Below are 111,964 nucleotides of genomic sequence, written 5' to 3'. Positions count from 1 at the left end.
GCCCGGAAGCCCGCAGCCCTGTCTCCGAGGAACTTCCGGTTTCAGGCGCTACGGCAAGAGAAGAGGGACAAGTCTGTGAGAAACGAGAGGCGATAGCCCCGCCCTCCCGCGCACGCCCGTTTGCGACCACGCCCTCGACCACGCCCCTCAGCCAAAGCCACGCCCCCGAGGATCTCCAGGCTTCGGGCTGTGTTTTCTGCTCCCCGGCGGCCGTGCAGCAGGGTGTGCGCGGGCTACGCCCTGGGTGCCAGTCTCTGAAGGGGACTTTCGAAAGTTTTAAGGGTCTGCAGCTGCTGCCATTCATCCCGTGTGCATTTACCCAGCAGCGTGGCGCAGTCCCTAAAAGCCTGAGGCTTAAAGTCGCCGTGCCAGGTTCAAATATCAGCGCCGAGCCACTCCCCCCGCCCCGCCTCCTGTCACCTGTCTGAGTTTGTTACTTGCTTTATAAAGTGAGGACAGGCCGGCCATTTCTTCACGGGACGAGCTGCTGATCCGTAAGTAAGTGCTGGACACCGCCGCCCGGGAGCCCGGGGCCACCCTGGCAACCCGCTGCCTGCGCATTCCCCAAGCGCACGGAGTGTTCTTTTAGTTATTCGCCACTTAATTAATTAATTAACTATATTTTATACCGGGATTGAAGCCAGGAAGGTTTGGACCTTTCAGCTATAACCCCAGCCCTGGTTTTTTATTTTTATTTTGAAACAGAGGCTGGCCTAAGAACCTGAGATCCTCCCGTCTCAGACTCTCAAGTACTGAGATTCCTGGCGTGCACCGCCGCTCCTGGCTAAGTTGTTGTTCTATTTAAATGAACTTTATTGAGGAATGATTGAATGATTTTTTTTTTTTTTTTTTTGCGGTACTGAGGATGGAACCCAGAGGCATTCAACCTCCGAGAGACGCCCTCGGCCCTAGTTTTTTATTCTTTATTTTGAAACAGGGTCTCACTGAGTTGCAAAGGGCCTCACTAGGTGGCTGAGGCTGTCCGCAAACCACGATCCTCCTGTTTCAGCCTCCCAAATGCTGGAATTCCAAGCGTGCGCCACCACGCCCGGCTTGAGGAATGATGTATAAACAATAAGGGAACGTATTCATTTTGAACAGTGGGAGGTGTTTTAGCAAATGAACGTGCAAAGTGAAACTATGTCCCAGGTCCAAGGCGTCGCCGTCCCCGGGGTCACTTCCCTCTGCCTGGGAGGACAGGCCCAGCCCGACTATAGGCGTCCGAGTCCTCCGGAGGGCGCTGTAGGACTCCCAGGTAGCGACACTTCAAACCTGTGTCCAAGGCTCGGAGGGTGGTGTGTATCTGGACAGAAAGACAGCCTCCTGGAACTTTCAGGAAAGCCTGCACCCGCGCCAGTCTCCGGAAGCTTTGGTTTATCTCCAGACTGGCCCACCAGAGGAGGAATTTGAAATGTCAGGAAAACGTACAGCTTTAGAGTCTCCTTATATTTTCTAACGATTGAACCTGGGGGCATTCTATCTTGAACTACACTCCCAGCCTTGTTTGTTTAGAAACAGCATCTCTAAGTTGCTAAATTAGCTAATTTCAGCTTCTGTCTCAGCCTCCAGAGTACTGGGATAACAGGTGTGGGCCACTGGCTCAGTGAATTCAACAAATGATACTGGGGCAGGGGGAGGAGAACAAGGGGCTGGAGGTTGTGGAAGAGAGACAGAGTGCGCTGAGACCTGAGAAGGGGCCCCTCCCTCCAGGCTCGGCAAAGTGCTGGTCAGAGCTTTAAAAATAAAGAAGGAAGCCCAGCGTGGTGGTGCACGCTTGTAATCCCAGCATTTGGGAGGCTGAGACGGGAGGAACTCGGTTCGAGGACAGCCTCAGCTACTACTTAGTAAGGCCCTTTGCAACTCAATGAGACCCTGTTTCAAAATAAAGAATCAAAAATAGGGCTAGGGGTGTGTCTTGGAGATAGAATGCCCCTGGGTTCCATCCCCAGTACTGCAAAAATAAATAAATAAACAATAAAGAATGAGCCGAGCCTGCTGGCACATGCCTGTCATCCCAGTACGCGGGAGGCTGAGACAAGAGGATCATGAGTATGACAAGAGGATCATGGCAGAGGTGCTGGAGCAGACAAGGAAAGTAGCTGGGGGTGGCTGCGAACTGGCGATCCTGCTGCCTCGGCCTCCCGAGTACTGGGATGACGAGCGCGCCCACCATGCCCAGCGAATGAGCTAGTATTATACCTGTATTCTATATGTTCCAAAACCTAGAGACATGAAAGATATTTATGTGCCTTGCACACATAAGTATCACAGGTACTAAATTTAAAGATATACAAGTAATAAAGTTTTCTAAGGTAATACTTATCATTATTTAAGAATCGTAATTTAATATTTAGCAATAGGATGTAAAGTAATATTGTTTTCATTCCCGGCAAAGACATATTTTAATTCTTGTTTTCATATATTACCAGTAATACTCTAAAGGGGTGTTGCCCTTTCAGAAGTAATTTGGAAATATGCATGAGGAACTCAAAATATGTTCCTACCCATTAGCTTTCTAATTTTATTTCTGGAAGTCTTTGACAACTCAACATTCCGCAGCTATGAGCAGACCATTATCACTTTATCGTGTGGGATAGTGGATTTAAAAATATGTAGTTATATATAGGTAGGTATAAAGACAGTCAACATAAGTGTATATATTTAAATATAAATTTGAAACCACGGTTTGATAGTTTTAAACAGTAATCAAGGGTCTTTTTCTAATTCATCTACGCATACCAAGTTTATATCTATTTTATTTTTCGACTTTGAAACAGGGTCTTGTTGAGTTGCAGAGGCTGCCAATCCTCCTGTCTCAGCCTCCCAGGTACGGGGATTACAGGCATGCACCGCCACACCAAGCTCATTTCCTTCTTAAACCAGCTTCTAAGATTTAAACCTCAGTAAGCATAGCTAACATTTTCCCCGTAAATAACCACGTATAAATAACTTTCTAGAAACAGTGCACAATGGTTATTTAAATAGTGATGTCTGTTTGGAGTTACGCTTTCTTCAAAGAGCACACCCTAAAAAAGATACTCAATCCTCGGAGTCAGGTTTCTCTAACAGAGGAGTAATGCAGTAAACCTACTCCCTTGAATACATCGAGAAATTCCTCACTATGTATCTCAGAGGACCTTTCTGTCAAAGAAATGTGGAAGAAATGTAAGCTACAAGTATAATGGCAGACAGAATTTAAGGCCTTAGATTCACGGCAGATACGTTTACATCTAAGGCAGTTATTATTTTATACTATCAGCAGGTACAGGGGGAATCCATATTTTTAAATACTCTGGAATCAGACAGGTGGGAATCTCTTGAACATTTGGAAGATTGGAAGGACGATGCTGTACCTTTAAGAAATTAACTGGTTGAGTGCCAGCAAAGGATTGTCTATTACATTTCCACATGAGGAGACTTCGGTCTTGTGTCTCTTTGAACATGCTTTCAAACCTTGGGAAAGGTCTCAGAGTCTTTAGAGAGCCAAGGCTATTGTACAAGAAGCTTTTCAAGGGAAACTATTGAATCAATAACAAAATCTTTCTCATGCCTCAATCTTCCTATAATAAAGAGTTTGGGCTTACACTGCCAGTTGATAGTTACCTAGAAACAAGATGTATTGGTAGTTTCCATAATTGGTTAAGTGTGGCTTATTTGAAAAAAGAATACTTTTATAGGAACTTATATCTATGTCACCAATAAAATGATTCTTATGGTAATTTTATTTATATCATTTTATTTATGTATTTATTTATGTATTTATTTTTGTGGTACTGGGGATTGAACCCAGGGGCATTCTGCCTCAAAGCTACACCTCCTGCCCTTTTTTATTTTTCTAATTTTGAAACAGGGTCTCATTAGGTTGATGAGGGCCTCACTATCTGCTGAGGCTGTCCTCCCGTCTCAGCTTCCCACGTACTGGGATTACAAGTGTGCGCAACCATGTCCGGCTTAGTAAATAATCTTGGGTTTATCGCCACCACATCCTAATTGAATTTGAGTCAACTCAATTAGCAGTAATTATGCCGCTACATTACATAGACATCTGCGAAATGCCTGGAACCTTGATGGTGATACAAAGAGGACCAACACCCGGACCCTGCGTTTAGCCAGAAAGAAGCGTTAACGGAGGCGAAAGCAGTAGTAACCCGTCACGTCTGCTTGGCCGGCCATAGAGCGGTTAACCTTGCTGGGTCAGTTCCTCTTTCCAGTAGCAGGTGACATCCAGCTTCGACTTAAAAGATTGACTAGAAACAAACAAAAGGCTGACAGCTGGGGATAAGCCATCACAGGGAGGGATCGACAGTCGGTAGGCCCAGAGGCAGGAAGCTGCAGGTTTGGGGAGCGGCTGGCTGGTTCACACTAGAACCCAGGGTACGCTTCGAGGAGAAACTGAGGAAGGGGTTGGAGCAGAAGATGGAGGTCAGATATGGAGGACCGTCCGAGCTGCAGGTGGTTTCTTTGGGCCAAGACGTAGCAGTCAGATGAGAGGGGCGAAGGTTGTCGGTTAGAGAGAGAGTACAGAGGTGCCTGTAAACGTTTAGGGATTGTGAGAGCATCCTGGCATTTCCCCACAGACACCACATACACAAGGTTTCTTCCATTCCTATAGTTTTCTTCATTGAAAAAAAAATTAAAGATTTGAAATCTATGCAAGGATTTGATGAACTAAGAACAGTTACCAGAAAAGAAGGTATTAAACAAAAACTAACCATAGCTGAGCATGGTGGCATATGCCTGTAATCCCAGTATTTGGGAGGCTGAGACAAGAGGATCTTGGGTTCGAGGCCAAGCTCAGCAATTTAGCACCCTGTGTCAAAATAAGAATAGATTTTTTTTTTCTGAAAAATAAATAAATAAATATATGATAGTTTCACCTAAAAAAAAAAAAGAAAAAATATTCTCTGGTAAGAAAGAAAGCAAAAAGAAATATTGAAATGTTATCTTTAAGTTATCAAAAGCTTGGTATCAGACAAATGAAACTGTTATGTGAGATTATTATTTTTAATTTTGGATAAATTGCTATAATACTAGATGTCAACCACTAAGCCAAGCATGGGAAGGAGGGATGGGGAGGGAATGGGGTGGGGATTGGGTGGGGGCTGACTGGGCGATGTGTGCATGTATGTCTACAAAAGTTATTTTTTCCCATTATGATGTATGAATACAGTGCACCAATAAAAAATTAAAAAAAATCGGGTTCAATCACCAGTAACACACACACACACACACACACACACACACACACACACACACCCCAGTAACTAAGAAGTTAGCCTCTATGAAACAGATGTCGCTCACTAGTGTCTTAAGTATGGGAGAAGGCCTCCCATCTGCCACTCATAAGACTCATAAATCGAAGTGGAAAAACTGAGTGGGTGAGTTGGGAGCCAGAAGGGCACATTAATCAAAATAACTTGCCCCCGGAGGCCTTCCGTGGCTCCGTCAAAATCTTTCCTTTCTTCTTAGGGCTAACTGAAAGTCTGGCCCGCATTAGCACAGTATTTACATGCCCAAAATCTAGTGCGAAGAAAACGTTAAGAGGATAACTTTCTCAGGGCAGTTACTATCATTAGATATCAAATCCTGGCCCAGTGGGGGATTCTGCAAAGCCAGGTCTTATGGGATGGTAGGCAGTATCGAAAGATTACATGGGCTTTTGTCGTTGTCTTCCTAGGAAGTTTTCTCTCTTTTAGTTAAAATTGCTGAAAATAGTAACATAAGTCATCCTTCCTTTCAGATGAGATGGATAGGGCCTACTGTCGATACCGTCCACCTGGATGCCCCATGCCCTCTGGAACGCGCGGTGGAAACTGTTAGGCCTGTGCCCTCTGGTTTTGCAGATGAGTCATAAAGGACTCGGACAAGTCCACCACGGCACCAGCCATTTCCGTCTTGAGGTAAAGCAGTTATATTGTTCTTAATTCGACAGAGTTGCAGCCTCCTAGAAGCCAACGTGTCCCTGGAGATCATTCGATCTAACTGTTCATTTTCTAGACTGAGAAAATTTCAACACAATTCCTTTTCGTTGATCAGATTGGCAAAATATGAAAAAAGATTTATGATACCCAGTATTGATGAAGGGGAGCAGTGTGTGTGTGTGTGTGTGTGTGTGTGTGTGTGTGTGTGTTACTGGGGATTAAATCCAGGAGCATTCTACTTCTGAGCTTCATCTCAGAACTGTTTTTTTAAAGTTTTGATGGAGGACATGGAAGAAGCCTGAGGAATGAATTCTCAAACTCTGGGTGTGACTCCTGTCCTTTCCGGAATTTGCCCCCTAAGACCCACCTGCAAGGCCAGGGGTCTGATCTTAATCACAAGACCAGTGATGTCACAGGCCTTCCTTTTGTCTTGTTCATGATTTACATGTCCTTCACTTAATTCCCCACTACTGTTCTTTGGTGTTTACACTTTTCTATTAGAAATTTCACTGGTAAAGGGTATAAGATTTTGGTTTTAGAGAATAAACTTTGTCAGTTGCTCATCAGGCGATTGTCCGTGCGTTCATTTCAGGGCAGCTGCTCATCAGGCAACTGTCCGGTGTTCAGGGCAGCTGCCCATCAGGTAGCTGTTCGTTTTCCCCTCTCAGGTCTCTCCCTCCCAAGTCCCAGAGAAGAATCTCTACAAATTTTGAAACAGGGTCTCAATACATGGCCAAGGTTGGCCTCAAATCTGTAATCCTCCTTTCTCAGACTCCCAAGTACTGAAACGGCTGGTGTGCACTACCACACTCAGCTGTTTGATTTCATTTTATAAAGAATTATTCAAATGCTTATGATAAAAAGTACAAAGTGATGCATACCACATTTTCAGAGTTCATATCATGGGTAGGCCTCAGACAGGGAGGTAAAATACATTTTACTTTATATACTGAAATATTGCTTAATGCTTTTATAATGAGTGTATATTGCTTTTGTCCTTTATTTTTTTTTCCAGAAGAAAAAACCGAGGCTCAGAGAAGTGAAGTAACTTGTTCAAATCCCTTGACTGGTTAGCAACAGAGGCAGGACTAGACCCCAGGTTATCAGATCCCAGTCAAATTATTTTTCTACTAAACCAAGGTCCAGAGAGACCTTTACTGGACCTGTGCCTTCCTGAAGATCCAGTTTGGTTTCATTTTTGTTTGGTTTGGTTTGGTTTGGTCTAGGGATTGAACTCAGGAGCATTCTAATTCTGAACCACACCCAGCACTTTATTATTTTTTGTTCTGAGACAGGGTATCACTAAGTTAATGAGAGTCTTACTGCATTGCTGAGACTGTCCTCAGACCTCCGATCCTCCCATCTCAGCCCCTAAGGTTCTGAGATTACAAGTGTGAACCAGCATGCCCAGCTTTGTATTTCTTAATATAGTAAATAAGATAGATGATTTACCGCATTTATCAGGGCAAGTGAATTTCTTTTCTTTTTTTTTTTTTGGAAGATTTAAAGAAGTTTATTAGAAAGATAGAAATACATCTGGGTGTGGTGGTGCATGCCTGTAATCCCCGCGCTTGGGAGGCTGAGACAGAAGGATCGCACAGGTTCGAAGCCAGCCTCAGCTACTGAGTGAGGCTCTCAGCAACTTAGTGAGACCCTGTTTTCAAATAAAAATATAAAATAGGTCTGGGAGTATAGCCTGGAGGTAGAAAGCCCCTGGGTTCTATCCCCAGTACCACCACCAAAAAAAAAAAAAAAAAAAAAAAAGAAAGAAATACAGAAAATAGAAATACAGCCCCATGCCAGAGTGGCATGGAGGGGTGACCCGAATGAATACACCCAGGGCGAGTAAATTTCTGAGCCTCTTGGCCAATTACATCTCCACTCAATATCTTTCTCCCTAAATACAATTTTTATCCTCAAGGAAGATATGCCTTGAGAGCTACTAATATGGCCAACTCTGACCATTTCTCTAAAACGCTAGTCCCCCAAAGACAGGAAGAAAGTTAAACCTTGAGCATTATTCTCCAGATGAACAGAAGACGTGGTCTTTTCCAACAGAACACAAGTCTGTTTGCAAAGGACAGAGGAATTCGCGATCATGTTTCCGCATCTGCTGTTAGAATATCTCCTGCAGTCTTACTCAACGACCACTATTTTTAGCCACGTTTTGCTATTTGTGATGGAGAGTGCCACTGTTCTCTATTAAGGTAAGTAATTAAATCTATGGATTTGCGTTTCACCTTAAGATCTGTGGCCACATTAGCTTTTTCCATATAAATAAATAAATAAATAAATAAATAAATAAATAAATAAATCTTGTGTTTCCTTTTACTGATCCCAAAATTTGAAGTACAGAGAGCATTTTAATTCCTTAAAAATGGCCATAATGATGGGGTTTATTCTCCCACATTCCAATTAACATACGAGGAGAAATATCTGAGAGAAACCCAAAGGTTGATTTTAAACATAAGGAGCTTAAAAGAATATTTGATTATGATGGAAAATGTTCCAATAGCATTTTAAATAAAAAAGAGATACAAGGAAATGTGTAGCCCAGATTATGACTCTTCAGTAAACATGTTGCCATAATTTGGATTTAACATGTCACCCAGACCTCATGGGCTGGCGGCAGCCATGTTGGAGGTGGGGCTTGGCTGCTGGGGAGGGTCCCTTGGGATGTGGCCAGAGACAGTGTTTTCCCTGGCTGGCAGGTGCAGCTCCCTCCTCTTCTCTCTCTGCTGCTATCGTGAGCAGACACAAGCACTGACCCTTCTCTCTCCGCTCTCTTCCATAAAGCCTGAGGATCCACGGTCCCCTCTCCTTGAAGCCAGTCTAATATAAAACAAAGTGTCCAAAACCACGTGGAAATAAGTCTTTCTTCTTCAAGAGTTGTGCGTGTCAGCTGTTTCGGTCACAACAGTGAGAATGTCAACTAAAATACACACTTGCCGTGTATTTTATACACATATACATATACACAGCCGGACATGTGTTGCACACTTGTAATCTCAGTACTTGGGGGGCTGAGACAGGAGGATTACAAGTTTTCAGACAACCTTAACTATTTTGTGAGGCCCTCCACAACTTAGTGAAACCTTGTTTCAAAAGAAGGAATAAAAAATAGGGCTGGGTGTAGCTCAGAGGCAGAATGCCCCTGAGTTCAATCCCAAGTACCTCAAAAATAAATAAATAAATAAAATTTTACATGCAGCCTGGTGTGGTGGCACATGCCTGTGATCCCAGTACTTGGGAGCTGGCATAGGAGTGGAAAATAAGCTATCATAAAACTTTAGAGTCATAGGGTTATAGTTAGGTATAAAATGTCCCCTAAAGAGCTCACCTAATGTTTGGAGCTGGTGTGGAGTATAAGTGTTATAATCCCCGAAGTGCCTAAGTTCCTGTAATAGATTTACCTGGGTTGGTAGCGTGTGGCTGCTGGTGGGTCCCTGGGGTTGCAGCCCTGGGGATTATATAAAGGGTTCCTCCTGCCCCTGCTCTCTCTTGCTCTGGCCCCCGGGATATAAAGAACACAGCCGTGTGCTCTCCCTTCCTCTGCCTCTGCCCGCAGCAGCCATGCCCGGAGATCCACGGTCCCCAGCTTCACACGCACTGAGCCCAAAACCCTAAGAAAATAGATCTCCTTTCCTCTAAGTTATGTGGTCAAATTTTTACATTATCGCTGCAAGAATGCTGATGAATACACATAGGGGAAAAAGTCATATTCCCTAATTAATTAGGCATTTGTTATTTTCTTTTCTTTGATATCAATAAAGTGGTGAGTAGGAGGTGAAAGAGTCTTAGCTGAACTTCTGTGATAGAAGGGTCAGACACTTGACTCCTATCATTTGATGGGCCGCTGACCTTTTTGTGTGTGTGTGGTACTGGGGATGGAACCCAGATACCTCCAAGCTACACCCCGAACCCAACTTTTTATTCTTTCTTACTGGGGTTCCTGGAAGCCCTTCTACCTCCGGGCTACACTCCCAGACCTATTTTATACTTTTTATTTGGAAACAGGGTCTCTAAAGCCAGCGCGGCTGGCTTCAAACCTGCGCGATCCTCCTGTCTCCGCCTCCCAAGCACGAAGATTACAAGCGTGCGCCACCACGCCCGGCTATTCTTTATTTTGAAACAGGGTCTCTGAATTGCAAAGGACCTCACTAAGTAGCTGAGGCTTTCCACTATGGTCCTCCAGTCTCAGCCTCCTGATGCTGAGATTAAAAGTGTACGCCACCATGCCTGGCTGGGCCGCTGACCTTCTATATCATCTTGTAAAATTTCTTTAGACTCTGTACCCGATCTCCCCCTCTATAATAAAGAGTCGTTAAGTCATGCTTTCCCTATTAAATCTTAAAAATAATAGCCACACTAGAGCGCAATGAAATAATCACTTATAAACATACCATGACGTGTTACTGGCTAGTATTCTGGAGCAGACGATCTCTTCCCCATTCATCCCCGGTGAGTAATGGTTTATTTTGGGGGAAGTAACAAAATAGCAAGGATTTATTTATAGCAAGTTTCCAATATTACAAGGGTCACTTATTGACCCTATTTCTTTTCCCTCTCAATTTTAAAGCTTAGAATCATTTGAAAGTTCATTACCAATTTCTGTAAAAGTGGAAAAATAGAAAATGTAATGAGAACTCTATTAGTTTTATTTATTTATTTATTTTTGGTGGTACTGGGGGTGGAACCCAGAGGCTTTCTACCTCCGGGCCATACGCCCAGACCTATTTTATATTTTATTTGGAAACAGGGTCTCATTAAGTTACTGAGAGCCTCACTAAGTAACTGAGGCTGACTTTGAACCTGTGTGATCCTCCTGTCTCAGCCTCCCAATTGCAGAAGTGCAGAGCAGGGATTACAAGCGTGCGCCACCACGCCCAGCTAACTCCATTAGTTTTTATTAGTATTTGTTTCAAAGGTCATATTGGAGACAACAGTGTGAAACTATAGACTAAATCAGAAAATATTAGATTCTCTGTAAGTTTCCCTTGTCTAAACCATCCTTAACTGACAATGATGCCACATAACACCCTCCCCCTGAGCCCCTGAGATATAATACTTGACTTCATTTGAGGGGTGGGATAGAGCTAATTTATTCCTTCCTTCCTTCCTTCCTTCCTTCCTTCCTTCCTTCCTTCCTTCTTTTCTTTTCTTTTCTTTTTTTGGTACTGGGAATGGAATCTAGGGGCTTTCTACCTCCGGGCTATACTCCCAGACCTATTTTGTATTTTATTTGGAATCAGGGTCTCACTAAGTAGCTGAGGCTGGCTTTGAACTTGCACGATCCTCCTGTCTCAGCCTCCCAAGGACTGGGATTACAAGCGTGCACCACCATGCCCAGCTGAGCTGGTTTCTTTGAAGATAAAGAGTTCAGGTTTAGGAAATATTGTTTTTGTTTAGTTTGTGATGATGTATATAAATTACTGCTATTTTCATGTTCACAAAATAATCTTTAGTTTGGGAACCTTCTGAAATTCATGTGTTTGTTCAAAGATACTGGTTGAGTCTAATGTATCTGTTAAAGTTAGATACAAAGTGTTCCCTAAAGAGCTCATTTATGAATATGCAGGGTTGATAATAGTGGAGTCATGAGGGCTGTAAGCCCAGCAGCTGATCAATTTGTTGTAATGGGTTTACCTGGTGGTACCTGGTAGGCTGCTAGGATGTGATTGAAGGAGGTGGTCCCTGGGGGTGTGGCCTTGGGGATTATATAAAGGGGTTCTCCTCTGCCTGCTCTCTCTCTGGCTTCTGGCCTCCATAATGTGAGGAGCACAGCCATGGGTTCTTCCTCCGCCATGCCCTGAGGTGCTCAGTCCCCGGCCTCACACTGACTGAGCCTGAAACCGTAAGAAAAAATAAATCTTCTTTGCTCTAAGTTACATGGCCAGATACTGAGATTATGGCTTCGAGAATGCTGACGGATACAATATCCACGGGACTTAGGCTGGAGGCTACCAATAGGAAGCTGAACAACACAGTCCCAAGTCTCAAATAGCTCACATTCTAAAATCAAAATAAGCAAAAAATTTTAAAGCTGATCCCTTGAATGCAAAAGTCCTGCATTTCATTTTACATTTTGGATAAGGCTAAGTTAAAGGAAGAAATGTGAAATCATCCTCTATCCTGACCACCTACAGATAACTGCTTTTAACATTTTCATACACATATCCCTGCATATATTTCAAAGGAGTACATTTGTAACTCTCTGTTTTGTAAACTGTCTCTTCCCAGGAACATTTTTGCATGCTATAATCTCTGAATATCTACATAATTGGAGGGCACTATAACTTATGGGTTTCCTAACTTATTTAAATACTTTCCTAACATTTAGGCTGTTGAAAACATGCAACATTTTAGATATACATATATCTGTACGAATATATATATATATATGAATATATTGGGATACACATATAGTGATATATATGTAGACACACACACACACACACACACACACACACACACACACACACACGGAGTTTTGGGATGTTGCGTCCGAGTGACGCTCACTTCTTCTACCTTCATTTTGTATGTCTCATTATAGATACCAGGTAACTGCAGTTAGATTGAAGCAGACTCCTTGCTGTGTGTATGTGTGTGTGTTCAGCTGTCTCTCTGTACCAAGAAAAAACTTGGAGGCCAAAAACATCAGGGAATGGTTGCTTGAGGACCAACAAGCAGAGGATCCAGGGAGGACGTGTTCCACTAAAACCCCTGCATCGCCCTAGGCTAGGCTGACTTTGAATGGATGTGTGCGCTTAGTCATCCTGGCACTCAGAAGCTAAGATGCTGTAGTCGTCCCCATAATCTCTGTGGCTCATTTTCATGCCTTTATCTCATTGTCTCCCCTTGAGTACATGCGGGGCCTCTTACTTACTTCTAACTAATAGAGTGTAGCCCAGGTGATAGAATTATGTGCACGGAACTAGTTATGCATGTGATGTATATCTGGCAAGGAGTATCTTTCCCTTGCTGGGTTTGGGGACATTGAAGAAGAAAGAAGATATTATTAGGAATATCTGCATGGTGAGGCACTGAAAGAAGTTTCCAGCTATCTGTGGCATCCAGCGAGCAAGATACTGAGCCCCTTATCCCCAGAGCCCACAAAGATCTGCATACTGCCAATGAGCACATGCGTTTGCAGGCATATCCCTCCGCAGTCAAGCCTCAAATGAGCCTGCGGCTCCAACTGACATTTTGATTTTGGCTTCATGAGACACAGGCCCTAGGAGCGAAAGACCCAGTTCAGCTGGACCTGGACTTCAGATCCACAGAAACCATGAGATAATAAATATGTGTTGTGAGCCGGGCGTGGTGGCACACGCTTGTGATCCCAGTACTTGGGAGGCTGAGACAGGAGGATCCAGGTTCTCAGCCATCCTCGGCTACTTAATGAGGCCCTTTGCAACTCAGTGAGACCCTGTTTCAAAATAAAGAATAAAAATAGGGCTGGGGGTATAGCTTGGCAGTAGAATGCCCTTGGGTTCAGTCCCCAATACCACAAAATAAATAAGTATGTAAGTAAGTAAGTAAATAAATAAATGTTGTTTCAAGCCACTCGGTTTGTGGTACTACTCCACAGAAATAAATAACTCGAAATAACTAGAACAGATTTCAGTACCAGAAGTGGGGTGCTTCGGTAGCACAACTAAAAGCAGGAGGGTGTGGCTTTGTGAAGAGGCAGTGGGCAGAGGCTGAAAATATTTTCAGGCAGACACAAAGGAAAGCCTACATTATCTTGACCAGACTGTAAGGAGAAATCTGGGCTTGGAGGACACAGCCAGGAAGTGCTCAAAAGGAAGCGAGGGTTATATTATCAGAATTGCAAGAAGGGGGATCTTGGTTACAAAGCAGCAGAAACTTGGTTGCCAGTAGTTACGGGAAAAGCAGAACCTCCAAAGGATGAACTTGGTTGTTGAGCTGAGGACGTTTCCAAGTCAAGTGTTGAAGGTGCCACCTGTTTCTTGCCGATCTGTAAAATAGGAGATGAGAGAGACAAAACGAGAGAAGAATGATTAAACCGAGGGCAGCCAGGACTCTATGATTTTGAAAATGTTCAGCCTTTCCAAGATGTTAAAAGAGAGAAATGGCCTCAGAGCACTGTCAGGAAGGTGTCAGCTAAAGAAAAGGCAGAGGGTGGTGCCTTGGGACCTTCTGTTTAGACCGCAGGAAGGTCAGAGGCCCAGGGTAACAGTCTGTCACAGGAGAGGCTTTTGGAGAATGAGGCTGAGCCTCAAGAGTCGTCACAGCTACACAGGTGCCTCTCAGAACCTCACCGTCCATCCGCCATCTCAGCAGGGCCGAAGGTAGGGGGTGCAACAGAGTCTGTGGCTGTGGCCTTTGTTTGATAGAATGGGAGCTGGAAGAATTCCCAGGGAATCCACAAAGTACTTCAGAAGCTTATTTTAGCAAAAAGACTGCCAACTTCAAATGAAAGGAACAAACAGAGTGTCAGATCTCACATCCCTTGCCCAGCAGGACTGGCAGGAAACAGACCTACGGGATGACTCAACGGTACCTTTCACGAGAAAACAGGGATCCATACTGCGAAACTAAGACCCAAGGGGCAGATACAAGAGCTGCAAGGCCTTGACACGGAATCAAGGAACTCCCAATCTTTATCTCACGGGGTTTCAGTATTTCTATGGACAAGAGACTGAATGGAGATGTTTGTAGGTGTTATTTTATGCCTTTCCCCCATTTTATTGCAGATATGGGGAGAGGAGACCAGATAACTTGCTTCTCCTAGCGGAATGAACTTAAGAACACGTTACTAGGGACCCAGCTTCCCAGCTACACTCTACCTGCCCAGGGGACCACGCAGTAAGTCTATAATAATGGCGTTATCTGCTAACGAGATTACAACTCTCATAACTTAAGCATATCAATTCTGAACATTAATATCTGAGCTTTACAGGGGACATTCTCTCTCTTACCATAACATTAATCTACCCTTTTCAGGGATATTGAAAACAATGGCTAAGTTTATTTATTTTGTGTGGTACTGGGCATTGAACCTAGAGGTATTCTGCCTTTGAGATACACTTCTACCCTGATTTTTATTCCTTATTTGGAAACAGGGTCTTGCTAGGTTGATGAGAGTCTCACTGCTTGCTGATGCTGTCCTTGAACCTGAGATCCTCCTGCCTCAGCCTCCCAAGTACTGGGACTTCAGGCCTGCACCACCATACCTGGCTAATAAATGAACTCTTCCGGGGACAATTTATATCCAACTATAACAGATATCATTCACATATAAAAATTGCATATGCTTAAGGCATATAACTTGCTATTTCTCTTTTGTTGTTGTTTTGGTGGTACTGGGGTTCCTGGAAGCCCTTCTACCTCCGGGCTACACTCCCAGACCTATTTATATATTTTTTTTATTTGAAAACAGGGTCTCTTAAGCCAGCACGCCTGGCTTCAAACCTGTGCGATCCTCCTGTCTCCACCTCCCAAGTGCGGGGATTACAAGTGTGCGCCACCACGCCTGGCATAACTTGCTATTTCTGATACTGCAGTCCGCAGCTTAACAACTCCCAAGTTACAGCCATATACTTTATGTACACATTAGGCTAACTTGGCCCCTGAGTATCACTATTCCAAATTAGAATAGCCCACATCTCGCTGTGGGTCAGTGACCTAGAAGCCCTGTCCTCATATCTCTTTGACCTCTTCTCCTATTTCCTTCTGCCCTTCTCCTGTCACGGAGAAGGGTCAGTCCCTCAGCTCCGGATCAGTGGAGTGCTCAGTTTAAGTGACTGAAGGGTTTCAGCACTTGTCAATCAGAGGTATAAACAGAGATTTAGTTAAGAGTGTAAGAAATACACATTCAAAGGAGTTGCAGACCACCCTAAAAGTGAGAGAAGGCTCCTTTGGGGGGTTCATGGATCTTCTTTTAATTTTATTTTATTTTGGAGGAATTAGGGATTGAACACAGGGGCATTCTACCTCTAAGCTACACCCCAAGCCCGATTTTTTTTTTTTTTTGAAACAGGGTCTCATGAGGCCTTAGACACACTTCCCCCAGTTATGTTTCTTCACAAGAATCTCCTTATTTTGGGTCTTTGCTCAAATTTCACCTTTTTAATGGGCCCTTACCTGGAAATTCCATCTGAAACCAAGGATCCACAACTAGTCGTTGTCAGACTCCCATCTCCCTGCCTTTAGCAGATATTGCCTATTGTGCTAAATGTCTTATTTATTTTCCTTGCTTACTGTCTGTCGCTCAGTCTAAGCTACAAATGCCGTCATGGTCAGATTTAGCACGTCCCCTGAGGAGCCCCTGTGTTCATATTCAAAGTCGATGTAATTAAGTCACGAGAGTTGTAGCCTCAGCAGCAGATGGACGCACCATCGTGGATTTCCTGCGTGGCGACCCAGGCAGGTGAGGTGTGGCTGGAGAAGGTGTGCCCTGGGGGCTGTGGTCTTGGGACTGTGCTTCTGTCTGGGTCCCCTCTTGCTGGCTCTCTCTGCTTCAGGCCTCCGTGACTTTGATCACTCTGCTTCTGGCTGCCGGGCCCGGATATCAGATGTGAGCCTCACACGGACTGAACCTTGAATCTCCAAAAGGTGCGAGCAAATACATCTTCTTTCCTCTAAGCTGCATAGTCAGTCATTTGGGATAATAGCGGTGAGTGTGCAAAAATATTGACTCAGACAAATACCACAACTGCATAGATTGATGTCTGCCTCTGTGTGTGTGTGTGTGTGTGTTCCTGTGTATTAAAACCAAAGGGCAAATTACCTCCAAATCATATCCACAGACCTTTTTATTTTTATTTTGAAACAGGGTCTTGCTAAGTTGCCGAGGCTGGCCTCAAGCATGAGATTCTCCTGTCTCAGCCTCACAGGCTCTGGGATGACAGGCATGTGCCACCATGCCTGGCTGGCTTTTTTCTTTGATTACTCTGCAGTGTCCGCAGCAGTGGCCTGATGCCTCTCGGGTACTCCATAGTTCTATCTTGACATTCTCAATTTCTCGATTTGGCTAAGAGTTTCATTTTGCCATGGTGTCGTCCGTCTCATGGTTTGACAGGCTGGTACTAAGTTGCAGATGTGTTTAGGTGACTCAAGGTCGTGGTTTTAATGTTTCAGTTCTTTCAATAGCAGTACTTGGTCCTGGTGACGAAGGCAGAACACACAGGACTCTTCCAGGACACGGAGTCATGGATTCCCAACGTGCGCTTATAAGTCAATTGTTTGGACATCCTGAACTTATTTTTGGAACACGATTAGGCATAGCTAGTTAACTTGGGGAAGTCTGAGAAGACTGGGACGTGTCAGAACCTGGAACCAGAGCTGCCCCTGGGACAGCGCTGGAAGGACAGGGACAGGTGCACTGAACGCTGAGGGCACTCCACATGGTCAGCAGGGGATGTCATCCCAGAGACAAGGGGACTGGTGGCATCGGCCTTAGACAGAGCCCAGCGGAGGCAGGGTGACCCCACTGGGAAGCAGAATGTGGCAACTGGCAATCCAGGAGCTGAGATGCTTAGAAATCAGCTTACCTGAAATACCATCAAGATATACAGAGGTAAAGTCAGGCATGGAGGCACAAGACCATAATTTCAGTATTTGGGAGGTGGAGACAGGAGGATTACAGGTTTGAGGCCAGCCTCAGCAATTTAGCAAAACCCTCTCCACAATTTAGTGAGATATCTGTTTCAAAATACAGAACTGAAAAGGACAATGGGTGTTGGTAGCTCAAAGGTAGAATGTCCCTGGGTTCAATTCCAAGTACCACCAAAATAATAATTATAACAATAATAATAATAATAATAACAATAACAATAATAATAAGAAGAAGAAGCAGCAGCTGGGCGTGGTAGCGCACGCTTGTAATCCCAGCATTTGGAAGGCTGAGACAGGAGAATCATGGTTTGTGAGCAGCTTCAGCTACTTAGTGAGGCCCTTTGCAACTCAGTGGGACCCTGTTTCAAAATAAAGTATAGAAAATAGGGCTGGGGATGTAGCTTGGAGGTAGAAGGCCCCTGGGTTCTAAATAATAAACAAAATAAAGATATACAAAGGTAAATCACAGAATAGATAAAACATTTGTACTTCAAATATCTGATTAATGATCTATATCCAGAATATTTAGGGGACTGCTTTCAATTTTTAAGAAAAGATGACAACCCAATAGAAAAAAAAAAAGAGGAGATAAATTCAAGCGGTCACTCCAAACACAACATCCAAATTCAGAATAAATATTTGAGGATTGTCTCTACATCATTTGTAGCCCATCTAACAAAAGCCACGCGAAAATTTAGCCGGGCGTGGTGGCGCACGCTTGTATTCCCTGCACTTGGGAGGCTGAGACAGGAGGATTGCGCAGGTTCAAAGCCAGCCTCAGCTGGCTTAAGAGACCCTGTTTTCAAATAAAATATAAAATAGGGCTGGGATGGGAGTGTATCCTGGAGGTAGAAGGCCCCTGGGTTTCATCCCCAGTACCACCAAAAAAAAAAAAAAAAAAAAAAATTCACTACACATCACCATAATAGCTAATCCTAAAAAGACTGACAAAGCCAACCGTTGGTAAGGACGTTGAGCAACTGAAGCTCTCCAGGCCTGCTGGCAGTAGTCGGAGGGAAACACCCTGCGGTCTGAGCACATCAGCGGCCTCTTCACTCACAAATATCCGTGCATGGTCTTATTCTCCCATGGTGACTTCCTGAGTTGGGTACCAAGTGCTGAAGGCCCAACAGTGGTCCACCGTTGGTAATAACTACCATGGGGTGTAACCAAGAGGATGTCAGCGAGAGGAAAGTGTGCTAGTCGCTGGCTGGTAAGCCTGGCTTTTAAAGAAACTTTCTTTTTTTTTTTTATGGTACTGGAGTTCCTGGAAGCCCTTCTACCTCCAGTATACACTCCCATGGGCTACACTCCCAGACCTATTTTTTTTTTAACATTTTTATGTGGAAACAGAGTCTCTTAAGCCAGCAAGGCTGGCTCCGAATCAGCGCTATCCTCCTGTCTCTGCCTTCCAAGCGTGGGGATTACAAGCGTGCGCCACCACGCTCGGTCTTAAAGAAACTTTCTGTCAAGAGTTTTAACAGACAGCTGGGCATGGTGTCACATGCCTGTAATCCCAGTACTTGAGAAGCAGAGACAGGAGGATCGCTGGTTCAAGGCCAGTTTCAGCAACTTAGACCATTAGCAACTTAGTAAGGCCTTATTTCAAAATAAAAAAATAAAATGGACCTGGGAGTTTAGCTCAGAGATAGAATGTTCCTCAGTTTGAGCCCCATTAATGGAAAAAAAATATATAGGATATATTTGAAATTTGCTTTTAAATTTTGGCCAAACTTGTGGAAATTCCCACATCCATGTGCCGCTCTTCTACAATAGCTTGAGGGAGTTAGATACCACGCTCTCCTCCGCATCAGGAACCTGTTCCATCATTGCTAGAAGCAGCGGATTTAACTTAGTTTGTACTGAAGTCAGTTTAATTAATGGAATCTTATGTGAATAACATTTTAATCAAAGCAGTATGTCATGTGTAGATTTCTTTTTTTCTTTTTTGTACTGAGGATTGAACCAAAGAGGCATCGTAACCTCTAAGCTACACCTTGGCCTTATTTTATTTTATTTATTTATTTTTATTATGAAACAGGGTTTCACTAAGTTGCTGAGGGCCTAAGTTGCTGAGGCTATCCTCAAACTTGCCATCCTCCTGTCTTAGCCTCCCCAGTACTGGGAGTTCAAGTGTGTGTCACTACGCCCAGCTGAATTTATTAATTTTTGAGCACTATATTTCACTGTTATACGAGCCACTAGAGTCTATTAACAAAAATGTTCTAGAATCCTGCCCTGATTTCTTGTGGCGGGGGCGGGGAAGGATAATTTTTCCAGGGGAAGTGATTTTCCAGAGAAAAAAAATAATTCTAGAAGAGTATTTCTGAGTATCTTCCACAAAAACAGCCCTTCTGGGGTATAGATGGTGCATTTACTTGTGTTTCACTTAGCATGCAGTACTGTAACCAGCCACCACTCTGAGACCTGCAGGTGTATAGGTCTAGATTTGTGTGTGTTTGCGTGGAAGGACTCTTTATGAATTTGTCCTCTCCTACGAGCTTACTGACCTTTCAAGGGCCGGTTCCACACCTGCTTTATGCTTGTCTTCTTGTCTGGTCTTAGGGTAGCACCTTGATTGGGCTAAGTACTAAATGGACACATAACTGCTGGTGCTCTCTGGAGTGGAAACGGTTAAGGTGAACACAGAGTTACCAAAATCACCCAAGGTTTGCTACCACCAGGTCACACTTTCAGTGTATAGCAGTCTCTTCCCACTTCAAGCACTGATAAAGTTTACCGCCTTTTCTCCACGACAAGAGACTCTCTAGAAGGGACTCCAGGAGGAGAGAGAAAGACAGGACTCGATGGCTGTCCCCGCCCATGCGGCCCGGCGGCCAGCTTTCCATCTGAGGTCACAGCATCCGCGGGGCCCCTCACATCATCACCCCGCAGCTCTCCAGCTTCTGGAGTCTCATTTTAGCCGCGGGGATCACACGGCACGGAGTGTCCATAAAGCCACTTGTAGAGATAATGTTACTGTTTGCCCACACTGTCCACTGACCCCGGTCCAGCCCCGAGGGTCACGTGCGCCGCGTGTGACTTAGTAGAGGATCAACGCGGAGGGCTGGGCCCGTGGCGAACGCGCCCGACAGAAAATAGGAGCAACAGGGGGTTTCTTGTGCCCAGTGACAAATGTGGCCACACGCCCATGCAGAGATAACCCACATCTCATTCTCCCTAGGGCGAGGGATTGTGGAGCTAAAAATTCACCCCTCGGGAGAGCAAGCGCTCCAATGTCTCTTGTTCCTTTTGTAATTCTATCCCGTTGCTGCCCGATGGGGGGGCGGGGGGTACCCATTTTTCTACCCAAGAACATCTCTTTAGGACGGTCGTCTTCATTTCATGACAGTTTGGTTCCAGACTCATACACATCAAGGAGGAAACACAGAAATAGTTTCAGGGGATAAGGAAAGAAAGGCCAAGAGCAGAATGCATTTTCAGTGTTGTGGGTTTTATGGAATTTCCTTTCCTAATAATCCCCAGGATGGTCACAAATAGGTTCTTGCTGCCTTTTGGGGAGTCCTGCAAAGCTGGCAGGCGGGCACTTGGGGCAAGGGGCCCCGCAGAGCTCACTATCGCCTGAGAGACTGTACTCGCCAGGCCTCCGTTAGTTGGTTGCCAGGTTTCCAGAGTGTTGGAATAGTAAACAGTTGTTTCTCAGAAACAGAGATAGGAGTTATCCACAACCTCACAGGCTAAATTTAAATTTAATAAAGCTCTTTCCTAAGGGCTGAGATCAGTGATTTCCAACGAGGTGGGGGCAGGGAGACACATGCTCCTCCAGAAGGTGGGGAGGGACCAGCGGTGATAGTTTGAAAAGGGTTCCCCCAACTGTCCTGCATCCCACCCTCAAATCCCACAGGAAAGCCTCCTTGGCTTCTTCTGCACTTGATCCTGTTGTTCCAGAAGGACCCATAAAGGAAGCAGCCTTGGAGAGTCGGGTGGGGAGGTGTCCCCAAGCCTTGGTCCCCTGCCCGCTACTCTCTGGGGACTTTCCAACAGTCATCAGAGAGCAGACAGAGCGATGGAGAGTGCATTCTAAGAAAAAGGTGGGCGTAATTAAATGCTGACAGCGGTTGACAGGGAGTCTTAGGTCTGATCCTTGGAGCTGCGGACGACTTGTGGTGTGAATCTGGGTGGCATTAGCCGTGTCTCTCGTAACCCCCAAAGAGCAGGATGGCTGCGCGGATGACGGAAAAGGGCGTGCAGTACAGGCACGGGTAGGGGAAGTCACTACACCCGGTCACTGCCTGAATCTCAGGCCACCGTTCTGTGCCTAAAAACAAAAGATACACACACCCCAAAATAAAAAGTGTACTTGTGGAATATGTGTTTGTTTTGTTAGAGAGTTGGTGACGGGTGAGTTGCTGGGCTGGTGTGGAGGGAGCTGTCCTGTGCTCTGGGCAGAGCAGTGCAAGGTGGGCAGTAGAGACAGACTGTGAGGGGAAAGGGCCTGTGCCAGTCAGCTTTCTGTTACTGTGACAAGTATCCGAGAAAACCAACTTGCAAAAGGAAAGAGGTTCACCTTGTGTGGTGGTTTTGGAGGCTCCTGTCCATGGTTAGGCAGACTCGTTGCTTTCAGGCCTCTGGTGAGGTGTCAAATGGCAAAAGCAGGGAGCACTTGGTGGAGCCAAGCTGCCTATCTCATAGGCAGGGAGCAGAGAGAGGAAGAGAAAGGGACTGGGTCTCACAATCCCCACAGAGGTCACTCCCCAATGACCTAAAGACCGCTCACTAGGCTCCGCCTCTTAAAAATTCCACCCCTTCCAACAGCTCAAAGGGAACTAAGCCTTTAATACAGGGGCCTTTGAGTGACATTGCAAATCCACTGTACCCGCTCCCCACCCTCCCCACACAGTCAGCCCAGTTGCAGCACCTGCCCGATGACCTTCCCACGCGGTGGTACCTGGAGAACCGAATCCCCAAGACGTCCCATCCTAATCAGCGTCTCCCCTGGGCGCACCTCAGCCACTCTTCTTCAACCCTGGGACTTCAGTTCCAGACTCTCGGCCCTTTGTCTCAGATCCTGGCCTCTGTTTGGTGTTCGCTCAGTATGTGGGGCTTGGGGTGGGGTGTTCTTCAGCAATGGTCTTCTACTCCATCCCCTTGGGGAGGGGTCTTCAATGGTCTTCTACTCCATCCCCTTCTTCATCTCTTGTCAACTTATTTAAGATCTTCTGGCCTTGGTCTTGGCCCTGGAAACCTTGCAATGCCCCAGAGTCCTTTGGTCTCTGTCTGGCCAAGCCAGCCATGCCTGCCTGTAAAGAGGATGAAGAAATGTGTCCACTAGTGGGATAAAGGCCCTGGGCCAGTCATTGTAAACAAACAATGTGTGTGAAAACTAAATCCCCAGACAGACATACCAGCAGGAGCTATTATCGCCACTGACCCAACTTCTAGCCGTTACTGGGTGTCCTGGGATAGAGCCAGTTGGCTGGCCAGTCCCAGGCCCACTCCTATTCTTGAGAGCCCAGGCTTCCTTTGGGGCCTTACAATTTCCTTATGAGTGCCTTAAAGTTTCCCTTGACTTGGTTCACCGGGATAAAATGCGCGTGGAGGGGCTGTGAAAGAGAGGGGCGGGGTATACATCTAGTGACGCACAATTGACTTTCTCCAGACCCTGATATTTAAGAGTATCAATTCTCAGAGAACACCCTTAAGACCCAGGACAGAAGTAGGGCACAAGGGAACACATATGTAGCACATATGGCTTTTATTTCTCAATTAAGACTCACCTATAAAAGGTTTAATTCCTTTTACAAACCATCTCTTCCTTCCTCCCCCTCTCTCCAGACTCACTTTCCTTTCCTTTTCTTCTTTTCCTTTCTTTTTCTTTTTTTTCTTTCTTCAAGGAGCAAACTGTCTACAGGTGTTTAGAGAAATACAAATAACAAGGGAATTGTAGGATTTAATAACTAACAAAAATGCAGACCAGCCTAGACTCCCTCAATGAGACATTTTTAGCCTCTGAGATTCGCCTTGTTATCACCGATGTCCCTCATTACCTGCCTCACGGTTTCCTGTTTTGCACATCTCTTCTCTCCCCAACCAGCTTTGAGCCTTGAGGGGCAGATAAGACATCTTGGGCACTTTGCGTTCCCAGCCTGTAATGTGGACCCTGTATATAAGTGCTCAACCAAGAGCAGATTGTCCCCAATACAGCAATTGGCATCTCTTTGCACTTTCAGATAACATGGCCACTTTGGACAATACAGTCTCTGGTCACCATATTGATAAGTGCCTGTGGGTCATGAGGATGGCCAAGGTGTGCCTTCCCTGTGCCATTTTCTGCACTCTGTACCCATCAGCGTTCTTGTAGCCATAATCTAAAGATTTGACGACATCATTTAGGGGAAAGAGGATTTATCTTTTGTGGTTTTGGGCTTAGTCTGTGTGAGGCTGGAGACTGTGGATCATGTAGCATGGTGGTAGGAGGTGGAGGGAGGGAGGGAGAGCACGTGGGCTGTGTTCTTTATATCATGGAAGCCAGAGAGAGGGAGAGAGGGAGACAGAGAGAGAGAGAGAGAGAGAGAGAGAGAGAGAGAGAGAGAAAGAAACAAGAGGAAGAAGGAGGAGGAGGAACAAGAGGAGGATGAGAAGGACAAGAAGGAGCAGGAGGAGGAGGATCCTTACATAATCTCGAAGGCCTCACCCCCAGGAGTCACCTCCTCCAGCCACACCTCACTGGTTTACTGGGTACCACTCAGGTGAATCCATTACAATAGGTCTATCCACTTCTGGGATTATTATCCTCATGACTTAATTACATCAGCCCCAAGCACCAATTTATGAACTCTTCAAGGAACCATTGATAGCTAACCATAACACTCTCCTTTCTTAGTGTTATAGCCAGATTCTTTTTCCTCTTGTGGTGGTAGTGGGGACTGAACCCAACGGTCCTACCACTGAGCTATATTCCAGCTCTTTTTACTTTCAAATGGGCTAAGTTACCATATATTGGCCTTGAACCTATGATCCTCTTGTCTCAGCCTCCCAAATCCTGGGACTACAGTGTGTGCCACTATACCTGGCTTGCAGCCAGATTTTTATTGCTTGTTTCTGAAAACCAAATCAATCTCTTCATTAACGGTTCTTTCTTGTGGAAGTGTAGAATTGTAACTTTTATTGTGAGTCCAGCAGCAATGTGTTAGAAGGAGATAGAATCTCTCAAGAATCTGAATGCAAAATATTTCTCCTTTCCCTTAGGCTTAGTGGACAGAGAAGGGCAGAGCTGATTGTCATAGACAGGACACAGAACAGACGTGACATTCTTCAGGTAGCCTGAACTGGCCCTCAGGGTCTGACTGTAAGTGCAGTATAAAATCAGCAAGTGACACAGGAGTCAACAATTTGGTTCTCTGATTCTATAATGCCTTAGTACAGTAAGTTGCCTAGGGAGGACATGTTTTTAGATATCAATTACCATTGAGGTCAAAAGATTGAGAGACTGGATTTTTAGTTCTCAAACAGACAATTAAGATGTGACCCACCAAACCAACGTGATTTTAGGATTCAGAGTCTTAATTCAAATCTTAGAAAAAGAGCAGATATGGCCTTGATCGTGGCCTTGTTGGTAACAGACACAGTTTGTGAGAGTCCTCTCACTCTGATCCAAACGTCTGATGTGCACAATTTAGAGAAAACAAAGTTAATTTGCTCACAGTTTTGGAGATTTCAGCCCATGTTAGACCAGCTTCCAAATAGGAGCTGGGAGAGCAGGTCCTCAGAGCATCATGGTGGGGAGCAGAGAGGGAAGGGTGAGAGCTGTACTAGCTCACGGAAGCAGCGTAAAACGAACAGGAATCTGCAACACCAACCCAGGGAAAATCCTGTCCCTTGCCACGCCCCCAGAGACTGTTTCCCAGCAACCCAGTCCTGCCTCCAACATGGCTGCCTCTAGCCCATGAGGTCTGGGAGACATTTTAAATCCAAACGGTAGCAGCTGTATTATCCTTTGCATGCAGAAGCCTGACTTTGGCATCTGTTTTAGCTTGTGCACCCATAGAAAAACCACTATTTTTCCAGTCTTACATAGAACACTTTGACTGAATATGTGGGGCTTTGTTCCCCTACACCAAGCATTTCTCCATTTTTCTGTGGGTACCAGTTGGGCGCCAGACAATTTTATTCTGTCCTGACTCTAGCCAGAGTTAGCACAGACCTCCCCAGGTTGAGGGCTCAGTCTCACAAGACTGTTCCCTGCTTCAGATGGCAGTGGTAAATCTCAGGTTGTGTCAGCTGTTTTTGACCAACCGCCTACAACTTAGGGGCTCCCATGCCCCCCCTCTTGGGTTTGATCATGCTAGCACAGCTCAGAAAACTCTGGAAAATGGTTTTGTTACTAGATTACAAGTTTATTATAAGAGGTACAACTCGAGGACAGTCAGATGGGTGAGGTGCTTAGGGTGAGGTGAGGGGGGCTATCTATTTCTTCTCCAGACATGGCAACTCCCAGTCCCATGAAGTACTTGTGATGGGGGTGAGAGGTTGCTTCTGACCCTAGCAGATAACAGATGATCTCGTTTTAAAGCTGACAGTTTTCCTCCTCTGGTCTCCTCCCTTTCCTTCACCCCTGGCTAACACATCAAATGTTCTTACCCATATTACTAATTAAAAGGGATCTGGCACCTGCAGATCAGAATGAGAACGGACTCAAGGGAGACTTAGACGTGAACTATGTTCCTTCTGGCAACTTACCCGCATGGCCCTGGCCTCTGGATTTGAACTGACTCAAAGATAACTTAGACATGAACTGTGACCAATCTGATAAGACACCAGCATGAATCTGAAGATCTCACTCTTAAGATTGAAAGACTTGATTCCTTGGTTTGGGGAGGATCCAGGGCTTGTTCCCAAACACATTCACTAGTTTCTCTGATTTACTAGAAAATCAATACATTTTTTTCTTTCTTTCCAAAATCTTATCCCAATTATTTGATTAGGCAAAGTGCGGCAGGTAACAGGATTTGGTAACATCTGCACCAACTCTAAAGTTCTCTAAGCCCAAAGGTTCGGGAACTTCTATGAAGGCTTCATCTCGCAGGCATGACTGAGTATGACCTTAGTCTTGGGTTCCTCTTCCTATGCTGTGGCTTCTCTAGAACAAATGTAAGCAGTAACCTTCATCTCCAATCTACTAACTTCTCATCATTCTGGGAAATCACTGCAATCCCACTCGCTAGCAGGGTCACACCATCCTCTGTGACCCTCCGTGCCCTCTCTGAGACTCAGAATCTGATCGAATGTTAATGCAGGCAGTGGCTCTTTCAAGCTGCCGTTCCTTATGTCCTCTTGGCAAAGCACGTCCAGGCTGACTGTTTTTCTATAAGTTACATGCCAGTTACCCCAGGGAAGCTACATGCATGGATCTTGGCTTTATATTTCCCTACGCTGTCGACACTTACAACTTCAGGGCTATATAAAACCCTAGAGCTATTATCAGCTCTGACTAAAAGGAAAACAAGCCCAAGAGTGTGCCAGGGTAGGAAATCCCATCCTAAAAAAAGCTGTGGATGTCTTCGTTTTGTCGGCTAGCATCTCCAGCCGTGGCCCTGCTCACATCAGCTTGACCCCGAAGCTGGGGTCTTTCTGGTTAGCTTTTAGTTAGGGTCTAAGGGCCTCTCCTCTTACGGGTAGGATTTGGGGGCAGCAGAGAGAGGCTGCAAAGACAGAATTCTGTGGACTATGATGCTTCCAAAGGTGAAGTCCTCCCCCTGCAAAAATGATGTGTGGACATATCCTTAATATTGCTTTTTCCCCCTCAAGGCCCTCCTCTGCTTCCTCCATTATTAATAAGGATTTTACCTCTGAACCCTAACCTGAGCCTTTTTTTTTTTCTTTTTTTTGGTGGTACTGGGGATGGAACCCTTCTACCTCCAGGCTACACTCCCAGACCTATTTTATATTTTATTTGGAAACAGGGTCTCTTAAGCCAGCGTGGCTGGCTTTGAACCTGCGTGATCCTCCTGTCTCCACCTCCCAAGCGCAGGGATTACAAGCGTGCGACACCACGCCCGGCAACCTGAGCCCTTTTTAATTTTTTTTAATTTTGAAACAGGGTCTCAGTATGTTGCTGAAAGTCTCACTGCGTTCATTGCTGAGGCTGTTCTCAAACCTGCGATCCTCCTGTCTCACCCTCTCAAGTACTGGGATTACAGGTGTTCACCACCACTCCCAGCAAGGTAGTCTTTTAAAGGTGCAGATATTTCTGCTAGAAATCCTAGGAAGAGCCTGTTCAGGCATTGTTGCTTGGGGTAATGTGGGAAGCTTAGCCTGATAGGTGAGAGAGAGAGAGAGAGAGAGAGAGAGAGAGAGAGAGAGAGAGAGAGAGAGGGAGAGAGGAGGGGGAGGGGGAGGAGGAGGGGAAGAGAGAGAGGGAGAAAGAGAGAGAGGAGAGAGAGAGGGAGGGAGGGAGAGAGAGACAGAGAGAGAGGGAGGGAGAGAAGGAGGGAGGGAGGGAGAAAGAGAGAGGAGAGGAGAGAGGGAGGGAGGGAGGGAGAGAGAGAGAGAGAGAGAAAGAGAGAGAGAGAGAAAGAGAGAGAGAGGAGGGGAGGGGGAGGAGGAGGGGAAGAGAGAGAGGGAGAAAGAGAGAGAGAGGAGAGAGAGAGGGAGGGAGGGAGAGAGAGACAGAGAGAGAGGGAGGGAGAGAAGGAGGGAGGGAGAAAGAGAGAGAGAGGAGAGGAGAGAGGGAGGGAGGGAGGGAGAGAGAGAGAGAGAGAGAGAGGGAGAGAGAAGGCGGAATGGCGGAATGCTCAAAGAGGAAAATGACACTGAATCTATTTTGATATTTTCCGTACATCAGCCACGGCCTAATGGAGTAGCAGACAGGTGAGAAACTAGAATCTAAAAGAACAACTTCTGCCGGGCGCGGTGGCGCACGCTTGTCATCCCAGCATTCGGGAGGCTGAGACCTGGAGGATCGCAGTTCGCGGACAGCCTCAGCTACTTAGTGAGGCCCTCTGCAACTCAGTGAGACCTGGTTTCAAAATAAAGAATAAAAAATAGGGCAGGGGGTGTAGCTCGGAGGTATGATGCCCTTGGGTTCCATCCCCAGACCTGCAAAAAATAAAAAAATAAAAAAAATAAAAGAACAACTTCCTAATTAATACGCCTGTTTCCTTGGTTGTAGAAGTAGCTTGAAGGTTCTTAGTAGTTTTTCTGGATCTTTCTGAAAATGACATGTGCTCTTCCACCCAAAGTTTATTTGAGAAACCAAACTGTGACCAGAACCAGCTACATAATTTACAGGGCTCAGTGCCAAAGGAAAACTTGGAACCTCTTTGTTCAAAAAATGAAGAATTTTAGCTGGGCTTGATGGTGCATGCCTGTAATCCCAGTACTTGGGAGACTGAAACAGAAGGATCACAGGTTCAAAGCCAACCTCAGCAACCTAGCGAGGACCTGTTTCAAAATGAAAAAGTTGGGCTGGGGGGTATAGCTTGGAGGTAGACTACCCCTGGGTTCAACTTTCAGTACCAAAAAATGATAATAATAATAATAATAATTTCAAGTTGTTGCAGGGCATTAAAACCAAGCCCAGGAACCTAGAAGGATGTGGGGGAGCTGTGGCCCCGCACCGGCTGCATCCCAGGAGCCAGCTTGAACCAGGATTATCCATCCTTTGTCATCTCTCCTTCAGACAGTCTCATCTGCCATAAGCCGCTGGTTCTCGGGGTACTGTCCCCGGGAGAGGAGGATTAGCCACATCGGGGAACTTGATAGAGGTGCCCCCAAGCTTGAGCACTGCCCCGGTGTTTGGTAACCATCTCCCCTCATTCCTTTGTATGATTCTGTCTCCTACTCAGGCAATGACAGTTGTGCTGGGTTTGGGAACAGAAGGTTTTAGGAATCCAGTGGCCTGAGCACACCAGGGTGTCCTTAGGAGGAAATCAGGGCAGGGCGAGGCGGAGGGAGGTCTGGAATTTCGGCTCGGCTGTCCTTCCCGGAGCAGTCAGCGCCAGACGGTGGGCACTGGCTAATTATTTAGTCACCTTACCCACCCAGCCAGCTCATGTCCCAATTTTAAAGATGAGGAAATCCAGATGCCAGAAGTATTCAATGAGTCCCTAAGTGGAACCAGGATTAAGACCAGAGCTCCTAAATCCCCTCTCGGCGGCCCTAGCCTGGCCTTCAGGTAACGTGAGAAAGCCAACAGATGAGCCGAGCTATTAGCCCCTCTGCAGTACATGTGACCCGCCCAGCCCAGCAAATGTGCATTCAGAGGGCCTCAGTTTGGCTTCACAAGGACTCGCGGTCTTTTTTGCGGCTTTCAGGAAGCTGGTGTTCATGAGGTACGTTGTACCGACATGTTAGATCTCAGCGCCACCCACACTGCTCTCTTGGAGCTTACTGCCCTAGTCTAAGGGGCCAGCACGGGGGTGGCGCCCGGCCCAAGCCCTCTGCACACAGGTTCTTCGGAGGCCTGTGATCTGTGTTCTGGGTCCTCAGGTCTGCTCCCAGCACTCCTGTCGTTCAGTTGCTTTGAAGGCCTTGGCCCCGGCTTATCATTTTTTCCATTCTTAGGCTATTTGTAGATTCTCCACCTGTCACCATATGTGTTAGGCTGCGAGGCCGAGCGCCGCTTCATGAACAGCATAGTACCAGCACAAACTCACTTAGAACACGTGCTGCCTGCGGATGCTCGCGTCGGGGACCCCGTGTGAGTCTTTGCGGATTTTCAGCTGCGCTGGTTCAGCCCAGTGGAGTGAACTTCTCTTGGGGCCTGAGTTATTCCAATTTGCAAATGAGCAATCGGTGATAACTTCCTAATTGCATTATATGCTCAGGATTAAAGAGGATACTGCCGGGCGTGGTGGTGCACGCTTGTAATCCCCACGCTTGGGAGGCTGAGACAGGAAGACTGCACAGGTTCGAAGCCAGCCTCAGCTGAGTGAGGCTCTCAGCAACTTAGTGAGACCCTGTTTCCAAATAAAATATAAAATAGGTCTGGGAGTGTGGCCTGGAAGTAGAAGGCCTCTGGGTTCCATCCCCAGTACCACCAAAAAAAAAAAAATTAAAAAATAAAAAATAAAGAGGATACTGCATGGACCTAAGCAGCACAAGATATTATACTAGATTGTTACACAAGAAATAACAATGGGCCCCGCATGGTGGCCCACGCCCGAAATCACAGTATTTAGGAGGCTGAGACAGGAGGATCACAGGTTTGAGGACAGCCTCAGCAAGCAATGAGATTCTCATCAACCTAGTGAGACTCTGTTTAAAAATAAAAATCAAATAGGGCTGGGGTTGTAGCTCAGAGAAAGAATGCCCCTGGATTCGAGACCTAGTAACATACAAGAGAGAAAGAAAGAACAAAAGAAAGAAAGAAAGAACGAAGACAGAAAATAAGTGGAAAATCCAATTTTTAGAGTGCAAAATGGAAATGATCATGAATGCAGCAATTAAAATGAGAAATTATAGAGAATATTAGTCAGACATGGAAACGATGTATTGTAGACCTACATATAAAATATAAAAGTCTAGAAGATAACACAGGAGAAACTCTAGATAATCTTGGGTCTGGTGATTGGTTTTCAGACATAATACCCAAAAATACAATCCATGGAAGAAAACACATAAGTTCGTCTTCGTTAAAACATAAACACTTTTGTTTTGTGAACTGTAAAGAAATGAAGAGCCGCAAACTAGGAGGATGTATTTGCCAAATGTGTATGTCATAGAGAACTGGAACCCAAATATATAAAAAACTCTTAAAATCCAACAGTAGAAAACAACTCAATTTAAAAAATGAGCTAAAGGTCGGAAGAAACACCTCGAGAAAGACAACACAAAGATGGCGTATTAGCACATGAAGAGATGCTGTGAGCCACAGACATGGCGTATTAGCACATGAAGAGATGCTGTGAGCCATAGGCCGTGAGGAATTGAAGAGCAGGACAAGGAGCCTCTACCGCACGCCAGTTACTACTGGTGACTGAAGTTCCAAATCCCGACACCACCGAGCGCGGGCGAGGATTGGCGCAACAGGAACTCCTGTTTGTTGCTGGTGGAAGCGCAAAGGTATGGCCACTGGGAAAGATAGTTTGGCTAATTACAAAACCACACATAATCCTTTTTTGGGGGGAGGATGAGTTTATACTGGGACTTGAGCCTACAGGCATTCTACCACTGAGCTACACACCCAGCCCTTTTTATTTATTTTTATTTTCAAATAGAGTCTCACAAAGTAATTGCACGCTGGCCTCAAACCTGAGATCCTCCTGCATCAGCCTCCCAGGTATTGGCATTACAGGCATGTACCGCCACATCTGGCTCAAAACCCCACGTACTCTTTGCATATGATTCAGAAATAATGCTTCTTGCCGGGCGTGGTGGCGCGCGCTTGTAATCCCTGTGCTTGGGAGGCAGAGACAGGAGGATCGCGCAGGTTCGAAGCCAGCCGCGCGCGCTGGCTTAGGAGACCCTGTTTCCAAATTTTAAAAAATGTAAAAATAGGTCTGGGAGTGTAGCCCGGAGATAGAAGGGCTTCCAGGAACCCCAGTACCACCAAAAAAAAAATAATAATAATAATAATAATGCTTCTTGATATTTTTCCAAAATGAGCTGAAATGTTATGTTTATGCAAAAACCTGTACATCAGCGCTTATAATGACTTTATTCATAGTTGCCCCAAACTTGAAAGTAACCAAATGTCCTTCAGTAGGTGAAGGGGTAAATAAGCTGGGACATTCAGACAATTGAATACTATGTAGTGCTTAAAAATTATTCACCTATCAAGCCACGGAAAGACCTGAAGAAAGCTTAAATGCGTACATCTAGGGTGAAAGAAGCCAATTTGAAAAGGCTGTGGGCTGAGTGATTCAGATTCTGTGACGTTCCGGAGAGACAGTCAAAACTATGGAGATCAGTGGTTCCCGAAGGCTTAGGGGGGAAGAGGATAAGGAGGGGTAAGGGTTCTTCAGGACACTGAAACTATTCAGGATGATTTTAGAATGATGGATACAGGTTAGTACGCAGTGTTCAAAGTCCACAGAGCTAACAACACAAAGAGTGAACCCGATATTAACTATGGCTTCAGCTAATAAGAATATATCAGTCATCAGTTGTAATGAATCATGCTACTTGCAAGATGTTAATAATAAGCAAAACTGCTGGGAGGGATATAGAATTCCTCCATACTTTTCGTAAACATAAAGCTCCAGGAAAAAAAAGTTCATTACATTTAAAATGCATAAAATTATGTGTGCACACGAGAATCCCTTCCTTGAGTTCTCCAAAAGTAACTGTGAGAGGCTTTGAAGGGCCATGTGATCTTGTATTATGTATATGGGGCTGCTGAGCTGATGTTTGGGTTAAGAAAAAATTCTTTTTGCTGAGTGTGGCTGTGAATGTCTGTAATCTCAGCACTTGGAGGCTGAGATAGGAGGATCGCAAGTTTGAAGCCAGCCTCAGCAATTAGAGAGTGTCTGCAACTTAGTGAGACCTTTGTTGTTGTTGTTGTTGTTGTTGTTGTACTGGGAATTGAACATAGGGGAATTCTACCTCCGAACTACACTGTCAGTGCTATTTTATTTTTTTATTTTGAAACAGGGTCACTAAGTTGCAGAGGGCCTCATACGTTTGTTGAGGCTGGCTGTGAACCTGTAATCCTCCTGTTTCAGCCTCCCAAGTCCTGGGATTGCAGGCACATGCCGCCACGCTTTAAAACAGAAAATAAAATAAGGCAGGTAGTGTGGCTCAGAGCTAAAACACTATTCAGTTCAATCCCTAGTATGACAAAAATAAATAATTAATGAATAAACGAACACATACAAGCCGGGAGTGGTGGCGCCTGCGTGTAATCCCAGTACTTGGGAGGCGAGAAAGGAGGATCGCGGGTTTGCGGTCAGCCTCGGTTACTTTGTAAGACCCTGTTTCAAAATAAAAAAAATAAAATAGGGCTAAGGATGTAGCTTAGAGGTAGTATGCACATGGGTTCAATCCCAGTACAAAAACCACACAAACAAACAAACACAAATAAATAAATAATAAAAAAAGAATGAAATCCTGTTTCATGGGAGCAGAGTCTCATTGTGGAGGATGGAAAGGTTCTAGAGGATGTTGTAATGGTTGTGAAGCAGTGTGAGTGTGCTTCGTGCCGCTGAACTCTACACTTGAAAACAGTAAAAGTAGGGGCCGGGCGTGGTGGCGCACGCGTGAAATCCCCGCGCTTGGGAAGCGGAGACAGGAGGATCGCGCAGGTTCGAAGCCAGCTGCGCTGGCGTAAGAGACCCTGTTTCAAAATAGGTCTGGGAGTGTAGCCCGGAGGTAGAAGGGTTTCCAGGAACCCCAGTACCACCAAAAAAAAAAAAAAAAGAAAGAAAATAGTAAAAGTAGTACACTTTATGTTATATGTATTTTGCCATGATTAAAAAATTTAAAGACATAAAATCCTGCCAAAATGTGAACTGCTAATCATCTAGTGTTGTCAATTGTTGTTGTTGTAATCCTCCTCCTCCTCCTCCTCCTCCTCCTCCTTCTTCTTCTCCTTTTGTGGTCCTGGGGATAGTACCCAAGTGCCTTCTACCTCCGGGCAGCACTCCCAGACCTATTTTATACTTTATTTGGAAACAGGGTCTCACTAAGTTGCCGAGAGCCTCACTAAGTAGCTGAGGCTGGCTTCAAACCTGCACGATCCTCCGTCTCTGCCTCCCAAGCGCTGGGATTACAAGCGTGCGCCACCACGCCCAGCTTTCTAGTCTTCTTTTCAAAAGGGGGGAAAAAAAAAAAAAGGTAACAAAGGAGAAATCTGGGGGACGAGAAATCGGATGGATATTTCTGGGACTTTCTCGACTGTAAAAATGATCTCCGATTTCCTCTGAGCTCTCAGATATCCATAATTCTGTGACTTAATTTGACAAGGCTGTTTGCAAATTCAGAAGAGTGGATGGCTCATAAAGAAAAAAAAAAAAAAGAAGTGAGTGTCTCCAATTCCGTGTTACCCTTTCAAATCGGCGACAGTTGTGACTGTCTATGCAGTCTGGAGACAGCCTTCTAGGAAAGGAGGCCGCACTGGGCTGGCCGAGCTCACCCCTCTCCACGCAGAGCTCTCCCTCCGCCTTCCCTGCACAGCCCTTCCTGTCTCCCTTCCCTGGTGGGCCTGGAAGCCCTCCGACATGCGCAGCTCATCTGCTGAGACAAACCCACGAGCCTCGCCTGTCTTCCCTGCACCTGCCCTCAGTGAGTTCCTGTCTTCTCCCCAGTGCTCCGGCCTCAAGCCCCTTCTTTGTATCCCAGAGATGCAGCTTTGCATCTCTGAGTGGTGGTACACGCCCCTCAGCCCAGGGCGTGAAAGGCTGAGATGGAAAAATCACAGGTTCCTGGGGGCCTCGGCAACTCAGGGAGACCCCGTTTCAAATGAAAAGTAAAGTAGGGCTGGGGGTGTAGCTCAGAGGTGGAACGCCCTGAGTTCAATCCCCAGTACCAAACCAACCAACCAAATAACCAAGCCAACAAACACTTACTTCCATTTCTGGTCCCCTCCTCAAAATCATCCCTCTTCCACTCTTAGTCTGGGTTCTTCCTCCAACATTCAGGAGAGCTCTGATCTGCTGGAGACACTCTACTTTTCTTGTCTTGCTTTTCTCTTAGCCATGTTGTAAGTTTTTTTTTTTTTCTCAATCTGATTTCCCCTTTACCTCTTTTTTTTTTTTTTTTTTTTTTTTTTTTGGTGGTACTGAGGATTAAACCCAGGGACATGCTGACTCTGAGCTATACCGCCCCCCCCCAGCCTTATTTTATTTTTTATTTTGAAACAGGGTCTCACTAAGTTGCTGAGAGCCTCACTAAGTTGTTGAGGCTGGTCACAAACCTGTGATCCTCCTGTTTCAGCCTCCTAAATACTGGGATTTCAAGTGCGTCACTACGCCTGGCTTACCTCTTTGTTTTTTGTTTGTTTTTGGTACTGGGAGCTGAATACCAGAAGCATTCTACCTTTGAGCTACACCTCTTGCGTTTTTTTATTTTTCAGGTTGAAACAGGGTTTCACTAAATTGTTGAGGCTAGCCTGAAACCTGTGATCCTCCTGTCTCAGCCTCCCAAGTACAGGGATTACAGGTGTATGCCACCATGCCAGATTTTGTTTATTCCTATTTAAATATAAAAAAAATATCTCTGTGAATTTGCATAGGAAAATTCTGAAAGGATTCACAAGTTTTTGTTAACATTTTTTACTTTTAGGGTAAGAAAAGATTATTATGTTCTTTTTGTGTGTGTGTGGTACTGGGGATGGAACCCAGGGGCATTGTACCTCTGAGCCACATCCCAGCCCTATTTGTTAGTCTTTACTTTGAAACAGGGTTTCAAAGGGCTGAGTTGCAAAGGGCCTCACTAAGTAGCTGAGGCTGTCTGCGAACAGCGATCCTCTGGTCTCAGCCTCAAGTGTCCACCACGCGACATTGTTATTTAATTTATAAACAATAAACAAATTGGGAACTCTCCTAGCACAGAGGAGTGAAGGGCAGCATCCACACACCACCCAGCTGTACTTTCCCGCTTTCTCACTGGGCTCTGAGCAAAGGCAAATCAAGAAAACTGTACACGTCATCAGTAGGAAAGAGAAGGTGGGCGGGTGTGGGAAAGAGTGCGGAAAATGCCAGAGTTCATGTTGTTTTAGGTCCGCTCTTAAGGGTAAGTAACAATAATTGGCTGGAGTTTTAAAAGCTCTTTTGTCACTTTGCTCACGCTAATTTCTGTTTCAAGGAAAAACACCTAGGTGTCTTGACTGATGGCAAGTTCAATAGAAGCTGCTGTAGGCGGCTGGAAAAAAGTCAAGAGCGAACTTAAACGAAGCTGATAAACGTGATGTTCCCCTGTTGATAATGTATTGTTAGCTGAGCTGGAAGGAACACAGCTGGAATAATAAATGTTACCTTTTATTATAAATGTACTATGTACTCACTGCAGAAAACCAAACAAAATCGGATGAAATAAACACCGAACGTTCATATCTCCTCCTTCTTATTTCTTACGGTTCGCGGAACAGTGTGGAATGTTTTCTTCCAAATACCAACATTTTATAGACAGATATAATTTTCTTACACAAAAGAAATCACTTTCGCGGTTGGCTTCTCACTTCTCGATCACAGACGTCTAGGTTTAGAGCTTTTCCGTAACGCCTACGTCCATTCCGTGACACACGGATGTTTGTCCTATCTGTCGGGTAGATTAAAAACAAAAACAAAAAGCAAGAGTTGCTGGGTTGAAAGGATACACTTAAAATTTCCCATAGGTAGTAGTAAATCCTTTCCAGAAGAGGTTGCCTGGGAAGCACGTTTTAGAAGCATTATCTTCACATGCACGAGTGTGTCCAGCTGAAACACATCAAGACGGAGACATGACGATTCGACGTAGATATCAAGTGTGTGGGTTTTTGTGATAAAAAATGTAATTTTTTTCACGTGCGAGCTCTGTGACCTTGGACCTGTCAGTTTCCTTCCTTTGTAAAATGGGCGCCGTAGCTCCTCCCTGCTGGGTGGCTAGACAGATTAAATGAGACAAGTTGTGTAACCCGAGTGCTACAGTATTTACCACAGAGAGGACTCTCAAAGGCTTTACTATGGCAAAGCAGGCAGACCATGGGGGTCATGATAACAGGAAATACATTTTTAGCGGTACTGATTGTGCTAAACGTGTGACTCAGATTGGACATCTCTCTGGGGCTCTGGAAGACACAGGCGGCTCGCTCATGGGTAGAAGACACACCACTTCTTCCAACCCCACGTGAGTCCAGGGGCCTGTGGATTATTCAGTTGGGTGGGCTTCAGTTAGAAACAAATACCACAGTATGCATTCCAAACTGCAAAGGGCCATGCGAGAGGAGGCTGTGGAGTTGATGCTGCAGTAAATCCACCTGCTCTACAGTTATTTTGTGAGATGGGGAGCTGAAAATTTTTTCTCATGGTTTAGCAGCTATGACAGAAATAGCAAGGGGGGCTAGAAATATTGCAAGAAAGCAAGGATCTTGTCTTTGCTTTAAACAGCGTTTTCAGTTGATTCCTATACTAGAGCTGGGACTAGATAACATTTAATAGGCGTAAAAGCCTCAATTTCCCTGATTCTGTTCGTGTATTTTTTTTTTCTAGCAGTACTGGGGATTGAACCCAAGGGCCTTCTACCTCTGAGCTACAACCCCAGCCCTATTTTTCATTCTTTATTTTGAAACAGGGTCTCACTAAGTTGCAGAGGGCCTCACAAAGTTGCTGAGGCTGGCAGCGAACCTGTGATCCTCCTGTCTCAGCCTCCCAAGTACTGGGATTACAATTGTGTGCCCGGCTGTTTCCTTGATTCTGAAAGTTGTTCATATATATCAAAATGTCTCAAGTATTTGTGTCTTGACAGGAAACAAAGAACAAGTCATTTACAGCGTGAGTTATTATTTCTCGGTCTCTTTTTTTTTTTTTTTTTTTTTTTTTTGCGGGTCTGGGGATGGAACCCAGGAGCATTCTACCTACACTCTCTGCCCTATTTTTTATTTTGAAACAGGGCCTCACTAAGTAGCTGAGACTGTCCACGAACCACAGTCCTCTGGTCTCAGCCTCCTGAATGCTGGGATTACAAGTGTGCGCCACCACGCCCGGCTTATTACTTAAATGATCAGTAGTTCCTAAAATTAAAGTTCCTCTTGGGAATAAGAGCACAAGCTGATAGTACAGTGGAGAGCTGGAGACGGGCCTGGGGGACCCTGAACAGACAAGAGGAGAGTTTGAGCACAAATGCCCTGGAAGTGGAAGACTGCAGGAACACTTGGGGCTGGGATTGTCCTGGCAGGGGCTGGGATTTTTATGTGCCTCAAAGATATTAGAGAGAAATGGGGAGGAATTCTGATTTCTTTTTTCTTCTCTCTCTCTTTCTCTTTCCTCCTTCTCCTTTCCTCCTTTTCCTTGTGGTGTTGGGAATTGAATCCAAACCCATTCTACCTCTGAGCTTTACTTCCAGCCATTACTACTACTACTACTACTGCTACTATTATTATTATTATTATTATTATTATTATTATTATTTTCGGTACTGAGGATGAAAACCAGGGACATTCTACCTCCAAGCTACAATCCCAGCCCTAGTCTTTTTTTTTTTTTCAGTACTGAAGATTGAACCTAGGAGCTTATTACCTATGAGCTCCATCCCCAGCCTGATTCTTTTCTAGGAAACCTGATCTCATGAAGCTGCTAAGGGCCTCACTAAATAGCTGAGACTAATTGTGAACATGAATTCTCCTGTCTCAGCCTCCCAAGTACTGGAAATACAAGTGTGCACCACCACGCCTGGCCCCAGCCCTATTCTTTATTCTTTATTTTGAGATAGAGTCTCCATGAGATGCAAAAGGCCTCACTGAGTAGTAGCTGATGCTGTCTTTGAACTGCCATCCTCCTGTCTCAGCCTCCCAGATGCTGGGTTTATAAGTGTGAGCCACCGTGCCAGGCCTTATTATTATTATTATTATTATATTATTATTATTATTATTATTATTATTATATTATTATTGTTGAAACAGGGTTTTGCTAAGTTGTTGAGTGTCTCACTATGTTGCTGAGGCTGCAGTCCCTCTGCCTCAGGCTCTCAAGTGCTGACATTACAGGCGTGCACCACCTTACCTGGAGAACATTTTTAAAAGCGCAAATGCATCCAATTTAAGACCATTGTCAAGTCTTTCCGCAGAAAACCTCAATCATTAAAGGTATGTGATGTAAAACTTGCAAGGAACGTAATTCAAGGCATACTTCCATCTTAAAACTTATGAACAAATTAGTAGACGAGAACCACAAACAAGGTTCCATCACCAGCATCCCCCTCCCAAGAAAAAGAAAAAAAATCACTAGCAGCAACAACAACAAAACCATAACACTATGCGGCATCTGTGGACTATTATCATTCAACTCAGAAATAAACTTGCCTGGAGGCCTTATCAGCTAGCCTCTGCAGCGCGTATTTGATTGGCATCAGGCACTTAATATATCATGATTTCAATGTTCAGGCCCTTGTCCTGAGGGCCCTCCTACCCCTTCCTCCAGAGGCCTTGCTGGAAGGGAATCGCTCAGCCGCATGTCCTGGAAGGAGATACCCAAGTACAGCGCAGGGCGGGGAGGAAGCGGGAGGGAGGCGGCCACTTGTCCTCCATTGGCGCCCTTGTTAAATTTATGGTTGGCAGGTGAAGGGTGCACGCTTCCTGCCTGTGGCTAGGGTCCTGACATTTTATTTCATTTATTTTTTGCTGTATGGGGGATGGGACCCAGGGGCATTCTACCTCCAAGCTACACCCCCAGCCCTGTTTTTTATTCTTTATGTTAAAACGGGGTCTCACTGAGCTGCAAAGGGCCTGCCTAAGCAGCTGAGGCTGGCTGTGAACTGCATCCTGATCCCGGGCTGTGTTACCCTTTGCCTTGAATTCCCCAGGTGAGGGCTGGGGCAGGGGGGAGAGAAAGAAGAAAGATGGGGCTTTGTAGCTTTTCAACTTTACTCTTACTTTTCTCACCAGCCTTTAGTATTGTTTGTGTTCTTGTTTTAACTGCCTTTTTTTTTTTTTTAACAAGTGTGTGCCACCATGCCCTGCGTTAACTGCCCTTTTTAAATTGGGTTATTTATTTTTTAGTGTTAAGGTTTTGTTGTTGTTGTTGTTTTAAGGGGGTGAGTGCTGGGGATGGTGTTCTACCTCCGAGCTATACCCCCAGAACTTTTTTTTGTTATGAAACAGGGCCACTCTGGGAGTCTCACTAAGTTGCTGAAACTTATCTCAAACCTGCCATCCTCCTTTCTCGGCCTCCTAAATACTGGGATCATAGGCTTGTGCCACCACACACCAGCTAATGTTTGGTGTTTAAAATTATCCATATATTCTTTGTGTGTGTGTGTGTGATACTGGGAGGTACACAATCCTCCTGTCTCAGCCTCCTAAGTACCGGGATTACAAGCGTGAGCCGCCACACCTGGTTAAATTATTCATATACTCTTTAAAAAAATTTTTTTTGGGTGAGACTGGAGGATCGCAGTTCGTGGCCAGCCTCAACTACTTAGTGAGGCCCTTCGCAACTCAGTGAGACCCTGTTTGAAAATAAGGACTAAAAAATATTACCAGGGGTGGAGCTCGGAGGTAGAATGTCCTTGGGTTCCATCTCCAGTACCACATAAATAAATAAATAAATAAATACATAAGCAAATAATTTTTATGTGTGTGGTACTGGAGATGGAACCCAGAGGCTATTCTACCTCTGAACTACACCCCCAGCTCTATTTTTATTCTTTATTTTGAGACAGGGTCTCACTAAGTTGCAGAGGGCCTCACTAAGTACCTGAGGCAGGCCCCAAACATGGGATCCTCCTGTCCCAGCTTCCTAAGTATTGGGTTTACGAGTGTAGGGCAAAGTTCTTCGTATGTTTTATATATTAGTCCTTTATTTATTTATTTTTTGTGGTACTGGGGATGGAACAGGGGCATTCTACCTCCAAGCTACACCCTCAGCCCTATCTATTATTCTTTATTTTGAAACAGGGTCTCACTGAGTTTCAAAGAGCCTCACTAAGTAGTTGAGACTGTCTGGTAAACCAAGATTTTCCCGTCAGAGCCTCCCAAATGCTGGGATTACAAGCGTGCGCCACCACGCCTGGCGTATGAGTCCTCTTTTAGAGAAGTAGCTGGTGAAGATTTCCCTGCATTTTGTAGGCTCTCTTTTCAGGCTTTTAAATTTTACTTATGGTGTGGGAATTGGGTAGGGGCCAAATGGGTGATGTGTACATGTAAGCCCACACAAGTTTTGTTTTTTTTACCCCAATTATGATGTATGACTATAACGCACCAATAAAAAATTTTAAAAAATTTACTTTTTATTTTAAATTTTTTTTTTGCGGTACTGGGGATGAAACCCAGGGGCTTTCTACCTCGGAGCCACACCCTCAGCCTTATTTTTTATTCTTTATTTAATCTCACTGAGTTGCAAAGGGCTTCACTAAGTTGGCCTCGAACCATGGCCCTCCTGTCTCAGCCTCCCAAATGCTGGGATTACAAAGGTGCGCAACCACGCCCAGCTTCAGGCTCTTTTAAACTTTATTCTTTGGGGGTGGGGTGTGTGTGTGTGTGTGTGTGTGTGTGTGTGTGTGTGTGTGTGTAAGAGAGAGAAAAAGCGAGAGAGCAAGAGAGAAAAAAAGAGAGAGAGGGAGATGGATGGATGCACGGATGCATGGATGCATGCATGCACGCATGCACAAAATGTGAATATGGTAATGACACAGGAGGGAAACTTGCCGGTGCCCGGCTGGGCGTCCGGGGCCCGCAGGTGTCCGGCGGCGCTGCGGGCGGGGCGGGGCGGGGCGGGGCGGGGCGGCCCACGTGACCCCCGCCGGCTATAAAGCGGCGCGCAGCTGCTGCAGCCCGAGCTGGTGCTTTGCCGAGACCCCGCGCCCGGCCAGCCGCCCGAGCCCGCGAGGGTCGCCGCCGCCGCCCGCGTCCGTGCAGCCGCTGCCCACCGTCCGCCTGCCCACCTGTCGGCCCCCAGCGAGCGCCATGAACCAGATCGAGCCCGGCGTGCAGTACAACTACGTCTACGATGACGAGGAGTACATGATCCAGGAGGAGGAATGGGACCGCGACCTGCTCCTGGACCCCGCCTGGGAGAAGCAGCAGCGCAAGGTCAGCGGGGCCCCGCGTCCCCCGCAGCGAGCCCAGCCGGGGTCCTGTCCCGAGCCCTCGCAGCCCTGAGCGGACGGGCGGGGGCACGGCCGGGCCGGGCACGGGGTGGGGTGGGTGTGTAAGAGTTGCAGAAGGAAAAAAATGTGCGAGGAGGAGAGGGGCCTGGGCGCTGTCTGCTTCGGGCACCCCACCCGGGCGCCGAGACGAGAATGTGAGAGCCCCAGCTCTGCCCTGACCCCCTCGAGTCCGTGACCTTGGCCGCAGAGTGACTTTCTCCTGTCCCTGTCCTGTCGTCTGCCACCAGCCAGCCCACCTCTCGCCAAATGACAGAGGCCCAGGGAGCACCAGCCTCGGCCCAACTTTCCCAGGGCTGCCCACAAAGAGACCTTCAAAGTCATTGACTCCGGTTGGGGCTCCTTAGACAGGGATCCTGTAGGACACCAGGCACTCTCCCGATAAAGTAATCATTATTTCACACTTTATTTATAGTTCATTGAGGTAAGCGCACAGGGATGGAGGAGTCAGTCCCTTCCAAGTGCCGGGCTGTCGCTCTTGGGTGCCCGGTGGAACATTCCACTGTGCCAAGCTCTTCTTCACCCTCTTGGCTAGGACACATGGGGGGGGGTACACATCAGGAGGCTAAATCCTGCCTCCTACTTGACTGGCACGGAGCCTGGCTGGCCGGGCCTGAGGACACAGACCTGCTAACCTTGCCTTGATACCCCGCCCTGGCAACAGCCAAGCGCCCTGCCCTTTATCTCCATTTTCCTGGGCGCGGGGCAAGGTGGATTTTTCTCTTAGGATTTTTCTTTGGACCATAGGGTGCCTGAGAACCTGGGTAGCTGCCCCTCTGGGTGGCTAATTGTGATGGGGGTCCCAACGACGTATATGATGAGGGAGACCTCACCCGCCGTTCCACACTTCTCCCCAAAAAACAGCTGGAAGGAGAAAGAGCTCTCATGGTTGGATCGTTATCAAATAACCCGGCACTATTTTTATGCCAGGATTTCTCTTCTCTTGTCTACCCTCTCTTAAAATAGCATTTGCCGTTATTATTTCAAAGCTCCAATTAGCTCCAATTTCTGTTTCTGCCTTCCTTTCTTAAGGTTTCTATCATCCCCACCTTCCGTGGAAAGAAGAGATTGGGAGTGATAAGTAGAAGTTGAGTCTATAAAGAAAAACAAAATTTCAAGCCTTCTACAAGTTTTTTAAGGGCATATTCCTAAGGGGGCAAGGGGCCTGGGGATTATTAATGTGTTATCTGGACATGTCGATGTATCATTAGTAGGCAAGAAGTTGAAAAATGACTTTAATATTTGCAGTGAATTTTATCTTTATAAATTTTCTCAACACTTTTGATTACTACAGTTTCATGGATTTTTCTTTTTTCTTAAAGCAACAGCTGCCACGTCTGTATTTTACAGATCACTTTTTTTCCCCCCCTTAGGGGACAGAGTAAAATAGCTGAGGAACGGGACAGGTAGACTGCCCATCAGTTTTTGTTTTGTTTTTTTTGTGGTACTGGGGGTGGAACCCAGGGGCTTTCTACCTCCTGACTATACTCCCAGACTTAATTTTTATATTTTATTTGGAAACAGGGTCTCACTAAGTTGCTGAGAGCCTCACTAAGTAGCTGAGGCTGGCTCTGAACCTGTCAATCCTCCTGTCTCAGCCTCCCAAGCCCCGGGGATTACAAGCATGCGCCACCACACCCGGCTTCATCAGTTTTTAAAGTAATAATAGTCCAACCTCAGAAGTGTATTTTTAAAAAGCACATACAATGCAAGGTAATGTCAGTTTCCAAATACTGCACTGGTATGTCTTCTGCCATATTTAATATTCTAATGTTACTTATAATACTTTTGGGCAGAATGGCATTGTAATTTTTTTATACTTGGGATTCCTGTGTGACTATATTATTATAATTGTACAGCTGTCGAAGTATATTGTTTAAAAGCAGACAAGCTGGACATGATGGTGCACACCTGGCATCCCAGTACTTGGGAGGCTGAGACAGGAGGATCACAGGTTTGAAGCCAGCCTCAGCTACTTAGGGAGGCTCTCAGCAACTTAGTGAGACCCTGTTTCCAAATATAAAATAGGTCTGGGAGTGTAGCCTGGAGGTAGAAAAGCCCCTGGGTTCCACCGCCACTACCACAAAATAAAATGTAATAAAAGAGTTGGGGGTGTAGCTCAGAGGTAAAATGGTCCTAGATTCAATCCCCAGTACCACCGCCACCACCAATAAAATAATAATAATAATAATAATAATAATAATAATAATAAAGCAGATGCTTCCTAATACCAGTTGAAAATAATTCTGAAAAGTCGTAAATGTTTACTTTTTCTTAATAGCTGGAGTGTTATAGTTGCTGGGTCAGGGACCCCAAGCTTCATTAGGACACAGACCTGCACAGGTCCCCAAGGAACCTCTCTTTCCACTTTTGGTGTAGAACTTGCTGAAGTCAGAGAAATAACGCGGAGCCTGGAGCGGAGCTGGGCCGCAGAGGTGGCCGCTATTTATGTCCTGTGAGACAGGCTATGGCCGGGCGCCTCGGATGCCACTGTGTCTATTGTGGGCCCCTTCAGCGCACTTGCCATTTTGGTGATATGCCGGGTATGCCATCTGTCAACAGCTGATCCCGGCGTTCCGTGACGTCCGCAGCGCCCTAATGGATGCGGTGCCTAATTATACCCACGGTTCAGAGAGTCTGAGGACTGTGGTAATCCTCGCTCCCTGCTCTGGGATGCCTTGCTGTAGAGGGCTGGGCGAGAGTGCAGTGCTTGTCATAAAAGGTCATCCGGAAGCTGGTGGCCTTGGTATGAGTGTTCAAACAGGCATTCCAAGTGCCCACTTTATCTTGTGAGGGGCGTTCAGGCCGCCTGGGGTTTGGGCTATTTATAGAGCCCGTAAAGAAGGTTGCATTGGGCTTTATGTAACCAGCATCGTAGAGACAGCACTGGTGGTGGTGGACTAAAGTCCAAGGTGTCGTGGCTTACTCTACCCTAGATCACAAAGTCATGGCGGATTAGTTCCAGGGGGCAGCTGAAGTCCCCAGGGCATTAGTGTCTAGAAGCCCTCCCCGCCCCCCATCCAGGAACATGGTCCACCCTCACCTCCTCAGAAGGCAACTTGTCGGAACAGTAGTGCTTGGTGTGTGCTGTCCAGAACCCGCAGGAGGATGCAGTGGCCTTCCCATACCCAAAAGATCCTTAAGCCTTATGTTAGGGTGCTGACTGTCCCCCGCCCCCTTTGGTACTGGGGATTGAACTCAGGGGCGATCTACCTCTGAGCTACACCCCCAGCCCTTTTTATTTTGGAAGAGAATCTCACCAAGTTGACGAGGGTCTTGCTAAGTTGCTGAGCCTGTCCTTGAACCTGCGCTCCCCTCCTCCTGTCTTAGCCTCCCAAGTCCTGGGATTACGGCGTGCACCTCCCTCATACCCCGTTTGACTGTCCTTCATATTACACACACAAGTTCAGGTCCTGCTTTCTTCCAGCTTAACTGGCCTGACTCTGCTTAGAGGCCTGCTGGCGGTCCATCTCCCACGGTATGGGGCCAGGAAGCTGCCAAGGAGGGGGGCTTTGCCAGAGCTGGGAGCCAGCACTGCCCTCTGGAGTTCCTTGGGAACAGCTGCTCTTAATAGCATGAGGCGGACGCTCCTTTTCCCTGCGTAGTGATATTTAAAAGGCACAAATAGATTGCACAAATTAGCAACAACCTCGTGGAATTTCTGATTCCTGAGGCCCAGATGGATCTCAGCTCTGACTGGCTGCTCTGTCGCCTCTCAATTTGCTCACCTAGGGAACAGGTCAAATCCTGTCTTTTTTGAGAGAACTTAAATCAGGGCAACCATTTAATCCAGGCCTAACTGATGGGTGTCGAAGGGGCTTTACACGTCGTGGTGTGATCTGCAAACGCTAAGATGTTTTTATTCTCGTGTGTAGCAATACATGTTGGTTTTCTCCAGCGGTCTAAGAGCACTCGGCACACTTCTGAGGGTTGGTGAAGCACAGGACCTGTCTATGGTGGCTCTGCCGAATTTTTTTTTTATTGTGGTAAAATATGATACTGTTTACCAATCCACCCGTTTTTAAGTACAAAAGTCAGTGGTATTACACGTATTGACATAACTGTGTGACCCTCATCAGCCTCCATTTCCAGAGCTTTCCATCATCTCAGAGCAAAACTATATCCCCATTAAAAACCCACTTCTCATACCCTCTTCCCCTGATGTACTTTTTTCCTTCTCTTTCTTTCTTTCTTTCTTTCTTTTTTTTTTTTTTTTTTTTTTTTTGCAGTACCAGGGATGGAACCCAGGGGCATTCTACCTTCGTGCTATACCCCCAGCCCTATTTTTTATTCTTTATTTTGAAACAGGGTCTCACTGAGTTGCAAAGGGCCTCGCTAAGTAGCTGAGGCTCTCTGTGAACTCACGATCCTCCTGTCTCAGCCTCCCGAATGCTGGGATTAAAAACGTGCGCCACCGCGCCCGGCTCCCCTGATGCACTTTTGAGGATGGGGTTTACATTCTCAAACCCTTAAAACATGAGGAATTGTTCAATATTAAGTGCCAGATGCTTATCTAAAGAATAAAATTAGAGGAGGTTGAATAAGGAGACGTGCCGTGGGTGGAGAGTAATGAGGGGCTTATAAGACAGCAGAACCGGGGCCTTCTTGTGGTGATAGCTGTCAGCCCGGAGAGGTGGCAACAGAAAGAGCCCTCTTGGTGAGAGAAAGGAAGAGTGAAAACCTTGTGTGTTTGGGTGGTAGAGGAGGGAAAGAGTGATCTGTGGACGGTGATACGTGCTTGCCTGTCTCTTTAGCACTACCAGGGCAGCCTGGCTCCGGTATTTCATGGGATCCCCCGCATCCCGTGTTAAGAAGATGGGGGAACAAGTGCAGGGATGTAGAGAGAGAATAACCCAGAAATCCCTCAGGCCCCTGCAGTCCTGCTCTGTGTTCCTGGATCATCTGTGGCTCACGGTGTGTCGAAGGAAGTGTGAAGAATTCATAGGCTTCGCCTAAGCTGGAGACGTACAGGCAGATCGAGAAAAAATGTTGGCGAGAGGAAAGGCGGTTTCAGTGGGCCTGGGGCCCGCGTGAGGGTGGGCTCAGTCTCCAGTCGTGCAGCGCCGTGGGGACCTTGGAGCTGGGAGGGGCCGGGCCCACAGGGCTTACTGTTTCAGGATCTATCAAGGGGGAGGGTCTGGGGCTGGACAGGTGGGGCGGAAGCTCCCTTTGGACCACAGGGAGGAAGCAGCGAGGGCTGGCGTTTGGGCCTCGATGGTAAGAGAGATAGACATTTGAGAGGGGTCAGGGTGGATTGTAGCAAGGATCCTATATGGTGTTAAGTGAGATGTAGCCCGTCACAGAAGTGAAAGGTGCAAGTTTCCTCTCATTGGTGGAAGCCGGGGAGTCGTGGGGATACAGAGGGACTTCAGATAGTGGGAGAGAAACTAACCCCGGTGGAGCCAGGGAGGTGGTCTAGGGGCAGGGGGAGAGGGACCACCGAAGGAGTCACTTCATCTCCAACATGTGCATAGGTGAGGATACCACCATCCATCTCCATGCCGTATTGGGGGAGGGGGGGGGGGAGCCGCGGGAAAGCCCGCCCAGTGCTGTGTGCATGCAGGTCACCGTCACTGTGAACTACATTATGACGTGAAGCTATAACGCACCAGTAAAACTATATACATATCAAAAAGGAAATGCTGGGCGTGGTGGCGCATGCTTGTAATCCCCGCGCTTGGGAGGCGGAGACAGGAGGATCGCGCAGGTTGGAAGCCAGCCGTGCTGGCTTAGGAGACCCTGTTTCCAAAAATAAAATAGGCCTGGGAGTGTAGCCTGGAGGTAGAAGGGCTTCCAGGAACCCCAGTACCACCAAAAAAAAAAAAAAAAAAAAAAAAAAAAGGAAATGTATCCTATAGCCACCTGCTCTGCGATAGGCTTTTGCATACCTCCATCTAAGCAGTTGTGATCCTCCCGGTCGGAGCTCCTGGGCCAAGCACTCAATACAGTGGTAGCAAACTAGGCGTGAGCATCGGCCTATCCACTGGGAGATTGTGTCTCAGTAGGAAGCTAATTTGTTGTGGTGGTGGTGGTGGTACTGGGGGTGGAACCCAGGGGCTTTCAACCTCCGGGCTATACTCCCAGACCTATGTTATTCTTTATTTGGAAACAGGGTCTTACTAAGTTGCTGAGAGCCTTGCTAAGTAGCTGAGGCTGGCTTCGAACCAGCGCGATCCTCCTGTCTTAGGTTTCCAAGTGCTGGGATTACAAGTATGCGCCACCATACCCAGCTAGCAAGCTAAATATTTACAGAATATTGTCGTCAGGTGCGGGGCAATGAGTTACCGTGCTGAGGTAGCCTGTCCCATGTTTAAGGAAGGAGGGCTAGGGTTTCAGACCTAGGGCTGGATAAAGTTCTAGATGAGCCTTAGGAAACCTCCATCCCCGCCCCAGGGACTGTTGTTATAGACAGGCAGTTGGATGGCTGTGGAAAGCCACAGGTGCGGGCATCCTAAGGCAGGGAAATCATTCTGTCCTTGGGCTTCATGGAGGGTACTGATGTGTCCTGGGCTCTGCCATGCGGTTCCCATCAAATGCACCAAGCAAGGAACCTGAGGCCCAAGTAAGGGTTTCTGTGAGCGTGAGAGGAGGCCCGGAACCCTAGCTGGGAACCTTAATTAACACAGCCTCAGAAAGCTGTCAGAGAGCGGCCGGCAGCTGCCGCAGCTGGGGGACACCTACAGAAAAGGCTCAGCGAGCAGTGGGCGGGAGCCGCGCGCCCGCAGAGGAGTTCACCCGGAACCCGTTGGAGGACAGTCAGAACTCTACTGCCGTTGCCCTGGGAACGGCTGTGATGCTTTCAGAAGAGCAGAAAGCAGAGCCTCGGGAAGGCTTGCTAGGTGCTCTGCTAGACACATTTCGAAGGAAGGGAGATCTTTAGTGCAAGAATTTGGTCTTTCCGGAGAAACCTGGGCAAAGCCTTTTGTACACACACACGTGCACACACGCACACACACATATATGCACACATGAACACACACACAGACACAGACACACACACACACACACACACCCTCCCTACAGTTTTCTAAATGAGAATCAAGAAGGTGTTTTTACCTGCAGGTCTGTAGAGGAGCGAGATATAAGTACACACAAGCATGATTGTCCATACCCCCATCTAGCTAATGGTCCTTTATTATAGTCCTTTGAGACGCCAGAGGGAACTGAGCTGACACCACCTTGGCCCTTGGAAGAGCACAGCTTCTTTCAAGAGCAGAAGAAACCGAGAAGCACAGGAGGGGGGGCTCAATTCAGCCAGGCTGGTAGAGGAAGGAAAGGGATTCCAAAGAGCCCCTTCTCCCGGGCTCCCCATCAGGAGGAGAACAAACGTCCTCAGCTGGGCCTGAGGAAGCACGCCTGTGATCCCAGTACTTGGGAGGCTGAGACAGAAGAATCACAGATTCAAGGCCAGCCTCAGCAACTTAGGCCCTCCACCGCTTAGTGAGATCTCATTTCAAATTTGAGCTGGGCATGATGGCTCATGTCTGTAGTCCCAGTAGTCAGGAGGCTGAGACAGAAGGATCTCAGGATCACAGCCAGTCTCAGCAACTTAGTGGGACCTTGTTTACAAAAAAATAAAAAGCGGGCGTGGTGGCGCGAGCTTGTAATCCCGTCATTCAGGAGGCCGTCATTCAGGAGGCCGAGACAGAAAGATCACAGTTCCTGGCCAGCCTCAGCTACTTAGTGAGGGCCTCTGCAACTCAGTGAGACCCTGTTTCAAAATAAAGAATAAAAAAATAAGGCTGGGGGTGTAGCTTGGAGGTAGAATGCCCCTGGGTTCCATCCCCAGTATCACACACACACACAAAATATATATATATATATGTGTGTGTGTGTGTGTGTACATACCTATACATACACATACACATACACATACACATACACATACATATACATATACATATACATCAGGGCTGGGGGTATAGCTTGGCGGTAGAATGATCCTGGGCTCAATCCCCAGTACAAGAAAGGAAGAAAGGAAGAAAGAAAGAAAGAAAGAAAAGAAAAGAAGGATGGATGTTCCTGGGCTCAATCTCCAATACAAGAAAGAAAGGGAAAAAGAAGGAAAGAAAGAAAGAAAGAAAGAGAAAAAAGGAAGGAAGGAAGAAAGGAAGGAAGGATGTTCCTGGGTTCAATCACTAATACAAGAAGGAAAAGGAAAAAGGAAAGGAAGGAAGGAAAGAAAGGAAGGAAGGAAGGAAGGAAGGAAAGAAGAGAGGGATAAACATTTGTAAAAAGTTTTGGGGAGGTAGCTCAGAGCTAGAATGCTCCAAGGTTCAAGCCCCGGTGCTACTATTAAAAACAAATCCTCCCCCAGGGGCCCAAGCCAGAAACCTGAGACACGAGTTCTCTCCCAGATGGCCGGTCAGCGCCTGCACCTCCCCACCCATCGGCCTCCCTCTTGTCATCCTCTGCCTCCTGGTCCTGGTCATCCTCTGCCTCCTGGTCCTGGTCATCCTCTGCCTCCTGGTCCTGGTGGCAGCCTCCTGTCTGGTACTCTCTGGCTTGTCTTCAGCCTTGTCTCCAGACGCTGGTCAGAGTGACCTTGAAAAGACACCAGCCTGGCGGTGGTCCCTCCCTGCTTAGAGGGCTCCTGCCCTCTTCACGGCCTCAGGAGAGTCCAGGCCTCCTGACGGCTTGGGGACCAGGCTGTGCTAGCCCATTTGCTCCTCCTCTGCTGACGGCCCACCACAGCGTCCATCCTCTCCTCTGCCCTCTACACAGCCCCAGTTCCGCCGCCCCTCCGCAGCCCTCCTGTGGGAAGCCCGCCTCCCAGGCCGCTGGCATCCTGGTCCTCCGCCTGCCATCTCCCTCCCAGGCCCTGAGCAGCAGCTCTCCTCATGGCCCTGCGGACAGAACATAGTCATGATTATTGATTGCAAAAAGTCTGAATTATCGTCCTGAAAAAGATGTACTGCCGTTCACTTTTTACTTTAAATATTATTTATTTACTTTGGTACTGGGGATGGAACCCAGAGGCATTCTACCCCCAAACTACACCCCCCCCAGCCCAATTTTTATTTCTTTATTTGGAAACAGGGTCCCATTAGGTTTCTGAGAGCCTCGCTACATTGCTGAGGCTGGCTTTGAACCTGCAATCCTCCTGTCTCAGCCTCCCAAGTACTGGGAAGACAAGTGTGTGCCACCACACAAGAGTTTAAATATTTATTTATATATTTATTTATTTGCTGTACTAGGGATAGAACCAAGGGGCATTCTACCTCTGAGCTACACCCCCAGCCCTATTTTTTATTCTTTATTTTGAAACAGGGTCTCAGTAAGTTGTGAGGGCCTCACTAAGTCGCAGAGGCTGGCTGCAAATCTGTGGTTCTCCTGTCTCAGCCTCTCGAGTACTGGGATTACAAGTGTACACCACCATGCCCAGCTCTAAATATTTATTTTTAATAGTTAAGTTTTTTTTTTTTCTGGAAACAGGGTGTCACATTGCTGACGCTGGTCTCAAGCAGGTGTGTGCCACCATGCCCATAAACAGATAAGTTTTAAACAGTCTTCATAACTCCTTCAGCCAGAAATATATTAACTCTTACTTGTGTATGATGCTTAAAAATGATTTCTTATTTTCTCAAATCTCCACAATAATAGAGTTCTCTGACTCAATTCTTGTTTTAAGACTGAGCCTTTAGAGACAAGCTGCTCATTTAAGAAAAGAAAGTTGGATTGGGGTTTTTGGAATTGAAAAAAAGTCATGCATGCAGATTTATTTAAATTATAATAAAACGTGTCACCATATTTATTCAGAAAGTTCTGGTAACCTAAATTTGATTTGAAATGACTCTGTATTTTTTTTCCAGATGGAAAAAAATCTTCACCCACTTAAAGAAAATTCCAAATTCATTTGTGATTCAGACAAACATAAGTTATTTATTTATCTTATACTTTTATTGGGGGCATTATAGCCTTGTATCATAACATAAATCGTACTGATAGTGACATACATGCACACAGCCCTTGGGGGGCTCCCCGGCTCCCTCCCCAGCCCCCTCCCCATACAGGGCATTGAGACCCACACTGGTGTTCTCACATCTGTATGAAATGTCGATGGAAGTGATTCCTTCATTGACCCCCGTCCTTCCTCCACCTTCCCTCCACCTCTCCTTGGCTCCACTGGGGGCTCTCTGAAGTCTCCCTGGTATCCCGATGACACCTAGTTTCTGCACAGAAGAAAAGACATACGACCCTCCACTTTCTGTGACTGGCTAATCCCTAATTCAGTGCTTTCCTGGTCCATTCACTTTCCTGCAAATGACATAATTTTGTTCTTTCCTATTGTTGAGTAGAATTCCATTTTCTTATTGTTGAGTAGAATTCCATTATGTGTATATATCCCATAATTTTGTAATCCATTCATCTGTTGTAGGTCGGTTCCAGAATGTGGCTGTTGTGAATCGTGCTGCCATAAACATGGCTTTGCATATATTATTATTATAATATTCTGATTCCTGTCCCTTTGGAAAGATACCCAAGAGAGAGCTAGAGCTGGATCATATGGTGGACCCGCACCCAGTTTTCTGAGGAATCTCTGCACTGATCTCCATAGTGGCTGCACTAATTTGTAATCGCACCAACAATGTAGAAGTTTAAGTTTGTGTTTTTAAATATATAAACTCTTGGGGAAGCAATGTGCAGATGAGGTACGCCTCACCACAGTGGAACTGGAGAACAGAATCTAGAAGTGAGCGGCCCTGAGGAGCGCGTGTGCGGCTGGGGAGGGACTGGCGGGTGCATCGCCGGTGCTTAACGCCTCCTGGACCGTGCATTAGCACCTCTGTGATTTGTCTTGTTCTGTTTGGTTTTGCCGGGGTGCGGGGGGTCAGTGGTTGGCCGGAGTCTCCACAAATGACTGTACATTGAAAATACGCTCTCTTTTGTGTCCATTACAACTTTTTTGTTAAACGGCATGCTAACCTACTAAAAAAAGATTCCTTTTATTTTAAGTGATTGTGAGATCCAGATGGACAAAGAGCTGAACGTGACGATGTCTGGGGCACATGAGAACACCATTTAATAGGAAGCTGCCGTTGAGTTTTGCCCAGAGAATCCCAGTTGAGACTGCAAAGGCAAAGTGAGGACTTCATCCTGAGCTGGTTACTTCATGAGAGACAAGAAATAATTATTTAGAAGGCCGCTACACTCATTGATCTTTATTAGGACTTTCAGATATTTCATATATATGTACATAAATTTATGCACATAAATTTATATATATACTTATATATAAATATAATATATACTTATATATAAATTTATACATATATTATATATAAATTTGTTTATATTTATATATATAAATTTCATATAAAGATATATATATATATTTTTTTGCGGGTCTAGGGATGGAACCCAGGGGCATTCGACCTCTGAGCTACCCCCCCTGCCCTAGTTTTTTATTCTTTATTTTGAAACAGGGTCTCACAAAGTTGCGGAGGGCCTCACTAAGTAGCTGAGCCTGTCGGCGAACTGCGATCCTCCGGTCTCAGCCTCCCGAATGCTGGGATTACAAGCGTGCGCCACCGCGCCTGGTGAGATATTTCACGTATATGAGGCGTAACCATATGAAATCTTCAATGCCGTTCTTTTCATCTCCCCCAATTGGCAATTTCTTCGGGTTCAACTCAACAACATGCTTCTATTATCGGCCTATTATATTCGAAGTCCTCAATGCCACAGAAGAGCCAGGCCATAAGACTAGTTCTGAATTTCTGGCCTTGTCTCTAATGTATTCATTTGGGGCAGTCAGGGAAGTGCTGGAGTTTGTGGAGGTTAAGAATGGGGGGTTTGAACCTGGTGCAGTGGTATACACCTGTAATCCTGGGACTTGGGAGGCTGAGATAGGAGGATTGAAGGCCAGCCTCAGCCACTTAGTGAGATGTTGTTTAAAAATATAAAAATAAAAATGGATGGTGGTGTAGTCCAGATGTAGAATAATAGCTCCCGCATTCAATCCTCTGCACCCCTCCTGCTAAGTGGGACTGGATTGAGGGCACGGTGTTTAATGGAAGTCGCAGGAGGAAGGTCAAGGCTAGAGACTTTGATAAAGGAGTCATCTCCTCCTAGGCAGAGGTTGAAACTATGGGAGGGGAGATTGGAAGAGGATTTTCCGGGAAGAGACCAGAGTGGGCTAAGAATAAAGGACTCCGGAGGAAGCAGCGACATTCACTGAATATGGAAACCTTGCTTTTCTGGTTGGAAACATGCCTGTATTAGACAGCTGGGAGCCACTTAGCTGTCAAGGTGTCTCTGATCTTCTCTCTGGAGAAATCTCACCTTGGTACTCTGTAGGAACCTCGCCAGGCATCCCAGATCCAGCTTTGGACATGGTTCAGTGGTTGGCACGGCAGCCCAGGGCCTTGGCACCGCGGGGTGGGATGCTCTCTAGCTCCTGTGACAACTTACGCTCGCAAAGGAAGCGAAAAGCTGTAAGGAATTATTTATGGTGTGCTCGAGTCTGTCACATCAAATCCTTCTGAACTTGGAATGGCCCGCGGGAGGCCTCGTGGCGGAAGGCTTCCTCGGAAACGTGTGAGAACCACTAGAAAAACAGAATGGGTCTCATTTTAACCTTCCAGCTGCAGGACTAAACTCCACGATAGACTCTTTTCATTCTAGTGTTTATAAAATTAAGGAAATCAGTCGGATTTGTCATTCTCAATTAGGTGTTTTGTTTTTAGGCTTTAAAATATAATTGTTTCGGGTATTGAAGAATAGCAGGCATGAACATGGCAAAAGACACACAGAATTGGAATGAACTTAGAGATTCACACACACGGTAATTTTTAAAAATTTTAATTTGGAACCAAATGCCTTTTTGAGGGAAGGCAGTCGATGAAGAAACAGAGGTTATAGAGAAATGCACAAATGTGTTTTACATTTTATAAACTATAATATTTCTATCCCGTTACTGCAATTTTATAAAATAGGTGGCCGATTACTCTTTGGCATACTGTGGCCTTTTGATACTGGATTTTGGAGCAGAAGGATTTTTTTTTCTTTCTCTCTCTCAATATAACACCAATACCAAAAAAATTCAATCGGACCGTAAAAGTGATATTTTAACGTATGAATTTTTGACAGTGGATTTTTAAAAGGTAAGAGAGGAGATAATGATTTAATCATCCCTAGTATCCCAGACTATTTACCGTACAAGCAGAGAAGCAGCTGTTATTGAGAATTTTCAGGAACTATTTTAACCATTGTTGTTTGACCTTCACAATACATGTGAAAGATGGACCTATTTTTCTTTTTCTGTGTGTGGGAATTGAACTCAGGAGCATTCTACCTCTACATACCCAGCCCTATTTTATTTTTCATTTGGAAATAAGGTCTCACTAAGTTGCTGAGGCTGGCCTCGAACCTCTGATCCTCCTGTCTCAGCTTTCCAAGCACTGGGATGACAAGTGTGCACCGCCACGCTCGGCCTGTTTCTTAGCTAGGGACATTAAGTTACTTGCTCAGTGGTGGCTGATTATGGGGAAATGACAGATGCGGAAAACAGAGCTTCGTCTAAATTATGAGGACCTAGTTCTATGTCACAATTGAAATTTTATAAGATAATGGAAATACTATATATTTTATTGTGCAGTTTCCATCTGTAATCAACAGACTGGATTTCAGAGGCTGAGCTGCCTAGCTCTAGGAGTCAGGCACTAAACTTGTTGTTCCTGTTGCTTCCTGCCCAGATTTCTTTTCTTCTTTTTTCTTTCCTTTTCTTTTCTTTTTTTTTTTTTTTTTTTTTTTTTTTGGTGGTACTGGGGATGGAGCCCAAGGACATTCTACCTCCAAGCTACATCCCCAGCCCTATTTTTTATCATTTACTTTGAAACAGTCTCACTAAATTGCGGAGGGCCTCACTAAGTGGCTGAGGCTGTCCTCAAAACTGCATTCCTCCTGTCTCAGCCTCCTGAATGCTGAGATTATAAGCGTGGGCCACCACGCACGGCTGCTGCCCAGATTTCTAACCAACAGCCCAGAGCAGAAGCCTGGGACTCACAAATTTCTTAGTTTTTTTTGCTTATCAGAAACATCTCACCTTCGTGGAAGGGGCTGTGTGTGTCTGTGAGTTTTTAATTTCTAAACTTGTCTAGCGGGAGCATCATCAGAAGAGAGTGAAAACCCTGCATTTTCAGGCGTGCACCGGGCCGTCATTCAGAGGTTTCCCTCAAGGGGAGCCCTGCTGGTTGCTTTGCCCATCACAGATGCCAGAGTGCAAGGGAGGGCCAGCGGGGAGGCCGCCAGGGCTCCCGGGCAGTTTAGAGGACATGCCACGCCGGGCACAGCTGTGGCACCAACTGCCGGGACGCCTGACTCGGTTCCCTAAGAAGCCAGAGGTCAGGAGGCCGAAGCTGTGAGTCGCCTGCCTCTGGGGACCAGAAGACAAGGTATCCAGAGGCAGCGCTGCGCTGCCCTTTCCTGCAGGGCAGGAAGGCCCAGTCAGGGATTTAGCCTCACACGCTGGAGATGGCAGCCCAAGAAGGCACTTTACACTGAAACAAAACTCACTTTGCTTTTGTTCCGCTCCTCCTCCTGGGAATGTTCAAACATCTACAAGAGCAAGAGAGGATAATCAATCCCTCTAAACGAATCTGGCTGAGGAAAGGCCAAATTTCATAAAGTTTACACTTAGGACATCCCATTCTATCATATATTAGAATTGGATGCACCAATAATATATATTATCAGCAAATACATATATTCGCTTATCAGAAACGTCCTGAAATCCCACCACCCTCCTTCATCAATAGGGTCAACGCTGGGCGCGGTGGCGCACGCTTGTCATCCCCGCGCTTGGGAGGCGGAGACAGGAGGATCGCGCAGGTTTGAAGCCAGCCGTGCTGGCTTAAGAGACCCTGTTTCCAAAAATAAAATAGGTCTGGGAGTGTAGCCTGGAGGTAGAAGGGCTTCCAGGAACCCCAGTACCAGCAAAAAAAAAAAAAATAGGGTCAAGCCAGGTGTGGTGGCGCACACTTGTAATCTCAGGTTTTGGGCGGCTGAGACAGGAGGATGGTGGTTCGCCACCAGCCTCAGCTACTTAGTGAGGTCCTCTGCAACTCAGTGAGACCCTGTTTCAAAATAAAGAATAAAAGATAGGGCTGAAGGTATAGCTTGGAGGTAGAGTGGCCCTGGGTTCCATCCCCAGTACTGAAAAAAAAAAAAAAAAAAAAAGAAAAGAAAAAAGGAAAAAAAACAGGGTTCTTGCTGGATGTGGTAATGCATTCCTGTAATCTCAGTACTTGCAAGGCTGAGTCAGGAGGATTGCAGGTATTGCATATTATATATATATATATATAATCAGCACTATAATCATACATCTTGATGCAGTCCAGGGTGATAGAGGCATACCTGCACACCCAGGTCCCACCCCTCTTCCCCTCCGTCTTGTGCTCAGCATGCTGACTGGCTTTGAGAAGTTGGTGCATGGACATGTCCATTGAGGTGTTTGCTCTTCAAGTCTTCTCCCCTCTCCTGCCCCCCTCGGTTAGATCCCTCCTTCCCTCCCTTCTCTAAGGTTTCCCCTTCTTTCTCTGGATCCTGGGTGGGACATCCAACTTGAAAAGAAACAGGAGTCTCTGGGGTTAGGAGCTGCTCTGTAGGAAAGAAGCAAAGCAAGTGGGTACTTGCCTCCTCCTCCTCTTCCTCTTCCTCCTCTTCCTCCTCCTTCTCCTCTTCCTCCTCATTTTCTTCCTTCTCTTCCTCCTCTTTCTCTTCCTCCTCCCCCTCCTCTTCCTCATCCTCTTCCTTCTCTTCCTCCTCCTCTTCCTCCTCCTCCTATTCCTCCTTCTCTTTCTCCTCTTCCTTCTCCTCCTCCTTCTTCTTCCTCATACGAGAGATCGAACTCAGGCATTTAGCTCTGGGTTACCACCCCACCCTGGCCCTATTTTATTTTTTATTTGGAAGCAGGCTTTCACTAAGTTGCTAAGGATTGGGCTGAGTCGCTGAGGCTGACTTCACACCTGCAACCCTCCTGTCTCAGCTTCCCGAGTACTGGGATTACCCAGATGTACCGCCACAGCCAACAAAGACCCTATTTTTTAATGCAATGAAATTATGGAGGGTGGTGGGATTTCAGAAGTGTGGTGACTCTGGGTCCAGGTTTGCCCAGAGGAGTCCCAGTTCATGGCCGCTTCCCCAGAGGGTTATAAATAGCACCTTCTGGACTTTCAGAAGTGCCCTTGTTTAGATGGTACACTGTGGTCTCCCTGTTCCGAGGAAGTACACCAGGCAACCTCGCAGAAGGTCAGAATGTTGCTGGCGCTCAAGCGGTTCATACATAGAGCAGTTAATGCCTTTCTCAAAAGATTGGCCTATTTTTTGAGCTTTGAAAATGCAAATGTAGCTGGGTGTGGCGGCGCATGCTTGTAATCCCAGTACTTGGGAGGCTGAGACAAGAGGATCACAAGTTCAAAGACGGCTTCAGCAGCTTAGTGAGGCCCTCTGCAACTTAGTGAGACCTTGTTTCCAAATAAAATATAAAATAGGTCTAGGGGTATAGCCCAGAGGTAGAAGACCCTTGTGGTTCATCCCCAGTAGCGCGCGCGCGCGCGCGCACGCGCACACACACACACACACACACACACACACACTGCAAATGTCAGTGAAGTGACATTTTTAAAACTTTGACAAATATATATACCAGGACTCTAGTAATTTCCAAATCTCCAAATTCATGAATCTTTTAGAAGACCAAGCTTTTGGACAGTGGTGGGCATGTGCCCAACGGCTATCTTGTTGGAGTCTTTCTGGGAGCCCGGTCACCCTCTGAAACTCATGTCTGCTATCTTCTGTGATGTGTATGGTTTTATAAATGTATATATACTCACACTTCTGATCATTTACTATTAATTTGAGCCAGGAGTTAAGGATGCTTATTCTGCACATCTGAAAAACTCTTAAGTGTTAAGCATTATCTAAATACCAAGCCGGCCGTGGTGGCGCCTGCTGGTAATACCAGTACTTGGGCAGCTGAGACAAGAGGATCGCAGGTTCGCGGCCAGCCTCAGCTACTTAGTGAGGGCCTCTACAACTCAGTGAGACCCTGTTTCAAAATAAAGAATAAAAAAATAGGGCTGGGGGTATAGTTTGGAGGTAGAATGCCCATGGGTTCCATCCCCAATACTGCAAAAAAAGAAAAAGAAAATCTGGTGATGAAATGGGATAATTATATTTAATGTGTGACAAAATCATGTTTAAGAAATTATTTCCCTTTATGTCCCCCAGGAGGAGCAAGTGGGGGCGTCACCAAGGAAGTGATTAGGGAAACAGGAAAGACCAAGTCAGAGCTGCCTGGTGTGTGATGGCGCCTCTCTGCTGGAACTGGCCTCTGGGGACCTGGATAGCAAGGGCGCCAAAGGATTCCTCTCCTGCGGCCCTAGGTCTAAGACAGTGTGTGCCTTCTCTATTAGAGTTTTAAAACGTGATGTGGAAAAGAAGATTTTGATGTGAAACGAAACATTTTTCATTGAGCAGTGAACTTCAGAAAGCTAAAGTTTGTCAGATTCTCTCCAGTAGATGTAGTTAAATAGTCCCTTCTACGCAGATAGGATGAGTGCAGAAGCAGAGATAGCCACAAAAGGACAAAAAAAAAAAAAGTTTGTGAATCTAGGTTAGCAAATTTTACATATTTTTCTAAATTACTTTTGTTGTTGGTGGTGGTGCTAGGGATTGAACCCAGGTGTTTGCACATGGTAGACAAATACTGCACCATTGAGCTGTTCCACCGGCTCCCTGAGTTACTTCTTTAAGATACGTTTTTTGAAGGATTGCACTAGGAATACACATTCATTATGGGATACGTAGGTAAGAAAGCTTTAAAAGTCACAGGGTTGACATTTTGCCATAGTGCGTACCAGATTGCTTTATACTGTAGAAGCATATGTTTATGTGTCTTATACCATAATGGATAATGGTCTGAAGGAGCCCAGAAAGTAAAGAATATAATAGACATTTTCAAGAATACCTTCCAGGCAGCATGAGCCCTCTTTCCGGGGGAAATCTCAGACTGGTTACCTCCCATGCAGAGCCGGCCAGAACTTCAGAAACACCCAGTCTCTGCGTTTACCCCATGTGTTAACGGGGTTCTCCCCATATGTACAAGAAAGCTGTGCAGGAACCCGACTGTGGTCTGGGACAGCCACGTGGGGAATATGGTGTTTTCTAGAACTGCTTCCTTCTAAATGAGCGCTTTCGTCCTACTGTGTAGGCAGCCATTTATTTGGAGCCCCGAAAATAGTAACAGTATGGTGAACCTGAATTAAAGAATATTTATTTTGCTGTCTGTGTAGTACAAGCTGCTTCCCCACTTGCTGGATGGGCTGAAGGGGTGAGGGGGAAACAGCAGTGTGCTTTCATTAAGCTTGAATTCACCCTCAAGAGGAGACTGAGCAGAGTACCATACGTGTGGCTTTTGCCTAGGACGGAGCCGCAATCGGGTTTGCCCTGTCACCAAGCCGCACCTCGTGCACAATTACCCAGGCTCCAAGGTAACAGGTTATTTCGGGAGCCATAGCTCAGGATCAGTCATATGGAGGCCGTTTCCCGGGAGCCTTAGTGTGGCTGCCTACCAGGAAGGCCCCAGAGGAATTCTCCGTGCCCTCTGTGCCCAACTGGGGGAGGCAGGTGTGACCCCACCGAGCACCCGGCGTGTGGCTAGGTCAGGCTTCTGGTTCTGAACATTTTTATCTCCGACGGCCAGGCACCGGTAGCTCGCGTGTGGTTCTTGGATTTTATTACTTTTTTTTTTTTTAAAATTTTAGAGCAAAAACGATTTTGACTTTGATTTGGTTAGTTTAACAAATGCTTCTAGCCCGAAAATAATTTGGGAAGAATACGCATATTTCTCTTCCTTACTCTTCTGGTTCTGACAGCTTAAATGGGTGGGAGGGTTTCACCAAGACTGTTTGTGAATTCCCTTTTAGAAGAGAAAGCACCATATTGCTTTAAAAAAAAAAAAAAGGGGAGTAAAGCTGGGTGTGGTGACGCGCACTTGTAATCACCGAAATTGGGAGGCTGTGACAGGAGGATCACACAGGTTCAAAGCCAGCCTCAGCTACTTAGGCTCTCAGAAACTTAGTGAGACCCTGTTTCCAAATAAAGCATAAAATAGTCTGGGAGTATACCCCAGAGGTAGAATTCTTCTGAGTTCTATCCACAGTACCACAAAATAAATAAATAAATAAATGAATGAATAGTAATACAATTTTGTTTTGAGACTTTTCAAACACTCTTAAGGATTATATAGTAGCACTATCTCACATTGCAATGTAGCATCAGGAATCTGTATCCCAAAAGCATTTGATGGCCTCATTTGCTTGACTAACTCTAATTTTTTTATACATTAGGGATTGAACTCAAAAGCATTCTACCTCCAAGTTATGCCCCCAGCCCAATTTTATTCTTATTTTGAAACAGGGTCTCACTGAGTTGCACAGGGCCTACGTTGCTGAGGCTGGCTCCAAACCTGCCATCCTCCTGTCTCAGCCTCCCATGCTCTGGGATTACAAGTGTGCGCCACCACGCCCAGCTGCCCAACTATAACTTGAAGAGTGGAGATGAGTAGCTGTGGCTGAAAACAAGAACCGGGAGAATGAGTAATAAGGACTCCTACAAGTAAGTGCTAATGAAATGTTTGTAGGAAATTTCGTGAGCAGGGAGGGAGCTTAACAGATGGAAATACTTTTGCCTCTTGATAAATATAAAATCTTTGCGAAATAGAGACAAATGCTACCGAAGCCAGCCCCCATCCAGTATGATTCGTGGTGATTGGTCTCAAAGGGAACCCGGGGACACACACCAGGTTTTAAATGGAGAGTCTAACATGGAGAAGGCATGCGGTAAGCCTGGTCTCAGGACAGTTGTTGCCTCCACGGGACCAGGGGGCGGGGGACAAGCTGTAACTTAAGATGGGCAAGCGAGAGATTTCACTTAGCTGTGCGTGTGGTTCTCGTGATTCTGTTTGTCTTTGTGAAAATCAATGTACACACACTTCTCAAAGCCAGTCACTGTGCTGAGCAGGGGAAGGCGGGGAGGGAGAAGAAGGGGTGAGAGCCGGGGGAGGGCTCACGGAGTGCTGTGCGCATGTGTGCCCCCATCACCCTGAACTTTACCAGGACGGGTGATCACAATGTGCCAATAAAAATATTAAAATTCAATAAAACGCCGATGGCAGTAGTGAATGCTCTAGCTTATTTGAATATTGACGTCCCTTTAGGAAAAAAGACTGGGGAGATGTTTCTCCGGTGAAAGCATCATCGCCACTCACCAATGGAAGAGTAACTATGTGTTGAAGATGATATTTCCCTCATTCATGGGAAAACCAGTGACCTAGAGCCCGGTCAGGAGTGGTGCACGCTTGTAATCCCAGTACCCGGGAGGCCAAGACAGGAGGATGGCAGGTTTGCAGCCAGCCTCAGCAATGTAGTGAGGCCCTCCACAACTTAGTGAGACTCTGTTTAAAAAAAAAGTTTAAAAAACAGGGCTGGGGGTGTAGCTCAGAGGTGGTAGATTGTCCCTGGCTCAATCCTCAGTACCACAAAAACAAACAAAGCACAAAGAAATAACAACAATAAACTCTGTGCTATTACAGCCAGTCAGAGGAGCTCCCAGAGGATAGATGTATTTATGGCCTGGGCTGGAGCTCAGTGGTAGAGCGCTTGTCCAGCATGCGCTGGGTCCTGTGTTTGAGAAAAGAATGAAGTAAAAGCAAAGAATAGACACATGTATAGATCGGGGATGTCGGAGTGAATGTCCTAATGGAGATGTGCTTTTTCTGTGGATGGGGAGGGCTCTACCTCTACCTGAGAGGATTCAGATGCATGTCTATAGAGAGAGGACCTTGCAGGCTGTTGGTGGCTGTCTCGAAGAACCCAGAAGGGGGACCATCCTCAGTACACCCATTTCCTAGTGGAGCACAGATCTTTCCCTATAGCTGTAGACCTGTGTGTGTGTGTGTGTGTGTGTGTGTGTGTAGGGGAAGGAACTGAGGCCTGAACCCAGGGATGTTCTGCCTCTGAGCTACACCACCAATCCTATTTTAATACTTATTTTTATTTTATTTATTTATTTATTTGGGTCTGGGGATGGATTCTGGGGGAATTCGACCTCCGAGCTACACCCCCTGCCCTAGTTTTTATTCTTTGAGACAGGGTCTCACTAAGTTACAGAGGGCCTCACTAAGTAGCTAAAGCTGTCCGCAAACTGCGATCCTCCTGTCTCTGCTTCCCGAATTCTGGGATTACAAGTGTGCACCACCACGCCTGCTTATTTATTTACTTATTTTGTGGTACCAGGGATTGAGCACAGGGGAATTCTACCTGCGAGCTATATCCCCAACCCTAATTTTTATTCTTTATTTTGAAACAGGGTCTCACTAAGTAGTGAAAGGCCTTACTAAGTAGCTGAGGCTGGCCTAGAACCCATTATCCTTCTGTCTCAGCCTCTCAAGTACTGGGATTACAAGCATGCACCACCACACCCAGCTTTATTTATTATTGTTATTTTTAAAATTTAAAATGAATTTTCACCAAATTGCGTAGGGCCTCAATAATATGCTGAGGCTGGCCACGAACCTGTGATCTTCCTGTCTCATCCTCCGGAGAACTGGGATTACAGGCATGCACCATCATGCCCGGCTGCAGATGTATTCTTATTAGCCATTTTCCTTTTCTAGATTTTGATCTGTGATTCATTCCCTCCCTTCTGGAAGCTTTGGGGAGGATTCCACATATCAAACGGTCATTCCTCAAACACAAATGAGCCTGGGATAGACTTGGCTCTGTTGAAAGCCTGAGATGTATTTAGTTTTTTCTGCTCAGCCAGCTCAGAGCTTAGCGCTGTTGCTTCTGTGTTCTGATCAGCCTGTGGACTAAAGAGAGAGTCAGTGTCTCGAGTCTGGCAGTTGGAGCCTTTAGGATGACAATTCCACATTTCTGATTAAAACCAGACTTACAGGAGACTATCTTCCCAAGAGCGGGAGAGCCCACTTTAACTTGCCCACTTAAAGGCTCATGCATTAGCACCTGCCTATTTTTAGCCACCCTGAGGCAGGGAAATTGCTTGTTATTCTTGAAAGGGATTCCTCTCCCTCTCCCTCTCCGCCTGCGCGCCTTTCTCCCCCCCCACCTCTCTCTCTCGTCTTTCTTAACATTTAAGGATTCTGTAGTGAGACTGACATGATAATAATAATTTTTAAAAACCTGCGACTTGAACAGATAACACATTTTTGACTTCTTTATTTTTTTTTCTGTTAAAACAATTTTTTATTGCTATCCTTTTTCATCTCTCCCAGAAAGCCTGACAGGTAGCTCCTATCCAGCCAGCGGATCTCTTTTTTATATTGGTATTGGCGTGTTGTAATCGCACATCATTACGGAGTTCAGAGTGAGCGGGACATCCGTGCACACAGAGCTTTTACCCGGCTCCCTCCCCGCCCCCACCCCTCCCCAACCTGATATCGAGGTTGGCGTTGATAATTTCACAGGTGTCTGTAACATCGGTGGCGGTGTTCCCGTCACTGAGTCTCCACCCCAGGCCCCCTTCATTGCTGCACTGGAGTTTCTCTTTCATTATCTGAAGCCCCTCTTGTATCTCGATTACTCCCCAACCTCCCGCATGGGAGAGAAAACATATGACCCTCCATTTTCTGCGAATGTCTACTTTCACTTAACATGATATTCTCCAGGTCCCTCTGTTTTCCTGCCAATGACGTTTTGTTCTTCTTGACTGCTGAGTCGAATTCCATCGAGTGCATCTCCCCTGACTTTGTAGTCTGTTCATCTGCTGACGGACAACGAGGCTGGTCCCGTGATCCAGCTGTTGTGAACGCCACTCTGTACCAGCAGCTGTCTGAACACAAAACAGAGATCCCCGCTTTTCCATGGACCACTTTTTCTGGCACTTCTTAGGATGTTCAAGTGGTGACAGGGCCTCTGGGAGCTCTGGGGATATTTGTGGGCTTTCCTACCCTCCAGATTTAGATCATTGGGTATACTGAGGCACTGGATAGAGGAGACTCCCAAGTTCTGCTCGTAGGTATTTGGAACTGCTGTACAGGAAAAAGGCTGGCTCCTTTTTACTCTCACTTTGTCTTTAAGTAATTAAATTTGTCTTTGTCAGTATCCTTGCGAACCTCCTGTCTCGGCCTCCCAAGTACTGAGATTACAGGTGTGTGCTACCATGTCCAGCTTTCTTTATTTTTATTTTGAAATAGGTTCTCACTAAGTTGTGGGGGGCCTCAAAATTTATCCTCGGAAGTGAGTATCCTTGGAATTCAGGTTAAAAGCACCACTTTTTTGTGGGGGGGGGATGCTGGGGATTGAACTCAGGGGGCATTCTACCTCTGAGCTACACTCTCAGCCCTATTTTATTTTTTAATTGGAAACAGGGTCTCACTAAGTTGCCGAGAGTCTCACGAAGTCTCTGTGAGTCTGGCCACAAACCTGAGACCCTCCTGTCTCAGTCTCCCAAGTACTAGGACTCTAGGTGTGTGCCATTACACTGGGCTAAAAAGCAACTTTTTTTTTTTTTTTAACCATTGAAGGTCCAATTAATCTGTGACTGAGATATAATTTAAACTATTTGAACTTGGAACAAGTACTGGCTCTAGATGTGTGAAGGCAGATGTACTTTGGGGGAAGCTCTCTAGACACTGCGGAGGAGAAGAAGGCCTCCGCGGAGCCCCTCATGTTTATTTTGGGGGCTTTGATTTAGAGTGTGTGTGTGTGTGTGTGTGTGTGTGTGTGTGTGTGTGTGTGTGTGTCTGGGTGGCCAGCTGCAATCTTTCTGTTTGCAGTGGAATGCAGTGGGGTTTGCCTTTTTACCAGAGTTATTCTAAATGTTTTTTTGTACCTGGTTAAATTATGACAAGTCCTGATTTGAATAGAGCCCATTGTTTTAATTATCCCATAGTAATAAGGTAATTTTTAATTGAATGGGCAAAATGTTTTTACACCATCAGCAAAATCTGATGTTCCAAATACCTTCAACCCAGAGGAGGTTAAGAAACACTAAGGATGTTGTTCTCTGCACAGTGGTGTGAACGTTTGTGAAAACTCTGGGCCTGGGGCGGCCTTGGCAGCGTTCAGGCTCTTCGGATGCTCTTTCTGCATCCCCTCTCGGTCTTTGTGGCCGTGTCCAGGAGTTGTACGAAGCATCTCTGTTTACCCTTAGTGACGGGAGGCGGGACATCGCCTGTATTTAAGTAGGCTCCCATCACACCTCTAGGTTGTCTTCATTTTTTAAGCACCTTCTACTTGAGCAAGGTTCTGGGATGACAATTCTATTTTAGTTTAAAGCCTGTAGCACCTCAAGTAGCTTTTATTCTATTTATTTATTCAGTACTGGAGATTGAACCCAGGAGTATTCTATCTCTGAGCTACACCCCCAGCTCTATTTTACATTTTATTTTGAAACAGAGTCTCACTGAGTTGGAGAGGGCCTCGCTGTGTTGCAGAGGCTAGCCTCAAACCCGTGCTCCTCCTGTCTCAGTCTCCCAAGTACTGGGATGCGGGAATGTGCCGCCACGCCCAGCTCCCTCAAGGATCTCTGAAGCGCCGTCCTTTGCTATTCTTTTGTGTTTCCATGACATCTATATTTACAAAATAATTTTCAGTCACTTATAACCCATCACCCTTCTGGGCGGATTAGTTGAATTAGGTGAACAGTACATCCCTCAGGGTAAGAAACAAGCCGCGGAGATGAGCCGGCTTGCCCACGCCAGATGCTGAGCTGAGAGCAGTCTGGCTTCAGACTTAAGGGCTGCGGCATCAGCAGTCGCTGGATGGAGCTGTCTCGTACAGTGCTAACTAGTGAGATCTCAGAGACTAAGCAGAGCTTTGTGGGCAGAGAATAAAAGGGCTGCTTGCTACGTAGCTCGAAGCCTGGCTATGTCAGTTAGGAGAACAGCAGAGCCCCGGGATGGACTTGCAAGACACCCCTGGGATCGCAGCACACGCAGGACCCACAGGGTCAACGCTCTGGCATCTGCCTGGTCTTTGCACATTTGGTTACTGTTTTAAGATTTTGTGTCCCTGGGCGCCTGGCGACCTTGAAGGTCTAGAATTTATTTTCAGTTAGATCATGATTCAGCCTTTACGATGGTGACTGTTTCACGACCCCTGTGAGTGGCTTCTGGGTCCAGATACTTCCTGGATGTTTGAGGAGAGGCCAGCAGAAGCACTTTTCTAGAAGGTTCCTAAGATGGCGGCATATCTATTTAAATTTAAAGCCGCACTGTCGGTTACAGATGTGACTGTGGAGGGGCCGACGATGGTTGAGATTAGCGTTTGTGAGGCTGGCGTATTGTGTTCTCCTGTGATAGATGCACTGTTAGGCCGACTTGGGCAGGGGGCGGTGATGTTGTAGAGTGAACCACTATCAGTGTCTGCGCAATGTGGACGGCCACGATGTCTGCCCTCTCCACTCTCCACGAAGGCGGAGTCTCTTTTCCCGGGAGCACATTTATTTCAGAGAAGCAACCCTGACCTTCCTCTCTGACCTTCACCAAAGATTCTAAACACACGTAGAGCTTCCTAGAGCACTCCTAGGTCTGCTGTACTTGTAAAGAGCCAGGAAAGTAATTAGAAGTGATCTGGGCAAATTGGGAATCTGCGAAGTAGAAAAGAAGATGCTCTCAAAGTGATCATTACCAATAGAAAAGTAAACGGAGCATTTTTAGAAAACCAGCCTAATAGAATTGTGGTTTTGAGTAGTTTTATGGGAGATGGTGTTCAGAGTCATAGTGCCGGCTGGACTACTTTATTTCTTCTCCTCTTGATAACCTTTTTTGATGGTGCTAGAGACTGAACCCAGGGGCATTCTACCTCCAAGCTACACCCTCATCCCTTTTTTATTTTTTTATTTTTTTGGTGGTACTGGGTTGGAACCCAGAGGCTTTCTACCTCCGGGCTATACTCCCAGACCTATTTTATACTTTATTTGGAAACAGGGTCTCACTAAGTTGCTGAGAGCCTCACTAAGTAGCTGAGGCTGGCTTCGAACCCATACGATCCTCCTGTCTCAGCCTCCCAAGCGCGGGGATTACAAGCATGCGCCACCACGCCCGGCTCTCATCCCTTTTTGTAACCGGGGTCTTGCTAGGTTGCTGAGAGCCTCACTACTTGCTGAGTCTGTCCTTGAACCTGTGACCCTCCTGTCTCCGCCTCTGAAGTCCTGGGCTTACAGGTGTGCAAACCTGGCTTTGGCGACCTTTCAAAGGATTTCATAGTGCTGTTAATGGCATGACTGTCCCCTCCCACACTCTGTTAAGGGCTGGGGAAGCTGCGGGTCACGAAGGACAAATGATCGCATGGTGTCAGAGCCAGAAATAGAATTCAGGTTCTGAGCCATGACTGCAGCCGCAGGGCGCCACCTGTCCTCCCTGTTCCCCCCTGGGGACTTGTTTGTCCTGCGCCACAGGGTGCGGGCCAAGATGAGGGTCAGGGTGGGCTAGAACCCACAGAGTGGGCTCCTTGACCCCCTGAGCAGAGCAAATGATATGCAGCTTCAGAATCGGGTATTGTGACAGTTCCTGGGGCCATTTTGACCTAATGGGCAGCGTTCTTAAAATTGACAAGTGACACACGTCCTTCCCCAACCTGTGTGCTCTGTGGCGTAGTCCACTTCATTCTAAAAATCCCCTCATATATTTGTAGTTTAGAAAATGTGGTCTGAGATGAGTATTAAATGTAAGCATTATTTTTTAAAAGGCTGGTTTAATAAGTGGAGAGAACAGCCAGGCGTGGTGAGCACGCTTGTGATCCCAGCACTTGGGAGGCTGAGACAGGAGGATCACAGGTTTGTGGCCAGCCTCAGCTTCTTAGTGAGGCTCTCCGCAACTTAGCGAGACCCTGTTTCAAATAAAAAATAAAAAAACAAGGCTCAGGGTGTAGCTCAGAGATAGAATGTTCCTGGGTTCAATCCCCAGAGCCATGAAAAAAAATTTTTTTAAGTAGAAAGAAAGGAAGCTGATAGATGTACTGTCAGAGTGTTTTGTTTAGAGAACATTTAGTGGTCTGAACAGACAGTCTTACCGGTGTCAGTCCAAGGTAAGGACATTACTGCAGAAAGAAGTAACTGAGAAGAGAGACACGTTCACAGAAGCCCGGTAGCCTCATGCCTGCTCCATCTGTGTGCGAACCCAGCTCCGCTCTTCCAGGTACAATTGTGTGTACGTGTGGTCAAAAAGCCCGGGGGTGTGGTGGTGCACGCTTGTAATCCCAGCATTTGGGAGGCCGAGACAGAAGAATCACAGGTTAATCGCCAGCCTCAGCTACTTAGTGAGGCCCTTCGAAACTGAGTGAGACCCTGTTTCAAAAAATAAAGAATAAAAAATAGGGCTAGGCGTGTAACTCGGAGGTAGAATGACCCTGGGTTCAATCACCAGCACCCCACCCCCCAAAAAAAAAGCCAGGCTATAAATAACCACAGAGGCAATCCATCTTGCTGGCGGGGGAAAGCCTTTTCCACCTTTATCCTGTGGAATAACTGGAAAGCCGTTAGACTTAATTCACTTCAAAAGAATCCAAGTACCAAGCACACGCACACAAGTTTAGCTCGCCAGTTCAAATAGGTACATAAGTACCTTTTGCCATCAGGCACACATGCTGGTGGTTCGCTTTTTAAAATTTTATCAGTGCGCTGTAATCATATATCACGATGACGTTCAGAGCGATCACTTCGAGGAAGGCAGCAGTCCTGTAGTGCCCGTGGCTAAAGACGTTGCTGCCAAGTCCTTCGTGAAAGGCGGGATGGCCTCTCCCGCCATTGAACAGATCTTGGCCCTTCTTGCTAAGAATGGATCTTCCTGGGAAATTCCTTCCTCTGAGGTTTTTCTCAGCCACCGCGTGCTGTGTTGGGGATGGAGGCGTGTCCTCTGGGCGTCCCAGTCGTGTCCAGGTGTGTCACAGAGGTAGACGCTGCTGCTGGGTTGAGTCTCCTTCCGTCTTAGGGGATGAAAGTAAACTGCAAGTCTCCAGAACGTGGCTTCAACCTCAGGCCCAGCCCTTCTCCCTTGCCTGCAGAGCCTCTGTCCATGTCCAGGGGAGGCCTGTCCAGGCAGCAGAGGCCAGTCCTCACCTGCAGGCTGCCCATCCTGGCCATTGACGCAGGAGTGGAGACCCCTTACATTCAGGAAGGAGACCCTGATGTCTGCTGAGGAGTGTTCCCGTGACCAGCCTCTGCCTGGCTACTTCACCTTTTCACTCTGTGACTAGGACACCGCTTCCTTTAGCTCCGCCTCAGCGTCTTTGGAAGGTGTAAGGACTAGAAACATCTATCTTTTCTGTGGATAGATGGTTTTGTGGCTTCCTCTCTTTGTCCTCTTAGTGGGTCTCTGAAGCATTCTTATGTGCCCTTTTTGTGTGTGTGTGGTACTGGGGGTGGAACCCAGGGGCTTTTGTACCTCCGGGCTATACTCCCAGACCTATTTTATACTTTATTTGGAAACAGGGTCTCACTAAGTTGCTGAGAGCCTCTCAAAGTAGCCGAGGCTGGCTTCGAACCCGTGCGATCCTCCTGTCTCCGCCTCCCCAGCGCGGGGATGACAAGCGTGCGCCACCACGCCCGGCTTTGTGCCCATTTTTGAAAACCGAAAAGCGTTTGCATTTGCCACTAGGTGCAGAGGAAGGAGGAGAGAGAGGCAGAGAAAGGCTTGCATCATAAGCGGGGAGGGTGTTAGGGGATCTCACACGTGCCGGGGCAGCTTCTGGGTCGAACTGTGGTTGGAGAAATACTAGCATCCTTCCTCCACGCCCTGCATTGGCAGAGCACCGTTTCCCTTAGGAAAGGACGTCTGGAGTGACAACTTGGTTTGAACCACGGAGCCTGCCTTTCTAATCATGCGGCCCTAACTTCATTCCCATTTGAATTCTCATGGACCTTAAAGCTGTGTTAGCCAGGCGTGGTGGCACACACTTGTAATCCTAGTACTGCAACAGTCCCCTGCGGTGTTTACGATCGCTCCGCTGTGAGAAGCAAAGAGCTGGCCAGATATGGGGGCGCACGCCCGGAATCCCAGCACCGGGGAGGCTGAGATGGGACGTTCGCACGTTTGTGGCCGGCCTCAACTACTTAGTGATGACCTCCGCCACTTAGTGAGACCCTGTTTCAAAATAAAAAATATAGGGCTGGGGGTATAGGTCAGAGGTAGAATGCCCCTGGGTTCTATCCCCAGTAACACACAAATAATAATAATAATAATAATAATAATAATAATAATAATAATAGAAGAAGAAGAAGAAGAAGAAGAAGAAGAAGAAGAAGAGGAGGAGGAGGAGGAGATTCATGTTGCTGTTCAAAACCAGCAAGAAAGAGGCGCGAGGTTTTGTTGTTGCTGATACTGTTTCCGTCCCCTCCCGCACCCCATGGCCTTTTACGTTTCCTCAGGGGCTAGAAATGCAGAGGAACAGCCCCCCCTGGGCCGTGAACATTAAAACTGTAAATGGGATGATAGTTGAACACCCCGGGAGAGCAGAAGCTGCCCTGACTGAGCTCGCCAGGAATGATCTTATCTCCCAGCGGCCAGAGTCCGCGCTGTGTTAAGGTTGGTTAGGCACCACCGTGTGGGCTCTCGGGAGAAGTCACGGACATGGGAACAGGTCATCAGGCTGCACTCAAGCAAAGCAGCCGTCCTTTTAGAGTCAGTGTGTTCTCTGGATTTGCACAACTTACCGGTGGGAAGTTCCTTTCATTGTAGGTGTGCCTATAAAAAAGGGGTGTTCAGACAGACTTCCACAGTGGGGTCAGAAACGTGTGTTGGCTTCATAAGGAGCTTTGACGCGATGTCCAGATGTGCTTCTGATTCCTGTATTTATAAAGAGACATAAACCATACGATAACAAGTCTTGGTGACTTGTACCCGCAATATTTGCTCTTTTTTTTTTTTTATGTGTGTGTGGCACTGGGTATTGAACCCAGGGACATTCAACTGCTGACCTACATTCTTAGCCCGATTTCATTTCTCATTTGGAATCAGGGTCTAAGTTGCATGGGGCCTCACTAAGTTGCTGAGGCTGGCTGAGAACCTGCAATCTTCTTGTCTCAGCCTCCCAAGTACTGGGATTACAAGTATGTCACACTATGCCTGGCTAATATTTGTTCTTTTTAGAGTTAAAATTAAAGCAACTCTGTAAACTAGGCGTGGTGGCGCACGCTTGTAATCCCAGCATTCTGGAGGCAGAGAGCAGAGGATCACGGTTCGTGGACAACCTCAGCTACTTAGTGAAGCCATCCACAACTCAGTGAGACCCTGCTTTAAAACATATAAAGACTAAAAAATAGGACTGGGAGTGTAGCTCGGAGGTACAATGCCCCTGGGTTCCATCCCCAGTAGCGTGAAAAAAAAATTGAAAATCCCCTTTATTACCCAAGAAAATCATTTTTATGGACATTTCATCTTCTTTAGTCTTGCCTGTAGGCAGCCTCTTTTGGGGAGGTTGATTTTCTCTGGGTGAACACAAACCCTGTTTGCGTGCCCCCACACACACAGTTAACATGCCGGGCACTTTGTTCCGAGCCTCGCAGCTGTTGTGAGACAAGAGGACAGTTTGCATTCTTAGCCAGCAGCTGCCAGAAACATTTCTAATCTGGTTTTGGCAGGAAATAGCACACAAGTGAAAGCCAAATTAGGAGAAGCTTGAAAAATAAACAGAATGACATTGGATGCCACTAATACGTAGTCTGTTTTCCGCTGAAGATTGCCCTAGTGTCTGCTTAATAAAACGTGACCACGGGTCATTCTGGGCAGGCCTCTATCCAATCATGTCTGCAGTCGAAGAGCTAATGCAGGGCCTGGAATAGGCTAATAGGAGGTTATTATTGTTGTTATTAATTAATTAATTTATTTATTTTGCAGTACTGGGGATTGAACCCAGGGGCATTCTACCTTCAAGCTATACCCCCAGCCCTATTTTTTTACTCTTTATTTTAAAACAGGGTCTCACTAAGTAGCCGAGGGTCCCACTAAGTAGCCTGAGACTGGCCACAAACCACCATTCTCAGGTCTCAGCCTCCCAAGTACTGGGATTACAAGCGCGTGCTACTACCATATTGTTGTTAATTTTAAAACAATTAACTCGATCACAAATTTGCTTAATTGATTTAGTGAAGCGCTGAAAACTATTGCTTACCCAAGATGAAGCACTCATAATTAGTGGTTCTGATCCCCCCCCCTTCTGCCACACAAAGTCGCCCACCCTCTGCTGTAAAGAAAGACGTTTGAACATCCCTTCACCATTGTTTATGCAGCCGTTCTGCAATCTAGCTTATTTTTGTTGTAGTCAGGGAAGAGAACACCTCCTAATTCAGTCTCGCTCCTACAGTATAAGAGCTTTAGGAAGGCGAAGGTAACGGTGTTAGCGTGGGCCCTTTTTGACATCAAGGGAAAAAAAAAAAGTCCTCAAGTTGAAATAGCACATAAATAAATTTTTGTCTCTAAGAAAGAACTTTTGCTGAAGCCTTATCTTTGGGTTTCCGATTCTTTATGTCAAGTTCTGATTTCCGTAGAAGGCCCAGGCAGCGCCAGCTCTGAGACCCTCCGGGATGTGTGGGTTTGGGGTGCCGTCCGCGAGGGGAGGTCTGCCCACGCTCGGGCCTGTGTTCAGCTGCGTCTGGTTTCCCTTGCAGACCTTCACGGCCTGGTGTAATTCCCACCTGCGCAAGGCCGGCACTCAGATAGAGAACATCGAGGAGGACTTCCGGAACGGCTTGAAGCTCATGCTGCTTTTGGAGGTCATCTCAGGTGGGTGTGCCCACCCCAGTCCTGCCCGAAATGATCGCTAAGCGCCTGTGTAAAGATGCGTGCTTCAAAGCCCCCCCCCCAACATGGCGGGGCACGAACAAGGTGTCACTGGCAAAGGAAAGCTTTCCAAAGAGCAGTCTCCCTCGAGTCATTCTTCTGTTCTTAAAAAGGAGTAAAATCAGCAGGGCATCGTGTAATATACTTGTAATCCCAGCTGGGAGGCTGGGGCAGGAGAATCTCAGGGTTGAGGCCGGCCTCGGCAAATTAGCAAGGCTCTCAGCAACTCAGTGAGATCCTGTTTCCAAATACAAAATAAAATAGGGCTGGGAGTGCAGCTCCAAGGTAGAAAGCCCATGGATTCAATCCCTAGCACAACCCTAGCAACACACACACACACACACACACACACACACACACACACACACACAGTGAATTCTGTTTGAAACAGACTTATTAAAATAATGTTTATTCACCCTGCCCTGAAACCAAATAAGAGAAGGAAAAAAAACACTTATGTCACCGTCCACCCTGCTCCCCTCTGTGTTCTTAGCCTGGCTAGCGTGGATCCTAGAAATCACGTCATGTCCAGAATTCCAGTGTTCCTATGAGATGGCTCTGCATGCGTGAGTTAAGATCCCCTTGGAGTCCTGACTGCTGCTGGGTTTCACATGTCCGGTGTAGACATGAGCTAGATGTATCCCCCACGAGAAGCGTGACGGAGGAGTCTGCCCCGATCCATATATCTTCAGAACCAGGTGTCTAAGACCAGCCCTGGCAGCACCTCTGAGCCTTGAACTAGGCCACTGACTTCCACTCACAGCTAGCTAGCAACTCCCAAGCCCAAGGGACGCACCCGGCTTCTCTCTTTACCCTGGTGAATGTTGGCTTTTGAACATACGATCCTTAAAACTTTGCCCCTCCCCCATCGGTCTGATTGGTTGGGACCAGCGTTCCTTTACCCCGCTGGTCCCAACCAATCACACCAATAGGGGGCCAAAGTTTTAAGGATCGTATGCTTTTTTAAAATTTTTTTTGTGGTACTGGGGATGGAACCCAGAGGCATTCTACCTCTGAACTACACCCCCAGCCCAATTTCTTATTCTTTGTTTTGAAACAGGGTCTCACTGAGTTGCAAAGAGCCTCACTAGGTAACTGAGGCTGCCTGCGAACCCCGATTCTCCTGTCTCAGCCTCCCAAATGCTGGGATTACAAGTGTGCACCACCACGCCTGGCGGATCATATGCCTTTTAGACCTGCCAGGAGAATCCAGTTTGGCCCAAAAGCAGGGTAACCATTTCTGCTTGTGTCTTGGCTTGATTTTGAGATGGTGTTTCCCAGCATTGCCCAGGACGTTCTTGAACCCCAGGCTCCGACGATCCTCCCGTCTCTGAATTTTGACATCTTGATTCTGCCCTAAGGGTGACTGACTCTGCCCGCCCTGTCTTCTTTTCATCCTACAGGGGAAAGGCTGCCCAAACCCGACCGAGGGAAAATGCGCTTCCACAAGATCGCCAATGTCAACAAAGCTTTGGATTACATCGCGAGCAAAGGGGTGAAGCTGGTGTCCATCGGGGCTGAAGGTGAGGGGCACTCTGGCCCGTCTGCCGCTGGCCTCGGGCCACCTGGGACTTGAATTCGGCCTCCCTGCTACCATGTTCTGTGGCCACCCGGTGCGAGGTGGTGCTCTGCTGGGTACCGAGCTGATGGGCATGAGAACAGAGAGAGCGCCATGCGCTTGTGTGGCGCGGGCGGGGGCAGGCTCCAGGCTTCTTTGCAAAGAGTAGAGTCAAAAGCGTACATGGAGAGCTGGGCGTGGTGAGCACGCTTGTAATCCCAGTACTTGGGAGGCTGAGACAGGAGGATCGCACAGGTTCAAAGCCAGCCTCGGCTACTTAGTGAGGCTCTCAGCAACTTAGTGAGACCCTGTTTCCAAGTAAAAAATATAAAATAGGTTTGAGAGTATAGCCTGGAGGTAGAAAGTCCCTGGGTTCCATCCCTAGTACCACACACACACACACACACACACACACACACACACACACACAGAATAAAGCATGCGTGGATGCTGGCATCACTTTGAATCTAAGATAAATCATTACAATGCACCAATATGAGTATATATATTTAATAGAAAAATCCCATCTTCAGCTGGGCGTGGTGCACACGCTTGTCATCCCAGCCTTTTGGAGGCCGAGAAAGAAGGATCGCGGTTCGCAGACAGCCTCAGCTACTACTTAGGCCCTTTGCAACTTAGTGAGACCCTGTTTCCAAATAAAGAATAAAAAATAGGGCAGGGTGTGTAGCTCGGAGGTAGAATGCCCCTGGGTTCTATCCCCAGTACTGCAAAAAAAAAAAAAAAAATCACATCTTCTTCAAACCAATTATAGGAATGAGAAAGACGTACACATTCCAGCTACTGGTAATAGGGACCAATTACCAGAAAGGAAGCAGCTTCCTGGCTCTCTGTGGGAGGTGGGGAAGCTCAGAGGTCCGGGATCTGGGACCAGCCTGAGCCGGCACTGTGAGCACCGAGTCCTGCTCCCGCTGGCTGGGGAGAGAGGTCTGTAGGAAGACTCAGAGTAGAGACGAGACCGTGCTCTGTGCATTTTATTATCTAAAATTTTAGCTCGTGCAGTCTTAAGCCTTTGGAAACTCCTGGGTGGTGTTCAGTGGTCATGCATATGCAGGATCTGTGCTTATTATTAACTCGGAATTCGTTTAAACTGGAGACACTTGGCTATAAATGCCACCTTTATAACCAGACACACTGTGATGCTTATTTTTTAAAAAAAAAATATATATATATGTAGCGTTCTTCCCATGTGTATATTTCAGTAGCTCTGAAGTTAAAACTTACACACAGGGCAAAGCTCTGTACCGATGGAGGTAACGTCCCACGAACTTGTTGCCCTTCTCCCCGCCCGCAGAGATCGTAGACGGCAACGTGAAGATGACGCTGGGTATGATCTGGACCATCATCCTCCGCTTTGCCATTCAGGACATCTCGGTTGAAGGTGAACCGCGGCTAGGAGTCTTGTGTGTGTCTTGTGGAAACTGAGCTCGCGCGTTAGAATTGCAGTCGGGTACGGTGACACAGAGCCCCACTGGTGCGACTGCACGGAAGGCGCGTGAGTCGAGGCTTCACCGTTGCGTCCGTGGGGGAAGCTCCCCATCCCCACGGCGCTCTTTCACTCCCGGCGGTGAGATGATTTGGGGGAAAGATGAGCCTATGCTCAGAGGAGAAGTGGCTTTTAAAAAGAGGAGCATTCGCCGGCGTGGTGGTGCCCGCCGGTACCCCAGGACTTGGGAGGCTGAGACGGGAGGATGACGGGTTGGCGGACAAGCTCAGCTACTAGTGAGGCTCTCTACAACTTAGTGAGACTGTGTTTCAAAATAAAGAATAAAAAATAGAGCCGGGTGTAGTTTGGAGGTAGAATGCCCCTGGGTTCCATCTCCAGTACTGCAAAAACGAGCAAAAGAACAAGAAGAAGAAAATGAGGAGGAGGAGGAAGAGGAGGAGGAAGAGGAGCACTTAAGCCAGACACTGTGGCACATGCCTATAATCCCAGTAATTGGGAGGCTGAGATAGGAGGATCACAATTTTGAGGCCAGCCTCAGCCACTTAGCAAGACCCTGTTTCAAATAATAAATAAATAAAAAGGCCTGTGGTATGTATAGCTGGGAGGCAGAACGCCCTGGGTTCAATCCCTATTACCAAGAATAAACTAAAAATACAAAAGCATTTATCATGACCTTGAGCTGGCCCTGCATTGAAGTCCCTCAGGTGCCCTTGGCAGTCTGTCCCCGGGACCAGGGCCCCTGCGCCCATCCACTCGCAGAGGCAAAGGGGAGTGGGGCACATTGGGGCCCCTGGGAGGCCCCTGGCCAGGGAAGCCAGGAGGCGGGTGGGCTTCGCTCGAGTCTCCCTGAGGCCCCTTCTTCTGGGCCGTCCTCACAGAAACATCTGCCAAAGAAGGGCTGCTGCTTTGGTGCCAGAGGAAAACCGCCCCTTACCGAAACGTGAACATTCAGAACTTCCACACCAGGTAAGCGCCGGGTGCTCAGGCCGCCCCTCCCCCGGAATCCGCGGGCTTGCGGGACTGCGTGTTGGCCAGCGCTCCCTCCCCAGGCCTGAGCAGCACGGCGTGTGCGAGGGGCGCCCAGGCGGCAGGGTCCCTCCGCTTAGCACCTGCCGAGGAAGTGGGCTCGCCCGTGAGGCTGTGGGTGCCACGAGGCCTCTGCGGTTTCCTCCGAAGGGCTCGCAGTACAGCGCAGTCCTCTGGAGCGTGGGTGCAAGACCCACCCACTCTGTCCACACCTGATGCTGGAGACAGTGGCAGGATGGAGGCCCTCGCCAGGGACGGGAGGGGCGCTCACAGCCTCTGCGAGCCCCCGGGCTCTGCCCGCACACTGACCCCGCATGCTTGGTCTGTCAGCTTTGCCCGAACTCAAGAGAAGTAGAAAATTCACATTCGGACCGGGCGTGGTGGGCACGCTTGCAATCCCAGCATTCGGGAGGCTGAGACAGGAGGATCATGGTTGGTGGCCAGCCTCGGCTACTTAGTGAGGCCCTTTGCAACTCAGTGAGACCCTGCTTCAAAATAAAGATTAAAAAATAGGGCAGGGGTGTAGCTTGGAAGTAGAATGCCCCTGGGTTTCATCCTCAGTACTGTAAAAAAAAAAATCACATTCACAAAGATCACAGAGATGAGGCAGCCGCCTCACGCTCGCTTGTCTCAGTTCTTGGGAGGTTGAGACTGGAAGATCACAGGTTTGCAGCCAGCCTCAGCAAGTTAGTGAGGACTTGTTTCCAGAATTAAAAAAATGAAATAGGGCTGGGAGTGTAGCTCAGAAATAGAATGCCCCTAGGTGCCAGGCGTGGTGGCGCACGCTGGTAATCCCCGGTCGGGAGGTGGAAACAGGAGGCAGGTTCGAAGCCAGCGGCGCTGGCTTAAGAGACCCTGTTTCCAAATAAAAATATAAAATATATAATAGGTCTGGGAGTGTAGCCCGGAGATAGAAGAGTTTTCAGGAACCCCAGTACCACCCCCCCCAAAAAAAAAAAGAAAAAAGAAAAAGAAAAAAAAAAGAATGCCCCCTAGGTTAAATCTGAAGTGCCACCAAAAAGAAAGAAAGAAAGGAAGAAAGAAAGAAAGAAAGAAAGAAAGAAAGAAAAGAAAGAAAATATGTAGAGAAAATGGAGCTGGGTGCAGTGGCACAGGCCCATAACCCCAGTACTTGGGAGGCGGAGACCAGGGGAGCCAAGGTTGGAGGACAGCCTCAAGCAACTTAGTGAAACTTACGAAGACCCTGTTCCGAAATAAAAACTGAAAAGAGTTGAGGGTGTAGCTTAGCTCAGAGGTAGAGCACTTCTGGGTCCAACCCCCAGTGCCCAAAAGGAAAAGAGACAGGAGCGGATGCCCGAGGCCGACAGTAAAGGAGCGCCCTCTTGTGCTCACCCTTCTTTCTCCCGCAGGCTGTGCTGTGAGCCGAGAGCTGGCTGGGGACTGAGCCTTTGGGTGGTGGGTAGCCCAGGAGGAAAAACGGGCCTGTGGCTAAGGAGACAGAGATGAGGACGGGCCACGGGCAGATGGGAGGTTCTTTGGTTAGACAAATAACTATGACAGTGCCTGCTAAGAGTCAGCCCTGCGCCAGGCCTCGCAGCCTCCCCGGCCCTCGAGACACTGCCAGATGCTGACGGGAAGGACCAGGATGTGTACGGAGCCGGGGCAAAGCTGGGTGTGGCGGGGTGCGCCTGGAATCTCAGTACTTGGGAGGCTGAGACAGGAGGGTCACAGGTTCAAGGATAACCTCAGCAAGTAGTGAGACTGTCATTAACCTAGCGAGACCCTGTTTCCAACCAAGAAACAAAACAAGGCTAGAATGTGGCTCAGAAGTAGAAGGCCTCTGGATTCCATCCCCAGTGCCACCCAATCAATCAATCGGTTAATCAGTCATTCAGTCAATATTATAGGAAAGACAGAGGGCTGCCTGGAAGCCAAGGGTGGCTTCTGAGGGTCCTGAGAGCCCTGGGGGGCGTGTTCCCAGGACATGCTTGGGGTAGATATACTTGGGGTGTTTATGGGGCAGCCCAGGATGGAGATTCCAGGAGAGGGGAGGGTCTCTGAGGGCAGGGACGCAGGAAAGGCATCTCCCCTCCTGTCACAGGAGACAGGGCAGGGTCCCCAGGCAGGTCCAGCCTGTCGCTGAAAATACAAAGGAGGAGATCAGGGCGTGGAAGTGTGCAAGGGCCAGGAAAGATGGGCGTCCAGGGCAGCACCGGCCCCCGGATGGGGAGGGAAGGTCAGCGGGAGGCCGTCCGTTCCCCGTGCAGACCCGGCCTCAGGCTCTCCCTCCATTAACCCCATTCCTTTTCTCTTCCACGTGGCGAAGCTGGAAAGATGGTCTTGGACTCTGCGCCCTCATCCACAGACACCGGCCTGACCTCATCGACTACTCAAAGCTTAACAAGGTCATTAGGGGTGGCCCCACCTTCGCACCCGCATGTCATCCCCAGCAGGAGCACATGGCACTTAGACCACTGCTGCCCCGAGAGGGCCCCCTAGCCTTCCCATGATGCACCTGGGAAGGCAGCCAGGGAGGCCCTCTGTTAGGGACCAGGGGACCAGAGCCAGAGCATCCCCGTGTGCCCCTGTCAAGATGTGTCTGACGACTCTTGGCTTGACTTCCTGGGAAGGCCGTGTGTGTGTGTGTGTGTGTGTGTGTGTGTGTGTGTGTGTGTGTGTCTTCTAGTAATTGGGAGAAACATATGTGTGTGTTTATGTGTGTGTGTATATATAGATACATATATATGTATCTATATATAAAATGTATAAATGTTTAAAATATATTTAGATAGATAGATAGACAGATAGATAGATAGATACTAGAGGTAGAATGGCTTCCAGGAACTCCAGTACCACCCCCCAAAAAAAAAAATTAGGGCTGGGGTGTAGCTTGGAGGTAGAAATCTTCTGGGTTCCAACCCCAGAACTGCAAATAAATTACTACTTTACATAGTGTAAGATCAGACACTACTGTAAATAAGTATGTATTTGTATGAATACTCACATATATATGCATAAAAAATCACACACATGCACACACACACACACACACTGATTCAAACTTCATTCTGAAGTCAGTACTATTATTTCTCTACTTTAACAGACCAAGAAAGCAAGAGCTCAATAAAATCCGCCCAGTCACAAGGCTGGCTGGTGGCTGAGCTCAGAAATACATAATTGCCACATTTTATCTCTGAGTTATGTCCAAATGAGATAGTGTTCAGAGTCTCAGAGTTATTCCTCTTGGGTTATTTTTTTTGTGGTGGAGGTACTGGGGATAGAACCCAGGGGCTTTTCTACCTCCGGGCTATACTCCCAGATCTTTTTTATATATATTTTTAAGAAACAGAGTCTCACTAAGTTGCTGAGAGCCTCACTCAGTAGCTGAGGCTGGCTTCGAACCTGTGCCATCCTCCTGTCTCAGCCTCCCAAGCGCTGGGATTCTAAGTGTGCGCCACCACGCCCGGCTTCTTCTGTGTTTTTAATACCAAAATCTTTCTTAAATCGTTTTTTGAAAATTAAAGTTTGCACTCACCTCTCTGGCTTCACAAGCCTAACCATACAGTATGCAAGTCAGATTTGCGTGATAATACGGCTGTTTTGGGTCAAATGCATATGTGATTTATTAAATTATATTGAGTTAACTTTTTTTCCTGAAATAGTGATATATTTTGTCAGGCAAGGAAGCTGGCTTTGGGGTCTTCATTGAACACATCAAATGTGTTTTTGAAGCCTGCGCTTTTATTTTTTAATTTATGATACTAGGGATTGAACCCAGGGGCCTTCTACTTCTGAGCTATACCCCAGCCCTATTTTATTCTTTTATTTTTTAAACAGGGTATCACTAAATTGCAAAACGCCTCCATAAGTTTTGAAGGCTGGTCATGAACTTGCAATCCTCCTATCTCAGCCTCTCAACTGCTGGGATTACAAGCATGCACCTCTACACTCGGCTAAGCGTGAACCTCTCAATCTCCTACTGTATTACAAATGACTGCGCCAACAGCAGAACATCACAGCTTCCTAAGTTGCCTGTCACAATTGATGAAGTGTGTTCTTAGTGTCTGGGGATGACAGCACGTGCCTGCACTCCCAGTACTTGGGATGCTGAGACAGGAGGACCAGAGGTTCTGGGACTGCTTCAGCAATGTACCCAAACTCTCAGCAACCTAGCAAGACCCTGTCTCAAAAACAAAAAATAAAAGGGTTGAGGGTGTAGCTCAGAGGTAAAATGGCCCTGGGTTCAAAAGAAAAGAAAAGTTATCCTAGGCTAATTCTTTTTTTTTTTATTTTACTTTTTTCTCTTCACTCTTCCATTTCAGAGTCACAGCTTATTTCCTTAATAAGTCAAAATGATATATGTCAAGTCTTCTGGTTTTTCAGCATTTCAGTGTACGCCTCAGGTCACATTTATTTTAAATATAGATTTTTTTTTTTTTTTTTTTTTTTTTTGGCGGTACTGGGGATGGAACCTAGGGGCAGTCTACCTCCGAACAACATCTCCAGCCCTGTTTTTTTTTTTTTTTTGTATTCTTTCCTTTGAAGCAGGGTCTCACTGAGATGCAGAGGGTCTCACTAAGTAGCTGAGGCTGTCCACAAACCGCGATCCTCCTGTCTTAGCCTCCAGAATGCTGGGATGACAAGCGTGCGCCACCACGCCTGGCTATTATAGATATTTAAACAAGGTAGTCTTTAGAGCCGGGCGTGGTGGTGCACGCTTGTCATCCCAGCATTCTGGAGGCTGAGACCGGAGGATCGCGGTTCGCGGACAGCCTCAGCTACTTAGTGAGGCCCTCTGCAACTCAGTGAGACCCTTTTGTGATTTTTTTTTTTTTTTCTGGTCCTTGACCACACAAAATGCGACCTTTGCTCCTCACAGCCCCTGGTGTCCTCAGGAGTGAGCTTACGGGCAGCACCTCCCAGGCATAGCCCCGGGAAGCCGGAGTCAGCCTTCCCCGCGACTCCCTTCCAGACCAGAACAGCGCGCCTCCCGTGAACTCCCCTAGACTGGCCGCAGTTGCGTGGCCACGGCCTGGGCGGTGAGCTGGGAAGTGTTCACGGCGTTCTTCCTTATCAACCAGAAAATGTCTTCAGAGCTCGCCTCCCCTCCGCAAAGGGCCTGCCCGCTTAGACGCTGGCTCATGGCTTATGGAGTGGGGCGTGCAGGGATTGTGCGGCTCCTGTGATCTGGGCGTGTTTCTCTAAACATTTGAAGTGATCGGGAAAGAGAAGCAGGAGAGTTTATTTCTCTGACTGTGGCCATGGGTGGGCGGGAAGGCATCCTTCCCAAAGGGAGCTATATAGAAAATACTGCCCGGAAGCCCGGTTTCAGTGTTTTAAATGATTGCTTGTGGGTTTTTCCATGCAGGATGACCCCATAGGAAACATCAACCTGGCCATGGAAATCGCAGAGAAGCACCTGGATATTCCTAAAATGCTGGATGCTGAAGGTGAGTTGAAAATTGTTTTTACAGAGAATTGGAAACGTCTGTGGAGTATGAAGTTGTGGCCCTGGAGGGCACGCTGTGAAACTTAATTGCAAAGTTCCATCTGAACTTAGTAACTTACCATTCCTGACAAATTTTGGTCTCAAGCCACATTAATATTAGAGTATTAATATTGTTAGTATTAATACTACTGGTATTTGGGTATTATGCTATTAATATATAGTATCTTGTATAGATTATTCATAAGTATGTATCTTAAAAATCTTGATCAAAATCAGACCAGCAAAATTAATAGTGATAGCATCTGGCAAAAAAGTTCAGCTATAATTAAGAAGCAGAATGCTGTGGTTTATAACTGAGTAGGGGTGGTACTGGGAATTGAACCCAGGGTATCCTACTTCTGAGTTTCACCCTCAGCCCTTCTTTTATTTTGAAACATGATCTCACTAAGTGATTGAGGCTGGCCTCAAACTTGTGATCCTCCTGTCCCAGCCTCCCAAGTACAGGTATCACAGACATGCACCACCACGCCTAGCTGGTGTATCATTTTTTAAAAATATTTTTCTGTTTATTTTTCAATACCATAATTATTTTAACCACATGGAGAGAAGTTTAGCAAATAAATATCTTCGTGACATACATAAAGCAGGAGGACCCTTCCTTCTAGCTAGAAATTATAGAATTAAATATAAAACATGGTATAAAATTTTTTGTGGTACTGGGGCTCCTGGAAGCCCTTCTACCTCTGGGCTACACTCCCAGACCTATTTTTACATTTTTATTTGGAAACAGGGTCTCCTAAGCCAGCACGCACGGCTGGCTTTGAACCTGCGCGATCCTCCCGTCTCCGCCTCCCAAGCGCGGGGATTACAAGTGTGCGCCACCACGCCTAGCTAAAACATGGTATAATTAACTGTTGGTATACCATCTAGACTTCCACATTTCATTTTTTAATCAGCCCAAATTAAATGTATTTTTCTTCATTCTGAAAGGATGTCTGTGCATTTTGCATGTGGAGCACCCATCTGTGGACTCACCTCAGATAGTTTTTGTGTCTCTCTTTTTTATTGGTACTGGAGATTGAACCTGGGGCTTTCTACCACTAAGCTACACCCCCCAGTCCTTTTAATTTTTTATTTTGAAACAGGGTCTCACTAGGTAGCCGAGAGCCTAAGTGGTGCAGGCTGGCTTCCTATCTCAGCCTTCCAAATACTGGGATCCCAGGCACGCCCTACCATGCCTGGTTTCCATGCCCTTTTTATGCGGTGAATTCTTGTGGGCTGTACTCGTGGCGCACCCTTAAAGCACACTATGTGGAAACCATTCACTCGTTTCATTGACCCGTGACTCACCACCGTCGGGAGGCACTGGGGACGCTCGCTGTGAGCAGGCCGCTGCCAGACGATAAGCTAAGTTCCTGCCCTGATCACCTACGACTCTGTGGTTGCCGACTCTGTTATTCTCTAATGGGATATAACTTCCACTGACAAGAACTGGTAAGGAAAAGGAAGTGCTTGAGTGTCGCCGGCTGTCGATCTTCCATTTCGCCTTCTCCAGTGATTCCGTGAGGGCCGCGGTCACAACTGATGGCGAACTGCTGGCGTTGAGCAGCAGAGGTTCTTTGCCCGCAGAGCCTGGAGGCTCTAGGTCTGAAAGCCACACGCTGGCGGGGCCTGCAGGCGCCGGGGCAGGGTCCTTCCTTGACTCAGCTTCTAGGACCCCCAGACACCCGTGGCTCGTGGCCTTGTCTTGACAGGCTTTCTTCTGTGCGTCTTGCTGTGTCTCCTCCTTTATAAGGACAATGTTGGGGTGAGAGCCCTCCCGCTCCAAGTAACCTCACTTTTGCCTGATCACATCTGCAAAGACCTTCTTCCAAATAAAATCATATTCACGGGTCCCGCAGGTTAGAACGTCAGCTTGTCTTTTCGGGGAACATGGTTCAACCCAAACCAGTCGTCTTTCAATTAGGTCACCAACACTGCCCACTTATTAACCTCACCATCTTAGCAAACCCAGTTTTGGGTGCCAACACCTGAGCGTACTCTTTACAATTCTGCCTTCGGCTTTCTCCGTAGCTCTTTAGAGGTAGAGAGTCGCTGGAGTGGGAGCACAGAGACTGGCCTTTGCCTCTGTGCCCTTCTCAGTCCTTCAAAATAAGTTCCTATGTTGTGTGGCTTCTCCATTCACTTCCCTTATGACAGATACTGCCAGGCGTTCTCGAGTTAACAGCCAGGGCAAATTCGTAAATTCATCTTCCAGTTGTCAACGCTTCCCAGTATCCTGAGCGGAGGGCGCGTCACTCCCAAAGGCTCACTAATGATGACGAGCGCGGTCGACCCGCTTCATTACAACTCTGCCCCTCACGCCTGCTCTTTCCCCCGCCGCTCGGCCCCGGCCTGCACGTCTGTCCATTCTCTCTCCTTTGAGGCTGATGGTTCACTAGCTCTCGTCTTTTCCTCCTCCTGGTCCCCCATTACTTTCTTTCGTCTTCCCTTTTCAGTGGTTCAGAAGAACGCTCGCACCCCGTGTTCTTGTCTTTGAGGACTCAATTCTCATGACTCCTCTGGTGAGCAGTCACAAACACGATTGCCACCAGCACGGAGCACACTGCGATGTAGCTGCCCGACATGTTGACCCCAGGAAGGCGTCGCCCTTCACATTTTTGCCGTCTGCGTTGGGACTCGCTGGCATCGCGACTCTTTCTCATTTCTCGGCTCTTCTGTTGTGACGTCAGGCCCAGGGCTCCTCTTCCCCTGTTAAGGCCTCTTGGCAGGCCCTGGCCTCCTGCCCGCTGCTGCTGGCGTTACCTTTTGCTATCCTTTGGTCTCTAAACCCACGTGGCTGACTGGCCCTCTCCCCGCATACACTGGACCTGTTATGGTGAAAACTGGCCATATTCTTCTCATTGTAACCATCCACCCACTTGACGTGACTCTGGGTTTAGCTCCTTGGGCACACATGCTCCTTGGATCAGCCTGCAAGAGGGAGCTGGTTGACCCTGAGCCTCCCTGTGCGTAGAGACAGAAAGCCCCTGCGTGGGGGCTGGAATTCCCAGGGCCTGTCTGGCCAGTCGGGGCTCTTCTGGGCTGGCCATGCCCTTCTCCTGGGCAATTCCTTCCTCAAAGAGAAGCCCTCTGCAGGGTGGCTTCTCTCATTTGAACCAAGATTGAAGCAGAATTCCAAGATCTGGAGAAGATTCCAGGCTTCTCCAAGGAAGCACCCAGCAGAAGTTGGCTGGGATCAGAACATCCACGCTGTTAATCTTCTTTTCTGTAGCAGATCTAGAACACTGTGCCAGACCCCTGAGAGAGCCATCATGGCTTCTGTGTCTGGTTACTATCATGGTGTCTCTGCCGTGCAGAAGGTGAGGACGTCAGCATGGGCCACTGCTCATCCTCCACCTCGTGTTTCCACTTTATATTATTTTCCTCTTTCTTTGCCTCCCTCCCTTGGGTAAGGAGACCTGTTTTCTATCGAGAAGATTCCACCCATTCACACAGTCTCATATACTTCCTGTTAACTGCTCCTGCCACTGGGAGCAGGGTTGGGCTGTAGGGAATCACAGGTACCGGTGTCAGTTCACTCCATCTCTGACAGACACGAGTCTGTGAGCGTGGTTAAGGAGACACTGACCAGAAGCTGGTGTCGGCAAGGCGGGGGAAGACGGGCTGTGTGTCCTGGGCTCTGTCTCTCGCTTCCATGGCTCGTTCCAACAGCTGGCCCAAGTCCTAGCAGGAGTCCTAAGGAGCCCAGCCCGCGTGCCCTTCTCCATAGATTTTAGGCTGCTTTTGCTGATTTCTGGAGCACCGTGGTAAGTATGTAGAGAAGGTCTTAGGAGGCACACGCTCTCCAGTGAGTCCATCCTTACACCCGGGGTGGCTGAGAGCCCCGACACTGAAGAGCCTGGGGGCGGGGGGATGGCCGGACCGTCCTTGCCAGGATCTCCAGCACCTCGGACTGACATGCCCAAAGACGACTGAACCTAGAGGAAGAGCCACACACGCTGACACGTGGCAGACACGTCGACACGCTAGATGCATTTTTAAAAGCCCTTCGAGGTGCTGAGCACAGGCCCCGGCGTGAGCATTAAAAGCCCGCGTGTTCTGCCGTGCTGTCCCCGCGGTCCTTTTGAGCTTCAGGGCCTGTGACACAGCGGACCACCGGTTGGTGGAGGCCAGTTTCTTCTTCTCTTTGTTCACCTTGGTTTCTCCTCTTCGCCCCTGTGTGTGTGTGTGTGTGTGTGTGTGTGTGTGTGTTCGTGTCCTGTGTTATTTTCTCCCCACCAGACATTGTGAACACTCCCAAACCCGATGAAAGAGCCATCATGACTTACGTTTCCTGCTTCTACCATGCTTTCGCGGGAGCGGAGCAGGTATTTAAGCTTCGGCCCGGCCGGCTGTGCGGCCTGCTGTGTGTGCGCATGCGCGCGTGAGCGCTCCCCATCCTCCCGCAGACTTTCTAAGGGCTTTATAACCACTTAACGCAGCACATCCCCAAATGCAAGTACTTTTTAAAAATGGCCTTCACTTTACAACCTTCCTGAAGTACTTTTATCTGGGTCCCCCCCTTCCAAGATATTTCCTGTATTTCAGTAGTAAATTATGGGGAAAATGTTGATGCTTTTGGGGGGGGTGGTGATTAAAAAAAGAGAAAGGTATAGAAATTGAAACCGAGCCACATGCTTGAGGCATGAGGGGGGGAATTTGACGAGGAGAAATGAATGCCTTGGTCACGTCGCCCTGTTCCCATCCGCCTGCAAATCACACGATGTGTTACGACATCTTTCAAGAGGAATCTCGGTGTTAGGGAAATCGTGAAAGGGTAACGCAGTTATGACCTCAAAAAGCATTACATTTCTCAAGACACTGTGCCTGAGGGACCGTCTTCAACCCTTGCACGTTCTCCAGTCCTTCGGCCGCCCCCTTTCATCACACGGGGAATCCCTGCAGGCCGGTTGGACTGAGTATGTGCTATTTCTGCAATCCCGTTAAAGACCGTCACTGGGAAATGATCACACATGGAAACCACGTGGCTTTAGAGGACAGGGTGTGGGACAAGTTGAGGGGAACTTCTTTTTCTTTTTTTTTTTTTGGTACTAGAGCTTGAGCCCAGGGGCATTCTACCTCTGAGCTACACCCTAGCCCCATTTTTATTTTATTTATTTATTTATTTATTTGTTTGTTTGTTTATTTATTTTGGTGGTACTGGGGTTCCTGGAAACCCTTCGACCTCCGGGCTACATTCCCAGACCTAGTTTTAGATTTTTATCTGGAAACAGGGTCTCTTAAGCCAGCGAGGCTGGCTTTGAACCTGCGCGATCCTCCTGTCCCTGCCTCCCAAGCGCGGGGATTGCAAGCGTGCGCCACCACGCCCGGCTCCCATTTTTGTTTTGAAACAGAGTCTCGACAGATTGTTGAGGCTAGCCTCAAACCTGTGCTCCTCCTGTGTCCGCCTCCCAAATATTGGGAGCTCCCGGCTGATGCTGCACCTTTTGATTCACAACAAGACCTTAATCTGAGACTTGTCGCCCAAGTTTCCCCCAAAAATGTCAATAGAGGATGACTTGTCACCACCCTCCTGGCTGGTTAAACAGTAGGTTAAGCCAAAGCATAAAGCAAGCTCAGTTCTGCGGGAGGAACCTAGTCTACTCACGTCAGGGGGTTGGGTTCTCTGTGGATTTAAGTGCAGCGACACACACGCCTGTATATTCAGGACCCAGTGACTTTTGCTTCGTTTTCCAAAGGCCACTGCCACACAGGGAGCTCCGGCCATGGCATGAGTGTTGAGAGTGGGCAGGTGGATGTACCTCTGGGGGCCCGAGATCTTGGTTTCCTTGACCCATACATTTCTGTTACTAACAACTCGCTTGCTGTGTTCCAAAGCTTGCGTGTGAGACTAGTGTTCCCTCCCTGCCGTTCCCAACAGTATATTCAGCCTGCTGTGTAAGCCCGTGTGAAAACTAACCCCCCAAAAAGGTGTGCAGTGACTCACGGTGTCAGAAAGCCCTGCCTCTGGTGTCCTGTCCCGCCCTCGCCTGGACGCTGTGCCATTTCAGCACGCCGTCGTCCCCCTGGGTCGTCACCTCTTGCCCGCCACGTCCGTCTGCCCGCCCATCCTTCCGTCCGTCCGCCTCTGTGTGCGCGCCGTCCCCGTGTGCAGCCGTCCGTTTACCTATTGTGTTTTGCAGGCCGAGACAGCAGCTAACAGGATATGTAAGGTTCTTGCTGTGAATCAAGAGAATGAGAGGCTCATGGAAGAATATGAGCGACTAGCAAGTGAGGTAAAGGACCCCGGCCGCTCGCTCTGTCCACTCGCACCCTGGGGTGCGGCCCCCGGGGACGGATTGCCCCTGGGTGGTTGTTGGTTTTTTTTTTTTTTTTTTTTTTTTTGCATCTTCATATCTGGATCTCAGACTTGGTTTATACTGTAGCCACTAAAGTCCAGGGACAAATGTGGCCCTGGCTGTCTTTCCAAAGACCCAGAGCACAGGGGAGCCGAGGGTTTCCAGTGGTAGGAAGCGATCTCCCCTCTCGGCTCTGCCCGCTCAGTCTCAGGCCCCTGGAGGACGGTGCGACGCTGTGTTGCTTGTCTTTTGATTTTTGGTCCTGGGATAGAAGCTGGGGGCATTCTACCTGCAAGATATACCCCCAGCTCTTTGTAATTTTTTTGTTTGTTTTTTTGGAACCAAGGTCTTTCTAGGTTGCTGAGAGTCTGGCCATGTTACTAAGGCTGTCCCCTAGGTCTTCCTAGGTAATTTTTTGTTTTTGTTTTTTGGAACCAAGGTCTTCCTAGGTTGCTGAGAGTCTGGCCATGTTAGTAAGGCTGTCCCCACACCTATGATTCTATCTCAGCCTCTCCGGTACTGAGTTTCTAGGCGTGCAGCACCACGCTGGCCTGCCTTTCTTTGTTACTGTTTTTCTGACTCGTGGACCCCCGACATCCCATGGATGCTTTCTGAATGGCACTGCCTGTTGAGAGCAGGTGCCTCTGGCTGTGTCTGTAAACCTACAGAGGAGAGCTGGGAAGAGGCTCTAAGATGCCTGGGGGTTGGCGGCCCCAGATCCTTGCTTGGAACCCTCTGTTCCTCTTTTTGTCCTTATCACAGCACACGTAGCAATGAGGCCATTGCCTTGCTGCTGCTGGGCCGTCTTGACCGTTGTGGGAGCATGGTTGGAGCAAGGTCTTCTGAGCCCACCCACAGGCACAGTGTACATGCACGGGCCCAGATCACTTATCCTCTGACTTAGTTTACCTGATCCCTGATACATGTCCTGTGCTGGGGAAATGGTCAGGACACTTGGAATAAACCTTCGCAGCCAGTCTAGAGCAATCCAGTCTAGTGTACCAAGTTTATATTTTCATACTGCTGCTCTGGGAAAATTTTTATTTTTTGGGCATGGGGGGACTTGTTTTTCTTTTCTTGATTTTTATATTATTGCTGTAGACCAGAAGTTAACTTGATGGTGTTAGGGCCAGGGATAAACTTCAGGGTTGAGGTAGGGCCAGGATGGAAGGCTGGGCAGTCCTGGGTGATGAGATCCTTCCTCTCCTTACTTGGTCTTTCATTTATCTTCCTCAACCCCTTGGACTGCAGACACATCACCATCTGAACTACTTTTAATTCTAGTCTGTCGTCCTTTTCCCAAGTTATCAGGAGGGAGAAGTATAGCCAATGAGGCTCTCAACAGATCGTGTCCAAGACTTGGGTAGCAAGAGAAGGGGGATTGCACTCATTCTTGGGAATCCACTGCCATTTTTACTTACATCTTGTGGGTTAGCTTAAAAGCTAGGTGTTAACATATACTTTGGCTCCGAGTCAGTCCCAGGCTTATAGTACGTTTGTCTAGCAAAGAGGTTCATTAGACTTGAGCTTATTTTTTTAATGCATTTTAAGTTAAACCCAATTTGTTGCTGAAATTATACTACATTCTTACCATGTCAGTTTTTTCTGTTTTCCTTTTTTCTTTCTTTCTTTTTCTTTTTTTATTCAAAAGCTCCATCCAGCATTTGTCTGCTAATGCCTGTGAATGTCACATCTTTTGTAAAACACGACTTTGCGTGCTGACTTTGGGTTTTCGACCTTGTGTATGGCGCCGTTGGGTGGGTGACGAGTGTGGCCCTGGGTGGACAGTGGAAGTGTCACTCCATCACCGTGCCCCTTCTCCCTTAAGTTAGGGGCGTTGTGACCATACTGCCGTCATTTGGGGAACATCTGGTTAGCCCATTCCAAATCATCAGGCACCTCTATTATTATTTTTTAAACACCAGGAGCAGTTTGCTGGTGTTTTCAGCAGTATTTTTTCTGTGCGTGTGTGCGTGCGTGTGCGTGTGCGTGTGCGTGTGTGTGTGTGTGTGTGTGTGTGTGTCTGGGAGCAGCTTTTGGAATGGATCCGGCGCACGATCCCCTGGCTGGAGAACCGGACCCCTGAGAAGACGATGCAGGCCATGCAGAAGAAGCTGGAGGACTTCCGGGACTACCGGCGCAAGCACAAGCCGCCCAAGGTGCAGGAGAAGTGCCAGCTGGAGATCAACTTCAACACGCTGCAGACCAAGCTGCGCATCAGCAACCGGCCGGCCTTCATGCCCTCCGAGGGCAAGATGGTGTCGGTGAGTGGCCGGCCGCTTCGTTCTTGGTAGTTTTCTTCCTATGGTCGTGCAGTTATTGGCTCAGCCACTGGGCGTTGTTGGCCAAGAGCCGTCTTCGGGAGTGCTCCACAGGGGTGCTCCACGGCGGTGCTCCACGGGGGTGCTCCAGGAACCATCTCTGCCTGCCCCCTTCTGGTCTCGCCTCTCCCCGCCACAGGTCTTCCAGCACTAGGCACAGACACATGCCCTCTCCTCCCTGCAGCTACCACCTCCCCCTCTCTCCCATACTCTCAGCTTCTCCCTCCCATGGACAAAGTGCCCTAGAATCCACAAGAATAAAAACCATCAAAGCCAGCGCTCCACCTCCCCCATAGCCATTGTCCCAGCTCCCAGTGGCCGTCACGGCAAAGCGTGTAGAGAGAATTCCTCCGCGGTCGGTACTTCCTCCCGACTCACTTCTACCCACCTCTACTCTGCACCTGCGGGAACCTGGCTTCTGCCCCTCCTCTGCCTCCTCCGTTCTCACCTGGGCAGACATCCTGAGGAGTCCTCCCTGCCGTGCTCCTGGACTTCTCTACAGCTGTGGTCCAGTTGCCCATTACCTCCTTTTGAACTGCCTTTTACTTTTATTTTTGATTCCAGGGAATGAACCCAGGGGCATTCTCCCTTTGAGATACACCCCTAGTCTTATTTTATTATTTATTTGTTTATTTATTTATTTGTTTATTTATTTATTTATTTTGCAGTACTGAGGATGGAACCCAGGGGCATTCTACCTCTGAGTTATACCCCCAGCCCTATTTCTTATTCTTTATTCTGAAACAGGGTCTCACTGAGTTGCAAAGGGCCTCACTATGTAGCTGGGGCTGTCAGCGAATCGCGATCCTCCGGTCTCAGCCTCCCAATGCTGGGATTACAAGCATGCGCCACCACGCCTGGCTTTTATTTTTATCTTGAAATAGGTCTTGCTGGCCTTGAACCTGCGATCCTCCTGTGTCAGCCTCCCAGGTCCTGGGATTACAAGCGTGAGCCAGTAGGCCCGTTACTATCATCTCTCCTGTGCTTTTCCTCCCTCACCAGAGAGGCCTTCTCTGTCCCTGCTCAGGACCCTGCCGCCTCTGCTGTCCGCAGATGTTGGGCGCTCTGGGCTTGCTTGGTGCTGAACCCTCTTCTGTGCCTGTAACCCTCCAGGTGGTCTCATCCAGACCCGTGCTACCTAATCAACACCTAATCACCACCTAAATGCCGACGTTTCAACCTTCCCCTCTCCACCTCTCGGGACTCCCGTCCCAGGCTCACCTGGATTCTCAGAGCCACTTTGGGGTTCCATCTTCTAGTAGCCAGAGAACGTAACCCCTCCACCTCTCCACCCACACCCAGAGAAGCGTCACATCTGCTGACGATGGCAGCGCTACTAGTTCTAAAAGGTCCTGATGACAGTTAGGATGTCTGGAGACCAAAATAGTTGATGGTTATTATTATTATTATTATTATTATTATTATTATTATTATTTTGGCAGTACTGGGGATGGAACCCAGGGGCCTTGTACCGCCGAACTATACCCACAGCCCTATTTTTTTTTTTTTGGGTGGTACTGGGGTTCCTTGAAGCCCTTCTACCTTAGGGCTACACTCCCAGACCTATTTTATATTTTTATTTGGAAACAGGGTCTCTTAAAGCCAGTGCGGCTGGCTTCGAACCTGCGCGATCCTCCTGTCTCCGCCTCCCAAGCGCGGGGATTACAAGCGTGCGCCACCACGCCCGGCTCTATTTTTCAAGTCTTTTTATTTTTGAAACTGGGTCTCGCTGAGTTTGGAACGGCCTCGCTAAGCAGCTGAGGCTGTCCACCAGCCCTGATCCTCCCGTCTCCACCACCTGAATGCTGGGATTACAAGCGCGCGCCGCGCCCCCGGTCTTAGTTGATGGGTATTTGGAAGGAGGAAGGGGGGCAGTTCAACTAAAGGGCGACACCGCCGCAAACACACATTGCAATTCACGAAAGAAGCCCGGGTCCGGGTACGACAGATGTGCCTGTCCTTGTCCCAGGATATCGCCGGCGCCTGGCAGAGGCTGGAGCAGGCTGAGAAAGGCTACGAGGAATGGCTGCTGAATGAAATCCGCAGGCTGGAGCGCCTGGAGCACCTGGCTGAGAAGTTCCGGCAGAAGGCCTCCACGCATGAGACCTGGGCTTACGGTGAGCAGACAAGGCTGGGGTTCAGGCTTTGAAAAATCACGGTTGTCGGGCGTGGTGGCGCACGCTTGCTATCTCAGTACTCGGGAGGCTGAGACAGGAGGATCGCAGGTTTGCTGACAGCATCAGCTACTTAGTGAAGCCCTTTGCAACTCAGTGAGACCTTGTTTCAAAATAAAGAATACAACATAGGGCTGGGGATGTAGCTGGAAGGTAGAATGCCCCTGGGTTCCATCCCCAGTACCACCAAAAAATTTAAAAAATCAGGGTTGACAGCTGAGTGTGGTGGTATACACCTCTAATCTTAGTACTTGGGAGGCTGAGATAGGAGGATTGGAAGTCGCAAGTTTGAGGCCAGCCTCAGCAAGTAGTGTGACTCCAATCCACCTAGTGAGATCCTGTTTCAAAATAAAAATAGAGTAGGGCTGGAGGTGTAGCTGGGAGGCAGAATGGCCCTAGGTTCAATCCCTAGTACAGAAAATGTAATATCAGGGTTGAGCTGTGCCCAGAACCAGGAGGTGTCTTTACCATGATGCTCCTATCTTCGCGGGTCTCTGCTCCCAACGCTGTACTTTTCCAAGAGGCAAGCTTGCAAGGCATGTCCGAGAGCCTGTGCAGAGCAGGCGCTCCGGGACATCGGGGTGTTCATACCCCCTCTTGCAGGCAAAGAGCAGATCTTGCTGCAGAAAGACTACGAGTCCGCGTCGCTGACGGAGGTGCGGGCCCTGCTGCGGAAGCACGAGGCCTTCGAGAGCGACCTGGCCGCGCACCAGGACCGTGTGGAGCAGATCGCCGCCATCGCGCAGGAGCTCAAGTGGGTGCTGGGGCTCTGGGTCCTGCAGGGGCTCCAGGGGGAGGGCAGCCGGGCCTGCCTTCCCTTCTCCAAGTTCAGAGCAGGCTGGAGCACCTGGGGTGGGATTGCGCTTGTCTCTCCAAACGTAGACACAGATTCCAGTATGGATTTTGGGTTATGGCAGAGTCTCCGCACCCCTGCCTGGTACACAAACCTCCACTTCCTGGAAGGCAGTCAGAGCTTGGAGCTCAGAAGGGAGCGAAGGCAGCTTCCCCGGGCGAGGTGCAGGTGCGGGACCTGCTGCTTGTGCAGAGAGCACCCGGAGACAGGAGCATCCCAGGTTCAAGGTCAGCCTCAGCAACTTAGAGACACCCTCAGCAACTTAGAAAGACCCCATTTCAAAACATAAATAAATAAATAAATAATAAATTAATAAATAAATAGAAAGGGCTGGGGGTGTAGTGTGTGGATAGAATGTGCCCGGGTTCAACACCCAGGACCAATAAAACACAATATGATTGTGTTAACCCTCGCTCCCGAAAAGCAGGTATGCGTGTATGACTTAGTGAGAAAGGAGACCCGGAAATGACGTTAGAGGGGCGAGTGCTGCTGTCTGGATTGGGGATCGTAGGAGGTGTTTCTGCAGGGTGCTTCTCATCTTGGCGAAGTCTTTCCTCTCTGTAATATCTGCATGGTGAAGAGCCTTTGCCTCACCGGTTCTGTTCAGAGCCGTGCAAACTGCTGGTGCGTTCTGCTTGGTTTTGGGCTCTGGGCTATAACGGATAGGCAGAAAGACCTTAGTCCACCTGGGTCCAGAAGAGAATGTGTGTTTTGCGGGGAGCTGCTGCTCTCTAGAGGACCGGGGAGGCTTCAACACGACGGGGAGCCTCTGTCCACGGGAAGAACACTCAGACGGTCTGCGATAGCACGCACCGCAGACATCTTCTCTGTCCAGTCACGTGGTGACAGGTGCCACAGGTGCGAGTGGATTGCTGCAGGGAAAGCAGCGACCAGAAACAGATGCCGCAATTTAAGGCCGAAACGAGAAATTTAAGCCACAGGAAATGGATTTGGCGGGGAAGGAGGGTCTTCTGCAAGGTTGTTTCATCCTGGACCTGGAGTCTCTTGAGAATGTCTCTAAACCCTCGTGATTCTTCTGCTTATCTTAACTTGAGATGGTGATTACTTTTTGTATAGAATTTAAACATTTTCTCCTTGGAGACACGAGATTATCCTTTTAGCCAGGCTTGCTTGCTTGCTTTCTTCTTTCTTTATTTTCTTCCTTTCTAGAGATTAAACCCAGGGATATTCCACCTCTGAACCATATATCCCCAGCTATTTATTTATTTATTTATTTATTTATTTATTTATTTATTTATTGTGGTACTGGGAATGGATACCCAAGAGCACTCTACCTCCGAGCTACATCCGCAGCCCAATTTTTTTTTCTTTATTTTGAAATACAGTCTCACTGAGTTGCAGAGGGCCTCACTAAGTAGCTGAGGCTGTCCATGAACCCGGATCCATCTGTCTTAGCCTTCTAAACGCTGGGATAGCAAGCTTTCACCACCACTCCCAGCCCCTATGTTATTTTTAATTAATTAATTATTTACATGTTTATTTGTTGGGCTGCTGGGAATTGGACCTAGGGAAATTTTTACCTCTGAGCTACTATTTTATTATTTTGGTCTTTTTAATTTTGAAATAGAGTCTTGCTAAAAGTTGCAGAGGGCCTCAATAAATTGCTAAGGTTGGTCACAAACCCAGCATCTCCTGTCTCAACCTCCCAAGTGCTGGGATTCCAGGCATGCGCCACCACACATGGCTTACACCAGCTTTTCTTTAGTGACAAGGGCCAGTTCCTTCACCTCACGAAGATCCTTGATGAATCTGGTGAGAAAAGACAGCATTGAGTAAGGAATCTATTTCTTCTTGCTGGTCCTAAGAATGGTAGGGGAACCTCGCTGTCTCTAAGTAGAAGGCCTCTGCTCTGCCTCTTGTGGAAGTCTCCTGAGCTAAGTCAGTGCCTGGCAGGATGCTCCATCCGGTGGTGAGCTGTCTGCCCTTCCAGGGGAGCCAAGGACACGGTGCAGTGCCAGCGGACACCCCCCCCCCTGGTCATTTTATGTTCCTGTCCCCATGGCCACAATCCTGAAAGCTGGCAGGACTGCCCTCAGGTCAGATACTTGGCTATACTCACAGTTTCCATTTAAAAGTCCTGCTCTCGGGGCCTCACAGAGAAAACAAGACAGAAGAAAGCTAGCCCAGGCCCCCCAAAGAGAGCTCTCTCTGCTCAGAAACCAGCCAACCAGCCTGCCTGCTACTTATTCTTTCTTTCTTTCTTTCTTTCTTTCTTTCTTTCTTTCTTTCTTTCTTTCTTTCTTTCTTTTGGTGGTACTGGGGTTCCTGGAAGCCCGTCTATCTCCGGGCTACACTCCCAGACCTATTTTATTTTTGGAAACAGGGTCTCCTAAACCAGCGCGGCTGGCTTTGAACCTGTGCGATCCTCCTGTCTCTGCCTCCCAAGCGCGGGGATTACAAGCGTGCGCCACCACGCCCGGCTTTTTTTTTTTTTTTTTTTTTGGTACTGGGGATTGAACCCAGGGGCATTCTACCTCTGAGTTACACCCCCAGCCCTATGTTTTATTATTTATTTTAAAACAGGGTCTCATTAAGTTACGGAGGGCCTCGCTGAGTAGCTGAGGCTGGCCGGGAACCTGGGATCCTCCTGTCTCAGCCTCCCAAGTACTGGGGTTATAAGCATGCATCATCATACCCAGCCCGACTAATTCTTCTTGTACTTTTTTTTTTTTTTTTGGTGGTACTGGGGTTCCTGGAAACCCTTCTACCTACGGCTACACTCCCAGACCTATTTTTATATATTTTTTGGAAACAGGGTCTCTTAAGCCAGGGAGGCTGGCTTCGAACTTACGCCATCCTCCTGTCTCTGCCTCCCAAGCACGGGGATTACAAGTGTGCGCCACCATGCCCGGCTTATACTTTTTTCCTGAGAAAAGTGATATTTGCCATAGAAACCATCAACAAAACCCTGAAATACACTTCCAGCTCTCTTATCAGATCTTTAAAAAAAATAAATTTACAGCAGGCATGATGACACACACCTGTAATCTCAATACTTGGGAGGCTGAGACCAGAGGATTGCAGGTTCGCTTGTGAGGCCCTCTGCAACTTCTTAACTCCCTATTTCAAAATAAATAAATAAATAAATAAATAAATAAATAAATAAATAAATAAACAAGCTGGCTGTGGTGGTGCACGCTTGTCATCCTAGCATTTGGGAGGCTGAAAAAGGAGGATCGCAGTTTGCAGACAGCCTCAGCTACTCATTGAGACCCGGTTTCAAAATGAAGAATAAAAAATAGAGCTGGGGGTGTAGCTTGAAGGTAGAATGCCCCTGGGTTCCATCCCCTGTTCTGCAAAAAATAAATAAGTAAATAAATAAATAAATAAATAATAAGTAAATAAGTAAAAGATAAAAAAATCAGGCTGGGGTGTAGCTCAGAGGTAGCACACCCCTGAGTTCAATTCCCAGAGCCATATATACACATATTAAAATTAAAATTTTAAGCCTGGAGTGGTGGGATGCACTTTTAATTCTAAAACTTGAAAGGCTTAGACAGGAGGATCACAGGTTCGCAGCCAGCCTCAACTACTTAGTGATGCCCTCCCCAACATAGTGAGACCCTGTTTCAAAATAAAGAATAAGCCGGGCGTGGTGGCGCATGCTTGTAATCCCCGCACTTGGGAGGCTGAGACAAGAGGATCGCACAGGTTTGAAGCCAGCCTCAGCAGGTTTAAGAGACTCTGTTTCCAAATAAAATATTATTTTTATTAATTTTTTTTATTGGTGCATTGTATTTATATATCATAATGGGGTAAAAATAAAGCTTGTGTGGGTATAAATGCACACATCACCCAGCCAAATGAAATATCAAAAAAAATAGGTTTGGGAGTGTAGCCTAGAGGTAGAAGGCCCCTGGGTTCCATCCCCAGTACCACCAATAGCTCAGAGGTAGAATGCCCCTAGGTTCAGTCCCCAGTACCCAAAATAAATAAATGCATTAATTAATTAATTAAAAATAGAGCTGGGGGTATCACTCAGAGGTAGAATGCTTCTGGGTTCAGCCTTGAGCACCACAAATATAAAATAAAATTTAAATGAATAAATAAACTTTTCTGTCTGTGTCAGGCCCCAGTTTTCCTCCTAACAGCCGTGGAAACTCATCTTTATTTATTTTCACTTTTTCCTAGTGAATTGGATTACCACGATGCCGTGAATGTCAACGACCGATGCCAGAAAATTTGTGACCAGTGGGACAGACTGGGGACCCTCACCCAGAAGAGGAGAGAGGCCTTGGAGGTGAAGTCCTAAAGCCACCTGCTGTCATAATTTTTTCTTTCTTTTCTTTTTCTTTTTTTTTTTTTTGCGGTACTGGGGATGGAGCCCAGGGACATTCTACCTCTGAGCTACTCAACATAGGATAGCAACATGGTGATGCTATTACTATTTTGAAGCAGGGTCTCACTGCGTTGCGAAGGGCCTCCCAAGTACTGGGATTCTGGATGCGTATCAGCAGGCCTTGCGAAGGCATATACTTTCCCTGTACCCTGTTGACCATACACTACAGAAGATGCCTTGAACACCTGTCACCCAGCACAGTTGAAGGCTCAGATCCTCTAATTTACCACGTCAGTTGAAAGCAAGTAACTGTGTACCACACGCCGATTATCGGTCTTCCAAAACGCCAGTATGTGCAGAACACCTCAGGTGCTTTAATCTCGAGGCGTCTCTGGATTTCGTTCGATCCTTCTTTGACTCAGGGGCCCTCGGAGACGTGCAGGGGTTGGCTGGTCACTTGAGCACTGGTTAGTCTGTACAGACGCGTGCTAAAGGTCGGATAACACGTCTCTGTGCTTGGATCGTGTTTTCATTTGTGCCTGAGAATGACTGTCATTATTTAGTCCGTGACCAATGCTTGTTTCGGTGTGATCTCCAGAGAACGGAGAAGTTGCTGGAAACCATTGACCAGCTGCACCTGGAGTTTGCCAAGAGAGCTGCTCCTTTCAACAACTGGATGGAGGGCGCCATGGAGGACCTGCAGGACATGTTCATTGTTCACAGCATCGAGGAGATCCAGGTGAGGCCCCGACGCCGCTCTGTGCTGCGTTGGACGGCGTCTGGCTCTTCTTTATTTGTGTTTATGAATTTTCTTATTTTCGGTGCTGGGGCTTGAACCCAAAGCTTCCTGCATGACGGAGGGTGGGCTTGGCCACTGAGCTCCATCCTTAGCCGGTTCTTTTTGTTTATTAGGATTTCGCCAGGTTGGTGAGCGTCTCTTTACTTGCTGAGGCTTTCCTCAAACTTGGGATCCTCCTGTCTCAGCCTCCCAAGCACTGGGAATATAGGCATGCACTGCCACGCCCAGCTTCTCAGCCCTGTTTTATATAACACACACACACGTATATATATTATATAGTTCAATATGCATTTAACTAAGCAATATGTATAGATATATTAAACTATGTGTATATCAAACTAAGAAATACAGGGCTAGGGAGCGCACATACATTACCCTTTGAACCTTAGATCGGAAGCATGTTCACTGTTAGTGTTAACCACGTGATCACCACATAATGGTGAATATGTCTCAGAGGGTTTGATTTTTTAAATGAATCCTGAGTCATTGAGCCAAAGAGACATCTGTGCTCTCGGAGCCATTCACGGGCAGTTACGAGCCTCTTGACTGCTGAATTAGCTGCTTTGCAAATGTGTACGTATTGCTATTTATTAGATCCACAGTTTTGCAAGATCATAAGGCATAAACTGCTCCAAATTAGCACCTCTGCCTCCCCTCCCATCTCAAATGGCCTGTGGCTTCTTCAGGAACTTCAAAGCTCTAAGTAACACCTCCAGGTGGTAAGGGCAGGGAGGAGACCTACTTGAGAATAGCCACGTCCCAATTTACTTAGAGGCCACGGTACAGTGAATTTGATCTAGAGTAAAACATATCTGTACCACTTCTTCTGTAAAATAGGTAGCTCATCAGAAAAAAATCCCAGATAAAAAACACAGAAGCCGGGCGTGGTGGCACACGCTTGTAATCCCCGCGCTTGGGAGGCTGAGTCAGGAGGATTGCACAGGTTCGAAGCCAGCCTCAGCTACTTAGTGAGGCTCTCAGCAACTTAGTGAGACCCTGTTTCCAAATAAAATATAAAATAGGTCTGGGAGTATAGCCCGGAGGTAGAAAGCCCCTGGGTTCCACGTCCAGTACCACAAAAAAAAAAAAAAAAAGAAAGAAAGAAAGAAAGGAAGGAAGGAAGGAAGCAAGGAAGGAAGTTGGGGTTTGAGCCCCTACCTCGCTATCGGAGCAGTCTAGAAAGGCCGGCCTCTGAATATCAGGGGAATTGCAAATAGCTCCTAATTCAGGATGGTTTAAATTAGCATTTTTCAACTTTATGGTGGTATCAAAGGATATTCATGCAGTAGAAACCATACTTTATTAATTTTATTTTGGTACTGGGGTTGTACCCAGGAAGTATTCTACCTCTGAGCTATACCCCAGCACTATTTTATTTTTTACTTTGAAACAGGGTCTCTCTAAGTTGTTTGGGCTGGCCTCAAACTTGCAATCCTCCTGCCTCAGCCTCCCAAGAGGTGGGATGACAGGTATGTGCCACCATGCCTGGCACCCGCGATTATAAGGATGCCCACGCGCACATGGATGTGTGTGTGCGTGCGTGTGTGTGTGTGTGTGTGTGCAGAAGGGAACACTCACACCAGTAAGATGAACACTGAAGCCGGATCGTTTCTCTCCACTCCTCCCCTGACGCAGAGTCTGATCACGGCGCACGAGCAGTTCAAGGCCACGCTGCCCGAGGCGGACGGGGAGCGGCAGTCCATCATGGCCATCCAGAACGAGGTGGAGAAGGTGATTCAGAGCTACAGCATCCGGATCAGCTCCAGCAACCCCTACAGCACCGTCACCATGGACGAGCTCCGGTCCAAGTGGGAAAAGGTGGGTCCGGGCCGCCCCCCGGAGGCGGGTGGAGGGAGGAGGCCAGCGCCTCGGGAGACTTGGGGAGGCTGCACAGGGTGGCTCCATGGCCAGGATCCCCGTCCTTCAAAACACCCCTTACTGAGCACTTGCAGTGCTGGAGACGTAAAGAAGGTTAACATTTCCCTTAGCCAGACCGCGAGTTTTTCCTAAATTTCCCCCCGTGAGCCCCAGGCTCCTCTGTGTAGTTCTGTCAGTTCAGAGTGAATTGGGGACCACCAGCTATTTGCCCACATCTGATTTTGCCATGGTCGCAGAGGGAAATATAAGGGTGTGAGCAGTCAGTTTTATTTGGTTGGAAAAATCTACTAATAACGTCGAGATTAAGGGGTTTGTATTGTGTAGAAAGTAGGGGGAGAGGACTGGGTGGCAGATCTCAGACCTGATGAGCCAGGAGCTACATTTAAAAGTACGAAGACACTAAGTGTTTAAGTACAGCCATCTGCCCCCGAAAGACGCCTTGGGGCTGTTATCCTTTAGGATGGCAACATAGTGAAGAGTATTCGTGCAGGTCCCTGTATTGTCGCGTTGTTATTTATATTGCAATGGTTCTCTCTTTGAGGACAGGGAGGTGAAATATCCTAGTCTTAAATAGTCCCCCAAATTTCACAGGTGAAATGTGTCGGATACTTAAATGCCATTTGGCAGCATCTAAGGTTTTGGGGGAAAAGAAGTAGAGATGGTTTTCCTTAAGGAAAAATCTTAGAAATTTTAATAAATAAACTTTTAAAAATCTTAGATATTTTGACAAAATCGGTACAGGTTATGACACTAAAGCTACAAATGAAACCCTTTTTAAAACTCCAACTGAGAGGCTGAATGGACTTTTAAGAAAAAGATGTCAGATAGCAGTACCTTCTGGCCAAGGTATGATATCAAAACTTTTCCTAATTTTTTTTTTTGGCGTATAAAATGGAGAAACAATCTGTAGTCAAGTTCATTAGGATAAAACTGATGATAAAGAGAGGTAAAATTGCACATGCGAGCCGGGCGTGGTGGCTCACGGCTGTAATCCTAGCGCTTGGGAGGCTGAGACAGGAGGATCGTGCAGGTTCAAAGCCAGACTCAGCTACTTAGTGAGGCTCTCAGCAACTTAGGGAGACCCTGTTTCCAAATAAAGTACAAAATAGGTCTGGGAGTGTAGCCTGGAGGTAGAAAAGCCCCTGAGTTCCACCCTCAGTACCTCCCCACACATACACACACACACACTCCACATGCAGTAATCTTAAAGAAGTTTGAAACGAACTCCTGGAAGATACATTATTTTATCATCCTTCTTCCTAACACTTGGAATAGTACTCTACATAGAAGTTATTTTATAACTATTTGTCAAATAATAAATGTTCTAATTTTAAAAAATATAATCCCAACTGAATATTTGGTGAAATCTGCTTGCCCGTGAGACGGACTTGTCCCAAGTGCATGTGAATTTTAGATGCAAGAAAATTGCTTAGAAAACTGCATCCGAGGAAGAAAAGTGCTCCTACTAACTATGGCTGCCTTTTAAATTGGGAGAAACTGGCCAGGCGCGGTGGAATCCCAGCATTTTGGAGGCTGAGACCGGAGGATCGTGGTTTGTAGACAGCCTCAGCTACTTAGTGAGGCCCTCTGCAACTCAGTGAGACCTTCTTGCAAATTAAAGAATTAAAAAAAAAATAGAGCAGGAAGTGTAGCTCAGAGGTAGAATGTCCTAGGTTCTATTCCCAGACCCACACACATACAAAAAGAATAAAAAAAATAGGGCAGGGAGTGTAGGCTGGAGGGCAAATGCCCCTGGGTTCCAGACCCACAATAAATAAATAAATAAATAAATAAATAAATAAATAAATAAATAAATAAATAAATTTGGAGAAACTGTCCACAAATTTAACTGTGGTCTGACTGGGATCATTTGAAACTTTTTTGTTTCATTTTTCAGGAAAATGTGTTTTCAGAGTTTATAATACAATTTGTCATCTCAGTATGCTGATCCATAAAAAAGAAGTTCTCTGTGTGGGTGGATTTGAGGAGGCTTGATATAAGAACGTGTGCAACAAGTTAGTTGTAAACAGTGCAGAAGAGAAATGAAAAAACTGAGAAAGAGAATGTCCATGTCAGAAAGCTGGGGTTAACTCTGGTCTTCCTGACAGGCAAAGTAAAAAGGGAAACCAGTTAAGCCAAGTAGTTTCCTTTAAGAAAAAGGAAGGAAGGAAGGAAGGAAGGAAGGAAGGAAGGAAGGAAGGAGTATGTAGGGAAATCCAGTTCTCTCCCTTCTGTAAGATAGAGAGCCAACCAGCCACCCGGGTTTTTGCAGAAAGGATGCTGTATGATCTTGTCTTTGGTAGCAGTTTTTCAAACAACACACAAAATATTTCCAAAGTAGATTGGTTTTTTCCTGTCCACCCAAAGAACTGAGGCACAACATTATGACAAAATTCACAAGCAGAACACAAAGCAGGTGGACCCGGAGCACCCTTCCCTCATGGGGCCCCCTCCCCGATGGCGCGGGACCAGCCCACGACCCCGGCAGGGTGTCTTCATTCTCTCTGTTCCTGGGGAAGTCTGGGGGATCCCTCTGAGGGTAATGTTTCTAGCTTCCTAACAGTATTTAGGATTGCAAAGCAAACAAATCCTACTGAGACGTAGTTATTAAAGTAAAGTTGTCAAGTTGGGATGTCGTAACATGCACATCTCTTTGTTAACATATATAAAAGCAAGAGCTCACGGTAGCCTGATAATCTTGGAGTTGAGCCCAGGGAACATGATTTTGCAAGAGGTGGCGGTGGTAGCCGCTTGGGTGCACAGAACGCCTGCAATTTCTGTCGTAACACTGTCAGGTCGCGGAGCTGCTCTTGGAGTCCCTCTGTGGATTTGCTGCTCACGTTCAAACTTTCAAAAAATGAAACTTTCATCCAGAGTGAGAATAAAGATGCCATTTGCCCTCAGCCAAGTTCACAAGTCTGTGTCCCTCCAGACCTGGCCTCCTGGTGGGACCCTGCAGAGCCCTGGGCTGAAGGCGGGCCACGCCCTGGGGCAGGCTCCTAAATACCCTCGACCCAGCCAGCCTTTGAGCAGGCTCTTAGTGGCACCATGGCAGCCAGAGCTGGTCCCTGGAGCAGCCCCTCTCTTCCCCCATCTCCTTTCTTTCTCCCCTCTCCCTCTCCACTCCCACCCAGTCCCTTGGACTGTCTCCTCCCACCGTCCTCTCTCTGAGAGCAGAGCCAGCCCCTCACTCGTGTCCTTGGGCCCTGACAGGTGAAGCAGCTGGTGCCCATCCGGGATCAGTCCCTGCAGGAGGAGCTGGCCCGGCAGCATGCCAACGAGCGCCTGCGCCGCCAGTTTGCTGCCCAGGCCAATGCCATCGGGCCCTGGATCCAGAACAAGATGGAGGTAGGTCACTGCTGGGCATCCGCGGGCCTGTGGTCCCTCTCCTAGCAACAGCAGCGCCTCCTGGACTGTGGTGTCCGGTTCCCCACTTGTCCCGTTGCTGCTTTGGGCTCCGTGTCTCCAGCCCCTGGGCTGTTATGGGCCACTTGGGCACAGACGGAAGGTGCGGAGGGGCACTGATGGGGGTGAGGACCTCTTGCTGCGATATATTTATCTTGTCATTAAAAACAATGATAAGGCTCTTAGTACTTTTTTTTTTTTTTTTTTTTTGCTAGTAATGAGGATGGAACCTAGAGGCATTATTTTTTTAGCTCTGAGCTACACCCCCAGCCCTATTTTTTATTTTTTATTTTGAAACAGGGTCTCACTGAGTTGCAAAGGGCCTCACTAAGGAGTAGCTGAGGCTGCCCTCGAACCATGATCCTCCTGTCTCAGCCTCCCAAATGCTGGGATTACAAGTGTGTGACACCATGTTCAGCTATCAAGTTGTTTAAGAAAGGCAGATATACCAAGTGAGAGCTTTTAAAATATGATGGCATATTTTATAAATATGGCTTCTTAGGTTTTTTTTTTTTCCTCTTCAGGACCTAGATTTTTTTTTTTTTTTTTTTTTTTTTTTGGTGGTACTGGGGTTACTGGAAGGCCTTCTACCTCTGGGGTACACTCCCAGACCTACTTTTATACTTTGTTATTTGGTTCTTTTGTTTGTTTGTTTGTTTGTTCTTAGCTTATTTTTTTTTAAGGGGTTCTTTTTTTTGTCTTTTTTTTTTTTTTTTTTTTTTTTTTGGAACCAGGGATCGAACCCAGAGCGCTACACCTGCAAAGCAGGCGCTTTGCCACTGAGCTACATCCTGGCCCCATATACTTTGTTATTTGGAAACAGGGTCTCTTACGTCAGCGCGGCTGGCTTCAAACCTGCGCGATCCTCCTGTCTCTGCCTCCTAAGCGCGGGGATTACAAGTGTGCGCCGCCACGCCCTGCAGGACCTAGATTTTGAATGGTCTTTAAAGAGGACTGGCACAGATTCAGATGTACTTTGCATTTTCAGACCATTCAAGGAATGTGGTCTTTGAGGCCTGGGTTCATTTTATCACCCAGCACAGCCGGGAGCAATTCCCCCCTCCATTTCTTGCTTTGTGATCAAATATTAACTTTCTTCTTAAAGAGATGAACACGTAAAATAGAAGAAATCCTCCCGCTGGAGGGAGCACCCCCGGTCTCACGTCTCTGTGGCAGCCTTGCCCACGGGGCTGGCCTTCGCCAGTGAGGAGCAGAGAGGCTGTGCCCAAGGGAGGGTCCTGTGCTCTGCGGGAGACGGCAGGGCCCATTCCCTACCCCTCTTGCTCCCAACTTTGGACCCCTGTTGACTCTTCTCCACTGTCCAGCTGGACTAGAAAGAGACCGTGTTTGATGCCGTGATCTTGCCCCTTTCCCACTCTGCCCCGGTGCCTGCTTCCTCCCCCAGGAGATCGCCCGGAGCTCCATCCAGATCACAGGGGCCCTGGAGGACCAGATGAACCAGCTGAAACAGTACGAACACAACATCATCAACTACAAGAACAACATTGACAAGCTGGAGGGAGACCACCAGCTCATCCAGGAGGCCCTGGTCTTCGACAACAAGCACACCAACTACACGATGGAGGTACCTGAGCAGGACAGGCCAGGGCGCTCACGCTGCCAGTCGTGAGCTCCGCGCCTGCCGAGGGCGCTTTCTGCACATATGCGTCTTTTTCTGTTCCTGTTAAGTTCTAGTAGCTAAGTATGGGTACATGCCTGTAATCCTAGTACTTAGGAGGCTGAGACAGGAAAGATCACAGGTTTGCAGCCAGCCTCAGTAACTTAGTGGGGCCTCCACAACTTAGTGAAACCCTGTTTCAAAATTGCACACTTGTACAGCCAGGTGTGGTGGCACACCCTTGTAATCCCAGCATTTTGGAGGCTGAGACAGGAGGTCAAGATTCATGGACAATCTCAGCTACTTAATGAGGCCCTTTGCAACTCAGTGAGACCCTGTTTCAAAATAAATAATAAAAAATAGGCCTGGAGGTGTATCTTGAAGGTAGAATGCCCCTGGGTTCCATCCCCAGTACCACACATACACACAAAAAAAATTTACACACTTGTAATTTCAGTACTTGGGAGGCTGAGACGGGAGGATCGCAGGTTCACAGCCAGCTCCAGCAACTTAGTGAGGTCCTCTGCAACTTATTGAAACCCTGTTTCAAAATAAAGAATAAAAAATAGGGCTGGGAGTGTAGCTTGGAGGTGGAGTGCCTCTGGGTTCAATCCCCAGTACCAATAAAGAAAAATGTTCTACAAGTATGACTTTATGTTAGGGATTATTTAGATTTTCCAGATATTATATATGGAAAAGTTTTGTGAGTTCTATCAAGCATCATGTAATAGTATAGCAGCAGCAGCAACAGCAGCAAAATCATTATCACCACATTGAACTCATTATGCCTTTTTTGAAAGAGTACCAGAAATTAGACTACTGCCATTTCTACCACTTAGGCCCAGTTTGGTCTCCCTGGGAGCCAGCAGGTGTAACCCAGGGCCCATCCTGCTTCTCAGAAAATGGGAAGATACCTTTAGCTACAAATAGACTAGGCATTATATGTTTAATGTACAAAGTTCCAGTTGTCACTGCTAGAACCCTGATCTTACTTCTGAGTACTTCCTCCTACAGATGCTTGAAAGAAATATAAAAAGGTAGTTTTTTTGTGGCTGACATATAACTTTATTTTTTAAATTTTTATGTGGATCATATTGAAAAAGACATACATTCAGACTGTGCTTGGTGCCCTCTCCCGCCCACCTCCCCTTCCCCTCCTCCCAACACTGAGTGTCCAGGCTGACCATGCCACATTCATACTTTTACACATATTTGGATGTAGCTCCTCCATTAATCATCCTCAGCCTTCTTCCTCTCCTACCTTCCATTCTAGCTTTTCTGAGGTTTCCCCTCCATTATCTGGAGTCCCTCTGGGAATGGATTCACCATATGACCCAGCTATACCACCTCTGGGCGTCTTCCCAAAGGGCTGGAAAATCAGAGAACTACAGTAACATATGCATACCCATGTTCATAGCAGCATTTCGTAATAGCCAAAATATGGAACCAACCTAGGTCTCCATCAACAGATGAATGGATTGCAAAATTATGGGAAATACACACAATGGAATTCTACTCAGCTATAAAGAAGAACAAAATCATGTCATTCTCAAGAGGATGGAAAGACCTGGAGAACATTATGTTAAAGTGAGATCAGCCAAGCACAGAAAGAGAAGGGACACACGTTTTCTCTAATATGCCCAAACTAGGGTAGTTCTTATAGGAAAATCTGTGGCAAGCCCCACCTCTCTCCATTTGGGTCACTGCTCCCGATGAGAGGGGAGGGGGCCGGGTGGGCGTGATGGCAAAGCCGAGAGCTGATCTTCCTGATTTCCCTGGTAGCACATCCGTGTTGGGTGGGAGTTGCTGCTGACAACCATCGCCAGGACCATCAACGAGGTGGAGACCCAGATCCTGACGCGAGACGCCAAGGGCATCACCCAGGAGCAGATGAACGAGTTCAGAGCCTCCTTCAACCACTTCGACAGGGTACGGTACTCTCCTCTCTCTGGCTATGTGCTGGGTGGCCCCGTGGACACTGAGTGATGCTTCTGGAGTGCTAGGCCCCCCTCCCGCCAGCCAGCGCTCATCTTCCTGGTCTGGGCGGAGCTCAGAGGGCGCCTCTCTTACTGGGTCTCGCTGGCTTGGTCAAGCAGAGCTGCCCATCTTACCTCCTCTGTTCCTTTTTCTGTTCATCTCCCCTTCTCTGTTCCTTTTTGTCAACAGAGGAAGAATGGCCTGATGGACCATGAGGACTTCAGAGCCTGCCTTATTTCCATGGGTTATGACTTGGTAAGACAGAAGTTTAAACTGTACTGAGATTTGGGATCTGATTGAGCTGGGACTTAATAGGAAATGACAGGCTTAAATGTAAGGTAGAACGTTTGGGACTGGTTTGTTTGGGATTGGTTCATTGGGTAGAGCATTTGAGATTGGTTCATATTTGTGACACATGACATTTTTGGAGGTTTCACTGTTGTTGTTGTTGTTGTTATAATTTTTTTTTTTTGCAGTACTGGGGATGGAACCCAGGGGCATTCTACCTCCGAGCTACACCCCCCTGCCCTATTTTTTATCCTTTATTTTGAAACAGGGTCTCACTGAGTTGTAAAAGGCCTCAAAGTAGCTGAGGCTGTCTGCAAACTGCAATCCTCCTGTCTCAGCCTCCCAAATGCTGGGATTACAAATGTGGACCACCACGCCTGGCTTATTTACTATTATTATTATTATTATTATTATTATTATTATTATTTTGGTACCCAGGGACATTCTACCTCTGAGCTACATCCCCAGTCCTATTTTATTTTTACTTGGAAACATGGTTTCACTAACTTGCAGAGGGCCTCTCTACATTGCTGAGGGTGGGTTTTAACCTGCAATCCTCCAGCCTCAGCCTCCCAAGTCCTGGGATTACAGATGTGTGCCACTATGCCCAGCCCAAAACATATTTTTTTATGCAGCGATTGGTCAAAAAATTTTTTTCTAGCAAAGGAATCCTGAGACAGGAGGATCGCAGCTTTGCAGCCAGCCTCAGCTACTTAGGTTTTCTACAACTTAGTGAGACTCTTTTAAAATAAAGAATAAAAAAATGGGACTGGGGATGTAGCTTGGTGGTAGAATGCCCCTGGGTTCAATTCCTAGTACTACAAAAAACAAAACAAAACAAAACAAAAAAACAATCATAAGCACCCTGTCTGAACTGCCTTTCTCTTTAGCAAGATCAATTCTCCTATTTGCCATCTGAGAGAAGACCCAACAACCGTTCTGAGTTACTCTTCCACGTTTATGTGACCCAGGAAGGTCTCGTGGGTCACAGAAAAAAAATGGGGGGGGGATTCTGGCGTGGAGAAGCTTCTGGCTTGGTGTGACAGCTGCCTTTATACTTGGTCAGTGACAGTATGCCCAAGTCACCCATCACGGGGCCCCTGCAGACACTGAAGGGAACGCAGGCTTGCTTGGGTTTTCGAACACAAAGGCACTTCATATCTCTCTGGTCTCCGTCCTCAGGGTGAAGCCGAATTTGCCCGCATCATGACCCTGGTCGACCCCAACGGGCAAGGCACCGTCACCTTCCAATCCTTCATCGACTTCATGACCCGAGAGACGGCCGACACAGACACCGCCGAGCAGGTCATCGCCTCCTTCCGGATCCTGGCTTCCGATAAGGTCCGCACCAGTGCACGTCCTTCTGCTTTGGCAAGCAGCCAGGACCTCATGCTAGCAAGAAAGACAAGCAAGTTGCTCAGGAAGGCCATTCTCTCGCCAGCGCGTCTCATAAATACATCAGTGCGGGATTTGGCCAAAATACAATGTGTGTGTGTGGTATTGGGAATTCAGGGCCTCACACCTGCTAGGCAAGTGCTTTACCACTGAGCTACATCCCCACCCAGCACTGAATTTGGAAATCAGCACAGTGGCATACTTCAGACAGAGACACCCAGAGCTCCCACCCCTAGCGTTTGTCCTCTTGGCATCAAGATGCGGGTTTTATTTTATTTTTGGCATTGGGGATTGAATCCAGTAGCATTCTACTTCCCAGCCACACCCCCCAGACTGATTTTATTCTTTTTATTTGGAAACTGAGTTGCAGAGGGCCTCACTAAATTGCTGAGGCTGGCCTTGAACCTTTGATCCTCCTGTCACAGCCTCCCTAGTACTGGGATTACAAGGTTCCGCCACCATGCCCAGCCTTATGGCTCAGTTTTAGATACCTTCATGGCAATTCTCCATTTGCCTTTATAAAGTATATTAAATTTTCTACTGGCCCCAAAGCAGGTCACCTTGGAAGATGTGCTCCTACTGGCCAGTAGACTCTAATCCTTTTAAAAAATGAAGGACTATGCCAGCAACGTACGAGTACCACACCTGTTGAATGCCCCATGTTTTCTTTAGTCAACTTTGCAAACACATGTGTGTCTTTTCCAGCCGTACATCCTGGCGGAGGAGCTGCGTCGGGAGTTGCCCCCGGATCAGGCCCAGTACTGCATTAAGCGGATGCCCGCCTACGCAGGCCCGGGCAGCGTGCCTGGCGCCCTGGATTACACTGCCTTCTCTTCTGCTCTCTACGGGGAGAGCGATCTGTGATTCCCGAGCCCCGTAATCCTTGATCCCATCAGAAACGCAATAAAAGCTGACGTGCTGTGTGTTTCCTGGAAACGTTGACAAGCTTTATTACATTAGGGAGAGGATTCTGCAGCAGACTGAGATCCTTGCTGGGAGAGTCATGTGCTGAAATGGAGTTTCTGTAGTGTCCGACATAGTGTGCTTCATGAACAGGTCTCTTTACCTCTGTGTCTTTAGCTAATGGTAATGAAACATCAGATCGATCTGTTTCTGTGATTAAACAGAGCAAATTACTTGAGTACTTTGAAATTT

The 111,964-nt window shown here is 47.2% G+C and overlaps 1 protein-coding gene across 1 annotated transcript; it reads left to right on the top strand.

Annotated features, from left to right (window-relative positions):
* Nucleotides 1-42,000: 42,000 nt before the first annotated feature.
* On the top strand, nt 42,001-111,673 carry ACTN2 (actinin alpha 2; the record flags this gene model as incomplete). The annotated part of the gene is made up of 21 exons (XM_080717072.1): nt 42,001-42,126; nt 73,830-73,944; nt 75,405-75,524; nt 76,872-76,958; nt 77,903-77,990; nt 80,338-80,416; nt 83,380-83,461; nt 87,745-87,830; nt 89,646-89,738; nt 91,835-92,065; nt 94,092-94,239; nt 94,900-95,050; nt 99,302-99,410; nt 100,048-100,188; nt 101,884-102,066; nt 105,340-105,474; nt 106,937-107,116; nt 108,932-109,078; nt 109,316-109,381; nt 110,597-110,755; nt 111,515-111,673. The coding sequence occupies 21 exons, from the start codon at nt 42,001-42,003 to the stop codon at nt 111,671-111,673; spliced, it is 2,685 nt and encodes an 894-aa protein (XP_080573198.1).
* Between the last annotated feature and the right edge of the window lie 291 nt (nt 111,674-111,964).

This window comes from Muscardinus avellanarius, assembly GCF_963383645.1.
Source record: "Muscardinus avellanarius genome assembly, chromosome: 20".
Classification (NCBI taxonomy): Eukaryota; Metazoa; Chordata; class Mammalia; order Rodentia; family Gliridae; genus Muscardinus; species Muscardinus avellanarius.
This window is presented reverse-complemented; position numbering and strand designations above follow the sequence as displayed.